Source organism: Cervus elaphus, chromosome 25 (genome assembly GCF_910594005.1).
Source record: "Cervus elaphus chromosome 25, mCerEla1.1, whole genome shotgun sequence".
Lineage (NCBI taxonomy): Eukaryota > Metazoa > Chordata > Mammalia > Artiodactyla > Cervidae > Cervus > Cervus elaphus.
In genome coordinates, this window is record NC_057839.1 from 66561850 (window position 1) to 66704791 (window position 142942).

At 48.7% G+C, this 142942-nt stretch overlaps 2 protein-coding genes and 1 non-coding gene across 3 annotated transcripts; 2 read left to right on the forward strand and 1 right to left on the reverse strand.

Annotated features, from left to right (window-relative positions):
• Positions 1 to 19432: 19432 nt before the first annotated feature.
• Positions 19433 to 56374, reverse strand: SRD5A1 (steroid 5 alpha-reductase 1). Its single transcript, XM_043887835.1, has 5 exons — positions 55791 to 56374; positions 32880 to 33046; positions 28071 to 28172; positions 26082 to 26232; positions 19433 to 21164 (listed from the first exon to the last, which is right to left on the reverse strand). Exons 1-5 carry the CDS (start codon positions 56075 to 56077, stop codon positions 21098 to 21100), a joined length of 774 nt encoding a protein of 257 aa, XP_043743770.1. The 5' UTR covers positions 56078 to 56374; the 3' UTR covers positions 19433 to 21097.
• Positions 56375 to 56667: 293 nt separating this feature from the next.
• NSUN2 (NOP2/Sun RNA methyltransferase 2) lies at positions 56668 to 92507 on the forward strand. The gene is made up of 19 exons (XM_043887834.1): positions 56668 to 56888; positions 56986 to 57143; positions 58451 to 58555; positions 65401 to 65506; positions 68631 to 68702; positions 69466 to 69550; positions 71286 to 71478; positions 75668 to 75742; positions 78579 to 78709; positions 81572 to 81645; positions 82272 to 82402; positions 82719 to 82815; positions 85864 to 86048; positions 86349 to 86441; positions 87174 to 87309; positions 88261 to 88341; positions 88589 to 88727; positions 89846 to 89885; positions 91574 to 92507. The coding sequence occupies exons 1-19, from the start codon at positions 56802 to 56804 to the stop codon at positions 91881 to 91883; spliced, it is 2298 nt and encodes a 765-aa protein (XP_043743769.1). The 5' UTR covers positions 56668 to 56801; the 3' UTR covers positions 91884 to 92507.
• LOC122683985 lies at positions 76821 to 76955 on the forward strand. Its single transcript, XR_006337893.1, has one exon. It is a non-coding gene; the product is annotated as a small nucleolar RNA SNORA70 (small nucleolar RNA).
• Positions 92508 to 142942: the final 50435 nt, after the last annotated feature.

The following is a 142942-nucleotide window of genomic DNA, read 5'->3' on the forward strand; positions in this document are numbered from 1 at the left end:
CAGCTTTCCAGCAGATGGAAGTGTCTTCTAAAATAATCAGGGACTTCCCTAGTAGTCCAGTGGTTTAGACGCTATGCTTTCACTGCAGAGGGTGTGAGTTCCACCCCTGGTCAGGGAACTAAGATTCTGCATGCTGCAAGCTGTGGTCAGTACACCAATAAATAGTAATAAATGTATTAGTAGATAGACTACACTTTAAAAGATAGGTGTGTGTGTGTTAGCTATCCAGTTGTGTCCAACTCTTTGTGACCCCATGGACTGTAGCCCGCCAGGCTCCTCTATCCATGGAATTCTCTAGGCAAGGATACTGGAGTGGGTACCCATTTCTTCCTCCAGGGGATCTTGCTGACCCAGGGGTTGAACCTGGGTCTCCCGCATTGCAGGTGGATGCTACCGTCCGAGCAGTCAGAGCCTCGTGACCATTTCCCGACAGGTAGACCTGAGGGTCTTGAGGAGGGGCACTTACTTCTAACTTGCCCAGCCCTGGCCATGTGGGGCAAGACCCACCCCGCCAGCCCGTACCCCTCCCTCCCCAGGGCCCAGCATGGAGAGGCTGCGTGAACGGTGGGGCGGGGGGGGTGGGCATATGTGTCCAGCTCTGGGGAAGGTGGCCCCTGGCTGGAGGTAGGCACTTGGCTTTGAGAAATCCCTCTGGCGGGAAGGCTCCGTGAAGCAGCGCCTGAGTCATCCATCTGTTTGCCCTGGCACCTTCCACAGGAGGGCAGCGGAGCCCAGCCCTGGGAGAATCAGAGCTTGGGATATTCAGGTGCAAGCGCCTCTCTTACCTTCCGCAGGCTCCGCCCCTGGCAGACTCCCATCACGCCGGATGAGCAGACTGTTGAAAGAGTTTATTGCCCTCTTTCCACAGAGCTATTGCTTCTTTAAGTGACTGAGTTGAAGTCTTAGTTTTAGGCTTATGAGAAATGGAGCAGAAAATTGAGTTCCAGTGTCCCTTTCCCTCTCCGCGTATTCTTCCATGTTATTAACATCTTACATTAGTGAGGTGCGGTTGTTACAGTTAATGATATTAATAATATACTAATAACTTACACAAAGTAAAACCTAGATAGCATTTGAAAGTTAAAGTCACTCAGTCATGTCTGACTCTTTGCGATCCCATGGACTGTAGCCCACCAGGCTCCTCTGTCCATGGGATTCTCCAGGCAAGAATACTGGGATGGGTTGCCATTCTCTTCTCCAGGGGATCTTCTTGACCCAGGGATCAAACCCAGGTCTCCTGCATCGCAGGAAGATTCTTTACTGTCTGAGCCATCAGGGAAGTCTCTGATAGCATTTACATTTAACACTTAAATTATTATTCACATATTAGAATAATAATACTTTGTTATTAACTAAAGTCCACAGTTTACATTAGGATTCACTTGATGTTGTACATTCCATGGGTTTGAACACGTATAATCACAAGTATCCATTATTATAGCGTCATTCAGAACACACCCGATTCTGTATTCTGTGCTCTGCCTACTCAAGACTCCCCTGAATCCCAATCCCTGGCAACCACTGATCTTTTTATTATCTCCATAGTTTGCCTTCTTCAAAATATCATCTAGTTGGAATCACACAGTATGTAGATTTTTCAGGTTGGCCTCACTTAGCAATATGCATTTGTTTCCTCCAAGTCTTTTTATGGTTTGATAGCTTTTAATCTCTGAATAATATCCCATTGCATGGATGTACCACAATTTCCTTATTCATTCCTCTTTTGCAAAACATCTTGGATGCTTCCAAGTTTAGGCAATCATAAGCAAAGCTGTTGTAAGCATTCATGTTCAGAATTTTGTGTGGACATAAATATTCTTTTTAAAAATTCCTGTGATTGGAGCACGGTTGCTCTATAATGTTGTTAGTTTCTACTGTACAGCAGCGAATCAGCAATATGTATACACATATCCCCTCATGTTCGGATTTCCTTCCCGTTTAGGTTGCACTTCCCAGGTGACACTAGTGGTAAAGATCTCCCCTGCCAACGCAGGAGACATAAGAGATGCAGGTTCCATCCCTGGGTCGGGAAGATCCCCTGGAAGAGGGCATGGCAGCCCACTCCAGTATTCTTGCCTGAAGAATCCCATGGACAGAGGAGCCTGGCGGGCTACAGTCCATGGGGTCCCAAAGAATGAGACCGGCTGAAGTAACTGAGCAAGCATGCACCCATTTAGGTCATCACAGGGCACTGAGCAGCCTTCCCTGTGCTATTCTGTAAGCTCTCGTTAGCTCTGTGTTTTATTCGTATGTATGTGTCAATCCCAATCTCTTACTTCATACCCGCCTTGGTAACCATACATTTGTTTTCTACATCTGTGTCTCTATTTCTGCTTTGCAAATAAGTTCATCTAAATCATTCTTCTAGATCCTACATATAAGTGATATTATACAATGTTTGTTTTTCTCTTTCTGACTTACTTCAGTCTTATGATAGTCACTAGGTCCATTCATGTCTGTGCAAATGGCAAAATATCACTCCTCCTTTGGTCTGAGTATTCCGTTGCAGACACACTGCATTTTCTTTATCCATCGCTCTGCTGATGGGCCTTTCGGTTGCTTCTCTGTGCTGCTATTACAAACAGTGCTGCAGTGAACACTGGAGGGCATGCATCTTTCGGAATTATGGGTTTCCCTCAGTATATGCCCGGGAATAAGATTGCTGGGTCTACGGTAGTTCTATTTTCAGTTCTTAAAGGAACCTTCTTACTGTTCTCAATAGTGGTGAAATCAATTTACATTCCTACCAATAGTGCAGTAGGATTCTCTTTTCTTCACATCCTTTCCAATACTTATTGTTTGTAGGTTTTTTATGACGGCCATTGTGACTGGTGTGAAATGATACCTCATCTTACTTTTGATTTGCATTTCTCTAATAAATAGTGACATTGAGCAGTTTTTCATGTGTTTGTTGGCCATCTGTATGTCTTCTTTGGAGAAATGTTTATTTAGGTCTTCTGCCCATTTTTTGCAAGGGGGGGGTGTTGTTTGTTTTTTAATTTTGACCTGCACAAGCTGTTTCTTTCTTTTGGCTGTTAATCCTTTCTCAGTTGTTTTGTTTGCAAATATTTCTTCCCATCTGAGTGTTGTCTTTTCATATTGTTTATGATTTCCTTTGCTGTGTCGATTGAAAAAGTAGAGGAAATCAACAGCAGAATAACCAAGGCAGAAGAACTGGACAAAAATTTTCAGTTCATTTCAGCTAGGTTAGCAAACATCTAGGAGTGTAATTGCTGGCTGGTACGTAGGCTAGCAAACATCTAGGAGTAAAAATGTTGGCTGGTTTGGTAAGAGTACATTCAGTTTTGTAAGCAACCACCAAGCTGTCCTCCAAAGCAGCTGTGTCATTTTGCATTCCCATGAGCAATGAATGAGAGCTTTTTTGGGCTACATCCTCTCCACCGTTTAGCATTGTCAGTGTTTTGGATTCTGGGCATTTGAATGCATGTGCAGTGGTATGTCATTGTTGTTTTAATTTGCAATTCCCTAATGACATATGTTATCAAGCATTTTTTTCATATGCTTGTCCCTCACTTTTTCGTTATGGGCCTAAGGGAGATATTTCTTATGCAGAGTAGAAATATTCAACTTGCCATTATGGGAGAAATATTTTTTCTACACTGATTGGCCCAAATATTCCCTTAACACATCTTTCAAAAGTGATGGGGAATGAGACTCATGCCAAGTAACATTTTCTGTTTTAGGTACTTTCAAGATAGACAGCCCTACCAGTGTTAGATCAATAGGGAATAATCGAGGGCCTCCAGAGGATCCCAGGTGGGAATGGACTTTTCTCAGCCACGTAGAGCCTTTGAGACCAAATCTTGCTGCTTTGCCATTGTGGGAAGCAACCAATCCAGACTGTTGAAAACTCACCAAAGAGCTAGACACTAATTAATGTAAGATCTTTCTACAATACTGCTTCTCACATGTATATTTTTAGGTCAGGCAAGCCAGATATTTTTTTTTAGAGAAAAGCACTCATCATCTCATTGAGAGAATTGACTGTTTTTTTTTTTTTAATTATATTTATTTATCTTGCTCTGCTGGGTCTTGTGGAATCCAGTTCCTTGACCAGGGACGAAGCCAGGCCTCCTGCATTGGGAGTGCAGTCTTAGCCCCTGGACCACCAGGGAAGTCTCTGGCTTGTTTTTAATTCTGTCAAACCGAAGGATTTAATTTAGTTTCTGTGCTTGCTCCAGCAGATTCTCTACAAGCCAGTATTGATCGAGTCGTTAATATTATCTCCTAAGGACGGCACCTGTCAGCCACAGCGAGGGGTGCAAAGAGCGAAGGGCGGCGCCCCCTCCTCGCCTTGACGGGAAGGTGGGGTTACCACGCGGCAACAGCAGCGACAGCAAACAGTTGCAGCAGGAACGCAACCGCCAGGCGTTTCAGCCTCCAGCTTGACCACGGCTCCTGAGTTCCGTCTAGCTCTAGTCTGACGCTGGCGATTCGAGCGGTCTGCTCTGGGGCACGTCACCCTGAAGAAGGAACTCTCTCAGTGGGGCCGCCTGACAGCGCCCAGGGGCTGGCTGTGCAAGATCCTCGACAGGTCCTGGCAGCGGTCACCGTGTGGGCACCGTGGTTCCCAGATGACCCTCTCTCTTCACAGCTTGTTTTTTCCCTCCTGAAGCTTTGGCGAATAACGAACCATCAGTGCCCTGCAATGGCTAAGTCAATATTTCTAGGAACCCAGGTGAGACTCTTCCCAAAGGCACCCAAGTTTGGGGAGCTTGTCTGTGAGCTTCCTTCCTCCTCAGCCTCATCCCAGCCGAGCTCTGATGAGCATTACTCTGTGAAACAAGATGCCAAATGAGATGTCCTTAGTATCCTTGGACTTTGTCTTTAGCCCAAGGACCCTTCAGGTTCAATCCCTGCGTCAGGAAGATCCCTTGGAGAAGAGAATGGCTACCCACTCTGGTATTCTTGTCTGGAGAATCCCATGGACAGAGGAACCTGGCAGGCCACAGTCCATGGGGTCGAAAAGAGTCAGACATGACTGAGCAACTAATGAACATGTTCACTTTCAGTTCTGGGTATTACATAAAACTTTTCCAAATATTCCCTCCAAAAGACAGAGTTTTGACCATCTCATTCATTCTTCCTCAACCAGCTAATTCAAAGACATTTTTTAAAAAATCCATTCTTCCAATGTGATCTATAAAGCATCCGAGTTTCCAGCATCTTCCCAAAGAAAATGCAAAGTGAGGTAGGTACTCTGGCAAAGGGCGGGTCTCTTTGACCAGGAGGACTGCATATAGACAATCTTCAGGAGTTCCCGCCTCCCCTTTCCCATCTGGACCAGAAGCAGTGTCACCAAGGGACTTACCGCATGGGTGATGTGAACCCCTAATCCTCAGCCTAATGCTAAGACCCCCCACCTCCACACCCCATCAGCTCTCCATTCTCCAGTCCTGTTGAATTCATCCTGTTTCATTGCTGGTGGGATAGGGAGCTCCATCATCCTTCCTGAATGCAGGTGAATAGTGTTCAGCCTTTCATGCTCTTCCATGTAGACAGACACCTGTCCACTCGCCAACAGGTGTCTAGATAGACCACTAATGCTGAGGGACTTTTACACTGCTTCATTAGACATATCTTCATTTTAGGTAAAAACTGACTGCTTTCGGAGATCCAGGAATTGAAGAAGTAGCTGTCTAATATTTCATTTGTGTTGTATTTGACAGAGATGAGGATAGGATGTCAGTCACACAGTCGCGTCTGACTCTTTGAGATCCCATGGACTGTAGACCACCAGGCTCCTCTGTCCATGGGATTCTCCAGGCAAGAATACTGAAGTGGGTTGCCATTCCCTTCTCCAAGGGATCTTCCCGACCCAGGGATCAAACCTGGGTCTCCTGCATTGCAGGCAGATTCTTTACCGTCCGAGTCACCTAGATGAAGCTTTTATAAATGAAGGTGAACATTCTGAAATATTTCCTTTGAATTCCATTAGTCAGTGGCAATATAAACATGACCTTCTAATCTTGTTTTCTTCAGGGAAGAGTAGAGAATCTCATCTTTAAAAATCTGGGGAAAGGGCCTGCTTTCAACAGTTTTTAAACTGGCTCATAGTTGATTGATAGCATTATTAATAATTACATTCCATCATTCTGTGGGCAAGGTCCTAGAGGTTCAGAAAAAAACTATTTTACTGACTTGCCAGTTCCATGTACTTTCTTCTGACAAGTTATGTTTTGAGATGACTTAAAGCAGCAAGGACATTTTGGCCAACTTGGTGTTAGCCCTGGAATTAGAACAGCAAAAGGTAGTCTTATAAAATGTTCTGGTTTTTTGTGAGGTTAAGAAGATGTCCTGACACATGTATATTTGTCTTAGCTGTTTTGATAAGTTCTCTGTCCCCAGTCAACTACAGTTTTCAAAAAAAAAAAAAAGCAAACCATCCTACTCTGTATAATTGTTATCAGTTATCTATTGCTGCATAACAATGATACCACAACTTAAGGTACAAAACAACACACACTTATGACCTCAGAATTTCTGAGGTTTGGGACTCTGGGCACAGCTTAGCAGGGTCCTCTGTGCAAGGTCTCATCAGGTGCAATGAAGGTGTCCTCTGGGCTGGAGTCCCATCAGAGACTCTGCTTTCAAGGCTTTTCTTCCAAACTGGTGTGCCAGCTGGCGGTGTTCAGTTCCTGTGGTTCTAGGACTGTGGGCTTCCGCTTCTTGCTGAGAGTCAGCTAGAGGCCATTTTCAGCTCCCATCACGTGGTCCTTTCCATAGGGCAGATTCCACCATGGCAACTGGCCTCTTCAAAGCCATCGGGGGAGCATCTCACAAGGTGAGTGTTACAGTCTTACGTGCCATAATTACTAGTAAAGAAATTGAGTCAGTAGCCAAAAGCTTCCCGAGAAACAAAATCTAGAACCAGACAGCTTGACTGAAGAATTTTACCAAACATTCAAGGAAGAATTAATACCAATCCTTCTTAAACTCTTTCAAAAAACAGAAGAGAGAGGTACTCTTTCAAACTCATTTATGGGGCCAACATTACTCTGATACCAAAACCAGGCAAGGGTGCCACAAAAAAAGAAAATTACAAGCCAATATCACTGATGAATATAGACGGAAAAAATTCTCAGAAAGTATTAGCAAACCAAATTCACCAAGCATTAAAAGGATCATACACCATGAACAAGTGAGGTTTATTCTAGGGGTGCAAAGATGATTCACTATCCTCAAGTCTGTCAATGTGAAATATACCACATTAAACAAAATGAAGGACAAAAAATCAGCTCAATAGATGCAGAGAAAGCATTTGATGAAATTAAACATCCATTTGTGATAAAGACTCTCAACAAAGCAAGTACAGAGGGAATATACCTCAACATAAAAAAATCCATAGATGACAAGCCTATAGCTAACATCATACTCAGTGGTGAAAACCTTCTCCTCTAACATGATGTATAAGACAAGAATGCTCACTCTCATCACTTTTATTCAACATATTATTGGAAGTCCTAGACAGACCAATTAGGCAAGGAAAAGAAATAAAATGAATCAAATTTGGAAAGGAAGAAGTAAAACTGTCATTGCAGATAACATAACATTAAATATAGGACAACCCTAAGACTCCATCAAAAAACGGCTAGAATTAATAAACAAATTCAGTAACACTGCAGGATATAAAATCAACACATGAAAGTCCGTTGTGTTTCTGTACACTAATAACAGGCTATCAGAGAGAGAAATTAATCCCATCTAACAATTGTATCAAAAAGAATAAAAAACCTAGGAATAAGTTTAACCAAGGAGATGAAAGACTTGTATATTGAAAGCTACAAGACATTAGTGAAAGAGATGGAGGAAGACATATTGGAAAGATATTTTGTGCTCATAGATTGGAAAAAAACAGTGTTAAAATGTTCATACTATTAAAAGCGATTTACAATTAAATGCAATCCCTGTAAAAACTCCAATGGCGTTTTCACAGAAATTGGACAAACAATCTTAAAATTTGCATGGCACCCCAAATAGCCAAAGAAATCTTGAGGAAGAACAAGGTTAGAGGCACCATGCTTCTTGAGTTTCAACTATATTACAAAGTTACGGTAATTATGGTATTGACACAGAAACTATGGATTTGACTCTAGATTTTGTGAAAGCTTGACTCAAAGGAGTTTTTTATTTTTTTGAGCTGAAAGTCTTTTCTCCTACTCGCCACGGTAAATGCAAACCAGAGTACGAGCTGTGAGTATGTACGGGAAGTGGGCATGACACGCAGGCACTGTCCCTGACCGCGGGCTTACCGGGGCAGGTGTGGGGGGTGACTGGAGAGGACTTCCCTACCGGGTTGACCCGTTGGGCATCCATCGCCTTTGGCATTTCTCTCCTCTCAGAGGTGGAATGCCAAGAGGGTCCTACCCACAAGACACATTTCTAGGGATGGAATTAGCCGCAGAATGACTCAAACTGCTGTGCCTTGGACCCTGGGGAAGACATTCTCCCCTGAACCCAGCAGAGATGAAAGTCACAGGAGGAGTCTGAGAAGAGAGGAAGCCCGGCCCTGGAGAAGCATCCTTTGAGGTGGGCACAGCAAGCATAGTAAGCTCTCTGTCTTGCTAGATGTCAGATTTAGCCAAGATAGCCACTGGATGGTTTTTCCTCAAAAAGAATGGAGTAGATAGCTGATGACAGGCTGTGCACAGTCGCGGGACAGAGGAAACTGGAATGCAGGTGGTTTGGATGCAAAGCAGGTGAAAGGTAGAGAGAGAAGTCCCTGCCAGGGAGAGTGCCAACTGCTGCCGGGTCAAGCCAGGAGAAGCCTGGCATTGCACCCTGGAGGGGCGTGGGTGCTGGAAGGACTCCGAGTCACTAAAGGAACGGGACCCTCTGTTGGGCCTAAGGGACAGTCACTTGGGGTTAAAACAAAGAAGGCAGCTGGCAATCGTGAAAGATGAGTTTCTGGAATACCACCTGACTTCAGCCCCTTCAAGAGAAACCAGTCCCGAGTGTGGGCCGCACCTTGCACAACAGCACGACTCAGCCACAAGGCCGGAGGGCAGGATGAAAGCAGGCGAGGGCAGCGTGGGAAGCCTGGTCCCTCCCAGCCCTGGGCTCGGGGAGGGGAGGAAGGAAGGGACCTGCCACCTGCCCCCGGGGGCCGGGGAGAGCGCGGTGGGAATGAGCCTGGGCCCCCGTCCGGGCCCCGGGGCGGCTGCGGCAGAGTGATTTTGGCAGAGGGCACCCAGGTCTGGACGAGCGGGCAGCTCACGGGAGCCGGAGGGTTGGGCATCTGGGCCCCCCAGGGTCCCGAACCAGGAGGGAGGGCTGCCCTCTTCACAGAGAGAGGCTGCCAGAGGGGAGACTGCGGTCCCAGGGCCAGCCTCCTGCCGGGGCTGGGTGGACAGCACCGGGATCACACGGTGAACCTCAGCTTAGAGCTGGTCCCGGTGGGGGTGGGGAACTCACGTTCAGCTGGGTAAAACCAAGACAGTGGATTCTCCCCAGGGGCGTCGCAGAAGGCTCAAGGACCCAGGGACTCCTGAGTCACACTGGAGCTATAGACTTCTTTGGCAATCTTGGCATCATAGCCCACGGACACCCGTAACCTCATTGTTAGTGACGCTAGTTGGGGTTGAGTCAGCGCTTTGGGAATAAGGTCAAGTAACAGATCAAACAGGCAGATGTGTGAGTCCTGAGCTGGCCCAGGGAGGCGTTTCAGCTTCTGAAAGCTGCTTCTGTCGAAGAGGGACCCCCAGGGGACACCCCCACAGGTCACCGCGTGCACGCACTCACTTGCTTCCAAGGGTGCAGGTTTCCAAGACTTGTTATGGGTCTGAAAATACTCAGGCCAGCTGTGTTTGGCAATAAACTTGAACAACCTCCAGCCAGAGGCAGCGACAGGCACAGTGTCCAGATCGTCCATGTGAAAGCTACAGACCCCCTACAGGACACAAGTTTCACGTCACCCCATCCAGGCTTTCTCTTAAGCATGGTGCTTTTCCACCTTGGCTTTCTCATTGAGGGAGAAGCAACGTGGGAGTTGTTTTGTTCATCTAGCAGTGTGTTTTGAGCCCTGACTCCATCCCAGGTTCCCTACCAGGTCTCCAGGTGGATCTCGATGGATGAGCCCCTGGGGCCACACTGTTGGGAGGTGGGGTGGATATAATGGAAGCCACGAAGACCATGCTGTGCGCACATCTAATCCTTGGCACCCAGCTCCCAGGGCATTGATCAGCCTGGGGTGGATGGAACACTTGAGGTTGACGTCTCTGTTGACGAGGGCTGCTAGCGTGCTTCCAGAAAACATTTGGGAACATGCCAGAGATTTCTAGCCTAGGAAGGCATGAGATTTCTATCAGAGGAAATTGGCCTGCAGAAAGTAGGGAAGAAGAGTTAACCCTCTGGACCTTGAATGAGGTGGTTGGTGAATCAGCCTTCTGTGTAAATGACGAGCAGACAATCACCCATTTGATGTCTGAATAATTTCAGCATGTTAACAATCAGCCTCCTGGGGTTGTTGAATATGTGTCTGACAGCCTCATACACCATCATCCCCATAACACAATCTGCAAACGCTCCTCTGGTGCATCTGAGAGTGATTTCATGAGAAATTCTAAGGCACATGTTAAAAAATAAAATAGAAAATTACTCCTCTCTCCCTGTGGTTCGGAAGAGATGTGTCTTTACAGGATAAGATCATTTTTGGACTAGTTTTTTTAATAAAGAAAAAAAAAAGAGGGTTAAATGCTGTTTTCTTTTTAAACACAGGACTTTAAATGCTTTTAATGAAGAGTATATTCTTAGTAAATGCTTTGCTTCTCTCTGGTCAAACCAGTTTGCATTGTACTTGGAGAAGATCCACATTGAGCAGTCCCAGTTTTAAATGATTAGAAGAAAATGTAACAATGTTTAATGGAGGGAGATAAACAAGTTACGACTTCTGAATCTCACGGAGGAAAATGCTCATTCCGATTTATTACTTGACTAGCTTCAAATCTCTAGACAGAACAGAAGGACACTGTGAATAACGATGCTTGTGTGTGCATTCTATCCTCTGTGGTGGTGCCAAGCCTTTGAAAATAGAATTATTGTTATTTATCCAAATTGAAAATTTATTTTCTTTTCAAATACAGGACCTTAAATCTAAATTATGTTTTGCCTGCCAACTTGGACTGGAGTCTCTTATGGTATTATGGTCGTAGTGTGTGATAAATGATTCCCAAGTCCTTTAGTATCACGTTTTTAATTCAGCATGCCATGGGATGAAGACTTCTGAGCTTTGACAATGAAGGAAAGCTTTCACTTATTTTAAGTCTTTTAGGCAAGGTAAATATTAGGAACGTAACTCCTGAAATGCTCAAGGGTGTGTTTATTAAATTTGCGCTGTGAATGGTCTTCACAAAGAACAAGGAAAAAATTTAAGACATTCAATTACTGTTTATAGTCAACATTTCCTAAAATTTGGTAGAAATTCAGCTGAACTTTCAAACTCAGAATTGAGACTAAGGGTATGTTACAAGGTGGTTTTTTTTTTTTGTATTTAGATAGATGGTATGTGGTGGGCCAACAGTGCTTGCTGTTCATGACCAAACAGTGATTAAAACATAAGACTGGGCTTCTCTGGTGGTCCCCCTGCAGTGCAGGGGACACGGGCTTGATCCCTGGTCTGGGAAGATCCCACATGCCAAGCAGCAACTAATCCCGTGGGCCACAACTACCAAACCTGAGCTCTAGAGCCGGTGCTTCGCAACCAGAGAAGCGCCCCCAGTGCAAAGCCTGCACACCTTACCTAGAGAAAGCCCGCATGCAGGAGCAGAGACTCGGCACGGCCAAAACTAAAAAAGTCTTACAAAAAAGGAAGACATTTGGTCTTTAGTTAACATTAAATATTTGACAATCCAAAAAGAAGAGGGGAAAAGAAAATGGAAGGGAAATAGGAAAAGAGCATAAGAACGAAAGGAAGAAATGAAGGAAGAAATGAAAAAAGGGGTAGGGTGAGGAAAAGGGAGAGAGAGAAAAAGAAAAAAGAAAAGAAGGAAATCGCTTTTCCTCCAAAGCGGTCTCGTCAGTTTCCATTCCCGCCGGCCACGTGCGTGTGACTCTGAGTTGCTTCAAGTCCTCCCCGACACAGCATGGTCAGGTTCTAATCTGAGCCTTTCTATTACACGTGTGGGGGTCTGTTTGTGGTTTCCTTTAAAAATGCAGCCTTTCATGGCAATCCCCTCACCATCCAGTGGTTAGGACTCAGTGTGCAGGGACCCGGGTTCCATCCCTGGTCAGGCCACTAAGATTCCTCAAGCCGTGAGCTGTGGCCAAAGAAAAAAAAGTTAAAGAAAAAAAAAATCAAAACACTAGCCTTTCATCTTCCACTTCTTGATGTTCACCATACTCATCCCCGCCCCCACATTTGTCTGGGGCAGATCCTCCTGACTCTCCTCCTGACTCGCCCCCCGGCTCCGGTTCCTGCCGTCTCTTCTGCATCTGGCTCATTGTGATGGAGCAACCACGGCAGCCTCCAGGCCTGACATGGTCCCTCTCCCATGCAGACGCCTCCGGTGGCCCTGACCGACGGGACTTTCTGTCCTGTGAAGGGTGCGTGGTGTCCTCTTCACACATCCCAGCCCCTCCCACTCCCCCTTTCTCACTTTATTTCCACCAACACTGGGCTAAATTTGGTCCCAGAAGCTTCCTTGCCCTTCACTCCTCTGGCCTCTACGGGTATGGGCTCGGCCCAGACTATTTCTCCCTGAATTGTAAAAAAAAAAAAGCTATATTCTCTGAGCAGATTGAGGGCTCTCTGTTCTTCTTCATTTCTCATAATGTAAACATCGCCTTGTATTTCCCTTCTGCACCAGACCTGCAGTATGCAGTTCACACGAGACCCCAGATCTGCTGGGGGCAAAACTGCATTGTGGGACTTCCCTGTGGCACAGTGGAGAGCAATCCACCTGCCAATTCAGGAGACACGGGTTCGATCCCTGGTCTGGGAAGATTCCACATGCTGCAGAACAACTAAGCCAGTGTGCCCCAGCTATTGAGCCCCTCCTCTACAGACTGAGAGCCCCAACTACTGAGCCCAAGTGCTGCAGCTCCTGAAGCCCTAGTGCCTGGAGCCCGTGCTCTGAAGCAAGAGAAGCTGCCACAATGAGAAGCCTGAGCACCACAGTGATGAGTAGCCCCCACTTGCTGCAACTAGAGAATGAACGAATGAATGAAGTTGCTCAGTCGTGTCCGACTCTTTGCAACCCCACGGACTGTAGCCTACCAGGCTCCTCCATCTGTGGAATTTTCCTGGCCAGAGTACTGGAGTGGGTAAGCCCATGCAAAGCAACAAAGATCAGCACACCCCAAAATAATAAATAATAAAATTATTTTAAAAACCGTGCTGTGCCTTTTATGTGTGTGTTCAGTTGCTCAGTCATGCCCGACTCTTTACAGCCCCATGGACTGCAGCCCGCCAGGCTCCTCTGTCCATGGGATTTCTCAGGCAAGGACAGAGGGGTGGGTTGCCATTTCCTCCTCTAGGGCATCTTCCCCACCCTGGGATCGAATTGCTTGTCTTGCGTTTCCTGCATTGGCTGGCAGATTCTATTACCACTGAGCCACCTGGGAAGCCTGTGCCTTTTAACCCCCTTGTCTAATTCGGTGCTTGGCCATGGTGGACCACAGGTTACTCCAGAGATGTACTGAGTCACCCCATCCTGGTTTTTCTCCCTTGGGGTCCATCGATACAGTGCCTGCCATCCATTAAACGCCTTCATTCAATGTTCAAGAACGGTCATCAAATCTCGAAGGCGCTCTCAGCAACCTGTGCTGCCTCTGATCCCCCAACAGCGATGACAACGAAGGGAAGTGGGAGCCTTTCTAAGAACAGAATGGCTGTCTGCGGGGAGCTCTCCATGGTCCTGGGAGTCTCCTTGTGCATGGGGGCTCCGACGCAAGACACGCCGCGATTCCTGCCCGCCTTCTCCTCTCCTCCTCACAGCATCCTGACTTCAGTTTCCTCACCATCCAGAATCCACTGTCCATTTCTGTATTCTTTTCTTGTTTAATGAAAATATAAAAGAACACACGAAACCACAAAGTCAAACGTAGCCACCCAGCATGAGTATTACTACTTGAAAAATAGATGTGATGTATTTGCTTTAGATGTTTAAAACGAACAAGGAAAAGTACCCATTCCGGAACACTGAAGTCATCTCGATGCCCCGCTAAATTCCAGTCTCCTCTTGTCTTGGAAGATCAGAGCTCTTTCCTTCACACAGTCAAGGACTTCTGGGTATCCAATCATGTTTATACTTTCATTGCCTAGTATTCTCCACGGACACATTGTTTAGTGTTTCCCTCTCAACTTGAGTCTCTGCATCACTCTCCCGTGATTGTTTTGCCCCTTGCTTCCTCCCTTCACCAGAAAGCTAACCCCTGCTTCCTGTCTAGTCTGAGCTCCCCTAGTTTCAAATGTACAATCAGATGTGGGGCCTCCTGCATGGCGCTGTGGTGCCCTGTCCTTGGTCTTCAATTTTCTAGGACAACCTTGATTTCACCTTCTACCTCTTCTATCAAATTCTCGTTTTCTGAGGTACTAGATTCATCTGATCGTTTCATTTTCACATCTTATTGTCTTGTGAGTGTAATAATATATTTTTTAAGCTTGAGATGTAAGGGACATAACAATGAACTGCATATACTTAGAGTGTATAATTTGATGCATCCAGCTGTGGACTCCTCACATAACCAAGATAATGACCATCAGTCTCAAAGATTTCCTTACGCCCTTTTATAAGACCAACCCCCCCCCCCCGCCCCCGCCTGCACTCCCAGGCAAATGTTTATCTGCACACAATGAAGTTGGCACTCATTAACTGGCTTCTTTCAGCCAGCAAAATGATTCTGAGATATATTCATGCTGCTGTGGAGATCCATACTTTATTCCTTTTTAGTACTGGGTAGTATTCCATTGGATGGACACACAATAGTATGTCTAAACCATTCATCTGTTGCTGGACAATTGGGTTGTTTCTAGCTTTTGGCTATTATAAATAAAACCGCTGTGAACATTCATGTAAACGTTTTGTAAAGAAAAATGCTTTTATTTCTTGAGTAAATGACTGGCAGTGAACTATCTGAATCATACAGGAAGCGTACCCTTAACTTTTTAACGAGCTGTCACAGTGCTTCCCAAGGTGGTTAGATCACCCCCCACCCCATTCCCACTAGCAGTTTGTGAGGGTTCCTGGGCCTCCACATCCTTGCCAAGGCTTGGTTGCTCATCCATTTTAATTTCAGATATTCCAAGAGGTGGGTAGTGGTATCTCCTTGTGGCTTGATTGGTGTTTTCTTAGTGACGAAAGATGGTAAGCATCTTTGTATGTGCGTTTTGCCATTTGCACGTACTCTTTGGTGAAGTGGCCATTCAAACCTTCTGCCCATGAAAAAATATTTAAAATATTTATTATTGAGATTTGAGAGGTCTTGACATATCTGGATATAAAACGGCCATCGGGTGTGGTGTGTAAGCCTCCATCAGCCACCCAGCCCTTCACATCATTGAGTCACATTTCAGTGCGTGATAACCATCCCACACATGTCCACTCATCTGTGCACGCTGAGTTGCCCAGATGTCACAATTAAAAAAAAAGAAAACATTTCCCTTTTGTTCCTGCAATGAGGTTTTCTCCAGAACCGTTTGCTTTTCATGCCAGCGACTTTTCTAAGTGTCTGGTGATTCTTGGTCATCAGTTCACACCTTTCAAAGAGCACCAGAAGCAGAGCAGGAGCTGTCACTGAGGGGCAATACCACCCCAAGCAGGTTCCCACGCGGCCCAAGGCAGACGGTGACAACCACCACGCTACACGGGATGGCTCCTGCAGACCGAAACGTGGAGGCCTTCTTTCCTAGGATGCCACCATCTGTTCGCTCCGGCTCTCCCTGGAGAGCCCTCCAGCCCCGCGCCCACCATGTGTCTCCCCTGGGGAGGAGCGCAGAGCTGATTTCTGGGCTCTGCGCCCTCTTTATGGGGATCTGTGCAGTTAGCCCCCCACCCTCCCATCAGCTCTGGCATTTAGGGACGACCACCATCAGAGCCCCAGGTGGTGCGAGTGGTAAAGAACCCGCCTGCCAATGCAGGAGATGTGAGACGTGGGTTCGACCCCTAGGTTGGGAAGATCCCTTGGAGGTGGGCATGGCCACCCACTCCAGTATTCCTCCCTGGAGGATCCCCATGGACAGAGGAGCCTGGCGGGCTGCAGTCCACGGGGTCGCAAAGAGTCGGACACGACGGCAGTGACGGAGCACGCATGCGTGTCACAGCACCTCTGTTCGACGTGACCTGTCTCCTTCGCACACGGGCTGTGGATAGGCTGCAATGACTCAGCCTCATTCTCCTGAAGGGCCAATCCCAACCCTTAAACTCCCCCACAGGGGCTGTAACGGCGGTCAAGATGCAGCAGAGGGAAGTGAAGCGTATGTTCAGCTTATCATACTTCACTGGGAACTTCTAAGTGTACTCCTAAAAACAGAAAACCATTCCGAGGTGCTCAGTGCCTAGTCGTGTCCAGCTCTCTGTGACCCTTTGGACTGTACCCCGCCAGGCTCCTCTGTCCATGGGATTTTCTCGGCAAGAATACCAGAGTGGGTTGCCATTTCCTCCTCCAGGGCATCTTCTTGACCAGGATTGAACCTGAATCTCCTGTGTCTCCTGCATTGCAGGCGGATTCTCTAACTGCTGAGCCACCAGGGAAGCCCCAAATCATCCCTAAGGATGCTTAAAAAAAGAAAAGGAACTCTCCTTTCCAGATCACTATAGAAAGTAAACAAAAGAAGCTGCAAACAAGTAATAAAAGCATAAAATGTGATAAAAGACAGAACATTCAGTGTAAAAGAACATTTCACTTAGTAAAAGAATTTGAGCTTTCAGTGGCAAAGCCCATTTGTTAGGTTGGTAAAGATAACTAAAACAAAAGAATTTTAAAAACTTGGAATGAGGAGACAGGCAAAGAAATGCCAGATGAACTTATCAACAAAAAGAGCTTTGTGGGCACCTTTTTATCAAAGTAGAGTTAAGGTAACAAGCATTCAGCAGGTAGATGATCTTATATTGATAACAGGTACAGATTATAGAGTGGAAAACTGTGAAAAACAATAGCAACAAAACAGAGCAAAAACCGTTTGAAATAAAAGGAAAATGTGATCTGGAAGAAAAGGTTGAGAGAATGTTAACAGTATAAATACTATATCTGAATTAACTGCAGAAGAAACATCACCAACTTTTAAAATGGTGTTGTATTTTACAAAAAAAGGTTTGAGGCTACAAAGGAAAACTCAAATTCCTCAAAGGAGAAATTGCACAGATGATAATCTCCAGTACACCCACACATGGGGAAAGAACAACAAAATGTTTAAATCAAATCCCCCCAAACGGTTGAAAAGTAAAAAGCACCACTGCAAACAGAAAGACTTGTTCTCCGAAAACATGTGGATCAGGGGTTCCACAATAGTCCAGTGGTTGAGAATCTGCCTTGCAATGCGGGGCACACTGGTTCGATCCTGGCCCCAGGAAGATTCCGCATGCGTGCATCACAGCTGCTGAAGCCAGAGAGCCTAGAGCCCGTGCTCCCCAATGAGAGAGGCCACCGTAATGAGAAGCCTGAGCACCATGCTAGGCAAAGACTGCACGCTGCAACTAGAGACCCAGCACAACCAAGAATAAATAAGCACATAGAAATGTAAAAGTTAGAGTAAAACAGGCAAAAAAGATAAGCACTGAGAGTAACCAATGAATAACTACAAGATCAGAATGTCCAAGGGAACCTAGCCTTAGTCTGTCATCTCCTCTACACCTGCTGGGAAATCCTTGTCTTCCTTTTTCATCTGTGTGAAGTGAATTTGAAAATCTTAGTAAACAGAAAATTAACAAAAACAGCAAAGACATGATCCCAAAGGCTAAAGCAAAAAACTGAACAATAACCACACAAGAAAATAAAAGTGATCAAAATAATAATTCTGAGTTAGGCATTCCCGTTAAGATTACACAAAAATCATAGCAATCACCTCTATTATTTAATCCTGCTCTTGAATGTCTTGCTAATATAAGCAGCAGACAACAACACCAACAGCTTCAAATATTGCAAAACAAGAACTAGTTAAGGTATCTGAGAATGGTACGTCGCGAAGCTGGAGAACCTGAGAGGAACAACAACAAAAAGCTGGAATTCATAAAATAATCTTAGCAGCATGGCTGGAGGAGACTGAGCAAACTCCAGGAGACAGTGAAGGACAGGGGAGTCTGCAGTGCTGTAGTCTTATGGGGTCACCAAGAGTCCAACATGACCTAGCAACTAAACAAGAAGCATGGCTGGATGTGACAAATACAGAAGCATCAATGTGTGGGTGTGTGCTCAGTCATGTTCAACTCTCTGTGACCCCACAGACTACAACTCGCCAGGCTCCTCAGTCCATGAGGTTCTCCAGACATGAATGCTGGAGTGGGTAGCCATTCCTTTCTCCAGGGGATCTTCCCTACCCAGGGATTGAACCCGAGTCTCCTGCATTAGCAGGTGAATTCTTTATCACTGTGAATAGCTTTCATTCATCCTGGTTATAAAATGTACTTGGGGACATAGTATCATTCACACGAAAGAATAAAATATCTAAAAATAATCCTAGCAGAAATGCATAAAATTTATACAAATAATGTTACAGAGCTCTACAGCGAGACAGAAAATATTGGGCACTATGAAATGTAAGGGCTTAACTGGTGGCTCAGACTGTCAAGAACCTGCCTGCAATGCAGGAGACTCGAGTTCGATTCCTGGGTCGGGAAGATCCCCTGGAGAAGCAAATGGCAACCCGCTCCAGTATTCTTGCCTGGAGAATCCCATGGACAGAGGAGCCTGGCGGGCTACAGTCCATAGCGTCGCAGAGTCAGACAGGACCGAGCACGCGCGCGCGCGCTCACACACACACACACACACGAAATGCTAATATGAGTGGGAAGGAGACTGCAGGGCTGAAAGTCACATTACCGTCTGAACTTCTAGTGTGAAGAATCATCCACACAGAAGAGGAACAAAATGACTGAGCCTCTGACGGTAATTTTATTAATCTCCTTTATTTTTGTAATGAACACATTAACGAACTGTCATAGCTTGCTACATTACAGAGTCTAGTAAATGGAAGACAGGCAGACAGGCAGACCGAGATCTCTTCCTGTGTCAGTCACAGAGCCAGTGGTGCCAGTGAAGCAGGAACCGTGCGTCAAACCACCACTGAACCCCAAATTCTGGTCACTCAAAAAAGCAGCACCGACAGACGCAGAACTCCCAGTGGGCCCCTCTGACAAGCCTCTTTCTGGCCAGGTATGCCTTCCAGAACCCAGGGCCCAAATCAGTTAAGGTTGCTCAGATTTCTGAGTTTTCCAGAAGACATTCTAAATATTTACAGTTTTATGGTTTCAAGTAGTTATTCAGTCAGAAAAAGGTCCAAAGTTTATTTGATCATAAAGTTTCCCTGCAAGAGCCTTCCAGTTTTTTAGGTAAAATGAAGCACAGAGTTTATTTGATCATTAAAGTTCCCTGAAAAAGCTTTCCAGTTTTAGTTAAAATGAAGGACAACCACATCAGGAAAAGCTTTTTGAAAACCCTAAGAGACTGCAGCAAATTGCTAACACCGAGAATACAGTTTCTACGTGAAAACTCATGGGGAGGGAGCCCCTGGTTGGGAAGGTGAACCAGAAGGGGAGAGGGGGGCTGATCCGATGGGGTGCCCAGAGGTCCGGAGGGCAGGGGCCAGAGGGCGTGCTCCCTGCCTGGAGGCGCAGCTGAAGAATGCCTAAGACACAACGTGGTGAGTGTTGGAGTCCCGTCACTCAGCATGGTCAGCGACTGTAAGCGAACATGAACTCTCTCCACGCATCCGTTCCAGTTCCCAGCTCTGCAAATTCAGCAGCAATGGAGGAGAGGAGGGGATCTTCTCTGGGTGTTCACTACATCTTCACAGCAGAGACTCAGCAGCCTTCCAAAAGGGGAGGCTCCTTTGACACACCCGGCAACACCTAGCAAATGTTATTATTATTGATCTCCGTAGAGTTAGGAGCATCGAAAAAAAGAAATTCTGCTTCAAGGTGCAGGTGTGCAATCTTGAGAAGTACTTTAAAAGAAAAAAAAAAAGTGCCTGAAAAAATTCCAATTCTACCTCAAAGGAGGAAGGAAAGCCATCCCAGGCCAGCAGCTCCTGGTGAGGGACCCGATGGGAGGGCTGCCCTGGGCACCTTCATGCCCCCAGCCGAGGGCCACCAGGAAGTCCTCCTGTGGGGGATACAGCACCCTGCTCCTGAAGAATGCCCCTGGCGCGCTGCCTCCAGTGAGGTCACCTAGTGGACCAGGCCGGAGCAGGTGCCAGAAGCCTTTGGTATCAGCTTCCACTGGGCCTTTCTCCAGGCCCAACTCCTCTGCCCACCCAGCACCTAGTTGTGAAAGGTTGTGGGTACACCGTGGGTACCCAGAACTGTCTGACCTGGCGGGAGGAGGGACATGAAGACAGAAGATGCCTCTGGCTTGAGGGGGGAGGGGGATATCACCTTTGACCTTAAACTCATGCAGTCGAGGTTGTGTAAGGGATACAGGAATGTTTCAGTTCATGGAAAGTGAAAGTGAAAAAAGTGTTAGTCGCTCAGTTGTGTCCCACTCTCTGCGACCCCATGGACCGTAGCCCGCCAGGCTCCTCTGTCCATGGGATTCTCCAGGCAAGAATACTGGAGTGGGCTGCCATGCCCTTGGCCAGGGGATGTTCCCAACCCAGGCACCGAACCCATGTCTCCCGCACTGCAGGCGGATTCTTTCCCATTTGAGCCACCAAGCCCCACTCCATGGAATCAGACCCCAAATCAGAGGCGTTCAGATTCCTGATCTGGTTAGTGCGCAGCGTCATACTTCAATTTGTGATTTCAGTTTGATTAGACTGTTATTAGGCAGCGTACACATTTGCTAAGGGAAAAAAATCCTAGAGCAAATCTTAAAAAAGATGAAGTACCAGAAAAATTTCAAAGACATCAATCAGTTCATTGACACGGTCCCAAGAGAAACTTCATCAAAAAGCTTCAAGTCAAAGATAATTCCACTGACAACAAACTTAAACCAAAAACGGAATCATGATTTTTCTGAATTTTGGATAATCTTCAAATTTCTCATGGTACCACCTGAAATAAGACAAAAAAAAATACATTAAAAAAGTTACTTTTCTCACTGAAACGTTTGACAGATGCTAACAAAATGGACAAGTCTCCTCATAAAGGGATCCTGACCTTTTTAAAAGTAGTAATACAACAGTAGAAATGAGGAAACATACTCCAATCAAAAAAGTATAGTAATAAAAATTCTGGCATCTCAGGTACACAGCTTGACTTGGTCGGTATCATGGATAGCTAAACACATCTGATGGTACAGCCTGATTCGAGAAGATGTGACACCTATGATTCACCTTTCCATTGGCAAGGAAAGTTACAGGCATGTGATAAACATGCTGATCAGGAGGCTGGGGGGCCGCCTTAGCAGACCCCAGAAGCAAACAGACTCGGGGAGTAGAGGGGAACTGAGCAGGTGTGTCCTGACTATGGTTTGGTGACCCTGAGAGTTTTCTCCAGTCCTTGGAGGAGAATGAGGGCTGGCTCAGACCCGGGGTCTGTGGCAAGAGCATGCAGCCACAGGCCGGGCAGCTCTCAAAACAAATCCAGGAACATGCAACAGGGCTCGTTCATAATGTGGCCCTCCGCTCAAACAAACAGGCATTTTCAGTTTTGACTATAAATGAAGTCAACCAAGGCACACTCATTCATTGTGGAAAGGGTTGCAGCCAAGTGGATGGAGTAAAAATGAAAAAACGATCGGACAAAATGGAGAAATAGATGGAAAAAGGGAATTTCCCTAAGCACAGTGAATGTTAAACAGACTGAAAACAAAGATGGAAAATGATTAGCTGTTATTTCCGAAGATGGCAGAAATATATGAGATATACCTGTTATAAAGATGGCGGAAATACATGAAATATACCAACAACCTGAAAGTGAGTCAGTAAAATCCTGTTGATTTTAGATAAATTCAACACTGTTATCCGCATGGAGCCGTGACGTGGAAGACCGCCGTGGTACTTTCATGCGCTGTTCTGCATCCCCCAAAGACATATCAACAGAAGCACCCTGAGGAGCTGGTCACCTCCCCTGACACGTGTGTGTGTGGTGTGTGTGTGTGTGTGTGCATGCTCAGCCATGTCGGACTCTTTGTGCCTCTGGGCTGTAGCCCACCAGGCTCCTCTGTCCGTGGGATTTCCCAGGCATGAATACTGGAGTGGGTTGCCATTTCCTTCTCCAGGGGATCTTCCCGACCCAGGGATCAAATGCGCATCTCTTGCATCTCCTGCATTGGCAGGTGGACTCTTTACCACTTGAGCCACCTGGGAGACCATAGCAACCATGGACTTCCAGATCAGTGATGGTGTCTGGAGACAAGAAGGGTTAGAGGCCATGGTAACCATGGACTTTTCCAGATCAGTGATGTGCCTGTAGACAAGAGGGGTTACACACAGCAGTGGAGCCGAGTACGTGCACAATCCATGTGTTGACTCACACTGGCCTGTGCTACGGTTTGAACGTGAACCCTGCAAAGTCATGTGAAAAACCTAAGGCCCAAGAGGATGATAGTATCAGGAGGTGAGGCCTTTGGGAGGTGATAAGGATGGAGCCTCAAGAATGGAGTCCGTGCCCTGATTAAAGGGGCCCCTCCCTCTTCCCGCCTTATGAGTTTACAGTGAGTAGGCGCCATCCGCGACCCAGCCGAGGGCCTCCCCCAGAACTGGCCCTGCTGGTGGGATCTGGATCTCAGATTTGCTGCCTTCAGAACTGGGAGAAACAGATGTCTCTTGTTTATAAGGCCCTGGATTATGGCATGTTTGTTACAGCAGCCTGAATGGACTAAGACATCCTGCTCAGGATCCAGGACATGAACCAGCTGGTTCCTAAGGGCCTCCCATGGGTCAGCAGGGCAGGAGGGCAGGAGGTGAGTCCCTCTCCTGACCCTGCCCGGGGACTGGGGACAGTGGCCTCGGAAGGGCAAGCGTGAAGGCCAGCGGCAGTCCAAAGTCAACAAGGACAGCCTCACCCGTATAGCCCTCAGGTCAGCTCCGAGCACTGTGCAGCCCAGGAAGCTGTTCTACTTTGTTTAACCACTGAGACCTCAAATCCACCTCAAGAAAAGACTTCAAAGCAGAGGTTGCCAACCTCTGTGGCACTAGGGACTGGCTTCACAGAAGACGGTTTGTCCACAGACCAGGTCGGGGGAATGGTTTCAGGATGCTTCAAGCACATCATATGCATGGTGTACTTTACTTCTTTTATTATTACATCAGCGCCATCTCAGAGCATCAGGCATCAGATCCCGGAAGTTGGGGCCCTGCTTATAAGGAGTCTTCCAGCAGTCCAACGGTTAACATTCTGTGCTTCCACTGCAGGGGGCACGGGTTTGACTCCTGGTCAGAGAACTGAGATCCCCTAAGATTGCTCATGCCGCACTTTATACGTGTGTTTTCTTGTTCAGTCGCTCAGTTGTGTCTGACTCTTTGTGACTCCATGCACGGAAGCATGCCAGGCTTCCCTGGCCTTCACTATCTCCTAGAGTTTGCTCAACTCATATCCATTGAGTAGGTGATGCCATCCAACCATCTCATTCTCAGTCACCCCCTTCACCTCTTGCCCTTAATCTTTCCTAGCATCAGGGTCTTTTCCAAAGAGTTGGTTCTTTGCATCATGGGGCCAAAGTATTGGAGTTCCAGCTTCAGCATCAGTCCTTCCAATGAATATTCAGGACTGTTTTCCTTTAGGATGGGCTGGTTGGATCTCCTTGCAGTCCAAGGGACACTCAAGAGTCTTCTCCAACACCACAGTTCAAAAGCATCAATTCTTCGGCGCTCATCTTTCTTTATAGTTCAACTCTCACATTCATACATGACCACTGGAAAAACCATAGCTTTGACTAGACAGACCTCTGTCGGCAAAGTGATTTATTTCTGCTTTTAGTACATTGTCCAGGTTTGTCATGGCTTTCCTTCCAAGGAGTAAGGGTCTTTGAATTTCATAGCTGCAGTCACTGTCTGCAGTGATTTTGGAGCCCAAGAAAATCAAGTCTGTCACTGCTTCCACTTTTCCCCCTTCTATTTGCCATGAACTGATGGGACAGGCTGCTACAATCTTAGTTTTCTGAATGTTGAGTTTTAAGCCAGCTTTTTCACTCTCCTCTTTTGCCCTCATCAAGAGGCTCTTTAGTTCCTCTTCACTTTCTTCCATAAGAATGGTAACATCTGCATATCTGAGGCTGTTGATATTTCTCCCAGCAATTTTGATTCCAGCTTGTGATTCATCCAGCCATAGACACTTCTAAAAGGACAAGCAGCATATTTCTATTACTTTTCTCATTGATTTTTCTACCCTTAGAATCAAAGCTTATGCGACCTGACCAGGGCTGGATACCACTCCTTTGTCTTGAATTTATTACTGTTGAGGCTGAACTGACATCTCATTGCCTTTCTGCTGAATGCGGAATAACCCTGTAACCATTTGCGTGTCTGTGTGTTTCCAGCTCATGAAAAGCTTCATGTTCCCAATCTCTCTTCCAGAAGCCTTCCTCTGCCAGGGACAGGTCACTGATGCGTGAGTGAAGACTTTCCAAGCGTAAACAAATCACAGATCTTTATCGAAGTCTTACGAAATATACTGTTGTTCCATGAATCTAATTTTTTTTTTTAATTTTCCAAGACATTAAAGCGGCAACACAGAGCCACAAAGCTGGGGCCTGAAATGACGGCGCGTCTGCTCTCGCCGCCTGGCAGCCAGAAACCCGCCACCCAGGTGTGGGCAGGAGTACGCTCCCTCCCAGGCTCCAGGGGACAGTCTGTCCCTGCCTCTTCCAGCTTCTGGAAGCCTCTGGGTGCCTTGGTCCGTGACGGCATCGCTGCATTCTCGGCTTCTGGCTTCCCTCTGTGTCTGTCTGCTGGTGGCCATCTCTTCTCTGCGTGTCCATCTGTGTCCAGATTCCCCTTCTTCACAAGGACACCAGTCCTCGGGCCCGACGTCCAGTGCCACCTCATCTGAACCAGCCCCATCCGCACAGACTCCACTCCTAGGGTCAGGTCACAATCTGACACACGCCAAACTCCCAGCACCTCTGTGGCATCAGGGAGACCGTCCCGATGCTGAGCCAGTCTGGGAGCACCCCCGTCGCAGGACACGTGACTCCCAACCAGCCTGAGGCTTTGTTCTCTGAGCCTCAGTTTCCCACCTGTTAGGCTGGGCAGATGCCCTTCAAGATAACTTCACCTTTAACACCTTTGGTTTTTCATGTTGATGGTCCAACACATTGCAGGCCTTTTCGGGGATCTGATAAAGGTCGAGGCCCCACACTCTGGAAAATGATGTGATTTCGGGGTACAGAGCCCATTGGGGACCCCCAGCCTGGGTGGTGGGGCACACCTACGGGACGGGACTTCGCCAGGGCACGATGCCGACTCTTCCAACTCCTGCTGCCTAGTCGGCGTTCCCCTTTGTCACGGGCGAGTCCACAGCAGACCCCCAATCCCCTGCCAGACATTTAACTTGACCATGGAGCCCAGCCATGGAATATCCAAGATGCTCAGAATAGGGTGAAGCAGACAAGGATGCTGACACATGCCTGATAATTACAGCTAGGCATTTCATCGGACATTTGGGTTTTTCTGTTTTCACGTAGCTAAAAGTGTCAGTCACTCAGTTGTGTCCAACTCTTTGTGACTCCATGGACTGTAGACGGCCACGCTTCTCTGTCCATGGAATTCTCCAGGCGAGAATACTGGAGCGGGTTGCCACTTCCTCCTCTAGGGGATCTTCCTGACCCAGGGATCAAAGCCGGCTCTGTCGAATTGCAGGCAAATTCTCTAATGTATGAGCCACTGGGAAAGCCCTTTTGTTTAACTAAAGCCTGGTATAAACTGGGATTTGACAAATTAATACGAACGTTTCTAAAATCTAACCTGAGGATTGCTCTACGGAGATCAGAGAAGAAATTAAAAATGTCGAACATGTTTTCAAACATACTTGTGATGTTGCTGAGCCCTGGTGAACAGGACACAGAAGGTGAACACAGCAAAAGCCCAGCCCTGAATGGACCAGCTGGCGAGGGCGTAGCCACACCACTCCACGACTTCTCCAAAGTAGTTGGCTGCAGATATGTATTCAAACAAGCCCCCTAGGAGAAAACAGAGCCGGCAGCACATTTACTAAAAAACAATGCCTAATGACACCTTGACTGGAGAGACCTGTGCGTAGCTGTGGGGACAACATAAAAACCATCTCTGGAAAAACGCGACCTTTACAGAACTTGCATCATTGAGACACATCCATTAAGACCAGCTTTACTATTTCTATTACAACTTCTGGTCATACCTGCATGCCTAAATCAATATTCACCTGTTTATCTGACTACGTAAGAATGCTACGGCTTTAACATACTTCAATAAGTTGCTTTACTAGCTAACGAGTCAAGCTAACAAAGCTTAAACCAGGCTGGGGAGCACAGACCAACAGTGTTGGTCTTGATAAGATGGACTTCGAGGAACCCCTAGACAAAAAAGGGAAGAAAACATGAATTTTCAAGGACAGATTCACTTGTGTGTTCACTCATCAAGTTTTCCTGGACTCAGTAAGTCTACACGACAGGCCAGACCTTCTTCTAAGGATGGGGGGTGCTCCATGGACGAGATGGCTCCCTATACACCTGGGTTATTACACCCCAGGGAGGGTGTGGGGGACTCAAGGGGCAGAGCAGGGTGAGGCGGCTGGGAATGGGGCTGGGAGTGGGCTCGGTGGAAGGAGCTTGGGCCAGAGATCAGAGTGGCACACTCCAAGGATAACCCCAGGGCCACAGATTAAGTAATCTGAGGTTCACGGGGTTTTTCGGTCATTTGTTCCGCTGTTATTTCTGTATGGTTTCCAGGAAGATAAACACAAGGATTCCAAACTGAGTACTGCTATTTGAGCTATTTACCTTCATTCTTTTAGCTTTTAGCTTTACCAACTGATTAAAAAAAATTTTTTTTCAGAAGCTCTATTGTTTTTTTTAATTTATATATCTATATAGTTCTTTTTATAGTACGCTACTCCTTTACTCAGACTTTCAATCCCTTTACAGTTTAAATACGTAAGTTTTAAATATGAAAGTTTATAACCTGTATCTGAATTCTAAGCTCTGAGATCGCACACATCAATGAAGTCCTTGCTCATGAGGCTCTGTTCCTCATGGGCTCTGCAACTTTTGACTGTGGCCCTTCTTCCATGGTGGAGGGTCTGCTGGGCTCTCGAGGACTGAGTTGAAGACAGGTTCCCTGGGGATCTGGGTTTGCCTCGACCGTGGTGTGAGGCCACCACCCCCAGGACCACAAAGATCCTAACTCATGGCTGAATGGTATTTTTCAGACCAGGCAAGTGGCACGAATTTGGGCTGTAAGCCACCCTGAGGGTGAGTGGAGGTCACCAATTCAACCAAGATGCACTCAAGACTTTAGCCCTCACTTAGAGTTTGCCCTCTGAGGATCACTTCTGCTCTTGATACCATACTGATGCATTTAAAAATTTTACTCAACATTTTAAAGTGTTTTGGAGACAGGGTCAGTCAAGGTATCAATTCTATTCTATGGCAAGAAAGGAAGTGCTGGACACCCCTTGTAGACCATTAATTCTTAACTCATATGCTCTTTCCAAACACAGATATAACTAGAATTTCCTTTTTGCTTCCATTAGTCAGAACTGGTTCTTCCATCATTTTAATAAAACAATGATGAGTCACTGCTACTACTCATAATAGTACACTGAAAACCTGCAGCTAATGAACACTATATTTCACTTACGAGCTCTGGCAAACCCCAAACAGCAAGGCATCAGGCCATACAATCTCAGAATGCACGCTAAGTCACTTCAGTCGCACCCGACTCTTTGCAGCCTGGTGGACCGTGGCCCACCAGGCTTCTCTGTCCGTGGAATTCTCCAGGCAGTCAATTTTAGAATAAACACCCTATTTTTGGTACATACCTCTTGGTATTTTATAGCCAGTCTCCCCTGGTTTCCTGAGGTTCCTTAGGACATGATCTGAATGGATGTTAATTAGCATGCCTGTCAACCATAAGGCGGAACCTAAACAAGATAAAACATCCGAGGGTGTTACGGTAACCAAGCCACAGAATTCACAAGCCCAAGTGTGAATGAACAGTACTATTGTAGTCCTTCACAACATCATCAGAGGCGTAACATAGGAGCCATGACTGATGGTAAAAATCATGGAAATAAATACTGTGCTTTATTTAGAAAGATGACTTAGCTGACTTAGGTGTTGCGAGATAGGGCTTTGCTTTTCTAAAAATACTACTGAATTACCCAATTCATTTAAAATCACTTGATCTGATGGTCACAATCTATGTTTTTAGGGTGACTGGGATGACTAGAAATCTGAGTCACAAGGCTCTTTCCTAGGCAAAGGCATTGTCATTATCCGTGGGTCGGCCCACAAAGTTTATGTGACCTCGCAGACACTGTCTGAAGCACAGCGTCCCCCCACCCCCTCCCACGGGCAGACGTGGGGCAGGGGGGTCCCCAGAGTGCGCTTTACCAGGGTGGGCTGCGCTCAGGCCCCTTGAGGGGTGGTTCCCAGGAGCTCCTCTCTGGTCCTGGTTTCCCTATAATTTTATGTAACGATTTAATGTGGATCCACACCCCTCGCCCACCCATTTTCTGCTCGCCCATCATTTGGCATTCGTGGAACTGTTCATGTCCTCAACTCTCAACAAAATTGTCAACTGCCAGCTTCCCGGCTCTGGCTAGATCTTCCACAGCATCTGAATGCTTTCTCTCCCATTCTTAAATGACTGCAGAGGGTTTTCATCAGTTAAGGGAGACTTAGTATCACACCAATGAATGTCAACAAGAAAAGAGAAAATGTCAAAACAGTGTTTGATGAAAGGAATGACTTGACTTCATTAAGACGTTAACTTGATTGTTCTGAGACATGAAAAGAAAAGTGAAAGGCACATGGTGCTCAACTGTGCCACTTGATTCAAAGTCAAACAAACGAACACTTGGAGTAACATTATTAACTATTCATCAGTTAGCCCAGGGGCATTAAACAGTTTTCCCGGGTGAGAACAGGGATGTAAATCACGCTCAGGTCTACAGTAAGGCTTTCAGGATTTCTTTCCTGTGAAAGAAATTTTGTTTGGTGTTTAGCCACTCAGTCATGTTCAACTCTTTGCAACCCCATGGGCTGCAGTCTGCCAGGCTCCTCTGTCCATGAGATTTCCCAGGCAAGAATACTGGAGTGGGTTGCTATTTCTTTCTCCAGGGAATCTTTCCAACTCAGAGATCTAACCCACGTCTCCTGCATTGGCAGGCAGGTTCTTTACCACTGGGCCACATGGGAAGCCAAAGCACTTACTAGAGCCATCAATTTATAGTTGACTTGCTACTCTTTTTATATTTCACTATATCACTTTGGAAGCTCCAGAAAGCATCACGTTCTCAAAATTCCATGAGACAAGTTTCCTTTATCACCTAGGTCAGTAATAAAACTAATATCTGTGTTCATCTGAACTAAACATTTAATTTCATGGCAAGAGATCTTAAAATCTTTGTACAAACTCTTTTAGATGAACTACTTTTACTCCTCTGGAAAACTTTTTGTTGGGATTTTATTATCATTCACTTATCTTTTCATGGTAACTATTGTAAATATAATTAATCATTTATGTGATTTCAAAACTTCATATAATTACAAACGTGTCCTTTGAACAGTATACCAAAAAAGTAACCCAGCTTGTTTCTCAATGACTATGCTCTCATTTTCAATTCTTCCTGTTCAATTGTGGAGAAGTTAAGAAGTCTATACACAATTTACTGAATGTCTTAAACTTTAGACCAGCTTCAAAGGGTTTTCAGGTCACAAGCGCGACCTGCAGAACAAATGCAAATGACATTTAAATGCACAGGCCAAAGAATTCTTTCGTTTTATTGCTGTTCATCAACAATTTTCAAACAATCCATCCCAGAAGCAATTCCCATGTGAACCTCAAGTAGTAGCAATGTCAGTTGCTCAACTGTCTCTGACTCTTTGCTGACCCGTGGACTGCAGCCCACCAGGCGCCTCTGTCCCTGGGATTCCCCAGGCACAAATACTGGAGTGGGTAGCCATGCCCTCCTCCAGGGGATCTTCTTGATGCCAGGGATGGAATCCAGGTCTCTTGCACTGCAGGCAGCGTCTTTACCATCCAAGCCACCCAAATAAACAATTAAAACTGTTATCTTTTAGTTTAACAGAAAAAAGTCGCTTTTCTCTGTCCTTGGTTGCCTCCTACAGGGGCTGGTGATGATCTGGTTGAAACCACTACTCTGCCATGACTTGGGCTAGGTCCGGGGCCAGCTGATTCCCTCTCTGACCTTTCCTTCTTCAGGTGACGAGGACCTAACTTCGGCCCTTCTCTGAACCTCAGAAGGCAGAGCGTGGGTGCAGTTCCTGGCAATGGGCTCAGCCTGTTCTGTTTCCTTCCTCCTTCTGATAACTGGGGCAGAAGAAAATCAGATAGTCAGAGAGCAGGTAAATCAAGATCGTGTTTGGGGGCAGTGCGCAAACACAACAGCTCAGTCTGGTGTTTCCTGGAGGCAGAGATTGTGGAGCCAGCGTGGGCGTGTGCTAGGTCACTCAGTCCTGTCCGACCGCGACCCCATGGACTGTAGCCCACCAGGCTGCCCTGTCCATCCGGTTTCCCAGGCAAGAATACTGGAGTGGGTTGCCAGGCAACCCAGGGGGCATCTCCCCTTCTCTGGGATTGAGCCAGCATCTCTTACATCCCCTGCATTGGCAGGCGGGGTTCTTCACCACTGGTGCCACCTGGGAGTTTAAATGTTAATTTTCTCTATTATGACCAATTCATAGACGTGGAGGGAAAAAAACTCGAAAGAAACGCAGGGCCACTTTATTTTTCACTTTGCTTCTGGCTGCGCTCGGCCTCACCCCTGCACGTGGTTTCCCCTAGTCGAGAGGAGCGGGGGCTGCTCTCTAGGAGCAGTGCTCTGGCTCTTCACTGCGATGGCTTCTCCTGGTGCAGAACACGGGCTCTCGGGCACACCGGCTTAGCTGGTCTCGGGCAAGTGAAATCCTCCCAGATCAGGGATCAAACTTGTATCCCCTGCGTTGCCAGGCAGATTCTTAACCACTGGACCACCAAGGGGAGTCCTAAGGTCACTTTATACAGTTTAAAGGGCTTTGGGGCTATTTGAAGATTTGACGGACTCTTAGTAGCTACCTGTGATCATGTGTGCATGTTCAGTGGCTCAGGCGTGTCCAACTCTTTGCAACCCCCTGAATGGGACTCTCCCCCTTCACTGACTCCCCACCCCCTACCAGGCTCCTCTGTCCATGGAATTTTCCAGGCAAGAATACTGGAGCAGGTTGCCATTTCCCACTCCAGGGGATCTTCCTGACCCAGGGATCGAACCCACGTCTCTTGCATTGGTAGGCAGATTCTTTACCACTGTACCACCTGGGAAGCCCGGTGGAGTAGCTACCATGGGAGTAAGCTATAACTGAATGTGCTAGAATTTCTAACGAGGAGGGTAAACATATAGAAACTTCCTTATAAACAAGAGCCCCCAAATTATACATTTTTTACATCCTTGCAAATACTTTTGATGACTTTTTTTTTTTTTTTTTACCATTTTTGTTTAGAAATTGTAAGGTTTAATTAGAACTGGAAAATGTACTAGGAAAGTGAAATCGCTTCTCTGTGTCAGCAGAGGTAGCCAGGTGTTTGTCAGCGACCCAAAGGCTACCGTCCACGGGGTCGCAAAGGGGCGGCCCAGCGGAGCACGCACCCTCAGTGACGCGAGCCAGCTGCTGGAATCAAACGTGGAGCTCATCACACCACACTGTGCATCATGGGACCGATGTGCATCTCAGCTTTCACAAGAAATATCACCATATCGCCAGCATAAGAAATTTAATGGTCCTGAGTAAACCAGGATACACCAGCCTTATCTGATGACAGAAGACCTTGTTCTCACCACACCACCCCCTGCCTGCTCTCGTCCTAAGTAACAGCCTAAGGACTAGCGCTCCTGCTGGAGGGTCATCTGCACGGTGTCACAGACGGCAGCGCGGACGGGCCCACCCAGACACCGTGAGCACAGGCCAGCATCCTCTCAGCCCTGCAGTGACGCGCTGGTCGCTCAGTCGTGTCTGACTCTTTGCAGCCCCAAGGACTGTGGTCCACCAGGCTCCTCTGTCCATCGGATTCTCCGGGCAAGAATACTGGAACAGATTGCCATTCTCCCCTCCAGGGAAGCTTCCTGACCCTGGGATGGAACCCGGGTCTCCTGCATTGTGGGCAGATTCTTTACCATCTGAGCCACCACCAGGGAAGCCTAGAAAATGTGCTACTTTATGTTAATTGATAAAAATTTTAAAAAAATTTCAACAGCCTCATAAAGCTCAGAGTTTAAAGTCTCACTGCCTTGTTGAAGATGACCGACTTCCTCTCACTTTCCAGAAGGAACTGTAGGAGGTCTGATGACAGTCTTAGATTACACGGCCAGTTAGCGCCCGAGTGGCCTCAGTCCTGGTCCACTGCTCAGCCTGCTGTGGCCCGTTGCTATTTTTAGGTCACCTTAAGAACAGGTATTTGCGCTTTCGGCGCTTGAGTGGGCAAGGGAGCTGGGCGCCTTGCGTCACAGGGACAGCCTGACCCCCCCGTCCCAGGTCAGGAACCTTGGCAGACTCTGTACTCTCAAGATGCTTTCTAACTGAACACCGAGCTGAAGGTTACAAGGACGGGGTGCGTCGCTGAGGACACTCACCTGTTAGAAACCGGGGGTCTCTGAGCCAGTCGTCCGCGTACACTGCGTACTGACTCAGATACCTGCTCTGCAGATAGCCGTTATAGGTGCAGAAGATGAACGCCAACAGGAAGGCGTACAGTGGCGTGGGCTTCCCTCCTCGGATCAGAAAGGGGAAAACCAAGGTCCTTCAGAGACAAGAAGTGTTTTTTTTTTAAAGCAACAATGATAAAGAATCTAATGTCTGCAATTCTACTTTAAGTGTCTTAGATTTTTTCTTTTTTAAGTGTGAAGATTTTCTTCATTTTCTTCTTGAAGCAATGATTAGATGTTTTCTTAACTGGCTCTGGGCTTCTCTGGTGGTTCAGATGGTAAAGCATCTGCCTGCAGTGCAGGAGACTAGGGTTCAATCCCTGGGTCGGGAAGATCCCCTGGAGGAGGGCATGGCAACCCACTCCAGTAATCTTGCTTGGAGAATCCCATGGACAGAGGAGCCCGGTGGGCTACAGTCCATGGGGTCCCAAATAGTGGGACACGACTGAGCGCCTTCCACTTCACTATGGCTATTCTATTACTACTATCTCTCATTGCCCCAGACGTCTTACAGAGCTTTCCAACTGGGGGAGCTCAGCGCTGAATTACAGGTGTGCCGGAGCGGGGCTGCTCTTAGCCCCGCAGCTGATCGGGGCAGATCTGGGGGGCCAGAGCTCCGGAACAGCTATGTCTTCCCAGTGAGTCTTCTTGTCAGATTATCCCACTATATGCTAAAGATGTGTCACATACCTTGTGTGCTATAATGAGAAACAGATTGAGAAGCTCTGCTCTAAGTGTCTTGGATTTTTAATCTTGAGTTTTATATAAAAGTCATTCTTAGGAATACTTGCACAGATGTACTATATCTGTTGAAAGCAGAATTTCTAGTTAAAGACTTAACGGTGTTTCAATAATGTACACCATGGGGCAAAAATTCAGGGTTCTAGTTATGCAGAGTGTGAAACAGACACACGGGATGAGAGAACACGGAAGGCTCCATCCTCCTAAAACCAGTGACTCGGTCTGGGCCGAACTGTACGAGTTTGGGGACCACCGTCATGCTATATGTCACCATGGCGATGGCTGGCATCTCCCTAGTGCCCACCATGGGCAAGGCCTCCCAGCTACCTGCACAGAGACACTGTCAGCACACTCGACAGAGGACAAGGTTAAGACTCAGAGCGCTCCAGTAACCTGCCTAAGGTCACGGGCTAGTGAGTGGCTGAATTTAAGTATACTTTGGCCACCTGATGCGAAGAGCTGACCCACTGGAAAAGACCCTGATGCTGGGAAAGATCGAGAGCGGGAGGAGAAGGGGATGACAGGGGATGAGATGGTTGGATGGCATCACTGACTCAGGGGACATGAGTTTGAGCAAAGTCAGGGAGACAGTGAAGGACAGGGAAGCCTGGCGTGCCGCAGTCCATGGAGTCACAGAGAGTCGGACACAACTTAATGACTGAACAACAACAACAACGTTCGTGTTAGTTGTTCAGTCGTGTCTGCTCTTTGCCACCCTGTGGGCTGCAGCCCACCAGGCTCCTCTGTCCATGGGATTCTCCAGGCAAGAACACTGGAGTGGGCTGCCATTTCCTTCTCCAGGGGGTCTTCCTGTCCCAGGGATTGAACCCGGGTCTCCCGCATTGCAGGTGGATTCAGCGTTCCTTGGCTGTACCACACTGGTTTAGGTGCACATTGCTGTTTAGTTGCTCAGTTGTGTCCGACTTTGCAACCCCATGGACTGCAGCCCACCAGACTCTTCTGTCCATAGGATTTCCCAGATAGGAATACTGGAGTGGGCTGCCAGGCCCTCCTCCAGGGGATCTTCCCTTCTGGGGATTGAACCCTTGTCTCCTGTGTCTCCTGCATTGGCAAGAGGATTCTTTACTGCTGAGCCATCTGGGAAGCCCTTAGTGCACACCAGTAGAAGTTTAAAGAGGGGAAAATAAAAGGACAAGAAGTTAGAAATGTAGGAAGAAAACAGGATGCAAAACTTTATATTGTGTTTGAATTTTCTCTTTAAAATCAATACATCCTATATTTAAAAGGGGGTCATCGATACATACCCTATAGCCCTTAAGGGGATAATAAGAAACAATTTCAACAACTTTATGCCAACAGATTTGACAACATGGATGAAACAGACAAAATTCTTAAAAGCCAGAGATGATCAAAACTGACCAAAGAAGAAAGCGACAACTTTAATCCCTCTATCAATGAAAAATAATTCAGATGTAAGGAATTCTAGAAAAGCCAAAACTACAGTCAGGGGAAGGGATTAGCTGCAAAGAAGCACAAAGGACATATATGGGGACACAACGTCCTATATCTGGATTGTGGTGATGACCACACAACCTGATCCAATCACCAAAGCTGATCAAGTGAAAATTTATTTACGTAAATGATAGCTTGAAACGGGAAAGTGTACACACTTATTGTTTCCATTTTGGCCATCTACTCCCGGGTAAAAACATAGACGGCTGTTAACAGTAAGAGCACAATAGTAGTACTATAGTGTCACTCTCCCCAACAGTCTCACTCAACACCTCGGGAGGACTTTCCCATGAATCACAAGCAGGTTCTCATCTTGTGCAGCCACTTCCCCCAAAGACCCTGTGTAAGTTTAGGGCAAAGTCCGAGCTGGACAGAAAGCGTCCACTAGGCAATGACATCATTGGTGGGGCAGCGATTTGCCTGGAAACTATAGTGCTGACAGTTCACTTCAGTTCAGTCGCTCAGTCGTGTCCGACTCTCTGTGACCCCATGGACTGCAGCAGGCCAGGCCTCCCTGCTCATCACCAACTCCCGGAGTTTACTCAGACTCATGCCCGGCGAGTCGGTGATGCCATCCAACCATCTCATCCTCTGTCGCCCCCGTCACAAGCCCCTCAGAAAGAACAGGGAGGGACTTACCCGGTGGCCCAGTGGTAATGACTCCATGCTTCCAGTGCAGGGGGTGCAGGTTGGATCCCTGGGTGGGGAATTAAGAATCCACATGCTGTGTCCCCAGGTACGTGTGTGCTCAACTGCGTCCAGCTCTTTCTGACCCTCTCTGCAGGCCCCTCTGTCCATGGAATTCTCCAGGCAAGAACACTGGAGTGGGCTGCCATTTCCTCCTCAGGGAATCTTCCCATCCCAGGGCTCAAACCCGCATCTCCTGCACTTGCCGGCGGATCCTTTACCGCTGAGGCACCGGGGAAGCCCACGGGCTGTGTGGTCCACAAAAAAGAACAGGCACTTCTCTCTGCATCGGGGAACCATGGCTCCTACCTGGGCAGACAGCTGGTAAAGCTGACTGGTACTGGGACGCAGGCTGACTGCAAACACTGACACTGCAAGACCAGGGCTTGGTCTTGACTGGGGGTACCAGCACAGGCGCCCTTAGAAACAGGCAGGGGCTCTGAGGGGTTGCGATCAGGCACTGTTGCCATGGTGTCTTTCTGCTCCTCCCAGCTTCTCAGCCAGGGCAGAGGGCCCCATGCTAGAGCCAGAGGAAGCGGCTGATGACAGAAGACAGACCGGTTCTCGGCCTGTCCCCGAGTGCCCAGACCTGAGAAGCACCGGGAATTAACTGATCTCATTTCCCCAGTCAGCTCAGGGGATTCCTCTATAGCCCGCCAGGCTCCTCTGTCCATGGGATTCTCCAGGCAAGAATGCTAGAGTAGGTGGCTCTTTCCTTCTCCAGGGGATGTCCCCGACCCAGGGATCGCACCCCGGTCTCCTGCATGGCAGGCAGACGCTTTACCGTCTGAGCTCCGGGCTGGAACCCGGTAAAGGTGGAACCCAAAGCTGCCTCTTGTTCTGCCTTCCTGCCCGTTTCTCCTGGGTCACTAATGTTCTGTGACATCAATGTGAGTATGGATCAGGTGTCGGCAAACACAGCCACTGGGCCAAGTCCAGACCACCGCCTGCTTTCTACTGCCTGGGAGCTAAGAATGCTTTTTACATTTTTAAGTAGTGTGTGTGTTAGGCAGGGGAGTGGGTCAAAAGACTATTCCATGACACATGAAAATTGTACGAAATTCAGATTTCAGTGTCTGTAAATAAAGCTGTACTGGAACACAGCCACGGGCCTCTGTTTACATCCCGTCTGGAGGGAGTTCGGTGGGCATGACAGAACCTGCATGTGGCGATATTATCTCTTGGCACAGGGCTCGGTTGCTTGGTATTCTGTGACATGATGCAGGAATCCGCATGCCCACCTGTCGCGTCAGAACAAGGAAAGCTGTTGGACTCTTCGTGCTTTGAAGGTAAGTGGAGTGTGAGCTGTTTGGTTACCGTGCGCACTCTGTCCGACTCTGTGAGACCCCACGGACTGCATGGTCCCGCCAGGATCCTCTGGCCGTGGGATTCTCCAGGCCAGAATACTGGAGTGGTTTGCCATTACTGCTCCAGGGGACCTTCCTGACCTGGGGAGTGAGCCCCGACTCCTGCATCTTCTGCGTTGGAAGGTGGATTCTTTACCACTGAGCCAGCTGGGAAGCCCCTTTGAGGACTCCAGCAGCTGGCAAAGCACCCCTGGGGTTCACTGCCAGCACAGCAGTGGCAGACTAACAGAGGCCCCCACCGCCAGGCTCGGCGGTCATTGCAACGTCCCCAACTCATGGGAAAGCGGCAGTCAGAAAAATCAGAGTTTGAAACAGCACCCCAGGGCAGAACTTCTTTTAAGAAAAGGAAGGAAATGAGGCTACGGCCGCTGGAAGCTACCAAGCAGTTCATTTTGTTAGCCTAGCAAGGAAAACCACCTAGACCGATGATGAGTCAATTACTTGTAGGGGCCAAAGAAACACACCCAGGGAATATAATCTTGTGTAACATGACTATCAGCCTTTCGGGAAGAAGAGTGGCTTGCGGAGTGAGGACACCAGGAGTGACACTTGATAGTTCAAAACGGAGGCAGAAGATGGTGCAGGCGGGCAGCCTTGGCGCCTGGTAAGTCCATGGACGTCACTGCAATGGCTCAGCTGTTTATTCCAGGGGTTGGTGCTGAGGTTGGAGTGGGCAAGGGCTCAGGCTCTCTAAACCAGGGGCCCTCAGCCCCCAGGGAATGGACCCGTGCTGGTCCACGGCCTGTTAGGAGCCGGGCTGCAGAGCAGGAGGTGAGTGAGTGACGCGTCATCTGTATTTACAGCTGCTGCCCCGTTAACTCACTTTACAGCCTGAGCTCTACCTCCGGTCAGATCAGTGGTGCCTTTAGATTCTTGTAACACCTTGATCCCTACTGTGCTTCAATCACCCCCAAACCATTCCCACGCTATCATCCCGGTCCGCCGAGAAACCGTCCTTCATGAAACTGGTCCGTGATGCTGAAAAGGCTGGGGTAGGCTGCTGTATACGGCCTGTGCGGAACAACTAAAGGTGAGGCTACTTTCAAAGAAGTTGAGCAAGCAACTAGCTCAGTACAGTGGAATCTACAGTGGAATCTGCTGAGATGTTGTAACTCATGGTGGTAAAAATGTGTGCGATAGACAAAATACAAATTTACAAAGCTTGTGAAAATTTAAGGCCTTTAAAGCTATCTCTTACACCAGCTTCCCTGGTGGCTCAGACAATAAAGAATCTGCCTGCAATGCAGGAGACCCGGATTTGATCCGTGGCTTGGTAAGATCCCCTGAAGAAGGGAATGACAACCCACTCCAGTATTCCTGCCTGGAGAATTCCATGGACAGAGGAGCCTGGTGGGCTACAGTCCATGGGGTCATAAAGAGTTAGACACAGTTGAGCAACTAAAACTTTCACTTCCTTATACCAGCAATTTGTTGTTGTTATTGTTGTTTAGTCACTAAGTCATGTCTGACTCTTCATGGCCCCATGGACTGTAGCCTGCCAGGCTCCTCTGTTTGTGGGATTTCCCAGGCAAGAATACTGGAGTGGGGTGGTCATTTCCTTCTCCAGGGTATCTTCCCCACCCAGGGATTAATCCCTCACCTGCATTGCAGGTGGATTCTTTACCACTGAGCCTCCAGGGAAGCCTCAAGTTAAATTTTATTTCCCAACAACAACAACAACAAAAGAATCCCATTCTTCTCATTACACCTCTATTACCAAAACTGCATTGAGGTATTATATTTTGAATTCTCTCGACACAATTTCTGTGAACATTTGTTTCCTCTTAAGTTATAAATTCCTACACCAAGGATCTTCCTTTGCCCTTTGGGCCAGAAAGCTGGGCAGACACACCTGGCCCTTTCCAGGGAAGTTCACAGACCTTAGTCCAGATCACAACAGCAGATATAATCTGGACATGTCACCTGGGTTTTCTTAGAAAGCACTCTTGCCTGTGGCCCCAGCACTTGGGTTTTGGGCAGCCGCTGTGGTCTGGGGCTGGCTGGTGGCCGGTGGGGACCGCACACACCTGTCCTGTTCCCTGGATGGCCAGGAGGTATGCCCTGACCTCTGCGCCTGTGGAAGCTGGTCACAAATGACCTGGGGAGAGGATTTCTCTCTCTTTGGTCTCACGTGAAATGTCAGGAAAGGGGCCAGGACTGGATACAGGGCCTTGGGCTGACACAGGTCTCTTCTGTTGCTCTCTGTCCTTGGAGGGCTCAGCAGCGACCCTGATGTCCACAAAACCAGGAGGCTGGAACAAACTGTCCCGAGCAACGCCACCCAGGCCCACAGACCTCAGGAGGGAGCTGCGATTGTCCTCCCCACCCTCTCCTTCCCCAGAGGCCGAGCACGTCCCTGGGGACCGGCCACCCTGGCTCAGAGGTCCTGGGGCCGGGGTCTTCAGCGACACTCAGACGCGACACGCCTTCCAGAGGGGAGCACCGTGCCCCCTTCCTGGCATCTTCCGGGTGGTCTTTCTCCTTCTGGGTTATTTCCTTTTCCTTGGAAATCCATGCAGCAACTGTCAGCAGTGTTTTCCTTTGACTTGGGCCAAGAGGAACCAGAATGGGTGGGGAGGGGCAGCTTCTGGACGTGGCTTTTCCTGAACCTTCCTCTAGACTTTGGAGGGACAAAAGCAGCTCAAGGTTGGCGGTGACCCCAGCCATTTATCTGGGGGAAGGTCCAGGCTCAGACAGCAGGGGAGGCGGGTGCCTCTGCTGGGTGGACACAGCGCCTGCCAGGAGCCAGTTCTGGGACCCAGGTCATCTAGTTATGGAGCGTGTTTGTGTTCAAATGATTTCACACACCGCCTCGCCCTTACCATTGCCTCTGGGACATGAACAGCACCCCTCGTGGAAAACAGGCACTAAGTCAGAGACTGAAAATTCCTTAGCACAGACATCATCTCTTGAGAAACCACGAAGCGCATCTTTGGAGAAATCAGGTTATAAAGCCATTTCCTCTTCTGCATACACAATTGCCAGGTCCCCAGGAGCTGGGAAGAAGAAATCCTGTTTCCTGCATCATCAGGAGGGGTGTGGGATTAAACCTGACACTTTGCTCCTCATTGTGTTACAGCTTTCTCATTTTTTTTCTGTTCCTTGTCAAGAAAGAATATGGCCTTTCCATAAAGTTCATGTTTGTAAGGCAATCAGGAACATGGGCATGCTTCATGACTGGGTGAACCTAAATCTCTGAGATGCTGGAATCCCCGGGGTGCTTTGATGGCTCGGGGCGGTTTGCGGTCCACCTCCTTTTGGGGGTGAGTTTACACGCTTAGACAGCAGAAGAGGACTTCTCATAGTTTCTGACGAATGTTCTCAATAATCCCTAATCCTACACATGCCTTTTTTTTTTTTTTTTTTTAAAAAAAACATGTCAGAACCATTACTATTAACCTAATGAAAAGATCAGGACCAGAGGCTCAGAGGAACATGGGGAAACTCTCTCCTGGGTGATGGAGAGAGACACCAGGAGCTGGCCACCTCCATGGCAACATCCTGGGTGTGTCATCCGCCGCATCCCGAGAGGTCAGCCAGAAGCAGGACCAGGCAGGGCTGTCTTTGTCTACTCACGCTGCAGCACATTAGTCTTTAGAAGTCATCTTTATTTCTTTATTTCGTATTTCTACTAAGCTAGTATGGTACTTATGTTAAGTGACAGAAGTGGGATATAGATTTTGTGCGCTTATATATCTGTGTTGTTATCTTGACTACTTAAGAAAAAATGATCCAAAACTTACAAAAAACAATGAAGGAGGGACCTCCCTGGTGCCCCAGTGATTAAGACTTCATTTTCTAATGCAAAGGGTGCAGGTTCAATCCCTGGTTGGGGAACTAAGATCCCACATGCCTTGGGGCTAAAAAAACCAAAACATAAAACAGAAGTGATATTGTAACAAATTCAATAAAGACAAAAAAAAAAAAAAATGATCCACATTAAAAAAAAAACCAACAACAAAAAAAACAGTGACAGAGACGGGAAAGAGCTATCCCAAAATACCATCTATGTTATCTCTGAGGGGTGGAATTCTAGGTGGGTTTATTTCTGTTTCCTTGAATTCCTCTGCACTTTATAAGTTTTCTACAAGGAGCACCTATCTCAATTGCAGGTTCTTTTGCAAACAATATGCAGACGAGTATTTTAAGTCCTGATCCCTAATACATTCAGAACAGACCTGATGAGAAATCTGATTTCTGGGAACCTGAAAAACTCAGGCAAAATCAAAGGTGGGAATGGAGACACAGATATAGAGCACAGAGTTATGGACAGGGTGGGGGTGGGGGCGGGAGAGGGCGGGATGCGTGGAGGGAGGGACCCGGATACACACACAGCCACAGGTAAAATACACAGCCCACGGGAATCTGCTGACTCAGGGAACTCAAACGGGGGCTTTGTGACAACCAAGACAGTGGGATGGGGAGAGGCGGGAAGGAGGTTCCAGGAGGAGGGGACACATGTTACCTATGGCTGATTCATGTTGATGTTTGGTAGAAACCAACACAATATTGTTGAAACCAACAACTCACTATAAAGAATGCTGAGCACTGAAGAATTGATGCTTTTGAACTGTGGTGTTGGAGAAGACTCTTGAGAGTCCCTTGGACAGAAAGGAGATCCAGGTAGTCCATCCTAAAGGAAATAGTCCTGAATGTTCATTGGAAGGACTGATGCTGAAGCTGAAACTCCAATACTTTCGCCACCTGATGCGGAAGCACTGACTCATTTGAAAAGACCCTGAGCTGGGAAAGACTGAAGACGGGAGGAGAAGGGGATGACAGAGGATGAGATGGTTGGATGACATCAGCGACTCAATGGACATGAGTTTGGGTAAACTCCGGGAGTTGGTGATGGACATGGAAGTGTGGCATGCTGCAGTCCATGGGGTTGCAAAGAGTCGGACATGACTGAGTGACTGAACTGAACTGAACTGTGGCTCAGCTGGTAAAGAGTTCACCTGCAATGTGGGAGACCTGGGTTTCATCTCTGGGTTGGGAAGATCCCCTGGAGAAGGGAAAGGCTCCAGTATTCTGGCCTGGAGAATTCCATGGACTACATAGTTGCAAAGAGTCGGTTGCAAAGAGTCAGACAGGACTGAGTGACTTAAATAAAAAAAGATCCCATGGACAGAGGAGTCTGTGGGCTACAGTCCACAGGGTCACAAAGGCTCAGACATGACTGAGCAACTAAGCACGTATGCAAGCACAAGGCAGGCATGACATGAAGACACAGCAGAAAACTGAAGAAAGAGAAGGGCATACCAATCCCTCAGCCTTTGCCTTCTTTTGTGCCAAAGTACAGAGTGACAGAGTATTCTTTGTGTTTGCAGCCTCACCTCGAAAGGGCAAAATCCTTCCTTAAATACATATCTTTATTGCAGTTTAATCACTACAATCACTAAATTCCTTTCTTTTTACAGAAGGCAGGATAAGCAAAAGGAACTGGTCCAAATCTAGAAGTGCTGTAGATTACAGTGATGTCCAATTGTTGAGAAAGAAGTGAAACAATTAATTATTAAAATTAACAACCATTCTCATTTAAACATTTGAAAATGGTTAGCTCTACCATTTCCTAGTAAGTAGATAAGTAGATGCATGCTCAGTCATGTCTGACTTTGTGGTACCATAGACCGTAGTCTAGCAGGCTCCTCTGTTCGTGGGATTCTCCAGGCAAGAGTACTCGAGTGGGTTGCCATCTACTCCTCCAGGGGATCTTCTTGACCCAGGAATTGAACCTGCATCTCCAGTACTGCAGGTGGATTCCCCACCACTGAGCCACCAAAGAAGCCCACCATTACCTAAGTTACTGCCAGATCACCCAAGTTGGCTACTTAGTGTTCCCAAACTTGGGTTGGCGACCTTATAGGCTGCCCTGGGAGATGACGTCCAATCGCTTCTATTTCGAGGGTCAAATCATTTGCTGAATGATTGTGTTATTTCCTATAGCAATAAAACTGAACAAGAGTCTTCTCCAATGCCACAGTTCAAAAGCATCAATTCTTCGGTGCTCAGCTTCCTTTATAGTCCAACTCTCACATCCATACATGACCACTGGAAAGACCATAGATTTGACTAGACAGACCTTTGTTGGCAAAGTAATGTCTCTGCTTTTTAATATGCTGTCTAGATTGATCATAACTTTTCTTTCAAGGAGCAAGTGTCTTTTAATTTCATGGCTGCAATCACCATCTGCAGTGATTTTGGAGGCCCCCCCCCCAAAATAAAGTCTCTCACTGTTTCCCCATCTATTTGCCATGAAGTGATGGGACCAGATGCCATGATCTTAGTTTCTGAATGTTGAGTTTTAAGCTAACTTTTTCACTCTCCTCTTTCACTTTCACCAAGAGGCTCTTTTGTTCTTCTTCACTTTCTGCCATAAGGGTGGTGTCATCTGCATATCTGAGGTTATTGATATTTCTCCCGGCAATTTTGATTCCAGCTTGTACTTCGTCCAGTCCAGCATTTCTCATATAAGTTAAGTAAGCAGGGTAACAATATACAGCCTTGATGTACTCCTTTCCCTATTTGGAACCAGTCTGTTGTTCCATGTCCAGTTCTAACTGTTGCTTCCTGACCTGCATACAGATTTCTCAAGAGGCAGGTCAGGTGGTCTGGTATTCCCACCTCTTTCAGAATTTTCCACAGTGTGTTGTGATCCACACAGTCAAAGGCTTCGGCGCAGTCAATAGGGCAGTAGATGTTCTTCTGGTATTCTCTTGCTTTTCTGATGATCCAACAGATATTGGCAATTTGATCTCTAGTTCCTCTGCTTTTTTAAATCCAGCTTGAACATCTGGAAGTTCACAGTTCATGTACTGTTTGAAGCCTTGCTTGGACAATTTTGAGCATTACTTTGCAAGCGTGTGAGATGAGTACAGTTGTGCGGTAGTTTGAACATTCTTTGGCATTGCCTTTCTTTGGGATTGGAATGAAAACTGACCTTTTCCAGTCCTGTGGCCACTGCTGAGTTTTCCAAATTTGCTGCCATATTGAGTGCAGCAGTTTCACAGCATCATCTTTTAGGATTTGAAATAGCTCAACTGGAATTCTATCACCTCCACTAGCTTTGTTCATAGTGATGCTTCCTAAGGCCCACTTGACTTCACATTCCAGGATGTCTGGCTCTAGGTGAGTGATCATACCATCATGGTTATCTGGGTCATGAAGATCTTTTTTTGTACAGTTCTTCTGTGTATTCTTGCCACCTCTTCTTAATATCTTCTGCTTCTGTTAGGTCTATACCATTTCTGTCCTATATTGTGCCCATCTTTGCATGAAATGTTCCCTTGGTGTATCTAATTTTCTTGAAGAGATCCCTAGTCTTTCCCAATCTATTGTTTTCCTCTATTTCTTTGCATTGATCGCTGAGGACGGCTTTCTTATCTCTCCTTGCTATTCTTTGGAACTCTGTATTCAAATGGGTATATCTTTCCTTTTCTCCATTGCCTATCCCTTCTCTTCTTTTCACAGCTATTTATAAGGCCTCCTCAGACAACCATTTTGCCTTTTTGCATTTCTTTTTCTTGGAAATGGTCTTGATCACTTCCTCCTGTACAATGTCAAGAACCTGTGTCCATAGTTCCTCAGGCACTCTGTCTATCAGATCTCATCCCTAGAATCTATTTGTCACTTCCACAGCATAATCTAAGGGAAAACCTTGTGCACACCAGGACCTGAGAGAAAGGAACAGTGACCCCACAAGAGACTGAACCAGACTTGCCCGTGAGTGTCCAGGAGTCTCCGGCGGAGGCGGTGGCCTGCTGCAGGGTTGGGGGCACCGAGTGCAGCAGTGTGTGCATGGGACCTTTTGAAGGAGGTCACCATTATCTTCATCACCTCCACCATAGTTTGGCTTCAGGTCAAATAACAAGGAGGGAACACAGCCCCACCATCAACAGAAACTTGGATTAAAGATTTACTGAGCATGGCCCTGCCCATCAGAACAAGACCCAGTTTTCCCCTTAGTCAGTCTCTCTCATCAGGAAGCTTCTATCGGCCTCTTATCCTTCTCCATCAGAGGGCAGAAAGATTGAAAACCACAATCACAGAAAACTAACCAGTCTGATCACATGGACCACAGCCTTGTCTAACTCAGTGGAACTATGAGCCAGGCTGTGCAGGGCCACCCAAGACAGACAGGTCACGGTGGAGAGTTCTGACAAAATGTGGTCCACTGGAGAAGGGAATGGCAAACCATGAACAATATGACAAGCCAAAAAGGTATGACACTGAAAGAGGAACTCCCCAGGTCAGTACGTGCCCAATATGCTACTGGAGATCAGTGGAGAAATAACTTCAGAAAGAATGAAGGGATGGAGCCAAAGCAAAACAACACCCAGTTGTGGATGCGACTGGTGATAGAAGCAAGGTTCGATGCTGTAAAGAGGAATATTGCATAGGAACCTGGAATGTCAGGTCCATGAATCAAGGCAAATTGGAAATGGTCAAACAGGAGATGGCCAAGAGTGAATGTCGACATTCCAAAAATAAGCGAACTAAAACAGACTGCAATGGGTGAATTTAACTCAGATGACCATTATATCTACTACTGTGGGCAAGAATCCCTTAGAAGAAAGTAGCCATCATAGTCAACAAACGAGTCAGAAATGCAATACTTGGATGCAATCTTAAAAACGACAGAATGATCTCTGTTCGTTTCCAAAGCAAACCATTCAATATGACAGTAATCCAAGGCTATGCCCTGACCAGTAATGCTGAAGAAGCTGAAGTTGAATGGTTGTGAAGACCTACAAGACCTTCTGAAACAAACACCCAAAAGAGATGTCCTTTTCATTACAGACGACTGGAATGCAAAAGTAGGAAGTCAAGAAACACCTGGAGTAACAGGCAATTTTGGCCTTGGAGTATGGAATGAAGCAGGGCAAAGGCTAATAGAGTTTTGCCAAGAGAACGCACTGGTCATAGCAAACACCCTCTTCCAACAACACAAGAGAAGACTCTACACATGGACATCACCAGATGGTCAATACTGAAATCATATTGACTATATTCTTTGCAGCCAAAGATGGAGAAGCTCTATACAGTCAGCAAAAACAAGACCAGGAGCTGACTGTGACTCAGATCATGAACTCCTTATTGCCAAGTTCAGACTTAAATTGAAGAAAGTAGAGAAAACCACTAGACCATTCAGGTATGACCTGATTCAAATCCCTTACGATTATACAGTGGAAGCCGAGCCACAAGGGAAGCCCAAGGATACTGGAGTAGGTAACCTATTCCTTCTCCAGCAGTTCTTCCCAATCCAGGAATCAAATGCAGGTCTCCCGCATTGCAGGCAAATTCTTTACCAACTGAGCTATCAGAGAAGTTCATGGGATTATCCAGGCAAGAATCCTATAGCTGGTTGTCATTTCCTTCTCCAAGGGATGTTCCAGACCCAGGGGTCAAACCCTCGTCTCCTACGTTGACAGGCGAGCTCTTTACCAGTAGTGCCATCTGGGAAGCCCCTCGTGTGTTGAGTGCTAGCTGCTCAGTTGTGTCTGGCGCTTTGTGACCCCGTGGACTGTAGCTCACCAGGCTCCCTTGTCCACGGGATTTCCCAGGCAAGAATACTGGAGTGGGTTACCACTGCCTTCTCCAGCGGATCTTCCCGACCCGGGGATTGAATCCAGGTCTCCTGCGTTGCAGGGGATTCTTTTTTTTCAGTATATGTGCTGCCGAAGCGAGCACTGCAGGGGATTCTTAACCATCTGAGCCACCAGGAATCCCTGAAGTCCCTTATGACACCTTTAAAAGAGAGGCTGACCGAGGCTCTCCCCAGGTCATTAACGGAGTCCAGCAGGGGGGAAGCTGGACCTCAAGCAGGTGACGTGCTTTGAGGGGCTGCCATGAGGGATGACAACAGAACCAAGACCCCACAGAGTCCCAGACCTGGCTGAGCACATGCCCTGGGGTGGGCGTTTGAGAGTCTGCACTCTGGGACTTGGGGGTGGGGTGGGGCGCGTTTGGCCCCCTTCCTCTGTGGCTTCAGGGTAAAGGTGGTAACTGGGGGCCCCAGTGGCAAATACACAGCCCTGCGCTCCAGTGGGACTTGGGTTTGTGACTACCGTTACACAGAAGAGCTGATGAAGAAATGATGCAGTGAGTCGCTCACTGACCGCCCAGTGGGAATCAGTGATACAGGCGCCCTGGGTTCGGGTCATACCGAGTCCCTGCTTGGCTCGACAGAAAGCAGAACAGGAGCTGAGATAGGGTTGAGGGTGCCACCCCAGGACCCTGGCGCAGAGAGGCTCTGAGCAGACCTGGCTCTGAGCAGACCTGATAACAGAAAGCTGCTCATTTCCAGCACGCACATGCCTGGGGTGAGCAAGAGAAAGGTCGAACTCTGCACACAAACAAAACCCAGGGCAGTGTGACAAGGTGTGGACAGTGCTCTCTGGACTCAGACGCCTGAGATCAACAGCCGACCTCCACGCTGACCCCATGCAAGGGCCACTGGCACAATGACATGGTTTGCCATGGATAAAAAAAAAATGCCCACAAACATCCTTGCCCATCCCCGGGGGTCAGGGCCTTGATGTGCTCTGTCTGACAGCTGTCCCCTGCCCCGCTCCTTGGCAGGCCTGCCCCACCGTCCCCGGCTCTCCTCCACAAAGGTCCTATTGATTCTACCCTTGTACTTAGCAAAAGTATAAGAGTTTCTCTCATCCTCACCGATGTCTTAAGAGAACGTCTTGCCTCCATCTACAAGCCCACCAATGAGCAGGGAGTCAGTGGATCCTCAGACAAGGTATGCTAAAGGAAGATTATAAAAACATGCGGGCAGACACCCCTTCCCACAGACCACGGGAAGCCCCTCCACCTGGCTCTGCTTCTTCACGACGCTAATGTTTCCCTAGGGCAGGGCCCTGCCCCCCTCCAGGGTCAGCCCACAACCCAGCCCAGGGCCTCGGCAGATGGCCACCAAGTTCTGGAAGATGCTGCCCACTCGGGCTTGCATCTCCCAAGCACGTGTCCCAATTCCTGTGGTTTTCGTTTCTTCTGCCACCAGTCTGACTCAGGTTGGGATTCACACAGCCTCCCTTGTTACTGAGTCTGGGCTGGCCAGCAGAGCCCCGACAAAGGAGGGGCGAGAGACGCCTCCCGACTGGCTGGATGCTTTGGGACGAGCTCTGTCCCTTCTGCACTCCCGCTCTTGTCCACTTCCTCCGGTAATCAACAGCCTGGGGCTGATCAAACGGAGGCCCCTACTTCCTCAGAGGCACAATCCCTGCTGGGACCAATCAGCCCTTGTTATCAGGGCCAAGCTGAGCATATCTGGTCTAAAATTTGGCTATAAAACTATGATCACAGAAAAATACAATTTTTGACAATGCGGTCACAATATTTTTTAGACTCCAGAGAAAGCCTGATGAAAAAAGTTCTCTCTTTAAGAATTCTTGCCCTGAGGAAATAATTCCTCCCATACCTTTAGACTAGAGCTCTCTGGATCACTTATCTAGACCATCTCTAATTCCTGAAACCAAAAGGAAAAAAAGGGGAACAGCCTTTTAAAATATTACTCCAACTATTTTTACAATTAGCGTGTTTTGTATTGTGATACCTGATTCATAACTAGGTTTGGAAAACATAACTTTGTTATCCATTTATTTGGATAAATGTATGTCTCAGGGCGTGTCTGTGTTTTTTAGATAATATTGCTGATTGCCGAGATCAGTGTGTGAATGAGGTTTAATCTAATTGGGCTTTAAAAAAAAAAAGTAGGCGCTTACAATTCAAATAATTCTAAATACAAGAGAAATTAACCTAAATGAATTTCAGGTTCATGTGAACTGGGAAATATTCAGTATTAAATACCTGATATTAATGTTTGTTTGTTGATCTAAATAATGTACACATGTCTAAGAGTAACTAACAATAAGCAGAATATTTTCACTGTACCTAGGTTTAATACAAGTTAAATATTATTATATGTTACAAGTTTATCTGCAAGGAAATTCCCTCAAGTGAAAAAACTTCTTAAAAATGCAAATAAGATAAGCCTTTAGATAGACTCTATTAAGAATAATTATGCTTTAGGAATGTCTGTCTAAAATAGTCTCTGCAGACTGGGGTAACTTGAACTTCTAAGGGTTGTGCTTAACTAAGTGTTGGAAGTCTATTGAATAGCTAAGTCATTTTCCAAATAAAATAATATTTTGAAACATTTACTACTGAACACTAATCACTAAACACTAATCTCCTCTTACAGAGAAACTAAAGTGATTTGGGATTAAAAATGAATCATGTTTGGTGCCATCCTAAAATGTTCTAAGAAAGCAAAGGTTTTAGAAATTATTAGTGGTATCTATGCTCACCGATCTATAAAATGCTCATATAAGAGTCAATTCTTAGTTGCTTAAGGGAAGTAGGAAGTGTGTTTTCAGTAAAGAAGGTATGAGGAATGGAATGGCATTTTGTGACGGGAAAAGGAAGTAAGCCTGACTCACAGGTGGCTTTTTAGGATGGAAGAACACAGTGATGGGTACAGAAAGTGATAAGGTTTGTGACAAGTGAACCATGAGCAAAGAGTCTTGTACATGGTTAGGACTAAGTTTAAAAAAAAGTTAATTTTATTTTTTAAATAAAGTAAGCTGGTGCAAAAACTAGAATTTAGCTTTTCTCTCTGTTTAGAGGACACCTTTTCTTCAGATGTTGAACTGCCTATGCTAATAGTTTTAAATTTTAGTTTCTTTATCTCTTAAATGATTCTGAAATCCCTTATTGTTACTTTGGCTAAGTGAATAGTATTGTTTCACAGTGAACTATAATCCCATTTGACTCAGTCTTCTAAACCTTTTTGATATTTGTTGACAAAGCTTCCTAAATCATTCTAATGAAGAAGATTTCCAGCTAATCTTGGGATGCTTCAGAGGGCCCCTGAAACATCCCAAAGAGAGATATTACACTAATTAGGTTCATTTTGTTACAGAATTACATGGGCGAATATTGTCAAGTGAATAAGTCTCAGGTAATATTGTACGGTAACTGTTACTAATAAAGAGGTCCTAGAAACCGTGTGGCGTTCCTAAAATTCTGATATGTTTGGGTGTAATGTTATCAGGCATAATTCTAGTTACTATCTCAAAATATTGTCATAGCACTAACAAAGTTTTGGAAAAATGCTTCCTCTTCAAGAAGATTTGTAGAAAGGACTTTTGGATAAATACCAGTTTCTGAACTGGGTAAGGATTCTAGTGGAAAACCTGATGACTTCACAAAGGTTAACAAAAGGACTGAATGGTCAATATGCCTTACGGTTTCCATCTCAAAAATTACTGATTTGAATCTGTGTTTTCCAGGTGTAAGAAAAAAAAAGAAAAACCTTCTTCTCAAAGTAATTATGACAGTAATTTGGTAAAATTATATTTTATAAACACATTGAAACATTTATCTTTCTTTTCTGTCTGAATCCTCCATATACTAGAAGCTCTTAGTTTCGGTAACTTTATCAGATAAGTTAGGAAGGTTATCTCAATAACAGGTATGGAAATCTCAAAGGCATTCTGGAGACCTTGAGAAGGGAGTTTACTTAGATCTGTTAGGCAAAATCTGTGATAAGCCTTTGGCAAAGCATCTACCTACAATGTGGGAGACCCGGGTTCAATCCCTGGGTTGAGGAGATCTCCTGGATAAGAAAATGGCACCCCACTCCAGTATTCTGGCCTGGAAAATCCCATGGATGGACGAACCTCATAGGCTACAGTCCATGGGGTCACAGAGAGTAGGACACGACTGAGCAACTTCTTTTTTCTTCTTCCTAGCCCTGAAAGGTTTTATTTTAAAAGTTCAGTCTGAGACTCTATTAAAGTCTCAGCAAAGCAAAAAAGTCTATGATCAATTATGGTTATATAAGTCATCAGGCCAAGTTTATTGAGACCAGACCTATATTACAAACAGGTCTTAATTTGGTTATATTTGGTAAAAATGATGGTGATTTTAGGGAGAAGGAGATGTTACAATGAATGTTAAATCCCAGCTTGTTAATGGAGGTCTGTATCTGCTAAGACTCACTTCCCGGATGGTTCTTTGCTGTTAGGGTATATTAATGTAAAATTTAATTGAATTATTAAAGGACACTCTAGGGTAGTTTCTGAAGCTTATCTCAGTAATCTTTCTTTGGATGAAGATCAGATGCCTCACGCATGACCTGCAACCAAGACTGGAAGAAGACATAGTTTAATAAGGAACTCTCTCCAACCTGGATGAAAGGACCTTTCTATCAGGTACTCTAAACTAACTCATGCCCAGTGAAACCGAAGGGAAATTGACTCTTGGGTTAACTCCCACTTCCAAAGGCCCCTAAGCTGGACTGGTCTGCTGACCAGAGACGCCTGCTGACCTCAAACTCACCTTAAAACAGAGGAAATTACACTCCACTAGGACGAGAAGAAGAGGACATCAGAAGTAGACAGCTTGCCCAAGATGCTCATCTGACTTGTATGATCATTTATAACGTCTTCTTGATTCCTTGGACCTATGCCTATCAATCAAACGTTTTTTACCATGGACATGAGTCAAAGATAGTTTAAAACTCAATCCAATTGTTGGGTTGTGGCCAGTTACCTGTGTCTAGTACTTCTGGGTTACCTTGATGGATTTCTGCTCTCTAGGGCTCTGATTGGATACCCACTAGGAAATTTATTTTAGATGAATGTTTAGTCCTGTTTTGTCTATTCATGATATTACTAGATGGGATCCTCTCACCTGGCCAATTAATAATATCTGCTCTGATGCTGGCCATACACTTAAGTTTTCTCTAATGGTCATTCAAATTCAGTTGGAGTGACAAGCTAAGTCTCTATAAAAAATTAACCTTTCATCTATTAAAAGGAAAACTCTCACAGTTATGGGGTCGATCTACATGGTTAATACCAGGCTATGGTCATTTTAGTTTAAAAGCTCCTCTATGTTGGGAAGGCTTAAATCATACTAAAAATGATCAACCTGGTAATTATGAGACAAGACTGGGTGTTTTACGAACTATGTCTACTATTACCCTTACAGAGAGTGATTGGTATGGAACTCAGAGGGTTTGTGGCACTAATTTATGGCTGTCACAGCTACAGGGATCAATACGAAGGTGTAGCCTGGGATTCCCATGAATTTAAGGTCATACACGTTAACAAATTAGAGGTAACCCCAACCAATCTACCATTGGTATGATCCCAGTGGGTCAAGGATCTGTATTCTACTGGTATGACCACTTAGCAGCTTGTGTGTGTGTGTGTGTGCACGCACGCACGTGTGCTCATGCACACGTGCCTTCAATGGGGTTAAAGGATGTAATTGGCCATATCTAAGCCTTAACACGGAGAAGGCAATGGCAATCCACTCCAGTACTCTTTCCTGGAAAATCCCATGGACAGAGGAGCCTGGTAGGCTGCAGTCCATGGGGTCGCGAAGAGTCAGACATGACTGAGCGACTTCACTTTCACTTTTCACTTTTATGCATGGGAGAAGGAAATGGCAACCCACTCCAGTGTTCTTGCCTGGAGAACCCCAGGGACGGGGTCGCACAGAGTCGGACACGACTGAAGTGACTCAGCAGTAGCAAGCCTTAACAACTTTGATAAGCTTTAAATGATAGTAATCAGGCTATTAGCCTACTGAATTCTGAGATCTCTATGATGAAAAAGGCAGTGCTACACAAACGCATGGCCCCTGACATCCTTACAGCATTTCAGGGAGGCACCTGCGCCATAATTCAAACTGAATGCTACATTTTTATACCTGATGAATTCTCTAATATAACACATTTGGTGAACCATATGAAAAATCAGATTTCTGCTTTAAGTGACCCATTCCCTAGTCTTGACGATCTTTTAAAAAAAAACTGGTTTGCTGTGGGAGGCTCATGGCTAAACTATTTACTTTTAATTCCACTAATGTTATTAACTATACCATTTGCTTTTTGCTTGTTTCACAAGATTATTATTTCTTGTATTACCAGGTATATGACTGAGCCTCCAATGAAACTGATGACTAGACTTGAAGCAGTTGATCAAACGTATAGCTCGTATATACGATCAAACGTATAGCTCGATATACGATCAATGATTGCAATAGTGTAACTCTAGGTATTTTCATGCAACGAGAGGGAATACTTTCCTGGACCATAACTAGAAGACAGGTGTCCCGACATCTTTGTCTATTAAGACCTGGTCCAGTAATAGCACACTGGTTTCGGCTTATCAGCAAAAACCTTCTTCAGAACTGGGACCGAGCCTTCCCACCAAGGCGGGACAAAATGGTTATGAAATGCCCCCCCCAGTGGACTTCCCTGGTAGCTCAGCTGGGACAGTGAAATGCACCCCCAGTGTAGCCAGATTTATGACCACAAGGGGAACGTGTCAACTACAAATTGGCAACTTACCAAGATCACTGCCATCTGCCTTCAGGGAAATTGAACCCCAGGCTGCTATAGCTGCTGACCTTCACCACCCCCTGAGGGAGCTCAGGGCGGGGTGAGGCACTCTGTGCTCCGGGGAATCTGGTGGGACAGGTCTTTAGATAGTTGGATGTTTTTAGGAACAGATTTTATGATCTCAATCTTTGCATCTCCTCATATCTAGAGAAAGCACTAAATCCCTTCATGGTGACATCAGATCCTCATGACTAACAAAAACCTTTTGTAAAATGAATGCTTCATGGCATTGAACTCCCCCTTCACCAAAACCTTATATACTGATTTCCCCCCACTACCGCTTTGGAGCAGTCTCTCAGAGCTATCTGAGATGCTGCCTCCCGGGCTACTTTCTTCATTTTGCCCCAAATAAAACTTCACTCGCAACTCTCAAGTTGTACATCTTTTTTTAGTCGACAGTGCTCACTGACTTAGGTCAAATGACCGTTGAATAAATTAGCTGCTTGGGTAGAATGGAAGATGTTTATCTCTTCTATTTGGAAAACTTGTCGTCATTCAGTCGCTCAGTCAAGTCTGACTTTTTGCAACCCATGGACTGCCGAACACCAGGCAGCCCTGTCATTCATCGTCTCCTGGAGTTTGCGCAAGTTGGAAAGTTTGGAAAACATAAATGTCCTCAAACCACCTGGCTACGTGTACAGTAACATGAACAACTGTGGGCCGCAGCCTCGCTGTAGAGGTTTCCTCTCTTCATGAACGAACTTACTGGCCAGGTTTAAGTGCTGCAAGTCATCGATCAGCTCCCTGTTTTGGTATGGACTTATGGCAAACTTGGGCTTCCCTGCTGGCTCAGACGGTAAAGAATCTGCCCGCAATGCAGGAGACCTGGGTTCAGCCCCTGGGTCGGGAAGATCCCCTGGAAACAGGAATGGCTACCCACTGCAGTATTCTTGCCTGGAGAATTTCATGGACAGAGGAGCCTGGCGGGCTACAGTCCATGGGGTTGCCAAGAGTTGGATGTGACTGGGAACACACTGATGGGTCTGTTAGCGAGCTTGCTTACTGGGATTCTCTAGGACTGTCAGGTACAGAGCACTCAGAAAGACTTTGTGGAGCACTGACTGACCATTTCCAGTGTCTGCTTAAAACTTAAAAGCAGACTGGGATGCAGCTGCCCAGTGGCTCAAGAGAGGCTCAGAGACATCCGCACTGATGTCTTCTACTGCTCTGTGAAGTGGGTGTCCTAAGGTGGGACCCACAACCAGAGAGGTCAAGTAACCTGCCCACGTTCCCAAAGCAGTTGAGCTCAGGTCCCTGATGTGCAGAGAACACCCCTTTTAACTGGGCAGCCTTTCGAAGTCTGAATACAAATTTTCAAATTTTGATTTTAAGCTTTCGAGCAGTCTTTTGGTTTAGCTATGCAAAAGTGTGAAAGTGTCAGTCGCTTAGTTGTGCCCGACTCTTTGCGACCCTATGGACTGTAGCTCACCAGGCTCCTCTGGCCATGTGGATTCTCCAGGCAAGAATACTGGAGTAGGTTGCCATTCCCTTCTCCAGGGGATCTTCCCCATTCAAGAATCAAACCCAGGTCTCCTGCAATACAGGCAGATTCTTTACCAGATGAACCTCCAGGGAAGCCCTTAAGCTGTGCAAAAGCCAAAACCTAAGACCTGGAGAGAGTCCCAGCTTGTTACAGACCTGAAGAGTACAGACACAGCCATTGAGCCTTCTTCACAAAAACCAAACATCTGGAAGTCAGCTTAAAGACCTTAGGTGTGTTTACCGCTCATTTCTTGGAAGGCTGCTTCCACAGTGCTGGGGGCACCTGCCTATACTGTAGTGGAGAAAGTGCCTGAATGTGACCCATTCAGTAGTTGTAGGAAACCAGTCCCCCAAGGTGCAAGTGATCATCTGATTGGGAGAGACGATCCTCCACCCTCAACAAAGAGTCCACGACGAACTAGAAAAGTAGGAAAAGGGCGCTGGGGGAGAGAGAGCAGGGGCGCAAGGAGAGGCGCCAGGCCCTGGTGCACAGGTGCGGGGAGCCGACCCCGGGCGGCGCGGAGAAGGGGGCGCAGCGCGGGCGGCGGGGAGAAGGGGGCGCACCAACCAGGGGCGGCGGGGAGAAGGGGGCGCAGCGGGGCGGCGGGGAGAAGGGGGCGCACCTGGGGCGGCTGGGGGAAGCGCGGGGCCGCCCGCTCTTACCGTTGCGCATAGTGGACCAGGAACATGGCCAGGAGGATGCAGTTGGGCCAGCGGTTGAGGCGCTCGGCCGGCGCGCCCGCGCCCGCGCACGCGAGGAGCGGCAGGGCCAGCGAGGGCAGCTCCTGCACCGCCCAGGCGGCCCGCGCCGGCAGCCCAAAGGCGGAGCCGGGCGACGCGTAGCGCCCGTAGGGCGAGCCCCGCAGCTTCAGCAGCACATAGCACACGACGCCCAGGGCGCATTCCAGGTAGGCGAGCGCGTCCAGCAGGAACCGCTCGGCCAGCTCCATGGTGGGGGACGGCAGGCGTGCTCCATGGCCCGGCGGCTGCGTCGGGCCACATATAGGGCGGCGGCGGCTGCGGGCGGGGTGTTGTGGGGGGCGGGAGGCGCGGTTGCCTGAGGCCGGCGCCCGCTGTCAGAGCCCTGGGCCCGGATCCGCCCCGTGCGGGCGGCCCCGGAGCCACGCGCCACCCGTCTCTAGTCCTGGGTGCGCGCCGAGGATGGAATGGGGCGCCCGCTTGCCACGCCCACACGGCCAGAGCCCCGCCCACTCCAGGCCCTCCGCGACCGTCTCACCAGTCCTGAGTGCGCGCCGGGGACCCGCCCCGCCCACGCGCCTAGAGCCCCGCCCACCAGGCCCCCGCCCTCTAGGCCCCGCCCATTCCGGGCACCCCCTGACAGTCTACCTAGTCCTGGGTGCGCGCCGAGGACCGGGCGGGACGCCCGCCCGCCCCGCCCACGTGGTTAGAGCCCCGCCCACCAGGCCCCCGCCCACCCCGGGCCCTCCCAGACCGAGCGTCGTCGCTGCGGTGCGCACGCGCGACCTCGGGCTGCCCGCATCGCTGCCTGAGCCGGCGCGGAAATCCTTGCGCTCCTGCAGGTCTCTCCCTCCCTGCAGGTGCCGGGGAGGCGCATGCGTGGACTCGCGGGGTCCTCGAGCTGCAGCCCGGAAGTGCTAGCGGCCGACGGTGGCGGGTCGCGCTGTGCGGGCGGCGTGCGCGGCCGCGTGGGCCATGGGGCGGCGGTCGCGGGGCCGGCGGCTACAGCAGCAGCAGCAGCGGCCCGGGAGCGCGGAGGACGGCGGAAAGCGCAATGGGGCGGTAGGAGCCGGGGGAGGGCGGGCCGGGGCCCCGAGGCCTGCGGGGCGGCGAGGGGCGGCTTCGCGGCCCCGGGTGCCAAGTTTCTCATACTCCTCAGGGCTGGGAAGGCGGCTACCCCGAGATCGTCAAGGAGAACAAGCTATTCGAGCACTACTACCAGGAGCTCAAGATCGTGCCCGAGGGCGAGTGGGACCAGTTCATGGGAGCGCTCAGGGAGCCTCTCCCGGCCACTTTAAGAATTACCGGTTACAAGAGGTAAGGGGGTCGTGCCTTTCACGTTTCTCGGAAAGTGGGGGTTTAGAATGCCCCGGGTTTAAAACGCAGGTGTATTTCTCCCAAGAAGCACACGTCAGCGGTGTGGATGCGAGAGCCTGGAGGCCTTGAGAGGAGGGAGCACGGGTGTCCCAACGGAGTACGGGGAGAAGGACCTGGCAAGTTGGGAGGTTAGAATCAGAAACGAGCGTGCAAGCTGAGAAGCAGTTGACTCTTTGGGGGCCCGTTGACGATGCTCCACCCTTTAGAACACATGAGAACCTGTGACATTAGTGAGTTTTAAGTGAAGCTTATGGTGTTCTCTGTCTTAATTTTTTTTTTTATTTGGAGTTGTGTAACTGAGCACGTGGGCTTATTGCTAGCTGCACAATGGAAAGACCAAATACCGAGGCAGCAGTCTTGCAGAAAGCGAAAAGGCTTTACTGCACTATAGTCAAGCAAGGAGACAGGAGGCAGTACTCAGCTCTTCCCTATCAGCTGTTGAGCAGGATATTTATCCTTGGAAGTAGGGAGTAAGTGGAGGAGGGGGCACTGGAATGATGGGTGAAAATTAAAGGTAAATTTCAAGTATCCCCTGCAGGTGCAGCTGTGCTTCATACCTTTTTATGTGCAGTTTTGGGGTGGGGAGTCTATTACATGTGGATTTTCCACTTTGTGATGTTTAAAGTTTACTGTGGGTTATTTAATTTATTGAAAATGTCTATTACGAATATTTTGCCCTCGGCCCATGGCATGTGGGATTTTAGTTCCCAGATCAGGGATCAAACCTGCACTCCCTGCATTGGGAAAAATGAGTCTTAACCAGTGGACCGCCAGGGAACGTCCCTACTGTGGGTTGTATTAGTCCTTTAATGTGCCTCTGCTGGGCAAAATGGCTTTTAGGACTGAATTGTGTTTATGTCCTATTTCCCTGGTCTTCTTTGAAACAAGCTTAGAGATGTCATTTAATCACGTTGTTTCTTCCTTATGAACCTTTAGTGTGTAAGTTTAAGAATATGGTTGCAGTTGTACCTTTTGAAGGTGATCTGCAAGTGAAAATGGAACTTCAGGAATGTTTAGGAGAGGAGTAGAATAGTATTATATTTAGTTTTTCACCTTTTAGAGATTAAAGGACAAGGATTGTTCAAACTTCAAAAGAATGCAGTAAAATGGTAGTAATTAAAGAATGTCTTCACTGCACACAAGGATGGCTTTTGTTACAAAACTCAATCTTAGGTTTATAAAGAGATAAAATGTATTGAATTAGCTTTCCAGATTGATTTGAAACTTCTAAAAAATTTTTTTGATAGCCATGCAAAAGAGATTCTCCATTGCTTAAAGAACAAGTATTTCAAGGAACTGGAGGACCTGGAGGTGGATGGGCAGAAAGTTGAAGTTCCACAGCCCCTGAGTTGGTAGGTATAACAGGGCTTCATCCTGTTGGATATTTCTCTGGGCTTTTAATCTTTGTCACTTGAATTTATTTCTTGGTAACCCATATGATGTTGGCATGAAAGAACCTAAATGTACTCTCAAGACATTTTCCTATTCTTATTCCCAGTGCTTTTTTCGCTGTTACTTCACACCCGTGTGCAGGTTTTCCTTTGTGATTTGCACGCTGTGTGTTGAAGTCTTGATTTCCATCAATTTTTCCCAGTCAGTCCAGCTTCTTTTCTTCCTTGATGTTACCATTTCCACCATTTCTACTTAAACCCCTTGTCTTCATGTCAGAACTGTTGCAGACGTAATGTTTTGTTGCAGGGCCCAGCATAAGACCAGATGACAGTCAGAGCCTGGGAGACCTCTGGAGTGTAGCCAACATTTCATTTTGCTGATTGCTTGGTTTACTGCATACGAACACACTACACAACAGAAGTTAGTCACGCAGAGAAGGAAAGGAAAGGGGGTGATGGAGGAGGCGTCTCGGCATGAGTGTCGGTCCCCTGCCTGCAGTTGGGCCTTGGGACAGGTGTGAGCTGGAAGTCCCCGCCTGCTCTGACAGCGCCTCCAGTGGCGTCTGTCTATCTGAAACAGTTCCTTCATCTTGCAGCATCAGGTCCTTTGACAAAGAACCTTCAAGCCCCTGTCCGTCAATGGGTGTCTTAACAGTGATAATCTGAGACTGCCTCTTTATCAGTCACCCTTTCTGCTCCCATGGTGTCTTTCTAGATGTTACCAAACAGTGGATGTTTCCGAACAGTCCTCATGCAGGTTCACATTGGCCACTGTGACTCCATTTCGAACTCCTCGACATCACCCAAAGTCACACAAGATGAGTGGAATTCCCGTGACTATAAATCACATCATAGCTCCTCTCCTGGAAAAGGCTCAGCAGGGGCTGCGTCAGCTGTCCTGTCTGTCTCTGTCTCCAGGGCCCACGCTCTCCCTCCTTTTATCCTCACTGTCCTGTTGGTGTCTCGTGGCTCATCTGTGTGTCTTGATCCAGTTCAGGAGTGTGAAAGCGGTCCCGTCCGTCTCGTGAATGGCCCAGAGAGTCAGGCACAAACCATGGTGGTGCCATGGCCAGGGCCGTTATTTCAGCTCAGCTCAGTCGCTCAGTCGTGTCCGGCTCTTTGCGACCCCGTGGACTGCAGCACGCCAGGCCTCCCTGTGCATCACCATCTCCTGGAGTTTACTCAAACTCGTGACCATTGAGTCAGTGATGCCATCCAACCATTTCATCCTCTGTTGTCCCCTTCTCCTCCCACCTTCAATCTTTCCCAGCATCAGGGTCTTTTCAAAGGAATCAGCTCTTTGCATCAGGTGGCCAAAGTATTGGAGTTTCAGCTTCAAAATCAGTTCTTCCCAATGAACATTCAGGACTGATTTCTTTTAGGATGGACTGGTTGGATCTGCTTGCAGTCCAAGGGACTCCGAAGAGTCTCAAGGCTTGGGCTATGGAAGTCGAAGTGGTTAATAGTTACGCATTGCAGAGTATCAACTTTAAGGTACTGAGATTTCTCACAAAAGGACACCACCACATTTTAAATGATTACTATAAAAATGTGAATTGAACCAGCATTGCCTGGCAGTTTGTTGTTCAGTCACATCTGACTCTTTGTGACCCCATGAACTATGTCACACCAGGCTTCCCTGTTCTTCGAGGTCTCCTGGAATTTGCTCTGATTTTTGTCCGTTGAGTTAGTGATGCTATTTGAAAGTGTTGGTTCTTTGGACCCCAACCTTCTTTATGGTCCAATTCTCAGATCCATACTGACTACTGGAAAAACCATAGCTTTGACTAGATGGACCTTTGTTGGCAAAGTGATGTCTCTATTTTTTGTTGTTTTTTTTTTTTTTTGGCACGCACGCAGGAGTATTTTATTATCCTTATTTAGGCAGGTATGCATACATATGTACGTATGACCACATATGGACACACACCATATGATAGACCACTACTGATGCTTTGATGCTTGAAGATCATTTCCTCTCCTTTTTCTTAGCCATGATTCTGCTGACCACATCAACTGTCAGCATCCTGACCACAGCATCCTCTCTCCTCCCTCCTCCAAATTCCTTCTCATAACCCACAGGTTCTGCATGTAGATACTTCTCAGTTAACAAGTCCTGGGTCCCTTGAATTCAGATGGAGTTTCTTTCTTAACAATTTGAGGTGCGAAGAATATTCATTACCTTGTTAGCCACAATCGACAAAGTCTTGAAGCTATTCTTCAGTTGACTATTGAGTTCCAGTATAGATGCCAAAGTTGGGGCTAAAGGGAACTGAGGAGGTCAGTCTTAAGTACATTCAAACAAGGTCTTGTGAACTTCTAGCATGGCCGTTTGTTTCATGCTGCCATCCTTAATTCATTCTTCTATATCATTAAACAGACTAGTCAAGTTTTTGCCAAAAACATCTTGAGCTTCTGCATTATGCTGATCAACTGCCTTCTTACGATCCAGTTTAAAATGGAGACCAAATAAACCTTTTGTAGTTTCTTCAACTGTTTTAAGCCACTTATTAGCCACAGTCGACGAAGTCTTGAAGATATTCTTCAGTTGACTATTGATTTCCAGTATAGATGCCAAAGTTGGGGCTAAAGCTGTTCCCAGTGAACTGAGGAGGTCAGTCTTAAGTACATTCTTATTAGCCACAATCGACGAAGTCTTGAAGATATTCTTCAGCTGTCTATTGATTTCCAGTATAGATGCCACAGTTGGGGTTAAAGCTGTTCCCAGGGAACTGAGGAGGTCAGTCTTAAGTACATTCAGCCTCAATAGGCCCTGGGGGTCGCTCCGTCCGAATCTGCCACGTGTATCTGGGTGCCACTTGTTGGTCCTTGAATGGACCGGAACCTAGTGGTCCTGAGAGCAAGAGAGAGAAAGAGGCTGGTATCCCCTGGTTTAGGCGGAAAGCCAAGAGAGCCCTGTTCTCAGGGCTCGCGCTGCGGCACGTGGGCACCAGGCGCCCTCTCGAGTGGGTGAAGGCACAGTGCGCCTTCCCGAGAGGGGCTTAGAAGGGTCTGCACTTGAGCCGCACAACCCGCGACTGGACTCCGGCCGCCCAGGGCCTGCAGCTCGGAGGCCAGCCGACGCCGCCCCGGCCCCGCACACTGCCGCCCCCGGCCAGCACCCGTCTGGCCCGGCCCGGGGCCCGGAGGGCTTCCGGGACCCCGAGTGGCCTGGCGTGCCTGCGGGAGCTGGGGCGGGGTGGGGCGGGGTCTGTCTCTGTTTTTTAATACACTGTCTAGGTTTGTCATAGCTTTTCTTCCAAGGAGCAAGTGTCTTTGAATTTCATGGTTGCAGTCACTGTCTGCACTGATTTTGGAGCCCAGGAAAATAAAATCTGTCACTGTTTCCAATTTCCCCTTCTGTTTGCCGTGGAGTGATGGGACTGGATGTCACGATCTTTGTTTTGAATGTTGAGTTTTAAGCCAGCTTTTTCACTCTCCTTTCACCCTCATCAAGGTGCTCTAGTTCCTCTTCACTTTCTGCTTGAAGAAATGAATTTAACCACCGTTTCCCGACAGCTTTTGAAGTTTTGACTGTTCAAGTGTTTGATGTATCTTTTCTTTTTGGCTAACCTTTGGTCATCACAAGCCAAAATGAGGTTCTCATTGTTCCTGGTCTGTGCGTTTGCTTGCTTTTCATTCTTTTATTGGCTGTTTGGATGTTCAGTGTCCGTATCACAGATGTGCACAGCATCCACGGTGGAATGAGTACGGAGTGGCCAGATGCTTAAATCAGATCAAAACCAAATGTCACCATTGTAGAGCGCGTTTCTGGGATACAGGAATAAGTCTGCAGTATTACACCAAAAAATTCCATGATGGCTCTTTTGTTAAACAGTTTTAATCAGAGTTTAGAAGCGTGACTGGTAGAGAACAGGGAAAGGACTCGAAGCCAGGTGCTGAGGCCAGCGGGTAAGGATGGTGCCCCCCGCTGTGTCTGCAGCGTCGCCAAGCGTGGCGACTGTCCCGTGACGGGCGGGTCCCCCTCAGTCACCGGGGTGTACACTGAGCTCTTGGCCCGCGCCATGGTTTGGAGGTTTGATGGATGGCCCTGGTGCTTGATGTTGGGGTCATCTGATGTTTTCAAAAGCAAGTTTAAGGTTGTCTTTGCACATTTCTATGCATAATAATCTTCCCTGCGTTTGCTGCCTCACACAGTCACCTGGAAACATTTATTCCTTCCACTCTGTGTCCAGAAGTGCAGCTTCTCAGATGCGGCCGCCTCTGCCTGTTCTCTGCCTCTGGGCAGAAAGAGGAGCTGGAGAGCCGGCCCCCTGGGGAAAGGGTGTCTCTCTGGGCTGTCCTGGTGTTTTTTTCCACAGTCCCAACCCATATGGAATTAGTCTCGCTGTTTTTATTGTTCTCTGCTGACTACAGTCGGACTTTGGTTTAACTGGCCCATTAAATGTTTAATGGCTATTTTTCATTCTTGATTGTTGAACTTCGGATCTGGGGGCAGGACCAGTCAGTTCCAGACCTCTTGGAAAGGCCCTGCAGGTAAGGCCCTGTGGGTGAAGAATGCAAGGAGTCACGCCACTAACAGCTGGGCCTTCTCTTCACGATACTGTTTGATCCGGTTTTCTGAACACAGCTGAGGGGTCTGAGCAACATGTTGTAAGATACAAGTTCCTAATACTCACCCTTTTTTCATTATCAGTGACAACTGTGAGACAGTTTTATTCTATAAATGTTAAATTCACTGGTCAGGTGTGGGATACCCATAAATCAGTAAATAAAGCAGAAACTTAAAATACTTTCTGGTGGTTCTTTATATTGTGGAAATTGCAGAAATAGATCTTAATATTGTTTTAACCTTTTGAGACATAGTGGGATGTAGGAGAAATATTTTGGGGGACCAGGTTTTCTAGAAGGAATGTTAAGTATAGGACTTGGGCAGATTTCATTTTTTTTTTCTTACCTTTCATAAACTTGAAATTGTGAGGGGTTAAAACATTTTTTAGAAAGCATTGTTTTGACAATCATTTGTTGCAAATGCACCTTGTTATTCTGTTTATGTTCTTTTTAATTGTCTGAGTTGATGGTTTATCCTAGATGTTGTATACAGAGAGAGTTTTCAACTCAGTCTTTGTATTTGTTTGAAAGTTCTTAAGTAATTTTCTCATAAGATGAAGAGCTTTCATAATTATAACTTAGAGTCAAATTTTATTCTTGTAATAGTAAATTTACATTTTTAACTGCTAGAAACTTAACCAATAAAGTGCATAAAGAAATATTCCCTCAAGTTATACCTAGAGTCTGCTGTCTATTAGAAAATGAAAATTCAGCCTTGTACAATAAATAATGGCAGGCAGCATTCAAATTAGTGATGTTTGGTGGTTTGATAAGGTAGTTACTGGCATGTGTGCTATCGTTGATCACAGACAATTCCGTTGCCAGGAATCTTAAGAAAGCAGATGTTTGGCTATCCCCAAGGGCCTGTATTCTTGCCTGGGAAGTCCCGTGGACAGAGGAGCCCAGCGGGCTGCAGTCCATGAGGCCACAAAGAGTTGGACATGATTGAGCGCAAGCACATAAATACACACAAAGGCTGCTGAGGGGCTGGAGGTTCCTCTCAGCTCAGCTGGAGCCAACCCAGAGGAATCCCTGCCATTCACCTCTAGTGAGGCCACAGGGAGCAGTTAAAGCTAAACGCTTTTTAAAGTTGCCTAATGAGTATGATTGCATTTGGTTTTGTATTGAAACAGGTTACATATTCAAGAGGGAAGCAAGCATAAGAAATAGAAACAAAGTTCCAGGATACTTGGAAGGTGGCCGTGAACAGGTTCAGCCAGTTTAGTCTTCATAATTTGGTGGAAAGCACTCATCAGATATAGCTCATGATAAAATGACCATTGAGCAGTTTCTTCAAGTCTTAAGCCTCAGTTTGTCTCTGTCAGATAGTCACTCAGATTTTCAAAGCAAACGTGGTGTTTTTCAAACATGCCATTCCATTTTCACGGCTGTCACCTTAGCTGCACTTTGATGCATGGCAACTTTGTGACTCTGCGTTGTTAAATTGAGCTCATCCTTATACCTCAGACTGAACGCTGCGCGCAGTACGGCTTGTCACCGAGTGCCACGTGACGCCGAGCGTGGCCCCGCGTGTCCTGTCCGTGTGCTGACCCGTGCTGCCGGAGTTGAGCGGGTGGACAGGCGCACGGGCCGGTGACGGAGCCGCCCACCTCCTCGTCTGTGATGGCCTCGCTACACACCATTCACGTGTGTTTACAGAGACGGCAGGAGATGCTTTGTTCTTCGGTCTGTGTAAATGTCAGTCTGGGACCTCAGATTAATATGTTTTTGATTTCCAAGGTTTGGGGGTATATAGAATATTTCACAATATTATTGGACTGCTTGGTTTGAGAAATAGTGAAAAATACAGCAAAAAAAAAACCTGTAATCAAATGTTGGACTTTCTGATAGCTGCCCTCCGGCATTGTTTTCATGCTGTGTGATCCGCACTGTAGTTTGTCTCTGTACGCCTTCTCTTGGGCTCTGTGCCCTGAAGTTACGACGGTGGAGAGTTGGGGCATCGGGGTCTCCCCTCTTCCCCTGCTCTCGGCCGTTCATTGGCACAGTTCCTCAGTCACGTTCAGCGCTGTGTCCCTCAGCGCCTGGGGCTGTTTGGGTCCAGTCTCAGCGAGCTTCTGTGTCCTGCGCTCATCCTTGGAGGAAGGGGCAGGGGTGTGAGCAGCCACAATGTGGCTGGGCATCTCATTTGGCCCATGACCTGTATAATCAAGGCGCTGTGAAGAGCCCACTTTAATCTGTGTAACCCATACATGTTTTACTTTCCTTTCGGGCAGGTATCCTGAAGAACTTGCCTGGCACACAAATTTAAGTCGAAAAATCTTGAGAAAGTCTCCACAGCTGGAAAAGTTTCACCAGTTTCTGGTCAGCGAGACGGAATCTGTGAGTAGATGACTTCAGTCTTGCTGGTCTCCTTAAAGCCTGAGTATCGCAGTTTTATCTCAGCCATGCCTGCCACTGGCAGTGATTGGGTAGATAAGGCACGCAGAAAAGCACCCTGAACTCACTGTGCGCGCCCCGTAACGTCTGGTAATGTAGGTTGAGTTAGTAGCTCCTCTGATCATGCAGAAGCCCGGGGGCGCCGGCATGGTTGTCAGCGTGGCTTCTGGTGTCGGGTGCTGCAGCCACGGCTGGGCGCAGCGCTCTGCTCCCCGCACCCCACTTTGGAGCACGTTCCGTCTGCTATTGTGTCCTTTTGGTGTGCACATGCCGGGTGCCTTTCTTGCAGAGAAGGTGATGGGTTTTTATGGCCATCTTTATTTTATTAAAAGTGCTATACTCCACCTTTGCCAGACAGAAGAACAGCCTCTGAATATGACAGGTTTGGTTCTCGTAAAACGACATGGTCTTTGCCCCCTGGTTCCTTAGCCACCCCTGATTGCTGTTCAGTCACTAAGCTTCTTACCTTTAGCACCACATCTTCCCCAGCAAAACAGCCGCCCCCACACACAGTGCATGACCGAGTGAGTGCCCGGGAACCAAGGGCGTTGTCGGCTTTGCGGTTTCCTTTCAGTTCTGGATTCTTCGGTCTCAAATTTAAAATTGGAAGCTCCCCCTTCCTATTTTTCTGATCTCCTTTTGCTAGCCCAGGAAATTAGGTGTCACCAGATGGTTTTTATTTCCTTGTTGCTCTGAGCTTCTCTGTCCACCTGACAGGATCATTTGCTCCCCACGATTCTTGCCTTGAAGCCATGGCCAGTTTAGAAACCCTTCACCTCACTCCGTTCCAATCTCTCCTCCGTCCACAGCTGTGTGCTCTCAGGCTTCCTGTCCCTTCGGGTACCTGGTAGGCAGGCTCCTGTTGGCCTGGGTTCCCACTCCCACCATGTTGAGGAGTACATGGTGCTAGGCACCGCCTGTGCCCCCTTCTTTGCTCAGACTTGTGCAAAAAGGGCTTCTCTGGCTTGGCATTTAATCTCCAGGGGTTATGTGAACTGTCGGCGAAAGTGTAGGTATAATCTCTGTGGGGTGTGTGAACTGTCGGAGAAAGTGCAGGTTTGCACTTGGGCCGACCGTCATCATGCATCTGTGTGAGTTGAAAGATGAGCGCAGGGTGGCTGTTCACACAGGAAGCCCAGGTCCTGAAGGAGCAGAAGCCTCCTGCCTGGTAGCTGACAGTTCTTAGCTTTTTGTTGGGCGTTCAGTCCCAAGCTGTTAAAATAGAGTTGTGCGTGTCACAAGTGCTGGATTTTTCAAAGAATCTTTGAACAGTCGAACATTCAAATAGATGATGTCCTGACCCACGGGTGAAGGTGGTGAGGATGGCTGGTTAGTGTGGAGGTGTAGTTGTTGTCTGCCTTCTGCTGAGGCAGGGAGGCAGTGGTTGATGGGGCGGTGTCCAGGAGTACAGGGCAGGTGTGGGCTGCTCCTGGAGACAGGAGCACCAGAAATAGAAGTTGCAGTTTCAACTGTGAGGGGACACTTCTAGGGGGCTTTCTGTCCTGTGTGCATGTTGTATTTGAGTCTCTAACGATCTAATGTCATTCTCACATTGATGCCAAAGACAAGCCAAAGAATGCTCAAGCTACCTGACAACTGCACTCATTTCATGCTAGTAAAGTAATGCTCAAAATTCTCCAAGCCAGGCTTCAGCAATACGTGAACCGAGAACTTCCAGATGTTCAAGCTGGTTTTAGAAAAGGCAGAGGAACCAGAGATAGGATTGCCAACATCTGTTGGATCATCATAAAAGCAAGAGTTCCAGAAAAACATCTGTTTCTGCTTTATTGACTATGCCAAAGCCTTTGACTGTGTGGATCACAACAAACTGGAGAATTCTTCAAGAGATGGGAATACCAGACCACCTGACCTGCCTCTTGAGAAATCTGTATGCAGGTCAGGAAGCAACAGTTAGAACTAGACATGGAACAACAGACTGGTTTCAAATAGGAAAAGGAGTATGTCAAGGCTGTATACTGTCACCCTGCTTATTTAACTTAATATGCAGTGTACATCATGAGAAACGCTGGGCTGGAGCAAGCACAAGCTAGAATCAAGATTGCTGGGAGATACCAATAACCTCAGATATGCAGATGACACCGCCCTTACAGCAGAAAGTGAAGAAGAACTAAAGAGCCTCTTGATGAAAGTGAAAGAGTGAAAAAGTTGCCTTAAATCTCAACGTTCAGAAAACTAAGATTATGGCATCATTTAGTGGCAAATAGTTGGGGAAACAGTGGAAACAGTGGCAGATTTTATTTTTGGAGGCTCAAAAGTCACTGTAGATGGTGACTGCACCCATGAAATTAAAAGACGCTTACTCCTTGGAAGAAAAGTTATAACCAACCTAGATAACATGTTAAAAAGCAGAGACATTACTTTGCCAACAAAGGTCCGTCTAGTCAAGGCTGTGGTTTTTTCAGTAGTCATGTATGGATGTGAGAGTTGGACTATAAAGAAAGCTGAGTGCTGAAGATTTGATGCTTTTGAACTGTGGTGTTGGAGAAGACTCTTGAGAGTCCCTTGGACTGCAAGGAGATCCAACCAGTCCATCCTAAAGGAGATCAGTCCTGAATATTCATTGGAAGGACTGATGCTAAAGCCGAAACTCCCAATACTTTGGCTACCTGATGTGAAGAGCTGGCTCATTGGAAAAGATATGATGCTGGGCAAGATTGAAGGCAGGAGGAGAAGGGGACGACAGAGGATGAGATGGTTGGATGGCATCATGACTCAATGGACATGAGTTTGGGTAAACTCTGGGAGTTGGTGCTGGACAGGGAGGCCTGGCGTGCTGCAGTGATGGGGTTGCAAAGAGTTGGACATGACTGAGCAGCTGAACTGAACTGAATGTCATTCTGATGGACAGGGATTACTGTCTTTTGATAGTGGCCATTTATCCACTAGTAGAAAAATGGGTCTTACTTGCTGTATGCGCAATAGTACTAACTTTGGTGTTCTGTGTATGGTTATACAGTATTTTAGTGCATTGGAAATAATGCCCAATATTAATTTTTTCTGCTGTTTTTAACGCCGTTGCTGATTTTTAAAAATTTTATTTTCCAAGGGAAACATCAGCCGTCAAGAAGCTGTCAGCATGATTCCACCGCTGTTGCTGAATGCCCACCCACACCATAAGGTACTCTGAGCCTTGCATAGAAAATGCTGGTGTTCATCTCTCTCTGTTTTGTTGAGACCTTTTATCTTAATATGGTTCATCGTTTATTTTTCCTTTTCACTTTGGGTGCAGTGGAAAATGATACATATTTTATTTTAGGTTCTTTTTTGCAGTTTTTATAGCTCAGTTTTTTTACTTATTGCTGAGTTTATCTTCATTGTTTCTGATTGACTCAATCAGGTTGAAATCCCAGTGAACACATACCGAGGGCTTGTTGAATGCCGACCATGGTTCTGTGTTCTTTTTGTGAGCTAATTCTTTATTGCACACACATCCCTGTGAGGGTAGATGTCCCTGTTTTTCCAGATGAGGAAAAGGAAGCAAAGAAGAGTGGAGGTAACTGACTTAAAGTTAGAAGCTAGTCGTCAGGGGCCAAACTGAGTTTGGAACCCAGCGAACTCTGCCCCGTGGTGTTCTGTTACAAGGCTTTTTGCATCTAGAATCTTTACTCAGCGTCCCTGAATGTCTTTTTCTGCTGGTTTCTAGTGCCGTTTTGTTCCCGTTTCCTGTGGCACGAGTATCTGTCTCCTTTCGTGATTCAGGGGCGATATATATTAGGGCATCCCAGGAAATTAAATAGAACACATGCTGTAGATTTATTGCATAACTAAGTGCTTAGGTCCTGAAGTAGAAACGAAAAATAATTTTAAATTGTTCTAAGTTAGATGTAGGATGGTTGATTTATGTAAAGAAAAACATCCAGCGTTTTCTTGCTTTTCACTAGATTTTAGATATGTGTGCGGCTCCTGGGTCAAAGACCACACAGTTGATTGAAATGCTGCACGCGGACATGAACGTCCCCTTCCCAGGTATGTGTGGGGCTGGGGTTGAGGGGTGGGGGTGCTGCGCTGGTGGGTGGTGGACGAGGAAAAGAGCAAACACAGTGATAGCTTATGGTGAACCATGTGATCTCCAAAGAAGATTTAGCTTCGGCACCAGGGCCCAGGTTTGATCACTCAAGAGCTTTTGTGTAGCAGAGTTTTATTAAAGTATGAAATGGACAGGGAAAGCTTCTGACACAGGAAAAGCTTCTGACACTTCCCCCCACACAGAGGGGGGAGAGTGCCCCCCTCGCTAGTGTTAGCAAGGGAATTATATCGTTTTTCAATTGGTTATTAAAATAAAAGAGTGTCTCAAGGTTGTAAAAATCTTACTAGACCCACTCCCACAATTTACATTTTAGGATTAAGGATTAGAACTTAACAACAGAAAGGTCCTACCAGACCCACTCCCATAATGTACATTCTGAGATATCAGGATCAGTCAGAAGGTTTTCAGGAAGGAGAAACTGTCCTCAAGCAGGATTGTTCTTCTGTAATCCCTAGTACAGAGTTTAAACCGAGTTTGCTGTGTAATCATCAGTTCTGGGCTTAAGAAAAAAACAACAACTTAGTTTTATATGACTAAAACTAAGGAATGCAGAGGAAAAAAAAAAGATGTTTGTCCTTTTCCTGCTCAGGTACCAGGGACTTCTCAACCTGCCTAGGAATTGACTGGACAGGGGGCGTCAGGCGCCTGGGTTTCCTGTCTCTAAAGGTAGAGCCGGGCACTGTGCAAGCCCGTCACATGTGCCCTGTGTGCCCCCTGGAGGGGCCTTCAGTTTAGCATCATGCATGGCTTCTGTGAGAGCACATGGTGGTTCTTTCTGAAGCCAGAATAGGTAGATTTCTGTTTTGTTTTTAATCTGCCTGATGGAACTCTCTGGCTGCCTCGCGTCCTGGTTGCGTCCTGCGGGATCTCTCGTCGCGGTGCGCCTGCCCTTGCCATGGCGCTTGGGCCCAGGAGTTGACGCCCAGCGTGTGGTATCTCAGGTCTCCCACCAGGGCTCGGACCCACGTTCCCTGCATTGCGAGGCAGGGTCTTAACCACCAGACCCCAGCGGGGGCCCCAGTAGGTTGATTTCAGTTTGAATTTTCGGGAGTCCCCGTCTCACGTTGGGGTTTTGGTTCTCTTCTGACTGTTACTACCTGTGTGAGAGGCAGGGGGATGTAGTTTAGAACCTCTGTCAGACTCCCCAGGTTCAAATCCCACCAGCGTCTGGTAGGTGAGTTATGTGACATTTCCAGACTCCACATAGGAAATGAGGCTTCAGTCTTGAACTTGGAGAACATTAGGTCGATGGCAAAGATCTGAGCTTGTGGGCCCTCAGGAACCTCAGTCCCTGCCCACCGGGAACTGACTCTCAGGGTCTACAGTGGAGCCCTAGCACGTCTGCCCTATTTTAAACACTTGTTGGGAGATTCTCTTAGTTTCCACGTCTTTCTCCCCTCACCCTCTGTTTTTTTGTTAATAGTCAGTGGTAGAAAAGATAGTTTGGGCAGAATAAGCCCTCCAAAGAGAGGAACTGTTGGAGAGATGAATTTTGAAGTTTTGACATTTTAAGAGACTTTAAATCCCTGCCAAGCCGCTCGCTTCCTTCTCCTGGGCTGTGACCCCAGTTCCCGCAAGTCTGAGGCTGGGTTGCTGGTCTCCCCTGCCAGCCTGGGGATGAGCACTGCCCCATGTCTGCTCATTTGATCCGATGCCGTGCCTTTGCATTCCCAGAGGGCTTTGTCATCGCTAACGACGTGGACAACAAGCGCTGCTACCTGCTGGTGCACCAGGCCAAGCGGCTGGGCAGCCCCTGCATCATGGTGGTCAACCACGACGCGTCCTGCATCCCGCGCCTGCAGATGGACGTCAACGGCAGGAAGGAGGTCCTCTTCTACGACCGCATCCTCTGTGACGTCCCTTGCAGGTACCGTCAGGAGGCCAGGAAGCTCAGAGTCCCCTCGAAAAATCAAATCAGAGAGAGTCTAAAGTGAAGCTGCACATGGACGCGTGTGTAGTGAATCTGGTCACAGCTGGTTTGAAGAGAGGGGCAGTATGAGCCTAAATCAGAAAACAGAAACTCAGTGTTAGTGATAAACAAGGAGATCAGAGAGGGGCGATTTTAATGGTTGAAAGGGAATGTGAAGACGACAGCGGAGAGCAGTGACGTCACATCGAGCCTTGTTGCAGGCGTTGTGCCAGGAGTGCGGGGTGAGTGTAGACACTGTCACAGCGAAATAATCGCTGTTAACACCGGGTGAGTCCTGTGTGGGACACCCAGGGCTTCCATGAAGGTTGGGGAACTCACGCATTTGTACACATACCTTTCTTTGAATTTTATTATGTTAGACTTTTATAGAGTTTACTAATAAAGTAATTGCAAGGCATAGCTGAATTACTGAGTTTTTCCAAAAAGGAAAGAGTAAAACTAAAGTGGCTAAGTTCCCGGAGGCAGTGACGTCAAACGTGCTGATGTCAAACATGTCTCTCTGAGCACATGACTTAGCCAGACTAGTACAAAACCTGCCATCGTACTTTGTTAGCTCTAAATGCAGCGTTTAAGTGGGCTGCATTGTTATCAAGTCCCGTCTTGTTTAAACAAATGGTAGATTTACTGCTAGTGGGAGAGTTCAGTGGCGGTATGACTGTGTGTCAAACACCGGAAGAATTCTTCAGAAAAGTTAAAACAGGTCATGAGCTGCATTTGTTTTTTTTATATCAGATTGCAAGTTTTTAGTTTTCTTTTGGATTAGATGTTTTCCCACCCCTGTGGGTTTTTTATTCTCTTTTTTAAAATTGGAGGATAATTGCTTTATGATGTAGCGCTGGCCTCTGCCATGCATTTGCGTGACTCAGCCGAGGGTGTATATCCGTCCCCCCCCTCCGGCTCCCACCCCACCCCACCCCTCCAGGTGGTCACAGAGCACTGGGTTGAGCTCCCTGTGTTCTTGTGATCAGAGATACCACACTGTGACCATGATGTGACCTCGTGGGCTCTGAGTTGTAAGTTGAGGAAATCAGAAATTTAGTTCCCACAGTACAAGCAGGGGATGTCGTTTGAAAGCCGTTATATCTTTTTTTTTTTTTTTCTCTCTTTTTTTTTTTTTTTTTAATTTTTTTATTAGTTGGAGGCTAATTACTTCACAACATTTCAGTGGGTTTTGTCATACATTGATATGAATCAGCCATAGATTTACACTTATTCCCCATCCCGATCCCCCCTCCCACCTCCCTCTCCACCCGATTCCTCTGGGTCTTCCCAGTGTACCAGGCCCGAGCACTTGTCTCATGCATCCCACCTGGGCTGGTGATCTGTTTCACCATAGATAGTATACATGCTGTTCTTTTGAAACATCCCACCCTCACCTTCTCCCACAGAGTTCAAAAGTCTGTTCTGTATTTCTGTGTCTCTTTTTCTGTTTTGCATATAGGGTTATCGTTACCATCTTTCTAAATTCCATATATATGTGTTAGTATGCTGTAATGTTCTTTATCTTTCTGGCTTACTTCACTCTGTATAAGGGGCTCCAGTTTCATCCATCTCATTAGGACTGGTTCAAATGAATTCTTTCTGACGGCTGAGTAATATTCCATGGTGTATATGTACCACAGCTTCCTTATCCATTCATCTGCTGATGGGCATCTAGGTTGCTTCCATGTCCTGGCTATTATAAACAGTGCTGCGATGAACATTGGGGTGCACGTGTCTCTTTCAGATCTGGTTTCCTCAGTGTGTATGCCCAGAAGTGGTATTGCTGGGTCATATGGCAGTTCTATTTCCAGTTTTTTAAGAAATCTCCACACTGTTTTCCATAGTGGCTGTACTAGTTTGCATTCCCACCAACAGTGTAAGAGGGTTCCCTTTTCTCCACACCCTCTCCAGCATTTATTGCTTGTAGACTTTTGGATAGCAGCCATCCTGACTGGCGTGTAATGGTACCTCATTGTGGTTTTGATTTGCATTTCTCTAATAATGAGTGATGTTGAGCACCTTTTCATGTATTTGTTAGCCATCTGTATGTCTTCTTTGGAGAAATGTCTGTTTAGTTCTCTGGCCCATTTTTTGATTGGGTCATTTATTTTTCTGGAATTGAGCTGTAGGAGTTGCTTGTATATTTTTGAGATTAATCCTTTGTCTGTTTCTTCATTTGCTATTATTTTCTCCCAATCTGACGGCTGTCTTTTCACCTTACTTATAGTTTCCTTTGTAGTGCAAAAGCTTTTAAGTTTCATTAGATCCCATTTGTTTAGTTTTGCTTTTATTTCCAATATTCTGGGAGGTGGGTCATAGAGGATCTTGCTGTGATTTATGTCGGAGAGTGTTTTGCCTATGTTCTCCTCTAGGAGTTTTATAGTTTCTGGTCTTACATTTAGATCTTTAATCCATTTTGAGTTTATTTTTGTGTATGGTGTTAGAAAGTGTTCTAGTTTCATTCTTTTGCAAGTGGTTGACCAGTTTTCCCAGCACCACTTGTTAAAGAGGTTGTCTTTTTTCCATTGTATATCCTTGCCTCCTTTGTCAAAGATAAGGTGTCCATAGGTTCGTGGATTTATCTCTGGGCTTTCTATTCTGTTCCATTGGTCTATATTTCTGACTTTGTGCCAGTACCACACTGTCTTGATGACTGTGGCTTTGTAGTAGAGTCTGAAGTCAGGCAGGTTGATTCCTCCAGTTCCATTCTTCTTTCTCAAGATTACTTTGGCTATTCGAGGTTTTTTGTATTTCCATACAAATTGTGAAATTCTTTGGTCTAGTTCTGTGAAAAATACCGTTGGTAGCTTGATAGGGATTGCATTGAATCTATAGATTGCTTTGGGTAGAATAGCCATTTTGACAATATTGATTCTTCCAATCCATGAACACGGTATGTTTCTCCATCTGTTTGTGTCCTCTTTGATTTCTTTCATCAGTGTTTTATAGTTTTCTATGTATAGGTCTTTTGTTTCTTTAGGTAGATATACTCCTAAGTATTTTATTCTTTTTGTTGCAATGGTGAATGGTATTGTTTCCTTAATTTCTCTTTCTGTTTTTTCATTGTTAGTATATAGGAATGCAAGGCATTTCTGTGTGTTAATTTTATATCCTGCAACTTTACTATATTCATTGATTAGTTCTAGTAATTTTCTGGTAGAGTCTTTAAGGTTTTCTATGTAGAGGATCATGTCATCTGCAAACAGTGAGAGTTTCACTTCTTCTTTTCCTATCTGGATTCCTTTTACTTCTTTTTCTGCTCTGATTGCTGTGGCCAAAACTTCCAACACTATGTTGAACAGTAGTGGTGAGAGTGGGCACCCTTGTCTTGTTCCTGATTTCAGGGGAAATGCCTTCAATTTTTCACCATTGAGGGTGATGCTTGCTGTGGGTTTGTCATATATAGCTTTTATTATGTTGAGGTATGTTCCTTCTATTCCTGGAAAGCCGTTATATCTTACAGGACATTTCCAGCCTTTGGAGCCTTCACATGAAGGACATGTGACCAGACCCACAGTGAAAATTACATTTTACAGGGAAAGCCATCGGACACAGGAATTCCTCCAAAAAGTCTGGGATTCAAAATTAGACCCGGACAGAAAGACTTAATTGATCAACTGTATTATAAAATTTACATGGAAATGATTTCTGTTAAATAAAAGTAGAAATTTAAAAAATGTTTAACTGATAGAGAAAACTCGTGGTAAAGAAATTAAAATGGCTTACTGAATTTGCTGAGGAAGTCCTTTATAAGTTTATCATTATTCATGTAATTCTGATTAAAATGCTGCTGTTGAGCAGCAAGTTTCTAAGTAGCAGGATCAGATTGTTATCTGCTTTCCGAGTTCTGTCCTAGGTCTGGAGATGGTGTTTTGCTGGTATTTCTCTTAAATGGAAGCAAATACTGTCTCTTTGTTGAGTGAGGGTTCCTACTCAGATCTTTTATTTCCTTATTGAATTGAAATTGAAATATAATTAGAAAGTTTAATGCATTAGCGTGTCCTCCAAACAGAAATAGGATGGGGCTTATGAGAATTTAGATTGTTTTCTAAGTGGTACTCATAATACCCTTTAGCTTGGATTATTAAGCTCCAGTCATCCTACTGGTACAGAGGTTTCAGTTCTTAAACTCATTTCTTTGCAGTGGAGATGGCACGATGAGAAAAAACATTGACGTCTGGAAGAAGTGGAGCACCTTGAACAGCCTGCAGCTGCACGGGTAAGTCAGCTGTACCTGGCGGCCCTGGGTGACCAGGAGGTGAGTGAGGGTTTAAGGTCGAATCCCTGAACGCGCAGAGCTTCAGCTGGCTGACTGCAAGCCTCAGAGCGATAATCGCTGCCTTCCTGAGTCTGCCTATTCGTCAGGAGTTGTTTTAAGAGTAGTACACTGAAGTTGTATATGTTTTCAGGTTTCAATACCTGAAACATGTTGAAATGTATTGAAAATGCCTTTTATAAAAATTTCCTGTGATATTTCTAACATGTTGTCTGTGAAAAGAGCGTTTCTTACTAATATTTCTCGTCTCCGTTTTCAGTTCTTCGTGTTGAGTTATTTTACCTTTTAACATCTGATCTCAGAAATATTTATGGCTATCTTTAAAAACATTTTTGAAAAGTTCTTAAAACTGCAAAGAAAAAGGAAATCTTATAACTCAGATATATTTTGTAATTCCTCATGTATTGTAGTGTTTTCCTGTGCATACAGATTTTTAAAAATTGTACTGTCTACAGAGCTTTGGATTCTTTATTTGAGTTAGCATCAGAATTGCAGATGCAGAACTGTGGTGATTTAGAGTATGTGTGCGTGTGTGCTCAGTCGCTCAGTCGTGTCCAGCTCTTTGCGACCCCATGGGCTGTGAGCCACCAGGCTCCTCTGTCCATGGGATTTTTCCAGGCAGGAATACTGGAGTGGGTTGCCATTTCCTTCTTCAGGAATCTTCCCCCACCCAGGGATCAAACCTGAGTCTCCTTCATTGACAGGTGGATCTGTACCACTGAACCACCACCTGGGAAACCCTGATCTAGAGTATCCTAATGAATATTTTTGTAATCATGACTAATCTATATTATCTAAATTTATTGCTTCACTATTTGATAATTGGGGGAAAAAAAGCAAAATTCACTGGTACAGAAAAAAAATGAAAGTTTAAAAAAAAGTATCTGTAAACAGGGTTGATACTAATCTACATTATCCAAATTTATTACTTAACTCTTCTGATAATTGAGGAAGAAACCAAAAGCCACTGGTGCAGAATAAATAATGAAAGTAAAGAAAGTATCTATGAGCAGGGTCGTTTTTGCAGGCAGTGAAGCCGACTGTGCTCTCCTCCCCGTGGGGGCCCAGTGTGCAGTGGCCGCAGACAGCAGCCTCCTCGGTGGGGTATGCAGCCTGTGGCCTGTGCAGGTTGCACTAAGGGGCCTTGGAGACAACTCTTTCTGGAGGGCATCCATAACTGGCCTGCTGTCCCCAGTCTGTCCCTGGGTTGGGAGGATCCTCTGGAGAAGGCAGTGGCAACCCACTCCAGTACCCTTGCCTGGAGAATCCCATGGACAGAGGAGCCTGGAAGGCTCCAGTCCATGGGGTCGCAAAGAGTCGGACATGACTGAGAAACTTCACTTTCACTTTCATAAGCAATATTGTTACTGTTCTGTTAACCTTTCCCAGCATGTGAACAAGCAAAGCATAAAGCTAACAACTGAATTCAACATATTAGGAAAATTTCACTATTAAAAAGACCATACAGATACATGATTTTTCTATTAGCAGTTGGTATATTCTAAATTCCTGTTTCATGTGAAGCATTGAATTGATAAGTAGTAAATTTAGATAATATAGGTTAATATCAACACTGTTTACAGATACTTTGTTTTCAGTCATCAGAATAGTTAAGTATCAGAATTACAGAGATCATCTAAAATAATCATAGTCAACACTTAGAGTATACCATCTGCATACACATATACACACCGAGTATAGGTTAAGTGTATTAATTGCATCACATTGGACTTCCCTGGTGGCCCAGTGATTAAGAATCTGCCTGCCCACGCAGGGGATGTGGGTTTGATCGCTGGTCTGGGAAGATTCCACGTGCCTTGGGGCAGCTGAGCCTGTGTGCCACAGCTACTGGAGGCCTCACGTGTAGAGCCTGTGCTCTGCAACAGAGACCCAGTGCAGCCAAAAATAAAATGAAAATAAATGAGCGAATGCTGAGAATTCACTTTTAAATGAGGCGTGTCGTATATACTTAGAAGAGGAACATAAAATGGAGTTATGTTGAAAAAAAAATATTTTTAATGGAGTTACATTAAAAATCCTGATATTCAGAAAGGTATTTCTCCTGTGAAGAGCCCTATGAAGAAAAGGAAAGTCTTTTAAAAGATTGGAGACACTATTTTTGTGAATGGCACATTCTGGTTTTATGGGTATCGGTTGCTTCCCCCCATGGGAGATGAAGGATTTCTACAGGTACTTCCTGGTAGCTTCTGTCTCCTCAACTTCCCAGTTTTATTAATTTCATTGTCATTTTGAAAAGGGCAAGTTTTGTAATAATTCAGTTGGTTTCTCAAATTCTCTCCATAATTTGACCTCGGATATTGGGATGCCTTAAAAATAACGAAATTGTGCCATTTGCAGCAACATGGATGGACTTGGCGATGATCATACTAGGTGAGGTCAGCCAGGCAGGTAACATGCCCCGTGATGCCGCTCACATGTGGGATCTAAACAATACAGCGAACTCGTGACGTCACACACAGGCACAAATCAGGCTCGCACATACAGGAGCAAACTGGCCGGTTACCAGTGGCAAGGGGAGGAGGGACAGTGCAGGGCTTGGGGATTCTTCTTTTTAATCAGCAGGGAGCACCTTAAACAGGTTTACACTAGCTTCGTTTAGAACCTTAAAAGGTGTATATACGAGCGTTGTTCACTTTACAGAGTGTTTTGTTGTGCGTCTGTCATCAGCTGCACTAAACACCCGCTCTAGTAGGTGCCTGTGATGCGTGTGCCACATGGTGGTGCTTGGTCTCACGGTGACCTAATGTCCGGCCCTTAGTTTACAGCTGCGGATTGCAACGCGGGGAGCTGAGCAGCTAGTGGAGGGGGGCAGGATGGTGTACTCTACGTGTTCGCTGAACCCCATCGAGGATGAAGCCGTCATCGCGTCTCTACTGGAAAAGAGTGAAGGTAAGTGCGTGACGAATCTTTTAATAAGAAAATGTGTTTCAGAACCTTTATTGCTGTAGTGTGTTTTCCTTAGACTTTTTCTAATTTTGTTCATGGACATTAGCTTGTATGATTAGTCCATGAACCCTACAGTGAGGTGTGTGCATGCTTGCCAAGTTCTTCAGTCGTGTCTGAGTCTTCTCAACCCCATGGACTGTAGCCTGTCAGGCTCCTCTCTCCGTGGGATTCTCCAGGCACGAGTACTGGTGTGGGTTGCCGCGCCCTCCTCCAAGGGATCTTCCCAGACGAGCCCACCTCTCTTAGGTCTCCTGCACTGACAGGCAGGTTCTTTGCCACTAGCGCCACTTGGGAATCCCCCAAATGAGGTAGCCCTGATTAAAGACATGCTTCTGTGATGAATTTGTCATTTTTCATGGGAAGTGAGTTTTGCCTGTTTTCTTTCTATAAGTTTGAAAGGTGGTATCAGATCCTTTACCACACCGTTACATTTTTTTTAAGTTTTAATTGTAAAACACACGTAATTTGAAATAATGCAGCTCATTTAAAACGTGCAGTTCACTAGTGTAACTGCATTCACTCACTAGTCTCCTGAGCTCTTGATCTCGCAAATGAACTTCTAGGCCCACTGGGCAGCTCCCCCGTGTCTCCCCGCCCCCGCCTTCCCCGCTGTACTTTCTGTCTCTGTGTTTGACCGCTCTAGGTGTCTCCTGAGTGGAATCATGCAGCACTTTTGTGTGTGTGACTGACTGGCTTATTTAGGATCATGTCCCCAAGGCTTATTCATGTTATATCATGTACTCTCAGAATTTCCTTCGTTTTTAAGGCTAAGAATATTCATTGTCTGTTTAGACTGTGCTTTATTCATCCCTTGATCTGTCAATGGACGCCTGGGTTGCTTCTGCATTTTAGTTGCTGTGAATAATGCTGCTTTGAACATGGCTATACCAACGACTCTGGGAAAACCCTGCTCTCAGTTCTCTTGGGTGTATACACAAGTGAAATTGCTGCAGCCTGTGGTAATTCTGTTTATTTGTTGAGGGCCCACCATACTTTTTTCCATAGTAGCCGCACCATTTTACGTTTCTACCAAGAGTGTACAGGTTTGCCAGTTCCTCTGCATCTTCACCAGCACTTGCTGTTTTCTGCTTTTTTGATTATTAACCATCCTGATGGGAGTGAGGTCTTACCACACTGTTTTACACTGAGGAACCAGACAGATTGTCAGAACGTTTCATGTTTTCATGTCAAATATTTCTCCTTTTATGTTTTTGCTGAAATGTTAGCCTTTTCCATCAAATTCTCCTTAAACCAAATAGTGGAAAATTTAAAACTAATTACATCTCCTGAATAGAACGCTACTTGCATATGAAGCAGGTTGAAACGTAGATCCTGAAACTGGTGTGCGTTTCCTGAGACGATGTCAACAACTGTCTCAGCTTCTGTTACATCTTCTCAGTAGCTGAAAGGCCTGTGCTGTGAGGTGAGCCCTCCTGTTCTCACCTTTGCGGTCCCTTCAGTTTGAATTTACTATGTCGTATTTTGTTTTGCTATACTTATCTGAAGACTTGCTTTCTGTATCATGTTTTCCGTATGGAAAAGCTCCACATTTTTGGTGGTGCTCTATTTCAGAAGGCCTGTGAAGAGAAGGGCCATGGGTGGTGTAATCTGATAGTAACCGAGAGTCCTGTTCGCTAAGTATTTTTTCACGGGGCAGGTGGGTTTCCTGTCTGTGTTTTGCTCTCACAGCTGTCTCTCTGCACGTGGTTGCTCCAGACCACATCATGAGTGTCTCATTTCCGTGCTCCATCAGAGGCACGTGTGTAGACGTGGCTTCATCAGACAGTGACTCTTGCCGGGTCTTGTGTCCGCATTTGCTGGGGATTTTAACTGCAGGAGTGGGGTCCCTACCTGAATGTCCTCAGACCCAGCAGGGGGAAAGGTAAGCATTCAGTCTGTGCTCGCTGGGCCCCCGCCAGCAGCTTCTGACCCAGATGCTAGCAGAGAGTCACCGCTGAGCCCAGGCAGTGTTGGATTGAGAAAACCAGTTTCCATGTTTGTGCTGTTACCCGGTGTTTGCTTTTAGAAGCCGGAGTATTCGGATGGACCGTGGAGGCCAGCGTGATGCTTTTGGCGAAGGTTTCTCACTGTTGGACCTCCACCTCGGGGATTGCATTTTGCTCAGCTTCCATGGAGCTCTGTTGGATTTTCCTTCTCGTGAGGCTGTCCATGGATCTGTCCGTGGTTTGTGTTGGGTAGTTCATCTGAGAGGTTTCCTGTAGTGGCCCCAGAGTACAGCTTCTTGTAACGGTGCTCTTGTGAACAGTGCTTCAGAAGGGGGCTGTTGTCCTGATGGCCTTTTTAGAAAACTAACTTGGGCCTGAAGCTGAATGTTTAAAAATGTCCACAGTTTTTCGTGTTGCTTTTTGGATCCGGTGTGTTTGTTAGAGACAAAGGCATGCAGACGCAGATCATGTCCTTGGTGTGACTGGAGACCAGGAGCCGGCTGAGCGCGGGGTCCAGCCCTGCGTGTGTTCTAGGCCGCCTGCCGCGCCGTGTCTCGGGCACAGCGTGGCCTCTGCGGCTGCTTCCTGCAGCTCTCCTGTGCTGTCCTTTACCCACATGGTGGCACTTGCTCTAAGTGTGCAGTTCCGTGGTCTTGAGTGACTCTTGATATTACGCTGTGGAGAAGAGCTCATTTACGGTCAATCCCTGACCTATCCCAGAAGTCTCTAATCTGCTCTGTCTGGGTGGGTCTGCCCTCCCGGGACAGTCTCTGTAAACAGGATCTCACAGTATGCGATCTTTTACAGTTGTTTCCTTTCCCTGGGGTAACGGAGTTTTTGTTTTGCTGCTGACCTGCAGGTGCGTTGGAGCTCGCTGACGTGTCCTCAGAGCTGCCGGGACTGAAGTGGGTGCCTGGGCTCTCGCAGTGGAAGGTAAGTCTCCCGCCAGGACTCTGGCTCAAAAGGGTGGGTCAACTCACTAGGCCTCTCTAGTCATGAGAATTTTAAAGCATCCATGCTAGGGTAACTTGAATAAATGGTTCATTTGATTATGCAACTTAGAATCAGTTTCAGAATTATGTTTAATGACAAATGGTATGATTATACAAATATTTCTGGCAATGGACGTTTTCCTGCCTTTATTTTGCAATTACACGTCAGCTTTGTTTATTCTCATCCCTGTAAGTATAGCTTTGCTTTTTTCCCTTTTAACTGGCTGGGGTTCCAAGCTTTGTTCCCAGTATGAAGCAATTCACTCCTCAGTTTTAGCCCAGGAACATTCTGAGGCTTGTTTTATAAAAGAAACAGAGAGAGAAAGAGGAGAAAGAAAGAAAAGAAAAAAAACCCCGCTTGGAAAGTGAAAATGCTGCCTGATAGAATGATTGTCCTGGTTCATGGAATAAAAGAGATGGTCTCATTTCTTTCCTTGCAAACCGTCCTCCTCTCTTTGGGGAGAATGAGAAGCGCGATCTCTTGAGAGCTTCCTTACCCCCTCCTCTGACTTTTCCCTGCTCTCAGATGGGCTGGTTATTCAGAGTCCCCACCCTCTGGCCCTGTAGGTGATGACGAAAGATGGGCAGTGGTTCGCATCCTGGGACGATGTCCCCCACAACAGACACACCCAGATCCGGCCGACCATGTTCCCCCCGAAGGACCCCGAGAAGCTGCAGGCCATGCACCTGGAGCGGTGGTGAGTTTCCGAGATGCGTCTCGGGCATTTCCTGTATGGGCCATGCTGTGCCCTTGGCTGAACTCTTGGACATAAACTTTTCAGCAAGCAAGGTTTTCAGTGCCTCTTAGCTGCTGGCAGCAAGCGTTTGTATTGTAAACTAAAAAAGCAAACTGGTTTGAAAATGGTGATATTTTGGACATTGTGTTATTAAGTCTTTGCAGATTACATATTGACCATTCTCTCAGGGTTGTGTGAGTATTTACAGCAACAGATTATATATTTTGGATCAGTTAAAAAGGGTAAATTGTGTATGTGTGTGTGTGGTTTTTTTCAGTCTTAGAATATTACCACATCATCAGAACACTGGAGGGTTCTTTGTGGCGGTGTTGGTGAAGAAGTCTTCAATGCCGTGGAATAAACGTCCCCCAAAGGTAAACGTCTTCCAGGACAGCAGAGCGTGCTGTGTGGTCTTTCCGTGCAGCTGAGGCAGAAGCTGACCGCAGAGCGTGTTTGAAGGGTGGAGGGCAGTGGGGTGTTCTTGTGTGTGTGGTGGTGATGGTGTCGTTAAATTTTTGAGTATTCCAAAAAGTAGTAATTTCTTAAAACCTTAACTAAGGTCGCTCAGTTGTGTCTGACTCTTTGTGACCCCATGGACTGTACCATCCATGAAATACTCCAGGCCAAAATACTGGAGTGGGTGGCCTTTCCCTTCTCCGGGGGATCTTCCCAACTCAGGGATGGAACCCAGGTCTCTCCCGCATTGCAGGCGAATTCTTTACCAGCTGAGCCACCTTATAAGGGAAGTGGAAAAGGCAGAGTTTGGGAATTGCATGGGGCTATGGTCCTTAGGGTAGACACGGACTGCAGAGTCGGACGCGACTGAGCAACTTAACACACACATTCTTTCTGCATCTTCAACCCACTTCTTTAATAAGACTTGAAAAGGTGTGAAGACCACTCTGTGACTCAGTCAGAACCCCTCTGGTGGCGTCAGTGCTCTGCGTTCCGGTGGATGGTTTTCAGCTGGGACAACTCTGCCAGTTGCAGGCCAGCAGCCTTCCCCTTGGCCGTGGAGGGCAATGCCAGGCTGTCCAGGCCTGGCTCAGGTGGATGTGGACAGGGCTGACCCGTCATAACAAACATCAGCCGACCCCGGGGTTGTGTAAGGGAGGCCGTGAGGCAGAGCGGTGGGGAGACGGCGGCTGCTGCTTTTTTGTTTTTTTAAATAATTTTATTTATTTATTTATTTTTGGCTGTGCTGAGCGTCATCTTCTCTGCGAGGGCTTTTCTCTAGTCACGGTGTGGGGGCTTCTCGTTGCTGTGGGTTCTCCTGTCGAGGAGCACAGGCTCCAGGAAGTGCACGTGGGCTCGTGAGCTGTGGCTCCCGGGCTCCGGAGCGCAGGCTCAGTAATCGTGGCCCGCGGGCTTAGTTGCTCAGAGACCTGTGGGATCTCCCCGAAGCAGGGATCAGGCCCATGTCCCCGGCACTGACAGATGGATTCTTTACCCCCTGAGCCACCAGGGAAGCCCGAGGCCAGCCTCTGAGTCTTGACTCAGGATTGGGGTGTGAAGCGCGGTCCTCCCCTTTGTCAGTGTGCGGTGGGACTTGATAGCTTGTCCATCAGCCTGCCTCCCGTTGCCGTGGACCGGGGCCTGGAGTCACTGTCTGCGGGGCTCTAATTCCTTCCGGTCCATGCGGGAAAATGAGGACCGATGGTGCTTATAGCCTTTGGAGAAGCTGGAGCCAACCATTCTCTAGGGTACGGCTCATCCAGGCCGATGCCTGCAGGCACAGCCTCACAGGGAGGTGATGCGGCGCTTCGAGCGGTCATCCTGGGGCTCGTGAGGCTGAAGAGGTTCCCCTGGAGACCGGGTTCCTGCCTCTCGCAGCCCCTCACCCCCATCAGGAGAGGAGGCACGGAGCTCAGAGCTGTGCTCTCAACATCTGAACGCCGACCTCATCTGCAACTGAAATTGTCTTACAGCCATTGCCATACATTACATGTGATTTTCATGCAGTCACAATGTTATTAATGAAGTAGTTTTTAAATCTCAGAATGAAAGCATACAAACTCTGAATTTTGCACTATGAGATCCATCTTACTTTGCACTGGTCACATTTGATGGTCAGAGCACACGTGAGCCCACCTAGCGTGGCGCTGCTAGGGCCACGTGGTGAGACTCGGGGCCTCTGTCTTCAGGGCGCTGTTGTCCCGTTGAAGCGATGCAGAGTGTGAACACTGCTGGGGCTGGGGCCGGGGAGAGGCGTGCAGACAGAGTGCTGTTGCTGTCATTGTGAGGGGGCGGGACCAGACCTCAGCATCACACGGGACAGAGGAGCTTCCTGGGCCGAGGGGCGCGGGTGCAGGGCTCTGAAACAGGCGGTTTCCCGAAGCACAGATGTGGGGGGCGGGGGTAGAAAGGAGACACAGCCTTGCTAACCTTCGCAGAGGATTTGGGGGTTTGTTCTTTGTTTGCCTTTTTCTTTTACAATTAAACCACGTTTTCTGGGAGGCAGTGTTGCACAGCGTTACAGAACCTTACCAGCCTGTCCACTTAATAGCTTTGTGAACTCGACAGACGTGTTGAACTTTCCTGTGTACATGACCTAATTTGTAAACTCATTTCACAAGGGTTGGGAAATACTACTTTTACCAGTCTGGTGACTTGTTAGCAAGGACATGTGGCTGTAAAGAACTTCACCAAGTGGAAGTGTAATGGACACAGACCAGCCTGTTGGCTCAGGGGTGCGCCATGGCGATTCTGTATATAAATGCCTGGTTGTGGTGTGTCTTTTTCCCAAGTTGAGAACTTTCAAGGTCTCTCATAGCAGGTTTGAAATACACAAGCAGTGTTGTTACCTGTAGTCCCTGTGATGTGTGTCACGCCATAGTTTATTGTCTAAGATCTTATATAAGGTATACATAAAAAGTTAACGGCAGTAAGACACTGTGCTCATTTTTTTTTTTTTTTTTTGTGCTCATTTTTAAAGCCAAATTTATCTATAGTTGTCCCAGATCAGAAGTCAGCTAGTTTTTCGACAAGTAGTCCCTCTGTCACAGGAGGTACGCTTCATCTTTCTTCAGTTGATCCCTGGGCCCTGGAGCATTTCCACTCTCCTCTCTTCGTGTCCTTGTCTTTCTTCGAGGCCCCATGTAGCATGTCTGGAAGTGTGTGACCCACCGCACAGAGCAGATGCCTGGCAGAATTTCTGGGTGAAGACAGGCCAGTGCTACTAGCCTCTGCTAAGAAACAGGAAGTTAAAACTAGAATCTCTACCTGTGAATTCTGCTTATAATAGCAGATAGACTTAAAATGCTTACTTTTTTAAAGAATCCTGTTGTCTGTCTTTTGCATGTGAGCTGCTGTATTCATTTGGGCAGGTTGTGTGTCCCTGGAATCATCCCTTCCTGTGTCAGGACAGAGGCGGTTGCTGTCTGGGTGTTAACAAGCGTGTTAATGAGCATGTTCCTGTCCAGCTGCAGGGTGAGCCGGCGGTGCCGCAGGCCTCCGTCCCCCTGAACCCCGTGGAGCCTCCGGTGGGCAGCACCTCTGACCCTTTGGAGCTGGAGAGCAAGCTGGCGCCTGGGATCAGCGACACAGAAGCAGTGGAGAGAGCAGAGAACGTGGAGAACAGTGGGAGTAAGAAGGATGGCGTCTGCGGGTGAGGACCGCCGTGTCTTGGCCCTCACGCTCCAGCACCTGCCCGGCCCTCGGAGGTTCAGCAGGCCCCAGCCCGTCCAGGTGGTGGCTTCGCAGGGGCAAGCAGGTCCTGGCTGTGTGGGCCCCGGGGCTGATGACCCCGCAGGATGGATGCCTTGGACCATCCTCCACAAGGAAGAGACATGTGTCCCTGCATAGCCAGGCTGCCCCGGGCGGGGCGCGGCTGCGGGGAGGAGGAGTGGGCCGGTGGGACTACTGCGACCCCTCACTGATGGATCCCCTCATTCCCTCCTCTCCTCAGCCCTCCTCCATCTAAGAAAATGAAGCTGTTTGGATTTAAGGAAGATCCATTTGTGTTTATTCCTGAAGACGACCCGCTGTTTCCACCTATCCAGTAAGGATTCATTCGGCCTGTTAAATTCCTCATTTATGTTTACCATGGGGTTAAATGCACACGTGGTCATGTGTAACTGTAATTGTTCGTTTAGCTCCTTTTTAACTGCCTGTTAGAGCTGGGTGAAGCTTTAGAGGGTCTTTCCCAAACCCTTCAGTTTAAGGTGAGCAGTAATCAGAGCATGTCGGAGCCTGGAAGGCAGAGATAATGGAGATGGAGACTTTGGACTGCGGGTCCAGGTGGGAAGCCCTTGGTGGGGGTCCATGGCTGGGACGCCGCCCCGCCTTGCTGCTGGTTAGGGAGGGTGGGTCTGGTGGGGTTTCCAGCTCAATCACAGGGGAAATGTGCTCGGGATACCAGTCGGGTTCCCCTCTTCCTTGTCGGTTAAGTTTAGTGTCTGTGAACCAGAGTGCTCACATATGCTGTCCTGTAGATGACTGGTGTTTTGCCTGTGTTTGTGAAAACCTCTCCTAAAACGTCTGTGAAGAGGGGGATGTTCTCAGGTGTGTTGTTGGAATTCAGGGGAGATGTTGTGCCTGTGAACGCAGGTCCTGGATCCAGGAGGTGCAGGCCAAGCAGGGGACGTTAGGATTAGATGGTGGGTGTCCAGGGCGGAGCCCCTGTCCCTGAACCATGCGAGTGTGAGAACTTAGACCATGGAGGGGGGCGGGACCACACGGCAGGCGTCACGTTTGAGCTGAACCCTCGTAACCAGTTGTGTCCCCTTCACAGGAAGTTTTATGCTTTGGATCCCTCGTTCCCAAAGACGAATCTGTTAACTCGCACCACGGAAGGGAAGAAGAGGCAGCTCTACATGGTGTCCAAGGAGCTGAGGAACGTGCTGCTGAACAACAGCGAGAGGATGAAGGTGGGGTCCCGGCCCCGGAGGGCTGCCCTTTCTCACTGCTCGCATTCCGTCGGAGGGGCCGGGGCCCAGCCGCCCGCCCGGGGGTGTCAGAGCTGCCAGTGGGCGCAGGCCGCCCCGCCGCGTCCTCCCCGCCGTCTGGGTCGTGGGGCGAGGGGCCTGCCTGCTGCTCTGTGGGCGCTTGGTTTTGTTTGTCCTTAACGTTAGCCTTCAGGTTTTCCCACTTTAGGGCCCGCGTTTTGCTTGCTTTCCTGTGTTCCCAGCTCATTTCCCTCTCGCCTGTTTGTTTCACACGGCCTACCTCCATGTGGTCTGGAGGTCCTGGGGGTTATGTGTTCTCAGGACAGGACTCGGACACTGTCCTCTCCCGCGTGCCCACCGCGGTTTCCAGGGTGATGGCAGCCTTGCTCCTGATGGCCCATGGACCGCGCACTGGTATCTCTTGTGTTCCCAGAGTTTCCTGGTTTTATTGTCTATTGTGCTAATTATTGGGCTTCCCTGGTGGCTCAGTGGTAAAGAACCCACCTGCCAATGCAGGAGACATGGGTTCAATCCCTGGGTCAGAAAGATGCCCTGGAGAAGGAGGGAATGGCAACCCACTCCAGTATTCTTGACTGGGAAATCATGGACAGAGGAGCCTGATGGGCTACAGTCCATGGGGTCACAAAGAATCAGACACAACTTAGCAGCTGAGAGCACACACGCATGTGCTGAGTGTTAGTATAAGCCACGTAAAGCAAGACCACTTGAGGGTTTCAGTCAGGCTGAGAGAGTGTTTCAGTCAGGCTGAGAGAGTGTTTCAGTCCGAGTAGCGTCCCGGCCACTTCTTTTTCCTTCTTTGAGCAGCTGCTGACAGCTTTGTCTCCTTGTGGTGCTGACGGAAGGGAGTATTTTCATTGATTTTCCTGACTTTAGCTTTCGTGTGTTTGTTTCATCTGGCATTTTCCATCACAGGTCATTAACACTGGGATTAAAGTCTGGTGTCGAAATAACAGCGGTGAAGAGTTCGATTGTGCTTTCCGGTTGGCACAGGAGGTGAGGGCGCGGACGGGTGTTTCTGAGCCGGCCTGGTGGGCGGGTGAGGACCCCTTCGAGCAGGGCTGCCCGCCTCCAGCGGAGCTCTCGAGGTCTCTGAGCTCTCTCGGCCTGGGGGTATGACCGCCTGTGTGACCCCGGTGTCACCGGGGTCCCCCCACCCCCGGGTAGGGGCCGTGGTGAGGGCTGGACCCCGGGCACCGCCTCACACTGGTCGTCACGGTGACCTCTCTCTGTATGCCCACAGGGAATATACACGTTGTATCCGTTTATTAACTCAAGAATTATCACCGTATCGCTAGAAGACATCCAAGTTCTGTTAACGCAGGAAAACCCGTTCTTTAGGAAGCTCAGCAGCGAGGCCTACAGCCAGGTCAAGGACATGGGTAAGCGGCCTGACGCGGAGAGGCAGCTCGTCCTCACCGGGGGCGGCTCGGTGCCGGGTTCTCGCCTTCGTGTCCGCGCGCTGAGGCTCGGTCCTCATGGTGTGCGGAGGGATCTGAGGGCCGGAAGCGGTAGTGCCGGCGCGCCGACGGGACGGGCGGGGCGTGCCCGGGTCCGCTCCCCTCCCCGGCCCGCCCCCCGGCGCGCCTGTGCGGGTGTGGGGCTCCGCCGGCTGCTGGGGCGGGGGTCTGTCCGCGGGGAAGCGGAGGGCAGTGCCCGCGCTCAGAGGCCCAGGAGGGTGGCCAGCGCAGACGCGCTCCGTTTGGCCTCTTGGCCAGCCCCCCGCGCTGCAGGGCGTGTCCTTGCCTGAGGCTTCCGCCGCTCCAGGACGGGCTCAGCCGGGCTTTCCTGTCTCTTAACCTCCCACCCCACATCCCTCTAGTGAGGTTTCCACCTCAGAATGAAAATATGGCCGCCGGGGGTTCTAATTGTGGTTGCTTTCCGTTTTCGGTTCCTCCTTTATCACTGTACCTGCCTTTCTGGCTCGGTTTGAGGGAAACGGTACAGATGAGGTACTAAAGTCAGGCAGGCGCGAGGCTGAGGCCTGGAGCCGCAGCCTGAGGCCCCGGCGCCGCCGGCCGGGCCCGTCCCCTCACCGTCTCCTCAGGCAGAACCGCGTTCACCCGGCGGGTTACCGTCAAGGGTAAGGAACTGCTTGGACTCGGTTTTGCTTTGTCTTTTCCTTTTAATCATGCCTTTAGATGATTGCAGTATGATTTTGACAATTTTTATATGTTGTTTGACGCTGTTTCTGGGAGTTGGACCAATTATCTCTTTAATCTTGTGTTTTGAGAATTAAGCAGTGGTTAATCCCCACCCGCCTGCGCCCGAGAGCGCCTTGCGGAGCCGCTGAATCGCTGAGCGCTCTGACTCACCTGCCTCCACGGCCCCACTTGGTGCCTGGGGTGGGGCGGCGTCGTGGGCTTAGAAGGAAAGGCCTCTGGCCTCCTCCGAGACCCCTGAGACCTGGAGTCTAGGTTCTCCTCCGGGCCCGTAAACGAGGGCAGCAGAGGCGTCCAGGCCGGGAGGGCTCAGCCAGCGGTGTCTGTTTCTTTTCCAGCCAAGGGCAGCGTCGTCCTGAAGTACGAGCCGGACCCCACGTAAGTGAGACGCTCCAGCCTCCGGGCCTCCGCGTTCTCGGGGGGCGGGGGGTCGTGCCTTAGAAGCCTTTCAGGATGCTCCCCTCAGACAGTACCGCGGAGCTTTCAGAACTGCAGTGTCCCCGGATGTCACCGTGAAGATCCTCTTTATGAAACATGTATGTGTGTGTATTCAGAGGATAAAGCGCAGGGTCAGTGTGAATACAGGGCCGTTAAGAGAGGCTGCATTCTCGCGCACCTACTGGCCGTGTCCAGTGGCCTTGCCCTGCCCGTGGGGGCGGCCCTGACAGCTTCCGTGGTCCCCGGGACCCCCGCTTGGTGACGCCTCTCACAGGAGGGGCTGGTTCAGAGTGGGCCGCAGTTGCCGGAAACGGGACAGAGCGCTTGAGTGCCGCCGCGGGGCCCTCAGGGGAGGGCGGGGTGTGTCAGCATCTGCACCCCAGATGGTCCCCACTCAACAGCTGCCTCTGACAAACAAAATGCCGCCTCCTGAGGAGGAGAGAGAACAGGGCCTGGGCTGGAGGGCGGTTTGGGCAGCTTCTCCCGAGGTGGGCCTTGGCCTGAGTCTGGATGGTAGGAAGGAAGCTAGGAGCTCAGACCCTCAGGCGGGGTCTGCACCGCCAGGGGTTGGGGGGGATAGGTCAGTTTTAAGATACTGGTACTTAGGCGGCTCACAGAGAGTTTAAAACAGGCAGTTTTAAGATGTGAGTTCCGTGTTCCACATAGGCTGGTTTCTACCAGTTGTACACAGGTGACAAAAGCTTCAGGAATTAGTTTTTTTTCTAAGGAAGAAAATGGGAGTATGGGAATTGTCTTAGGTTTTTCTCTCATTGTTTTTTTAATCGTCTAATTGTCCTAGAAAAATGGGAAGGTCCTATAGATTTCTCTCTTTCTCAGTGGTTTTTCTTGCTGGTTCAGGCCTTTCTCATCTTTTTTTTTTTTTTTTTTAAATTACTTAAACCCTTGTTTGGTCCTTGCTCAGCCTGCATCACTGATGCCTGGCACCAGTGGGCCTGGGACACGTGTTTACTTAAGGAGGTCTTTAGGAGCTCAGAAACTAGACCAGAGTCTCCTGCGAAAGGAGCTAAACAACAGTGTGTGTGGCCCACAGTGACACGCACGGCGCTGGGTAAGGGGCACGCGAGTGGCACGGACCGTCAGCACCCTCCTCGTTAGGACGGGGCCGCGTGGGGCTGTGTTGTCAGGGGTGGGGACCCGGACCGGGTTGTCGGGAGCCTCGAGTGTGGGAGGGCAGGTGGCCCTGGCCCCCGACCCTCTGTTCCTGCCGCCCCAGCTCTGGGCCGCGTCACCGGGCCTCTGGGGGCCTCTGTTTGCTCAAGTGTCCGGATGGGCCGTGAGGAGGGCGCCCTGAGGGACAGGGCCGCGTGCCTGTCGGCCAGTGGGGAGGGAGGCATAGGACAGGCCTTTAGACTTGAGAGGGCGCACGTGTCTGCAGATGCTCACACTTAGAGTGCTGGACATGTGCAGACCTGGGGGCTCACCTGCGTGAGTCTGTAGGGGGGACACTGGCCGGCCTGAGCGCCTTGGCAGTATTCGAGGCGGGAGGAGGGACGCCCGTAGGACGGCAGACCGGCTTGGGGGTGGCCATGGGTGTGGTCATCTGCGCTGGCCACTGAGGCTGCCGTGAGCAGACAAGGACCGCTAACCTGGAGCCGCTCTGTGTGCAGGAAGCCAGACGCGCTGCAGTGCCCCATCGTGCTGTGCGGCTGGCGCGGCAAGGCCTCCGTGCGAACTTTCGTGCCCAGGAACGAGAGGCTGCACTACCTGCGCATGATGGGGCTGGAAGTGCCGGCGGGAAAGAAGCGAGAGAGTGCCGGTGGGGCGCCTGGGGCCGGCGCGGCCAGCCCCGCCGAGCCGGAAGACGGGGTGGATGCGGCCAGCCCCGCGGAGCCGGAAGACGGGGCCGGTGCTGAGCAAGAGGCCGGCCTGGACGCCTCCTCAGGTGGGGACCCCGCGGGCGCTGGCCTACCCCGGTGAGCCGCGGGGGCCCCGCCAGGGTCGCCCCAAAGACCAGATCTGACGTGCCTATGAAGACGCAGCTGACAGGAGGCCTGGTCTCCGGATGATCCCAGGACTCCCTTCACGTGGAGCTGACAGTAACTTGTTAGTAACTGCTCACTTACTTTGTTTCTTCAGCAAAGTTGATCCGCTGTGCCTGTTGCCGGTAACAGACTTGGATCATTAGAAGTCTTACTCTGCCACGAAATGTGACTGCCTTGGCAGGAAGCTTCAGGTCCCCTTTGTTATGCCTGTATTGGTCTTAAGGCCCAGAACCTCTTTTTAAGTGTTATTTATAGAGAGAATCTGTCACTACTTCCAGATCATTGGAAGACTGTACTGTCAGCTTTAATAATTATATTGAGTTGCACATGAGTGTGACCTTAGTATGTGGTGGGGTTAACATCTGAGGTGTCAGATGACTTCTGTGCCTTTGTAATAAAGGGTAAAACAAACTTTATCTCACAGTAAGAGTTTATTGTGAGTTTGTGATACTAGTTATGAAGGTTTCGTGTGCTTTTATTGGAATGCTCTGCAATTAAATAATTTTTAAATGGGGTTTGGGATCCTTGGAAAGCTTAAATAAAGAATTATTAATGAAAAGGGTATGTGTGTGACTCAAGTTGTACTCCACTTCATGAGGTAGAAGGAACAGACTTATTTTGGGGTAAATGGAAGTATTGGGATTAAAAGCTTCTTAGCTGGTGAAGGGAATGTTACTGTGAAGACGTGAGGTCAAAGTCACTCACTCGGTTGTGACTACAGCCAGCCAGGCTCCCCCGTCCATGGGGTTCTCCAGGCAAGAACACTGGAGTGGGTGGCCATTCCGTTCTGCAGTGGATCTTCCCGACCCAGGGATCTAACCCATGTCTCTTGCGTTGCAGGCAGATTCTTTACCATCTGAGCCGCTGGGGAAGTCCAGCTCTTTCATGAAGTCTAAGGTTGAGCCTGAGAGCAATTGAGAGGACTTGACTTTGGGTTCACCTTTTACCCTCTAGAGGGTGGTGTTGATGCTGCAGCCACAGTGAGTCTGGCTTGGCTGAAAAGGGCCCCTTAGCAACCTGGGGACTGACTGCCCTGCTGGCCTGCTCCCTGGGGCACTGCGCTCACCCGGCAGGTGCTTCGTGGCCTTTTCAATTAATCCATTAACTGAGTCCCTGCCGGGTGCCAGGTGGGGCTCTGGGTGCTGGGGGTGCCGCTTTTCAAGGCAATCAATTTTAAAAAGATTATGATACAGTGAACTTTCATGTCCCCTCACGACTTTCACAGATAAGGACTGTTTTTCTCTTTAAAAAAATAACCTCAATAACTTGACTCCCAAAACAGTAACAATTCCTTAATGTGAGATACCTTACATGAAAATTCTATGCACTGAAAACTGTTAAGATGTGGATGAGAGAAACTGAAGACACAAATAAATGGGAAGATAATCCATGCTTATGGGTTGGAAGGATTAATGTTAAAAATGTCCATACTGCCCAAAGTGATATTACTTTCCTAGTTAAGTTTTACTGAGGTTAAAGCTGCCTGCACATTTCTTCCCTTAACTTGATAGACATTTTGCAGGGCAACACTTGAAGACCATGTACCTCTGTTACCAAACTTTAACTACTCTTGGTAGTTTTTCCTGAACCAGTTTTTTACCATCAGTTCAGTTGAGTTGCTCAGTCGTGTCTGACTCTTTGCAACCCCATCACTGCAGCACACCAGGCCTCCCTGTCCATCACCAACTCCCAGAGTTTACTCAAACTCATGTCCATTGAGTTGGTGATGCCATTCAACCATCTCATCCCCTGTTGTCCCCTTGTCCTCCCGCTTTCAATCTTTCCCGGCATCAGGGTCTTTTCCAATGAGTCAGTTCTTTACATCAGGTGGCCAAAGTGTTGGCGCTTCAGCTTCAGCATCAGTCCTTCCAATGAATATTCAGGACTGATTTCCTTTAGGATGTACTGGTTGGATCTCCTTGCAGTCCAAGGGACTCTCAAGAGTCTTCTCCAACACCACAGTTCAAAAGCATCAATTCTTTGGCAATCAGCTTTCTCTATAGTCCAACTCACATCCATACATGACTACTGAAAAAACCATAGCTTGGGCTAGAGCTGCAAAATGATAGTTTTCCAATTTTATCACTCGTCTACACTTAGTTTGCATTCTACATTAAACATTTTTTCTTGTCCCCTATTTGCTTCCTTATTCATTTATTTATATCATGAACTCAAGGATTCCTGTTTTATTCAGTAAGGGATGTTGCTGTCATTGTCCCAGTATTGGCTGATAGTACCTGCTTCTAGTTGGTTCTGATGTGCTTCATGTGTCTCTGTCATGTGGAGTTTCCCCCGGCTCCCTGGATCCTTGCAGTGGAATCTGGTTGTTAGAAACCAAGCTCTGGTATTAGGCGTGCTCACTGCTGCTGGAGTGCTGTTTCTGATAAACCCTCTCAGCAGAGAGGACTAGGAAATCAGTGTGAATGTGCATGCACACACTGTGTTATGTGTTACCTGTACATTGGTTAAAACCCTGTCACACCAATACCTCTAATTTCAGCCGACCCTGGCTTCTCCTGTAGTCCTCCTTCCATGTGTATCCTCTCTCCTCTTCCATGTAGGCCCCAGAGCCCTGAATTTTCTCACTGTTGGTGTTTGTTCAACATTTGAAGGTACTGATTCCCTCTTAGGGGCTGAAAGCCTCACACGCTGGCCCTTCCAGTTCCCACTGACTGTGCCAGGGCCACTGTCACCATCCTCTGACCCTCTTCCCTGAAGGTCCCTGCCGGCCAGTGCCAGCATGAATGTCAGCACCAACCGCAGGGAGCTCCCAGTTTCAAAAGTTTCTCCTCCAGAGCTTCTTTAAAAAATGGGTAGAGGGTGGGAGAGAGGCTTAAGACGGGGTCACAGGGAAGAAACCAACGCAACATTGTAAAGCGATTATCCTCCAAATAAAAATAAATTTTAAAAATGCAAAACTCTGGCCCTACTTATCAGAGGCTATTTCTCATGGCTGGGCTAGAATCTACACCGACTATGGTGACAGGTTGAGGACCAATGATTTATATAACCTTAGCTCGTACAAGACTTACCCTGTAAAGACAAGTTAGAACTCACTGTTTTCTTTGCAGTAAAGAATCCCAGCATTTGTTCAGTTGAGGTACTTTACATTTTGTGTAGTTATGATCTATAGAGGCCTGGGTTCTAGGTTCAAACCCAGGTGTGTCCACACTGCATAATAGTTAACCATGGGCTCATTCGGTCAACAAAGCATCCTTGAGTATTTAGATCTTTTCCCAATTTGACACATAAGCAAACCAGTTCAGTTCAGTTCAGTTGCTCAGTCGTGTTCGACTTGCGACCCCATGGATTGCAGCACGCCAGGCCTCCCTGTCCATCACCAACTCCCAGAGTTTACTCAAACTCGTGTCCATCGAGTCGGTGATGCCATCCAGCCATCTCATCCTCTGTCGTCCCCTTCTCCTGCCTTCAATCTTTCCCGGCATCAGGGTCTTTTCAAGTGAGTCAGTTCTTCACACCAGGTGGCCAAAGGATTGGCAAACCAGGCCGAGGTGATTGCAGTTACTTAACAGTGCAGTGACCAGCCTCTGCCAGTGATATTTAAGTGGCTCACTCATGCTGACCCATGTCAGTCAGATGTGACCGGGAGAATCCACATCGTACTGTGAGCAGGGGAAGCGGAAGAACTGCCGACTGTAGCGAGGTGGGAGTAATGAGGGGCTGGCTGGTCAAACGAGAGAAGGCTGCAGGGTGTGGGCACCACAGAAGGAGCAGCACGCTGGAAGCCAGAGCACCTCAGGAGGAATTTGCCATTCCTCACCCTGGGGTTTGCTGGGGAGGGGGCGACCACAGTTCACTGAAGGGCAGGAATGTAGCTGTGTCTTTGCACTGGTAGAACTTGCTGGAAGTCTGCCCCTGGGCTGTTGTACATTGTAGGAGCCGGGCACTGGGGGGGGGGGGGGGGGTGGGGTAGCGGGGGGGGTTTCCCCGGCTCCAGAATCTTGGAAGCAAAACCCCTCCTTCCCGCAGTGCCTCTCTGGTGCCTTCTACTGGCAGAACTGTCTCAACCGCCCAGGTGAGGACGATGATTGTATGACTTTGGAGCCCTGAGATGAGGAATCGATAACTGAGTAGGCGTAGCACACGACCTCAGTTGCCTCACGGCCTGTGGGATCTTACTTCCTGGACCAGGGACTGAACCCATGTCCCCTGCATTGAAAGGCAGATCCTTAACCCCCGGACCACCAGGGGGTCAGTTCCCAGGATTCCAATTGTCAAAAACGCATGGGACCCACAGGAGCAGCATTGCAGGACACCACCCCTTTCAAGAGATGGCTGCACTGGCTGCTTTTCAGTGACCATGTTTTCATGGTTGCAGCTGCTTTTCAACACCGCCAGAGAAGAGGACTCTCCAGAGATACAAATGTGAGACCTGAGTGTGTGTTTTCCGGCTCCTCTTAAATGAAGGCTAAACCTCTGAGCTGCTTTTGTCGGATATACACGTGAGCACTTTTCTCAAAGCACAGGGTATTAGGAGAGTTTGCCTAGTTTGAGACAGGGGTTGAATCCAGGCATCTAATTTCCGTGCCACCCGCCCGCCCCCCCCCCCCACCAAACCCTAGTAAAAACTACAGTAACTGTATTTTAACAAACAAAAGCAGAGAGCAACATGGTTTCAGAAGCTGGAAAGCAAGCAGACAGGTGGTAATAAGAGAACCCAGAGAGGGAAGCGCTAAGCCCGCAGCGAGGATAGCTGAGAAGCCATCCACACACGGCCCTTCACTTGGCTCCCGAATGTTCGGGGCAGCCAGTCTCCCTGTGGAAGACTCTTCTCTGGAACCTGTGCGGCTCCAAAGGAAAGATCTAGGGTTCCTGGCTTCGGGGTTCCCCAGAGCTGGCCCCCGCAGAGTCACCCTCAGAACTGGCACATCTCCCCAGCCGTGTAGCTGATACACCTTGGAGCCCTTGAGTAGCCCCGAGGAGGCAGCCTGGGAGTCCCAGGCCTCAGAAACCGCCTTCGGCATCGAACACAGGAATCAAAGCAAGCAGAAGAAAAAAAAAAACAGGAAGAAGCACAGACTTTCCAAGGAGGACAAAGCTGCTTTAAAAGAATCCCTTTTATTAAAAAAGTTGGGGACCCCCGGGTGGTCCAGTGGGTTAAGACTTCACCTTCCAATCAGCGCAGGGCCTGCAGATTCGATCCCTGCTTGGGGAGCAAAGATCCCACAAGCCTCGCAGCCAAGAAACAAAACAGAAGCAGTGTTGTAACAAAGTCAATAAAAATTAAAAAAAAAAAGTTCGATGATGACAGCATATGACTAAGCCTGATGAGACCCCTTAAAACCAAAAATAAAAGTTAACGAGGGTGTTTTTCACATGAATGCTTCACTGAAGGTTTCTTTCCAATTCTAATCAACATTTTGGTGAGGAGTTTCTGCTCTGAAGGAAGAGTGTTGCAAGAGAAAAGACAGCTGGCCTAAGACAGGTTTCTCTTCCAGACACAAACACGCCCATGAGAGCCTAGCTCGCCTGGCTGAATGAGACCCACACATCCAGAAATAGTGGCTGCTTGGCTGTCGCTGAGACAACAAGGTTTAAAAGCTTAAGAGCATCTGTTTCCTTTGAACTTTGGAATCCGTCTTTGAGAAGATGGATAAAATAAATTTCCTAAGAAGAAAATGACAATATACATAACTTCGACCCAGCAAGTCCACTTCCTGCACTTGCAAATGAGCAAAATGATGTGTCTACGTCATTTGATGCCACATTGTTTGTAACAGAAAACCAGAAAGACCGCGACATCTGTGGCCGGGGCACCGGTGAAATGAATGATACCTAACCACTGAGCAAATTCTGGGAGATGGTGAAGGACGGGCAAGGCTGGCATGCTGCAGTCCATGGAGTGGCAAAGAGTTGGACATGGCTGAGGGACTGAACAACAACAAAAGAGGAATAGTTGATGCCATCAAAACGGCAGGAGGAAATCAAGAGTCCTCTCCTGGTGGAGGAGCGCAGGGTGTCCCCGAGTCATCCAGCCAGTTGTGACACATGTGTCACCAGGAAGCTCATCAGATACCCGTGCCCAGGGTTTGTACCAGGGCACCTCCGCTGACTCATTCAAAATCCCAATCTTCCACAAGGAAAGCTGGTGATCAAGACAACGTCTGCATACACAGTTGAGATGCAGAGACCCTCCCGGTCAGCTCGAGCAGGGCAGGAGCAAACACTCCTGAAGTCCCAGTTCCCGTAGGCCAGCCCAGAGTCCAGGCCTTGCCGAGGTCAGCGGTCTTGGCCCCACCGGGTCAGCTCTTCCCTGCACACCTCCACCCTGGCAGCCACTCCCCTGGCACCGGATGCTGCCAGCAGCTGTGCGGGGTGGGGGTGGGGGGCTGGACTCGGGTCCTTCCAGAGTCGAGTCTTGAGATGACTGCAACCTCTTGGCACGCTTTGCAGAGGGAGACCCAGCCCAGATCCGGCATCCTGACCCACAGGAGCCATGAGATGGTAAATGTAAATAAATTCTGGGGTGATTTGTTACCCAGCCGTAGATAACCGATACAGTCACTTAGAGACAGCTGACTGTGTGACCTTGGGCCAGCTTCTTAACATCTCTCAGCCTCTATTTCCTCATCTGTGAAATGGACAGAGTGACGGCACCCACCTACCTGATAAGACTGACGCTGGGACAGTGAGGGACAGTGAGGGACAGCGTCGGACAGCAAGTGCTTCGAGGTGGAGGCCGATTTTTTTATTTAGCTTTTTAGGACAAGGCATTCACTGCTAAGTCAGTGTTTCTTTTTGCTCTTGGATAAAACCTTCAATCAAGGCAGATAGGGGCTTTCCAGGTGACTCAGTGGTGCTGTCTGCAGTGCGGGAAACGGTTTGATCTCCGCATCAGGAAGCTCCCCTTGGAGAAGGAAATGGCAACCCACTCCAGTGTTCTTGCCTGGAAAATCCCACAGACAGAGGAGCCTCGCGGGCTACAGTCCCTGGGGTCACAGAAGAGTTGGACGTGACTCAGTAACTCAGTACGAATGCACAGGGCGGGCAGATCGCCCGGGAGACCTGCAGGCATCTTAAACTGTGGCCTTGCTTACAGGCTCTGTCCTTGGCCTCAGGGGTGACTAACGCTGTCAGACGTGGAGGCAAAGACTGCTGACCACCCAGCACCCATCGCCTGGCTCCAGGGTGCCTGCTCTCACCTCTTTTTGCAGGCTCGGGGAGGGGGTGTTTCATGTCAAGGGGAGCAGCTCAGGAACTGGTTTTGGCAGGAAATAGGGATGGCATAATGGACCCCATGGTTAAAATTTTTTATTTACTTGGCTACACAGGGTTTTAGGTGCAGCATGTGGGATCCTGTTCCCTGACCAGGGGACCTGGGTCCTCCACACTGGGGGCGTGGAGGCTTAGCCACTGGACCACCAGGGAAGCCCCACTGACCCCACTCTGGTTTCAAACTGGTTTCCATTACCAGCTCCTTCCACCCTCAGAATCAAACTTCATTTACTATCGAAGACTGTTTGAAGGTTGTGAATGAAAGACTCCTAAAACCTGGAAAATATCAGCCTTGCATTAAAAGTATCCGAGCACCTGTGAAATTATGCAAATTTGTGTTCTGATTAGGTTATTGTAAGATTGTTGTTGGTGTCAGGAGGATGACTATAGTTTTTAAAATAAAATTAAATATCTGTGGTTTGTTTCTCCAGGTGGATTTTTGTTGCAATAAATAGCATTTTCTAATAACAAAGTGTCTAAATATTTCAGTCAGTTTTAAACAGTGACAAGTGCAAACAGTATAAAATGTTCGGAGCCTGCTAATGGGACACAATCAGCACCAATGTTCAGATGTGCCTTTTTAAAAAAACAAAAAAGGTTAAACTGGTTTTATGATACTATGATGGCATCTATTTTTTTAAGAAGTAAAAGTTATTTTTTTATTTGCAAAAGCATACTTAATCACATACATAGAAAACGTTAAGTAATCTTCAAAAAGCGAAAGTAACAACTGTAGAGCTAAGTTAATTCAATAAAGTAGCAATACTATGACCAATGTAGAAAACTTTATCGTATTTCTGTAAACAAGCAACAGTTTTTTGAAATCTCAAGCTGTAGTATAATTTGCAATTTTGTTTATTTATTTACAAAAACATCCAAAGAAGGAAGTGAATGGGGATAAGTTTAACAAAAGAAATTCAGGTCCAGTCTGATATGCCTTTTAATAACCAAACATCTTTCATTATTAGCATTGAACCGTTTGCATGACCCAGTCTTTGGAGAGGCAAAGCCATAAAGTACATATCAATACAGAGGCACACAGGACTCTGCTTCTGAATGATTTCAGCAAATCAAGTCCTGTGGGGGAGGCATGTCGGGATGTCCTGAGGACCTGTCCTGCTTGGGAGGGAGGTGACAGTTTCTATCAACTCTAAGGCCGATTCGGCAAATGCGTGGTTTAGTAAGGTCCCCTGGGAAACAGCGCCCCGGGGGAGATTTTCGTGCAGGGAAGTTTGGATCGGCATCCAAGGCCCAGGGAAGGATGCAGGGCTGGACTGTCTGCCTGAGCAGAGCAGGGTGCGTCCCCGACACCGCTGAACTGTCTGTCAACACGCTAGAGAAGCACAAATGGGAATTGACTTCCCATCCACCAGAGGGAAAAGGCAACAAAATTTTATCAGTCCGGTGAAGAGAGGGGAAAGGGAAAAAAGAAAAGCAATAACAAGAAAACACAAGAAACAGGAAACACAAAACAGCTCCCAACCTGAAATGAGACGGACACAGGAAAGCGTTTGTGAAAGGTGGAGGTGTGGGCGTTTTATTTTATTGTTGTTTGAAAGAGCCCAACACTCACAGAATTTGATATTTGGGAGGTTCAGATCCACAAGATGCCTTCCCCCGTCCTCATCTGGCCCCGTTCTCCTCTGGCTCCGATGCAGCCATGAGCATCGGTAATTTTCTGTATATCCTTCCAGAGAGATTCCAGGAGGGTGTTGGGTTGGGCAAAAGGTTCATTTGAGTTTTTCTGCACGATGTTATGGAAAAACCTGAATGTTTTGGCCAACCCAGTGTTTTTTTCCTTCCATACAAATAAGGTTTTCTTGGTGGCTCAATGGTAAAGAATCTGCCTGCCAAGCAGCAGATGTGGGGCTTTGATTCCCAGGTTGGGAAGATCCCGTGCAGGAGGTTATGGCTACCCACTTCAGTATTCTTGCCTGGAGAATCCCATGGACAGAGTAGCCTGGTGAACTATAGTCCATGGGTTTGCAAAGAGTCAGACATAGCTTAGGTTTCAGAAGAAGTTTACACAAGTATTGATATGACTTCTATACAGAATATTCTGCTTCTAATATTCGTTTTTATTTAATAGCACAGCTTGGAAATTATTTCCTATTAGTACATCAGGAGCTTCGTTCTTTCTTAAAGGGCAGAGGATCCCCTATTTAGCCAAACCCTTATGAATAGACACTTGGGTTGTTTCTCCTTCGTTACCACCCCAGTTCCTGCAAAAATGACCTTGTGCATTTCATTTCAAACACTACACATGGCATGTGGGTTAGAATAAATTCCTAGCTGTGACATTTATTAGCCAGGGAATGTATACATTTTAAATCGGGGCAGATATCAGGTTGTAGTTGTTTGTCACTAAGTCATGTCCGACTCTTTTGTGACCCCATGTATCTTGGTATTAATATCAAAACAATTCATTGCAAGACACATTAAATGGGAAAAACAGGAATACTTTATAAATTTTATATTTGTAAAAGGCATAATGTACCAAGGACTTATAGCAGTCTTTAACCTGAAATCACCTTACAACAAAATACTGAAAATGCAAAAAATATTACAAATAGGAGAAGAAACGGACAAATCCACAGTTACATTAAAACATTTTAGTAATAGCATCTATCAGAAATTGACAACCGCGTCTATCGGAAGTAGAACACAGGGATGTGAGTGTCAGATAACACGCCTGAGCAAACACAAAGTAATGAAACAGAACACATACTCATTAGTGGTGACCGGCCATTCAGAAGCCTTTGGAAAGACCAGTGAAACAGGCACCTCTTTAGTCACTACTCACGGAAGACAGAGACAGTGAGCGAAGCCAGTTGCACGATGGGGCAGACTCGTAAGTGAACAAGGACACACCCAGCTCCTTTTGTGCCTGAGATTTGAAGACGTGGGCGAATGGAAGCACGCAGGAATAAAAACACCAGCATTGTTCCATGAAAAGGAGAGAAACAGAAGTAGGAATAATAGCCACAGACAAAGGGGAAGCGCAGTGGAGGTGCACCTACCTACCTGCCCCAAGGAGACGCCCAGGGAGACGGCCAGGTGAGCTGTGCAAGCTTTCAGCAATCACCTCTGTTCTATGTTAAATTCACTTCACAGAAAAAGCCAGAACGCTTCCCCAGTCAGATGGTCAAGTAGAAAACAGAATAGAAAACCAGCTGCTGATATATAGCTGCAATGAATGGGAAAAGACAAGACAAGCAGGGAATTAAAATAAGGGACCTGCTGTGATATAGTCATGGGGCACAAGGAAGTATATTCTCTATATGATTACATATATATACTGCCGATGTTAGTTATTATAAATTTACATATTATATATTTATATACAAATATGCATGTGTATATATATTATATACACATACATATATAATATACATATTATATACACATATATATATTGTACATATTATATACACACATATATAATATACATATATATATATACACGTGTACATATGGTGTATATATATGTATGTTTATATATACATATTTACATTGATTATACATGAATGTATACATAGTTACATAAGGAATAAAAAGGAATATTCAGTGGTTAAAGGAGAAGAATTAAAAATTAAAATAAGTCTTAATGAAATTCAAGACTGATTTCTTCAAAAATAACAATAAGCTAAGAATAGAAGGGAACTTATTTACCTTGATAAAGGATATTTATCAGAAATCATAAATCAAACATTATACTTAATGGTAAAAATATTAGAAACCAGAATCAATGAATATATTGCTCACTATTGTCTCAGTTAATTCATATCAACTGTCCTGGTCAGTACAGTGAGACCAAGAGAAGAATTGACCTGCCTTTATTTGCAGATCAGATAATTATCCATGTATGAAAATTCAAAAGGATGAATTAGAAAGATATTAAAAACTCATATAAGTAGCTTACTGATTTAATAAAGATGAAAGACATCATAAAGATTTTTACAAAATGACACATTGGGAGCAAATATTTGCCATATATATAATGGCCAGCACATCACATCCATGCTATGCAAATAGCATCTTCAAATCAGTAAGAAAAAGAGAACAGTTTGAGAGAAAAGTAGAGAAAGGAGAGACACAGGTCATTTGCACAAAAAGATGTACAAGTGACCCCTGGACAGCCCCATTCAGACTTAAAAAATGAGAGGTGATAGTAACAATGAGGGCTTCCTAGGTGGCTCAGATGGTAACGAATCTGCCTGAAATGCAGGAGACCCAGATGCCTGGGTCGGGAAGATCCCCTGGAGAAGGGAATGCAGTCTACCCCAGTATCCTTGCCTGGAGAAGCCTGTGGACAGAGGCGCCTGGTGGGGAGTCCTGGCGTCACAGAGTCAGACACAGCTATGCAACTGAGCGCAAACTCAAGCACGCGGTGTCCCGGAATTCCAATCTTTCGCTCGCTGGAGGGACCGCAGCTGGGGGAGTCATTACGTCTGCGGGTGACGGCGGTGGGAAACGGGTGCCTGCAGGTGGGCGCCGTCCTCGAGGGAGGCGGGCGTCCCCTGGGCTCCGCTCCGACTCCGGGGAGGCCGTGTTGCGGGCACCGCACTGTGACTCGGGCTGAGTAAGGCCTGAGGCCGGTGCACGGATCTCGGGGGATTCGACGGCTCCAGGACTTGGGCCCAGGAGTCAGATGGACAAGGGTCTTCCGCATCCTCTCACGGGGCTGGACGGTGGCCAGGTGTGTTTGTGGGGGCGGGAGGAGTTCAGCCTCTCCCTGGCTGGCTGTGATACCCCTCCCACCCCGAGAGGTGACCATCCCGGTAGAGATCTTCACTAGCATCATGTACGAGCGTGCTACAGTGCTTCAATCATGTCTGACCCTCTGTGACCTGTAGCCTGCCAGGCTCCTCTGTCCATGGGATTCTCCGGGGCACAATAACGCACGAGGAATCAAAGCAAAAACCACAGCGATGCCAGCAGGTGTCAGCCAGCGTCCGAGCCCTCTGCCGAGCTTTCCCACCTGCTGAAGCCTCAAGGCCCGCCCACACGCTTACCTGGTGTGTCAACCCCCACCCCCCAGGCACTCTGACACCTGTCCTGCCATCTGCCCTCTGGCAGCTCGCTTGCTCGGCTCCCTGTCCGCCTCCCTCCGTCTGGACATCTGGACAGAGGCTTCACCAGGACGGGGAGCCCCCTCTTTTCCCAGAGCCTGGTGGACTTACGGGGAGAGAAAGTGAGGCTGGCCCTCTGCTCATCTGTGTGCTGCAGCGGGGAGCGGGCTCTGCCCAGTTCATCACAGGACTCAGGGAACAGGCTAGGCAAGCCCCCGGCCCCCTGCCCGGGGACACCAGCCTATCGTGAGATTCAAGGAGTCTGAAGCAGGTGGTGCTTGGGAAGCGTCTACCGGGTGGGCAACCCCCACGCCGTCCCCCATCCATCTGAGCTGACACCGGCTGAGGGTCTGTACCTGTTTCACATGGAGACAGGTTGTGCTAAGTCGCTCAGTCGTGTCCGACTCTTTGTGACCCCATGGACCGTGGCCCGCCAGGCTTCCCTGCCCGTAGGATTCTCCAGGCAAGAATACTGGAGAAGGTCGCCATGCCCTCCTCCAGGGGATCTTCCCGACCCAGAGATGAAACCCGTGTCTCTTACGTCTCCTGCACTGGCAGGCGGGTTCTTTAGCGCTAGTGCCACCTGGGAAGTCCTAGACAGGCATCATCGCCTGGCACGGTTCAGGGTGAGGTTACAGGGGGAGACCTCAGAGGGCTCTGCCCAGAGTCAGAGCTGGGGTTTCTCTCTCGACTCACCAGGGCGAGACATGGAGGAGGAGAGACTCCCTGTGGAACCTCGTGGGCATGTAGTTTAAAAAGCATATCTAGTCAGCCTATGAGAGCTGGACCCTAAAGAAGGCTGAGCACTGAAGAACTGATGCTTTTGATCTGTGGTGTTGGAGAAGACTCCTGAGAGTCCCTTGGACTGCAAGGAGATCCAACCAGTCCATCCTAAAGGAGATCAACCCTGAATATTCATTGGAGGGACCGATTCTGAAGTTGAAGCTCCAATACTTTGGCCACCTGATGTGAAGAGCCGGCTCATTTGAAAAGACCCTGATGCTGGGAAAGAGTGAGGGTGGGAGGAGAACGGGGCGACAGAGGATGAGATGGCTGGATGGCATCACCGACTCAACGGACATGAGTTTGAGTAAACTCCGGGAGTTGGTGATAGACAGGGAGGCCTGGCGTGCTGCAGTCCATGGGGTCCCAAAGAGTCAGACATGACTGGACGACTAAACTGAACTGAACTGAAGAAGAAGATTCATCTTCAGGACCAGGGACCAGGCTTGATCACTCCAGAGCTTTTGTGTAGCAGAGTTTTATTAATGTATGAAAGGGACAGAGAAAGCTTCTGACAGACATCAGAAGGGGGAGAGTGCCCCCCTCACTAGTGTTAGCAAGGGAGCTATATGCTTTTTAAATTAGTTATTCCAGTAGGTCAAAAGGAGGTCCCAAGGTTGTAAAGATCTTACTAGACCCACTCCCATAATATACATTTTAAGATAGCAGGATTTATCAGGAGGTTTTCAGGAAGGAGAAACATGTCCTCAAGCAGGATACATGATTGTTATATAATTCTTACTAAGAAATGCAGAAAAGAAACCTTTGTCCTTTCCTCCTCCTTGAGAATTCCAGACCCCTATCTCCTCTTGAGAGCCTCAGACCCCTCTCTCCTCCTCAGGGACCCCAGACTTCTTATCAACCTGCCTAGGATTCCTAAGAATCTGGGAGTTGGTGATGGACAGGGAGGCCTGGCATGCTGCAGTCCATGGGGTCACAAAGAGTCAGACGTGACTGAGTGACTGAACTGAGGAATTGACTCTCTCACCGTCTGGAAGGGGCAGCAGGAGGCGCCTACAGGAGGGGCATAGGCTTCTCTGAAACGTGCTGCCTGGGGGGTCCCTGCCCGTGACTGACGTGCAGAGACCCCTCCTTGTCAGCCTGTCGGTGCTTCTTCCATGCACTGAGTCTCCGGGAACAAGTGACGCTCTGGCCCGGGGGCTGCCCTGATGCCCACCCAGCAATGGCAAGCGTGCCCTGTGGCCCGTGGTGGCTTGCCGGCTCGCACAGCTCCCAGGCTCTCAGCCAGGGGACAGCAGGGGGCACCTCTGAGTCACCACAGATGGGCTGGATCAGAGGCGGGACCCCTGTGCCTGGATGCTGTTAGTGGCCCTTGGGACGTTCCAGGAGTGAATGAATGACCTTTGCACCAGGGAGGGGTGGGCGGGGGCATCCTGAGGCTCCTTCCATGATGGACGAGCATTTGCTGTCTGTGACTGCCCTAGCCCTGATCTAGAAGGGCACCAGTTCTTGTACGGCCTAACTCCTGAAGAACAGAGCCGGCCTACAGGCTACAGGGCACCCGATACCGTGACTAATAAAGATTGGGCCCGTGGTTGATGCTGGCCTCTGAACAAGCCTTCCCTCCCCTGCTTCCAGTCTCCCATCCGAGTTTCCGGTTTGCCTGGTGGAAGCAGGGCCAAGGAGGCTCACTAGAGGCCTGAGCTCCCTGTGGGGCTGGCTCTGCCCTCCCTTCATGGAGCTGGGGTGCTGGGCCCACCCTCTGAGTCCTGGGCCCCCAGGAGTCGCAGTGGAGCTGAAGGGCACAGGGATCTATTTGAGATCATGTTTCCCAGGTGGTAAAGAATCCGCCTGCCAATGCAGGAGACACAAGACATGGGTTCCATCCCTGAGTCATGGGGAAGATCCCCTGGAGGAGGAAATGGCACCCCACTCCAGTATTCTTGCCTGGAGAATCCCCCTGGACAGAGGAGCCTGGCGGCTATAGTCCATGGGGCTGCAGAGAATTGGACACGATTGAGCACACCCACATTAAATGGTTAGACAGCCCCGCTCTTTGATTTAGAGGCATTAGGATGTGATCAGCCCTGGGGATGGGTAATGAATAACTCTATTTTATAGACAAGGCTGGGGGCTTCGCTTAGCTGAGAAGAGTTACTGGGTTACTTTGCCAATGAAGGTCCGTCTATTCAAGGCTATGGTTTTTCCAGTGGTCATGTATGGATGTGAGAGTTGGACTGTGAAGAAAGCTGGGTGCTGAAGAACTGATGCTTTTGAACTGTGGTGTTGGAGAAGACTCGTGAGAGCCCCTTGGACTACAAGGAGATCCAACCAGTCCATCCTAAAAGAGATCAGTCCTGGGTGTTCATTGGAAGGACTGATGTTGAAGCTGAAACTCCAATGCTTTGGCCACCTGCTGCGAAGAGCTGACTGATTGGAAAAGACCCTGATGCTGGGAAAGACTGAAGGCAGGAGGAGAAGGGGACGACAAAGGATGAGATGGTTGTATGACATCACTGACGTGATGGACGTGAGTTTGGGTAAACTCCGGGAGTTGGTGATGGACAGGGAGGCCTGGCGTGCTGCAGTCCATGGGGTCGCAAAGAGGCGGACACGACTGAATGACTGAACTGAACTGAACTGAGCTGGGTTGGGTCCCAGCGTCCAGAAGAGCTTTCAGGGCCGCCCTCCCCCGACCCTCGGCCTCGGGTCGGGCCCCAGGCGCCTTCCGCTGGCCCCTCTTCCAGCTCTGCCTGCAGATGAGCAGACTGGTCCTCTTCCGAGCTCCTCACCCTGTCCTGGCCTGTGTGTCTTTCTTCCAGGGAAAAACGCGGCAGGATGGGCTTTTCAAGAACGCGTGTTTCTATCCTCCAGAAGAAGGGTTGGCAGGAAAAGCAGGTCTCCTCTTTGTTTCCTGGGATTTTATCTGTATCTTGAAACTCCTGCCAAAGTCCCCAGTCCAGGCACTGCATGATTTAAGTATCAATTGAATTTTACCCAGAAACTGAATGCGAAGTGTATAAATGGAAGCCACACCCCAGGTCTTCTCCTGGTTCCCCAGAGAGATGGGCCTGGTGGTCTGGGTAGGATCCTGGGGAGACTGAGGGTGGTTCCCTGTGGCCTCTGCTCACCCAGCCACGTGGCCAGCTGCCCACGGGACTACAGATGGTGACCGTCACCCCACGGGTCTCAGTTCCCTCACTGTGGAAAGACGGGGCCAGACCTGTTGACCTTTGATCTCCTTTCAGTCTAACAATCGGTGATTCCATTGTTGGATATTAAGCAATGTGACTGCAGTAGACTTATATTTAATACATAATGAATGTGTGTCTGTGAGTGTATGTGTGTATGCAAGGGGCATTTAAAGCTCAGTTCATTTTTACAGACTTGGGGGTTTTAACAAATACAACCCCATACTCATAAATATGAAGGCAAAGAATCAGAAATTCAGCTACATAAAGATCCCGTCTATAGCCATACCACCCTGAACGCACCTGACCTCGTCTGTATGGGAAAAACACCCCCCAAAAACCTGTAAAATAGTCAAGACAAAAGATAAATTGGCACACCCAATCAAAGGGCTAGTTTCGTTAATAAATTGCCTCCAAATCAAAAGGAAAAGATCAGCAATCAGAGAAATAAACAGAACTCTATAGATACCAGTAGCCAGCAAACATGTGGAATACGCCGTTTGGGATGTGAACTTCGCAGTGGGGTAGCCTGTCTTTCCCCGTAACACTGTTGGCAAGGCACCCTGGCGTCGTGCTGCAGGGGTGCACATTGAGTCCTCTGGATGGCCGCTGGACCGCCCCGGTCAAATTTAAAATTCCTGTGCCCTTTTTATTTTATGGTTTATTTATTTTCCTTCGGCTCTGCTGGGTCTCCGTGGCTGCCCAGGCTTCCTCTAGTTGCCGTGAGCCGGGGGCTCCTCTTGGTTGCGGCGTGAGGCTTCTCTTTGCTGTGGAGCCTGGACTCTAGAGTCCTGGCTCAGTGGTTGTGATGTATGAGCTGAGTTGCTCTGTGGCGTGTGGGATCTTCCCAGACCGGGGCTCAAACCTGTGTCCCCTGTACGGGCAGGCAGATTCTTAACCACTAGACCACCAGGGCAGGCCAAAATCCCTATACCCTTTGACTGGGGAATTATCCTCCCAGGAACTTATCCAATAAAATATTTTGGTAAGTGGGAAAAAGGTGTGTATTCAGATTAATTACCATGGTATTAATTACCATTAATTACTATACCATTCATTACCATGGTCAGAGCAAAGGATTGGAAACCAGCTGCTAAGTAGGGGATCAGTTAAATAGATTGTTGTGTGTCCATCATGGAATAAGACTTGTTCAAGGAGTAAGGCAGCTCTGTATTTACTGTTGTGTATCTCTAACGTGAGGCTTCCCTGATGGCTCAGGCGGTAAAGAATCTGCCTACAATGCGGGAAACTCAGGCTTCCCAGGTGGCACTAGCGGTAAAGAACCCGCCTGCCAATGCGGGAGACAGAGATGCGGGTTCGGTTCCTGGGTCGAGATCCCCTGGAGGAGGGCATGGCGACCCAGTCCAGTCTTCCTGCCTGGAGAATCCCAGGGATAGAGGAGCCTGGCGGGCCGCAGTTCCTGGGGCCACAAAGAGTCAGACGCAACTGAGCAACCGAACACACACGCGCGTGTCTCTAACATACCTCACCAAGTGCAGAAAAGCAAGGTGCACAAAGGCCCATAGGACCTGCCAGCTCCTGCCTGTTTTACAGGGATCTCTCTGGAGGATGACCATGGAACTTGCCACTGTGCTGTGTCCAGAATGGAGACTGAGTGTGTGGGGGGATGGGAATCAGAGGGGGATGCATTGAATCCTTTGAAATTTTGTCCTGTATGAGTGTATTACTTGCTAAAAATGAATAGAACCCCAAAATAATACAGTTGCTTTGGGCTGAATGTTTGTGTACTCCCGGAACTTATGTGTTGAAAGCCTCATCCCTAAAATGATGGTATTTGGAGGTGGGGCCTTGGGGAGGTGATCAGGTCAAGAGAGTAGCGCTCCCAGCATGGGATTAGGGTCCTTCCTAAGAGGCCAGAGGATGAGATGGTGGGACGGCATCACCGACGCGATGGACATGAGTTTGAGCAAGCTCCGGGAGTTGGTGATGGACAGGGAGGCCTGCTGTGCTGCAGTCCATGGGGTCGCAAAGAGTCGGACACGACTGAGTGACTGAGCTGACTGATAGACTAATTTAGCTTAGACCTTGACTGTATATGGTGTTTTTTTTTGAAACATGGCTTGATTTGCTGCATATAAAAAACCTGGTGGGCACAAGCATGCCATCACAGTGTCCATCCAAGCGTAATTTCAAAAACTTCAAAGCGTGATTCTGAGACAAGTGTGGAGTGACCGTGGATAACCACTGCTGATCACATCATCCACTGATTCTTAGATCTCGGCAGCGAGGAGAGCGACCGGGAGGTGAAGCTGGTTTAATGGGCATTTGAGGATCAGAGATAGATAGTCAGCTGGGGAGCAGGTGCTGGGGGAAGCCTGAGATGAGACGCAACACTGGGCAACAGCCCTGGCCTAAGCTCTGGGATATCCCTTCCACCCGACAGGTGTCACTTGGGGGTCCTAAGTTACTCGCCTGCATCTCTGAGTGTGGTTCTAATCAAAGCACCTGCGTTTCGGGCGCAGAGGTAACTGCTGGCAGGTGAGCTGAAGGATGTGCCTGCATTTCGGAGCATCTCTTCTCGGAGACTCTTCTCTGTAGGGTCCTCCCTCCTCCCCTTTCCCCAGCTCACAGCTGCGATGTCAGGGGCCAGAGGGGAGCTGTGTCTACTGCCTGTCATCACCTGGACGAGCTGGGCTCGGTGCCATATGGCTGGGTGCCATATGATGAGGCCAGGGCAGGGGTCCAGCCCTGCCGTGAGATTGGTGTCCCCATCTGAAACGTGGAAACATGACCACACGGTGTCGACTAGAGGATCATTCATGACACGTGTGTGAGTGTGTGACTCCAGCAGCCGGCAGGGCCCTCTCCCCGGCTTGGGGGATGGGGGTGGGGGTGGGGGTGGGTGGGTGCAGAGATGGTGCGATTCCTGCGGCTTCTGGCAGGCTTCTGGGAAGCTCGCCTCCCCCGCCTCCCTCTGTGTAGTCAGAGCCCAAAGTCTCCGCTTCCTTGTTTGAAACACTGGGGTGCAGAGGCCCTGCTGCTAGAAGCCTTTTCATTCTTGACCCAAGTCATCGCCGGGGCTGGGGGAGGGATGCATAAATGGCCAGCGGGGAAGCACAAGGCAGGCTCACCAGCCTTGGAAAATAAGAATACAGGACACGTGGTCAAATCTGACCATCAGACAAACCACACGCACACAGACAGGCCTCAGAGACATCGGGGTTCAGTTCCAGACCACTGCAATACAGCAAGTGTGGCAACAATGTGAGTCACACACATTTTTTGGTTTCCCAGTGCATGTACGTTTATATTTACATTATACTGTGGTCTAAGTGTGCAGTCGCAGTTATGCCTAAAAAATGCAGATCACTTAATTTAAAATCAACGCGGTGGGGAACACGGTGCCAATAGACCTGCTCAACTCCGGGTTACAAGCCTTCAGTTTGTTAAAAACGCAGCGTCTGAGGGGCGCAGTAAAACGAGGCACGGCTGTCTACTTTTAAGCATAAGTTTGTCCCATGCAATATTTGGGACATACTTATATTAAAAAATTATTTGTTGTTTCTCTGAAATCCAAAGTCAACTCCCATCTGTGTTTTATACGGTAACTTCGGTCCAGGCAGCAGCAAGGGCAGAAAGAGGAACTGGACTGGGGAGGCAGGGAAGGGGGGAGACAGAGGGGCTTTGAGGGTCAGACAGTGTGACCTGCAGAGCAGCAACAAAGGAGGAAGGGGGCCTGGGGCCAGCGGGGCAGGGCCGGGAGGAGGGGTCTGGGTGAGGGCTGCAGAAGTGCGTGCGCAAAGCGCAGGCTGCTTGCTCAGAGCCGGAGGCGGGTGACCAGTGTGACTGGTCAGGGGAGCACGGCTGGCTTTCTCTGGCTGGGCTTAAGTAGGAAAAGGAGGAAGAAAAAGTTAGGGCGGCCGCCAGTTACTCGGCAGCTGCTGTCCACGTGGGGCTGGGGGCCACAGGGATTGTTTGCTTCCTGGAGGGTTGGTGTGGATCCTGCAGGCGGCTTCTGGGACGGCTCACTGCAGATGAGGGCTTGGTTCCGGGGCTGGTTGCGGCAGGCTGTGGGCCAGAGTTCTATTTTTATTATAAGTTCTGAGTGTTTCTTCCACCCCCTTCAAGGTTCAGTTCTCCTGGACGGGCTTGAGCCCTGCATTTTCAACACTGCAATTCAGCTGTCCAAATCCTGAATGGTGTCTGTCTTCTATAAAAGGTCTCCAGTGTGGAATATGCTGTGACTTCCTCTAAGGAGCCCTGCTCCTCTCCTCCCTTCCCTTTCCTTCCCCCTTCTCCTCCCTTGCCCCCCTCCTCCCTTCTCCCCCTCCCCCTCCTCCTTCTCTCTTCTCCCTCCTCCTCCATTCCCTCCTCCCCCTCTCTCCTCCCTCCTCCCTACCCTCCTCCCTTCCCCCTCCTCCTTCTTCTACCTTCTCCCTCCTCCTCCTCCCCTCCCCCCCTTCCTTCCATCCATCCTCCCTCCCTCCCTTCTTTCCTTCCACCACGGTACCCTTACGTGCCTGGCGCCACGCGGTATGCTCAGAATGGCTGGCAAGGGCACAGCCGTGACCTCCGTCCCGGGGGATGACTGCCCAGAGACCCTTTCAGCACCCCCAACGTGACTCACCCCTGGTCCACAAGGCGCCTCCTGGAGAGAGAGCGGCGCCCTGGCGCACACCTCGCTGACCCGAGCAGGTCTGCTGGTGGCCTCAGCTCCCCTGCAGGGGTCCTGCTGTCTCAACGTCTCCACACGTTCAGCGTTTCCATCCTCAGGAAGTGGGGGTCCCCAGGGGGGACCAGGCCTGGAAGCAGAAGAAGAAATCGGCTGGCTGGCTTTTGGTGGCGCACACCTCGCTGACCCGAGCAGGTCTGCTGGTGGCCTCAGCTCCCCTGCAGGGGTCCTGCTGTCTCAACGTCTCCACACGTTCAGCGTTTCCATCCTCAGGAAGCGGGGGTCCCCAGGGGGGACCAGGCCTGGAAGCAGAAGAAGAAATCGGCTGGCTGGCTTTTGGTTCTGTGAAGGCCCAGCGCTTCTCCAGGCACGTCTCTGTGCCGCTCACTGTTCGGCGCCGGGGCGGAAGCACCACAGGCCTGGCCCGGCCGTCGGAGCTCTGGGCTGGCGGCCCTCCCCAGAGTGCAGTCTCCCCGGCGGGAGCCGGGAGCCGAGGCGGCAGCGCCCAGCCCGGCGCGGGCTCCCAGTGGTGACAGGTCACCAGGCACGGGTCTCCAAGGTCGGGTCTCCAAGGTCAGGGCTCCGGGGCCTCTCACTCAGCCGCAGGGCTCCGGGCCTCTAGTTAACTCAGCTGTTTCTTCCTAACATACTTTCAAAGTTTTAATTGGTATGTTATTCTTCTGTCTTTTGGTTCATCAGTTAAGCTTAATTTTGTTAACTTTTTATCCTGGAAAATTTCAAATGTACAGAGTGGGGGGAATGGGACAATGAACCTTTTGCATGCAACCATCGCTCAACTCCGAGGTCACTTTGGGGTTTATCTTGTTTTGTCTACAGATCACACACACCCCTACACCTGCCCCAGACACACACACACCTACACTTGCCCCAGACACACACACACACACACACACACACCCATACCTGCCCCAGATGATTTTAAAGCAACCCCGAGACAGTCTATGATTTCATTCATAAATTTCCAGGAGAAAGAGATGTGTCTTCTCTAACGCACCATGATACAATTTTCTCACCTGAAAAGCGCACGACCACAGTGTTGAATCCTGCTCCAGTTTTTTTTAAAAAAAAAAAAAAACAACGAAAACCCAGCCTGGATCCGAGCCCTTTCCGGACCCGTCCTGTGGCCGCCGGACGTGCCTGGGAGCCCGCGGCTCTCGGGGGCTCTGCTGCTGGTCTCTGGCCCCATGAACCCTCCTCTGACCCTGGACGTCTGGAAACAGCCACCCCTTTCCCACGGCACAAAGCCAGGTTCTCTCTAAACTGCTTCCCCACACGCTGCGTGGTGCCGGTTCTGCCCTAACAGGCTGAATCCCCTTCCAACGAAAGCAGTTTGAATGCTAATTGTTGTCTTATTAGGACTTGTTCCCCAAGTGATTCCCCAGTCTAGTGGTTCTCCCCGCAGGCCACCCGTTAGCACCCCGCGAGCAGCGCTGAGATCACACAGGAGAATGTGCTATGATCCATCTGGGTGGAGGGGGCCCAGGCCCCAGTTTTTTAACTGTCCTCGGTGGCTCTCACGGACAGCCTGGGTGAAGACCACTGTCCACCCCACTCCTAGCTCTGACAGTGTCCAGAGCACAGACAGGCTGGCCCACAGAGGTAACTGTTCTGCGGGCCCGAAATCATTTCCTGTGACCCAGTTTTATACCTTCAAGTCTAGGCAGCAGCCTGTGAAGCCAGAAAGCACAGCTAATTGAAAACCACAAGGGGTTCCCTTTCGCAGAGAGATGGGGCAGCTTCCATGTTCCGGCTGCCCGTGTCTTGCAGATGACGCCCCTGAGGTCTTCAAAGCCAGCCGGGCCCTGTGGAAGGGTAAAGACCCACTTCTTCATTCCTCCTACATCTCACGGTAAAACCTTCTTCCCCAGGAGGCTCCACACGCAGCCCCTAGGGCACAGCCTGAATATCGTAGGCTAAATCCGATTTTAGTGGGCCTTCTAATACACGTGGGCATGTGCTGCAGCAGAACTCTAAAATGACCCTAAGATTCCCATCCCTTGGTGGTCTTGCACTTTATAATCCACCCCTGGATTGCAGGCAGAAACTGTGACTGTGATGGAGTATTGTGCCTGTGAAAAGGTTACTGAGCACTTGACCTTGAGTTAGTCAAAAGGCAGGGGAGCCCGGTGGGCCTGGCCTAATCAGGTGAGCACTCCAAGGACCTGAACCCTTCCTGGAGCGAGAGGTTGGAAGTCTGATGGGCCAAGGCAGGGGGCATGTGGCAAGGACCTGATGGTGTGAGCAGAGATGGCCCTGGCCCTCCCACATCAGCCCACCCATCTGCCTTCCCGGGAGCCCATCCTTCCAGCCACCCCCTCCCCTCTGCACAGCAGCCTCCCTCCCCGGCCCTCCTGGGTGCTGAGGCTGGTCCATGCTGTTGTCCTCCAGAATGGCCTTATTGTCCTCTGCCTCCTGGGAAATGCTGAGGTTTAATCTTGCATCATCAACAAATATTGTAATAAGGTACTTAGTCACTCAGTCATGTCCAGCTGATTGTGACCCCTTGGACTGTAGCCCGCCAGGCTCCTCTGTCCATGGGATTCTCCAGGCAAGAATACTGGAGTGGGGTGCCATTTCCTACTCCAGAGGATCTTCTCAACCCAGGGATCAAACCAGCGTCTCTTGTGTCTCCTGTGTCTCCTGCAGTGGCAGGCAGATTCTTTACCACTAGCGCCACCTGGGAAGCCCCACTGCAATAACACCTGACATTTTCTAGTGAAATTCACTTCAGTTCAGTTCAGTTCAGTTCAGTCGCTCAGTCGTGTCTGACTCTTTGGGACCCCATGGACTGCAGCACGCCAGGCCTCCCTGTCCATCACCAACTCCCGGAGTTTACTTAAACTCACATTCACTGAGTCGGTGATGCCATCCAACCGTCTCATCCTCTGTCGTCCCCTCCTCCTGCCTTCAATCTTTCTCAGCATCAGGGGCTTTTCAAATTGGCTGAATGTTTTTGATCCAACAGGGACTTTGCCGGAAACATTTGAGTTTGTCCATTGTGTGTCTGTGTGCAAATAACAAACTAAGCCTTGAGAAGGTTTAGCAGTTTGCCCAAGGGGCTGGCGCTGGATTCAAAGATTGTGTGGCTGTGACAAAATCTGAACCCCTCCATGGCTACTTAGCAGGGACTTGGGCCAACAAGACATCTGGGGATTCTAAAGCAGGAGCAGGTCCTCAGAAAGGGAGACAGGAGCCCAGGGAAGGGGCTGCACCTGAACTCGGGGCTCATGGTTTTATGCCAGCTTGACATCATTCACTTCCTGAGTGAGTGTGCACCGCACACAGAAGCTGGAGCCAGTAATAACAGGAGTGGATTTGTCCCTGCAAGCAAAGTGTCTTCAATAAAATAAGCTACTATGTAACTGTCTCATCTTATTTCTGCATTTATTGTTTTTGTTTTTTTTTCCTTTTGCCTAAGAACATCTGATGCATTTCAGACTGGCTTGGGTGAAAAAAAAAAACAAACCCAGAAAAGCAAGCTGAAACAATTCCTACTGTCAATACATTAGCAATTAATAGGTTATTTGTTGCTTATCCACACAACCGTTTCTTATCTCTAAATAAGTTATGCAATGCCATGGTCAGTACCTCCTATTTTATAATCAGCATGAACTGTAGATCACTAGCATCTCTGTAGAACTTTCTTTGGATCGCCATGCTGAATAAAAGAACCATAGTTTATTCAATCACGAGTTGGTGAGTGTCTGTGTTGTTTATGCTGTGATCAGCGCCAATGTTTCCGCTCGGAAAATGCCAGCAAACACTCACTGGTTGGTAAATTAACGGACTTCTCTCTTAATAAGATGAAGGTCTAAGAGGCTGCCTCATGGAAAGGAAAATTCAGATTCTTTTGTGTCAGTATTTCCCATCCTGGCCAGGGTTAGACTCACTTGAAAGGGCTTTTAGTGAATACAATGGGCTCAACCCCAGAGTTTCTAGTATAATTGGCGGGGGTGTGCCTGTCATAGGCATTGTTTTAAAGCTCTCCAGGTGATCCTAATTTATAGCCAAGGTTGAGAAACTCTGAAATAGGCTGTCTTGATAAAATACGTGTTTGTTTATGTTTTAATAACTTGTTAAAATGCTCCTCTCACCTCTTTTTGAACTCCTTCCCATCTTGCTTACTGAGCTGGCCACGTTAGCTTGAGAATGTCAACCAGGGGAGACAGAAAATTAATTTATTTGAGAGAACTAGCCATTGTTCATTTTATAAGCCAGGTGCGACCTTGAAACCAAGGATAGTATACGAAAGCCAAATTGCTGGGCCATGGCACTTATGAAGATGGATCCCTAAAAGATTATTAGCAAATTGAATCCCTAAATGTATAGAAATGATAATAACCAATACCTGGGAATTGCCTACAAATATAAGGAAGATTTAATGTTAGAAAATCTGAAAATGTCATTGTTTTGAGAGAGAAAATTATCTCATTAGAAGTTAAAAAAAAGCATCTTAAAAAAAAAAAGCATCTTATAAAATTAATCATTCATGATGAAAACTAAAAATTTCTCATTGAAGTAGGAATTAGGGTCACTGTTAGTGTTCTTCACTTGATGAAGGGTACATAAATATACATACTGAATCATTCTAGTGATGAAACATGGAAGCATACACTTTAAAAGCAACAAGGCAAGGTTGACACATATGTTTATGCTTCTTTTTGACATTACATATGAAAAGGAATTCATGGCATAGGACAGAAGGAGAGATAAATTTGTCATTGTTTACAAATGCAAATATTTATATTTATATCATTGCTTATAAATATGATTATCTACAGTAATAAAAATCTATAAATGACTAGAAAAATGAGGTGTTCAGCAAGGTGGCTAGATATAAAATTGATTATCAAAAGTGAATAGCAAAAAATTTATAATAAAAAAAAATCTAATGTTTCTTTAGAACAAATCTGAGAAATGATTTTTAAAATCCATTTGCTGAAAATCTGTACAGAAGATCCTTAAAGAAAGACCAAAGGCATGGCTGAATACTTTCTGTTCATGAACAGGAAAACAACAGCTCAAAAATATGAATTCTCTCCAAATAGATCTCTAGATTTAAGGCAACTCCATTCAGAATTACAACAGGGTTTTCATGAACTCAGCACTGGTTTCTAATATGTGCAGTGATGATCAAAGGACTAAGAAAGAGCCATGTGTATTCTAAATAGAAGTAAGGAGCGGGGTTGGTTTGCCTAGCAGGCATGTGTAATCATGAAACTACGACATTAAACTGACTCATTGGAAAAGACCTTGATGCTGGGAAAGATTGAAGGCGGGAGGAGAAGGGGACAATACAGGATGAGATGGCTGGATGGCATCAGCGACTCAATGGACATGAGTTTGAGTAAACTCTGGGAGTTGGTGATGGACAGGGAGGCCTGGCGTGCTGCAGTCCATGGGGTCACAAAAAGTCGGACATGACTGAGCGACTGAACAACTGACTGACTGACGGCATTAAAGAGAGTGAGGTGCTGAGCTGAGGACAACAATTCAGCCAGTGGAGCGCAACGGAGACCAGGCCCCCTCGATACAGGACTGGGACGAGGTGGGGCACCGCTGGTTGAAGGGAGGCTGTGCAGTAAATGGAACAGGAAAGCTGGTCTCCTTGTCCACAGGGAAGAGCCCTACCTCACATCGTACACAAAAGTCAACTTTACCATGATCAAAAGTAGCAACATCAAAGGGCTTCCCGGGTGACACGGTGGTAAAGAATCCTCCTGTCATGCAGGAGACACAGGAGACGTGGGTTCACCCCCTGGCTCTTGAAGATCCCCTGGAGGAGGGCATGGCAACCCCCTCCAGTATTCTTGCCTGGAGAATCCCGGGGACAGAGGAGCCTGGTGGGCTACAGTCCATGTGGTCGCAAAGAGTCATACATGAATGAGCATGTACACATCACATCACAGAGACAAGAAAACTTTAAAATTCTTAATGAGAACATATAGGGGTTTATTTTTTCTTAACCTGGGATAGAAAAGGTCTTCTTAATGTACCAAAAGCCAGTCAACCAATATGAAATATTGGTGAATTTGGCAAGCCAGATTAAAGATGGTGTTGGTAGCACATGTAACTGACAAAGACTATAAAACAAGCTTCCAGAAATTAATAAGAGGAACTTCCCTGATGGTCCAGTGATTAAGACTCCCTGCTTCCACTTCAGGGGCCACAGTTTCCATCCCTGGTTGGGGAACTAAGATCTCGAATGCCTTGGCCAAAAGAAAAAAATAGAAGGAAAAAAAAATTATTTTAAAGAAATGAATAAGAAAAAGACAACCGATTTAAAAAAGTGAGTGAAAGATATGAACAGGCCTTTCAGAGAAGAGGAAATATAGGGAGCCAATAAAAACTGTAAAGAGATGACAGACTTCTTAAGAAATCACAGAAGTGCCTGTCATGTCGTGAGATACCATTGCACACCCATGTTTGGCGAAATTATGAAATCTAATAGTGCCAAGTATTAGGAAGCAGATTGAGAATATACATGTTGTTGGTGGGAGTGTGAATTGTCACCATCATTTGGGAAATCAATTGTGTAAATTTGAACATTAGTCTACCCTACAATCTGGCAATTCCAGTCCTAGGAAGCATCAAGAGATTCGCTTGCACAAAACAAGCAAACAAAAAGAAAAGAAAAGAAAAACAATATAGTAAGAAAGAAAGAAAAAAAAGAGATGCTCGCAAGAGTGTTTAACAAGTCATGAACAAGAATGCACAGTGCTGTTTCCAGCAGCAGCAAACTGGAAGCGTCCCAACTGCCTACATAAACCGGAGTCCACGCACACGAAACCACTACACAGGAGTACAAGGGAATGAACAGTAGCCACAGTGAAACCGTGATGACTTAGGGACTCGCCTAGAGGTCCAGGGAAATGGACCATTGCAGGGAACGCGGGCTCGATTCATGGTCAGGGAACTAAGATTCTCCTCATGCTAAGTGGTGCGGCCAAAGACTAACAGCTATCAAACAAACAAACAAAAAACCCTCCCCCAAAACCCCCACGAAACTCGATGCCTCGTAGTAGCATAAGGCTGCATGAAAAAGCGGGCACCAGAGACTTCATATAGTATGAGAGCCTTTTTACATAATTTTTAAAATGCACAACTACACAATATTTAGGACTCCATGTGGAAGTCAAAGTAGTGGTTTTTTTTTTGTACATGAATATTCATAGCAGTATTATTTCTAATAGTTAAAAGGTGGAAACATTCAAATGTCCATCAACAGATGAACAGATAAACAAAGATAGGATATCCACACGATAGAATATGATTCATCCATGAAAAAGAATGAAGTGCTGATACATGCAACAACATGGATGAATATTGAAAACATCATGCTAAGTGAAAGAAATAGTCACAAAAGACTGCATTCTATATGGTTCCATTCATACGAAAGTTCAAAATAGGGAAACCCATAGACTGAGATGGTATTAGCGGTTACTTAGGAATAGATGGGGCAGGTGCAGGGGAATAGGAGGGTAACAGCTGAAAGCATTTCCCCCTCCCCCCTTTTTTTTGGCAGAACTGAATGGCTTGCAGGATCTTAAATCCTGACGAGACTTTGAACCTGGACCCCCGCAGAGAGAGCACCAAGTCCTAATCACTGGACCCCAGGGAATTCCCCCCCCCCCCGATTTCTTCTTCAGGTGATGAAAAAGTTTTAAAGTTGACAGTGGTGATGGTTGCACTAATCTGTGAATACAATAAATCTATTCAGGTGGACACTTTAAAGGGTGAACTGTACAATAAATGAATTTATATCTCAATAAAGTTTTTTTTTTTTTAAATCTCTACTCATAATAATGCCAGAAGTCCACTAACCCAGAAGTTTCTATGGCCAGTTCTCCCTTATAACTGTACTAGATAGTAGGAAGCATGTCTACTGGAGGAAATTCAACTTTCAACTTGATAATTCCATATTCATGTTAGCCTCTTACCTCATACCAAGTGACACAGAGGGAACTTCCTTGCCATGAAAAGCTTCAAATGTTGAAGCTGTAACTATGCCAGACGAATGAGCTCATTAACAGAGATTCTGAAGGCCTCTGGATTTCTGGTCTTTCTGTAAAGTCAAATAAAAGTGTTGTAATGTCACACATTAGCCTCTTTGGGGTGCTTTCTAAGGTGACCTTTCATAACCAGGAGGCTGAATCAAGAATGCATTTTACTTAGTGACCAAAGCTACTCCTATCCCAAGCTTGATTTCTTTTTAATCTTTAGTTATAAGGCAGGGGGGAGATGTGCAGGCCTGTGTGTGCTCAGTCATGTCCGACTCTTTTCAACCCAATGGACCGTAGCCTGCCAGGCTCTTCTGTCCATGGAACTTTCCAGGCAAGAATACTGGAGTGGCTTGCCATTTCCGGCTCCACAAGGCAGTTTTTTTTTTTAAAAGCAAAATAATGATGTGGATAGAGGAGCCAGGCAGGCTACCGTCCACGGGGTTGAAAGAATCGACATGACTTAGAGACTAAACCGCCAGCACCACCGCCCCCACCAAGGATGAACCCCAAATGCAAGACGGCAGCTGCCTCTGAGGAAAGAGGCGAAGTGGTAATAAGCATGTATGGAAAAGAACCTGTCTGGAGGTGTTAGTCATCTGCAATGGCCTCATACAGGTGGCTGCAGGGTGAGTGCAGGGTGTTCAGCATGTAATACAGACAGACAGACAGACACACCTAACAAAGACAGCCATCCAGGGACCAGTGATGATACTGTGACCTGAACCTGGGCCTGTGCACGGACCCCAGTTCTGTGCATCTGAGGTCCAGCTTCCAAGAAAAGAGAGAAAAAGACGAGCAAAACCTTACTTTAGCTGAGCTACCAAATGCCAAAAAGCCCAGGAACAGACGCACGGTTTATAAATCTTGTGGTTTGGCCTCAGTTTCCAAATCCATCTTCCGAGACTGATAGACATTCTCGACTCGGGTGTGCATCGAGAAAGACTGAAAGGTGTCGTGAGGCTGGAAAAGTCTTCCAGACAGTCCTGATCACCGCCCCCCCCCCCCCCCCGAGCAAACGCCCCTTTTATCCTGTGCTGCTCTGCACGGAGCTGTCCGGCTGCGTCAGAATTTCCCGGAAATATCTTGGCTGGTCCTTCTGGTACTCGAAGTAGCATTGTGTCCCCACGGCTTCCTGTGTTTGCGTGTTCAGTCACTTCTGTCGTGTCCCACTCTTTGCGACCCCATGGACTGTAGCCCTCCAGGCTCCTCTGTCCATGGGATTTTCCAGGCAGGAATACTGGAGTGGGTTGCCATTTCCTCCTCCAGGGGATCTTCCTGACCCAGGGATCAAACTTGTGTCTCCTGCATAGCTGATGGATTCTGTACCACTAAGCCCCTGGGGAAGCCCTAAGGCTCCCTACAGATGAGGCCACAGCCTGTGCTCTGTATATAGAAGGAGAAATCCCTGCTGACATGCAGCGAACTTCCTTCCTGGGCGTTAAACTGCCCCCTGTCTTCCCTGCTCTTGACTGACTGCGCTCTGACCCTCTTGAAGGAGTCTGCCGTGACTGCCTTTTCTTGTCCAGCTGGGCAGTCGGAAGCCTCTTCTGCAGTGATGCTGTTAACCCCGTTCTTTTCTCCTCATGCTTTTACCTTCTGTTTCACTCTGACTTCCGTTCTATATTAAAGTTATCTAATTATCAATCATTAAAGCGGCCTGTTCCTGCTCAAGTATTGGGTCCTTGAGCAGACAGTTTCATGTTGCTCCAAGAGAGAGCCCGGCAGAGCATACTGTGTTAATGAACAAAGGGAGTCGCCTCTCTGAGGCATTTGTTATGAGAAGCCTGCAGTCCTAGCATTGCAAACGGACTTTTTAAAATGTCCGTTTTAAAGAAGCCTTAAATGATCTGACTTCTCTGCTCTGGTCCACAGTGCAGGTGCTATTTCTCAAAAGAGATGCAAAGTGGTGAAAGGCGCGCCGTCCTGCTGTTTTGCTAAGAAGAGCTACGACTCATTTGTATTGAAGCAAACAGCTCAGCAGTCCTCCCTGGTGGCTCAGTGGTAAAGAAACTGACTGCTGAGCAGGGGGACACAGGTTCGATCCCTGGGTCTGGAAGATCCCTTGGGGAAGGGAATGGCAACTGACTCCAATAGTCTTGCCTGGGAAATCTCAAGGACAGAGGAGCCTGGTGCGCTACAGTCCATGGAGTCACAGGGTTGGATATGGCTTCAGTTCAATCACTCAGTCGTGTCCGGCTCTTTGAGACCCCGTGGACCGCAGCACGGCAGGCCTCCCTGTCCATCACCAACTCCTGGAGTTTACCCAAACTCATGTCCATCGAGTCGGGGATGCCATCCAGCTGTCTCATCCTCTGTTGTCCCCTTCTCCTCCTGCCTCCAATCCCTCCCAGCATCAGGGTCTTTTCCAATGAGTCAGTTCTTCGCAGCAGATGGCCAAAGTATTGGAGTTTCAGCTTCAGCATCAGTCCTTCCAATGAACACCCAGGACTGGTCTCCTTTAGGATGGACTGGTTGGATCTCCTTGCAGTCCAAGGGGCTCTCAAGAGTCTTCTCCAACATCACAGTTCAAAAGCATCAATTCTTCTCTGCTCAGCTTTCTTTAGTGACTAAAGAAACAACAGCAACAAAAACAGCTCCCTGGGTGGATTCTAGGGTGGGCAGAGGAGCAGGGAGCAGAGGTTATGTCAGTTTCAGCAACACTTACTAGTTGGCAGTTTCCTCCAGCTTTTATTGTTGAACGTTCAATGAGCCTAAAACGTAGTAGCTTGAAGCATAGACAAGAATTTTGCTATTTTTAAGTTTGTATTTTCGCCCTCCTGCTCCTCCCTTGGGAAGCTGCCTGAAGCCTCTTGCGGGATTGCACTCAGGGAGGTTATCTCAGAGGCGACCTCACTCACGTCTGGTGGTCGTTGTTGGTTGTTAGCTGGGACCTCAGCAGGGCTGTTGCCCAGGATACGCGTCCCTGTGGCCTCGCATGCGCCCCGGGCAGCCTCCAGCGTGATGGCCGAGTGACTCCAAGCCCCACGATACAGGATGTAGAAGCTTCCTCTGTCTGGAGGCCTGGCCTTGGAAGACTAAGGTCACACCCGCCCCACTGGTAGGACATGAACTCAGATGGAAGGAAGCAGGTGTGGTCCCTGAAGGAGATGCTTCCACCAGGGCCAAGTGCCCAAGGGCTCCATGGTCGGCAGGGCAAGGGGACCCCGCTTCTGCAGCCGAGTGACTTGCCTGCTGGCCTGGCGCTTAGGGAGGGGAACGGGAGCAAGGCGGGAAGTGGTTCTGGCTTGATTCATTCATCACTATTCGTCCATGCATTCCCTCACTCCCTCCCTACCTCGAGGGGCATTTGGTGAACATGTCCACCAGGCCCTGTGCTGGGGTGGCTGAGGGCAGCGATGACGGAGCGGGGAGCTGGGCACGTGACCCTCAGTGCCAGGCAGTGAGGACTGCATTGCACCCCTGCTGTGAGAAGTCCCCGGGGGCCGTCCCTGGACCTCACAAGCAGGGGGGGGCGGGATGGGGAAGGGGTGAGGGGGAGACAACCTTTCCAAGGGGGCCGTGACCGGGGATCAGGCTGCAAGGCAGGGCAGCTCGGACCACGGTGCTCCCTTCTATATTTAAAAAATTTAATTTTATTTAGTTTTGGCTGTTTTGGGTCTCTGTTGCCTTGCAAGCTTTTTTTCCAGTTGGGGGGAGCAGAGGGCTACACTCGAGTTATGTGTACAGGTTTCTCTTGCTGTGGACGGGCGCTGGGATGGGTACTTAGGGCTCCTGGATTCTAGAGCACAGACTCAGCAGGCTTGGCTGCCTGAGGCACGCGGGATCTTCCTGGATCAGGGATGGACCCCGCGTGCCCTGCGTTGGCCGGGGGATCTTAACCACTGAGCCCACCCCGGGAAGCTCCCCCCTCGCCCTCCTGAGGCTGGTTCCCTGGCACCGCTGCCCCGACGTGGGAGGTCGATGTTAGAAACCAGAGCTTGCTGAGCAATCCAGGGTTTCCAGGTGGTTGGTCAGATCATCGAGCCAACCTGGAAGTGACACCAAGGCCTCTTATGGACCCAGGAGACAGGGGGAGGCAGGGAGGGCGTCAGGTCCCGTGTCCCCCGAGTGCATTGGACGGATGGACAGACGGCGCCAGCTGGGGTCTGGGGGTCAGCACAGCCTGGGAACGCCATCTCTCTGCTGGGAGCCCCCCACCTGGACGGTCTGGGGGGGGGCCCGAGGGAGGGCGAGGGGGAGGGTCCAGGGATGGAGCAGGGATGAGTCGCAGGGAGACCACAGCATCTGGCTCAGGGGGTTCAGGCCTTGACTGCAGTTCCCTCCAGGAAACCACGATGTACCATGAGACGTGGTGAGGGGTGCGGGGATAGCTCTCCCCCCATCCCCGCCCCTGGGGCCTAGCAGATTACACGGAGGGCTTTGGCCTGAAAATAGACACTTTGGAGACCAGGGCAAGTCCTACAAAGTGAGGTTGTAGAGGGAGAAGGCCCTGGGGTGGGGCTGGCAGGCAAGACTCTGACGCCTGCCCCAACCCCCAATGAGAGGCTCAGCCCCTCCAGGCCTGCCTCCTGCATTCGTCAGGGGGTGGGTTCCACCCCCGACCCCCACCCCGCCATCCTTAGGTTGCAAGCCTGTGTGCTTAGTCGCTCCCGACTCTTTGTAACCCCTTGGACTGTTGCCCGCCGGGCTCCTCCGTCCATGGGATTCTGTAGGCAAGATTACCAGAGCAGGTTGCCATTTCCTCCTCCAGGGGATCTTCCTGACCCAGGGATCGAACCCACATCTCTTGCATTGGCAGGCGATTCTTTACCCCTGAGCCACTGGGGAAGCCCGTCCTTAGGATATTAGTCATCGATTCCCCAGCTCCCCAGCCCCACTGTCAGCACGCTGTGAGTGACCCTCACCCTTATTACTGTCCCGGGAAGGCACACGGCCGGCCCTGGGCCTCTAGGAACTGCGCTTTGTCTCCTGTTCTCCGTTTGCACCCCAAGGATGTCTCTTGCACCCGCTGCCGCCCTTCCTGGGATAGGGAAGCCTGCCCCCCCATCCCGCCCCACCCCTGCAGCAGAGTCACTGCCCCCCCATCCCACCCCACCCCTGCAGCAGAGTCACTGCCCCCCCCATCCCACCCCACCCCTGCAGCAGAGTCACTGGGCCCCCGTTTCCTGCTAAAGGGCCTTCTCCCTTTGGGGGTAGAGCTGTTGTTTGCCCGTCCAGTGTTCACCTCTGCCTTCCCCACCAAGGGAAACCCGAAATCCACTGAACAAAATCAGGGTTTCCAGGGCCCCTTTCAGCTACGGCTGGAAGGAGGTGACCAGCCCCTGCATAGCCCGGGGGAGAAGCAGCGAGACCCCCCCGGGTTCCCACACTAAGAGTCCCCTGCTTGCTGGCCCGAGTGCTCGGCGGGCAGGGGCTTCAGCCCAGGGGCTGATGCAGCAACTCCTCTGCAGACGACCGAGTCCATCACGTGTGCACCAGTGACGGACAGGTTGGGGACGGGTCCCCGTGGGAGTCTGATCAGGGACAGATTTGGGGTTCGGGTCAGGTTTTACCTCCTGGTGTTCTTGGCATCATGGACCGTGAGCCTCGATGGGATTTCAGGGGGAAACCCGGGCACCCGAAGGCTTAGCGGGAGAAAACCTTGCAAGCGATTTTAGGCGTCAATGGCCCTTCAGAGTGTTACTGGCCGGGCTGGGCTGCAGGAAGACCGTTCTCTTTCATCTCTGCCAAGACCGCCACGAGCTCCTTTAGAAAAACAGCTCATCTTGGCCAGAGCCCCGGCGTCTGGACAGCCCGGCTTGCCAAGATCCAGGGCCTGCTTCAAACAGGAGGAAGGAGGCGGTAGGCGGGTCTGGATCACGAAGCCGCTCTTGGTGTTAATTTACCCCAAACCCTCCCTGCCAGGAGTGGCGTTCTGGGAGGACTGCCTCCTCTCCAGGGAGACAGTGCCCTCCATCCACATCTGCTGGTCACTGGCTCAGGCGGGAGAGAGGTCAGGCTCCAGGTGTTAACTGGAAGCTCCTGGATGCTGAGGCTCATTTTGGGTTCAGCCAGAATTGGCATTTCCAGGAACCCCCAGTCCTGGGGCTTCCCCGGTGGCTCAGACGATGAAAGAAAGTGAAAGCTGCTCAGTCATGTCTGACTCTCTGCGACTCCATGGACTGTATAATCTTCCCAACCCAGGGATCGAACCCAGGTCTCCCGCATTGCAGGCGGATTCTTTACCAAATTAGGTAATCTTCCCCTTGGGTGGGGAAGATCCCCTGGAGAAGGGAAAGGCTGCCCACTCCAATATTCTTGCCTGGAGAATCCCATGGACAGAGGAGCCTGGCAGGCTACTGTCCATGGGGTCGCAAAGAGTCAGACATGACTGAAGCGACTTAGCACACACACACACACACACACCGTGAAATGTGAAAAAGCTCACTTAGAAATTAGTTTTCTTGGACACTTTGAAAGTCTCTTAGCCGTAAAGCAATCAATATTTTATTTATGCAGACATTAAAATGTTAATGTTAAGCAGAATGCTCATGCACGGTTTTCAGAATTGTCTAGAAGTGATGAACTGTAGCTTCTCTTGGGGATTTATTCATTTTTCCCCCCCAAACTGACTGATGCACTATCTTAGGTACTAGACAGCTTGCTGGATGCCCTGACTGCTGGGGTCAAAGTGATCCTAGAGGGCTGACCTCTGCCCCCAGGTGCCAGGCCCGTGGGGGAGGGGGAGGAGGAGAAGCAGAGTGATGGTTATAACTGAGTCCAGCCCAGCGGGCATTCACAGTGGTGGGGATGGCTTGGGTGGGATGGAGGAGACCCCGAGTTCAGTTACCACCTGAGCGTCTGGGTGGCCAGAGGAGGGATCCAGCGGACCTGGGTGAGGAGCAGGCGGCTGGGGACACCTGGCTCTGCTTGGCTCTTCCGTGATGGGTGCCTGCCGGGTGGCGGGACACGAGCTATGGAAGGGGCAGACCCAGGGGGAGTGGAAACAGCGGACGGTCACCTCCCTGGAGCTCAGTGATGAGGCAGAGCTGGGGGGACAGACGGGAGGGTCTGCAGAGCCCCAAGGACACCCCTGTGCCATCGGAGGAGAAGTGCAGGTGGACGGGAACAGGCAGAGGGGCTCAGCTCTGGGGGCCCGGGAGGCAGGGGTCCCCGGGGGAGGGGAAGGCCCTGAGGGGTGTCAGCCTCCTCTGCCCCCTGGGTCTCCATGGCTCTCGCTCCAACAGGGTGCCTGGCTCTCCCCTTCACCTCTCCCTGGGTGGAAATCCCCCTGAGGCTGGTCACCACCTTCCCGCTTCCGCTCCCCTGTCGGTGATGCCCACCCCTGCCCCCCGACATGCGGCATCCTCCCACCCCGCCATGGGCAAGCACCGCTCCCTGGACCCCTCACCCCGTGGCCCCAGCTCCATGCTCCCAACACCAGGGCCTCACGAGGGGACCCTCCCAGACCTGCTCCAGGCCTCGCGCCTCGGCTCAGCGGGAATCAAGAACCACAGGTGCAGGAGTTGACAGATCCCAGCTTCATCTCTCACAGTTCTGGAGGCACGAGGTCTGAGATCGAAGTGTGGGCAGGGCTGGTTCCTCCTGAGTCTTCGCTCCTTGGTGTGGAGACGGTCACCTTCCTGCCGTGTCCTCCTGTGGCCCTCCTTCTCTGCATGTCTGAAACCGAATCTCTTCTTACAGTGGCTCTGTCCTAGATTAGCGCGCCGCCTTTATGACCTCAGGGCTTCCCTTGGGGCTCAGCTGGTAAAGAATCCTCCTGCAATGACCTGGGTTTTATCCCTGGGTTGGAAGGATCCCCTGGAGAAGGGAAAGGCTACCCACTCCAGTATTCTGGCCTGGAGAATTCCATGGACTGTGCAGTCCATGGGGTTGCAAAGAGTCAGGCATGACTAAGCGACTTTCACTTCACTTTATGACCTCATTTAGCCTTTGACAAACCTAGATAGCATATTAAAAAACAGAGACATCACTTTGCCAACAAAGCTATGGTTTTTCAAGCAGTCATATATGGGTGTGAGAGTTGGACCATAAAGAAGGCTGAGCACTGAAAAATTGATGCTTTTGAACTGTGGTGTTGGAGAAGACTCTTGAGAGTCCCTTGGACTGCAAGGCGATCCACCCAGTCCATCCTAAAGGAGATCAGTCCTGGGTGTTCATTGGAAGGACTGATGCTGAAATTGAAGCTCCAATACTTTGGCCACCTCATGTGAAGAGCCGACTCATTGGAAAAGACCCTGATGCTGGGAAAGATTGTGGGTAGGAGGAGGAGAAGACAGAGGATGAGATGGTTGGATGACATCACTGACTCAATGGACACAAGTTTGAGCAAACTCTGGGAGATAGTGAAGGACAGGGAAGCCCGGCGTGTTGCAGTTCATGGGGTCGCAAAGGGTTGGACACGACTGAGCAACTGAACAGTAACAGAAATGATAAAACAGCATTGAAAGAGAGCTGTTTTCCCAGGAAGAAAGCTTCCTCACTTAGCTTACTAAATTGTGTTCACAGCTCCGGTAGAAAAGGAAAAATATGCATTTTGGAAGACTTTGAGGAATAATTTCCTACCTGTTCCAATTTCCAGTTTGTAATAAAAGTTTTCTCTCCTTTCCTCTGCGGCTGATCTGGAAATTGGAGCCGGCCCGGCATAACCTGGACACGGCCACTTTATTAGCATTTTTCAAAGTCTTGACAGATACATATGCTTTCCGATACCTCGTTTATTGCATCCTTCGTGCGGACACGTTTCTGAAGGTCTGGGTGCACAGTGAAGGAGGCTGGGATGGCGGGTGGGCAGCCCGATCCATGTCGCAGAGCCAGTGGTGACAGTGACACTGGGGCTCTGTCCCTCCCGGGCTTTTGATCCCCTGCAGCTTTCAAAGTGCTCTCCCGCTGAAGCTGGAAAACACCTCAGACTAATGTGAGGGGAGGAGGGGGCAGGGCTTGAGATGTGTGCACTGAATACTCAGAAAGCGTGAGTCGCTCAGTCACGTCGGACTCTTTGCAACCCCATGGACTGTTGCCTGCCAGGCTCCTGTGTCTGTGGGATTCTCCAGGCAGGAGCACTGGAGTGGGTCGCCATTCCCTTCTCCAGGGGATCTTCCTGACCCAGGGATCGAACCTGGGTCTCTTGCTCTGCAGGCAGATTCTTTACTCAGAACTTAGGGGTCTGTAAGTCCTGTTTCACCTACAGATGCCCGAGAGGCACAAGATGCTTTTCCACCCAAATCCCGAACCTCTCTTCCAGGGCCCCTCACCTGGCCAACCCTGAGACTCCTAGGGAGACCTTGACGCCCTTTTGATCCAGGGGGCTGGGGGCGGAGCCTGGGAATACCCAGGGGGGCTTCCAGGGAAGACGGGCTGCCCTGACCCCACCACAAGGACACTTTAACTCTGCCCCTTGCCCCGCCGGTGCCCTCCTGAGGCTGAGGGTTCGCGCTGATACTGGGCCACCCTGAATCACCCGCACCTGAGGGTGTGGGCGTGAAGCCGTGGGGAAGACTGTTTCACATTTCACTTTCCTCTAGAAAGCAGCAAAGCAGCAAAGGGAGCAAGGATGCACAGTGTTTGCCCCAGGACTGCTCACAATAACCCACATGTGGGAGCAGCCCACGTGCCCACTGACCGAACATCAGTGGACAGATGGACAGATAAAACGTGGCCTATTCACACAGTGGAATGTTCGGCTATAAAGAGGACAGGAATCTTGATATAACATGGATGAAACTTGAAAGCGCTGTGCTCAGAGAGGGAAGTCAGACACACAGGGATATGTATGGAGTGATTCCATCTACATGAAGCACCCAGAACGGGGAGGCGGAGGGGAGATTAGTGACACAGACTGTACAGATACAAATGTTAGTCTTCCGGAAAGTGTCTCACAGACGCACCAAGAGACAATGTTTAACAGATGCCTGTGCATCCTGTGACGCAGTCAGGCTGACACAGACATTGACTACCACACCGTTCATCCACTCATCCATCAACTCATCCCCCCATCCACCCATCTAACCACCCCTCCATCTATGCATGGTGCATCCATCCATTTATCCCTTTATTCACCCACCCCCATCCATTTATCCCTTTATTCACCCCTCCACCCATCCATTTATCCCTTTATTCACTGATCCACCCATCCATTTAACCCTTTATTCACCCACCCCCATCCATTTATCCCTTTATTCACCCCTCCACCCATCCATTTATCCCTTTATTCACTGATCCACCCATCCATTTAACCCTTTATTCACCCACCCACCCATTTATCCCTTTATTCACCCCCCACCCACCCATTTGTCCCTTTGTTCACCCACCCATCCATCCATTCACTCATCCATTTATCTCTTCATCCATCCATCCCACCCACCCATGCAACATCCAACATCTACTCACTGGGCACCAACTATATACCCCAGATATTGCCAGATGCTTGATAGTAAGCAGTGGACACAAAAGATCAGAGTACAGCCTTTGTGACCCTTGGAGAGAGCATTAGGCATGAAGAGATGTAAAGCATTGTTATTCTCACGCATGCACTGAGGCCCAGAAAGGTGACCATCAAGAAGCAGGAGGTGAAAAAAAAAAAAAGAAGCAGGAGGTGGCGGAGCTGTCCTCACCCCAGGCCTGGGGCTCTCAAAGGCCAGTGTGGACCCACTAGCGCCCTGCAGGTTCTAACCCAGCCTGGTTTTTTTCTGAGACCGTGAAACAAAGGAATTTCTCGTGTTCTCTATTTTTCAGAGTTCTCCAGGGAAACAGAACCAGTAGCATGTGGGTGGATACAGAGTTGGATTTATGGTAGGAAACTGACCACATGGTTGTAAAAGCAAACACTCCCCAATATCTGCCGGGTAAGTCGACAGGCTGGAGACTTGGGAAGAGCTAGTGTTCTGGTTTGAATCTGAGGATTACCCAGTTCTGTGGTCCTCAAGCGGGAAGAATTCTCTTTTGCTCCAGGGATGGTCAGCCCTTTTGTTCTAATCAGGGCTGATTGGGTGAGGTCCTCCTACATTAGGGAGGGTAATCTGCTTAATACATTCTAACAGTCTAAATGTACATCTCATCCACGACCCCCTCACAGACATGCACAGAATAACATTTGATCAAACATCTGAGCACCCCGTGGCCAAGTCAACTTGACACTTAGATTCATCACCTTATATACACACCCGTCCCACAGGTGTCATGGGGTTTGAAAGGCATTCTTTAAGACGGGGGAGTTTCAGGAGCTGAACTGTGGGGTAGAAGCTAAGAGACACCCCGAAAGTGGGACACAGCATCTTCTTCTTCCTGGGGGTGATGCTGGGGGATTCTTGGGTGGGGAGAAACCCAGTTTTCTTTTTCTGTATGGAGGGAGAGTTTGGGGTTATTCTCTTTTGTTCATAAGCAAAGTGCTGCAAAGACCTATGTACCACTTGCAGAAGATAAATGATATCACACACAGGGGGAAGGGAACCCTCACATTTGCAAATTTCTGATGAGACTCTGCTCTGCACAGAAATTAGATCTGTTGGCGTTTTCTCTTTTCTGTTAGATAATGGGGACAAAATTGCCCTCTGGTGCCTCCCAGTGATTGTCCGTCTTAGTTAAACCAGTCCTAGATAAGAAGGTCAGAGCTGGGCCTGGGTCTTGCCTGTGGCCCACATGTGCTTCTCGGGGAGGGCAGCGAAGGGAAACAGAGAGCTCAGGCCATAGGTTTGCCGCCTGGGGGCGCCCGCCGAGCCTCTGCTGTGGTTGGGGGGCCCCCCTGTCATCTGCCCCCAAAGACTGAATGACAGAGCTAGCTCAATGACAGGGGCCCTGGGCGACTCGAGGACTGAGGGCCCATAGCCTCGGGCAGGAGTGGAGCCGGCCAGCCCAGGCGACGCAGTATTCTGGGGGAAAGTCCCAGCGTGAGGAAGCCCCCTGGGCAGGTGTTTGGCTCTGAGCAGTCTCCAAAGGCCCTCTCACTGCAGTGACAGCAGCCCGCTGCAGCCCCGGGGTGGGGACCCCTGGGGGCGAGACCACGTGCTCCAGCTTCCAGCCCCCAGAGGGTGGGCGTGCACGCATTTGCCCAGAGCCAGGCCGTCTGCTCAGGAGTCTCGGGAAGGAATTGGTTCCTCTTGACCATCAGAGCCTAAAGCAGTCCCGGAGGGAGCCGAGCCATCGGCTCTTCTGGCTTGGGACCCCAGGAGAAAGTCAGGAGGGACAGCTCTGCCCCGTCTTTGGCCCATCCGTCCATCATGACCTTCTGATTTACCCTTCCACTGGGCAGAGACCCATGGACAACACCCCAGAGGGACCAAAAGTCCCAGGTTGCCACAAGCAGAGGTGGGCTGGACCCGGTGGGAGCTTAGGTAGTTTGGGGAGGTGGGGAGGAGAGATGAAACTGATGCTTTCAAACTGTGGTGTTGGAGAAGACTCTTGAGAGTCCCTTGGACTGCAAGGAGATCCAACCAGTCCATCCTAAAGGAGATCAGTCCTGGGTGTTCATTGGAAGGACTGATGCTGAAGCTGAAACTCCAATTCTTTGGCCACCTGATGTGAAGAACTGACTTATTTGAAAAGCCCCTGATGCTGGGAAAGATTGAAGGCAGGAGGAGAAAAGGACAACAGAGGATGAGATGGCTGGATGGCTTCTCCAACTCAATGGACATGAGTTTGAGCAAGTTCTGGGAGTTGGTGATGGACCGGGAGGCCTGGCGTGCCGTGGTCCACAGGGTCACAAAGAGTCGGACATGATTGAGTGACTAAACGGAACTGTGAAGGCTCCAGACTTTTAATGCCAGAAACTGAGTCTGGACTTCTGCCAGAGATGATACTTCTGAATTGATTTTGTACAAGAGAATGAAAGCTTATTTAATTTCTGTTGTTTGGAGGTTTTTTGTGATATGTAGCTGAAACAAAACCAAACATAGTGGGAGAAGGAAAGTTAAGACTAACAGTGATACATCCTGGTAACACAAGACACAGTTCTTGATGACTAACTGGTGTGCGAGGTGTAAGGAAAAGAGGCGGAGGCTTAGGTGACATGGGTTATATGCTTGAAAGCTGGGTAGACAGTGGGCGGGGCACATTAGGAAAGACTTTGAATTTGATTTTGGGCAAAGGATGCCCAGGCTATTGGAGATGGGGACTTAGATCTTAAGGGATGGGCTTGGGGTAGAGACTACCCGGAAATAATAGGTGGGACCACGATCAATGAACTTCCTTGGTGGCTCAGCAGTAAAGAATCTGCCTGCCAATGAGGGAGACTCGGGTTCGACCCCTGGATTGGGAATATCCCCTGGAGAAGGAAATGGGAAGAGCCGACTCCCTGGAAAAGAACCTGATGCTGGGAAAGATTGAAGGCAGGAGGAGAAGGGGACGACAGGGGATGAGATGGTTGGATGGCATCACTGACTCAATGGACATGAGTTTGAGCAGACACCGGGAGATGGTGAAGGACGGGGAAGCCTGGCGTGCTGCAGTCCATGGGGTCACAAAGAGTTGTTCACGACTGGGTGACTGAACAACAGCGACCAGTATTCTTGCCTGGGAAATGCTATGGACAGAGCAGCCGGGTAGGCTGCAGTCCGTGGGTCACGAGAGTCAGGACTTAGGGCCTAAACAACAGCAACCACAACGTGTTCCTCCTTGGAGCTCCCAGCTGCAGTGGTGAAGCGGGGGCGCCTTCGTCTCCTGCCCACCGGCCCCACATATCTGTAGCAGCGCTTTATTCAACTAAAAACCATTTTCCAACCTTATTTTACCGAAATATCCTTACATCATAAAAGAGATGAGAAGCACGGCTCTGGTTAAACCGTGGTTGAGCTTGGAGCCTTCCTGCCCCATCCCACCCCACCGAATCCCACCATCATCCTGAACGACGTGAGGGGCTCACACACACACCACGTCCTCCAGCTTTGGGAGTCACAGCTTGAAAGACGCGGATTTCACGGGCTGTGACCGAAGCGGGAGCGAACTGACCCCGAGAGGCTGCGGAAGAGACAGGGATCAGTAAAACCATGGATCCTTATTCCCTCTCCTGTGCCTCAGACGGGCTGCTCCTTGGCCCACTGCCTCAGTCCTTTGGCCCCTCTTCCCCAGGACGCTGGGTCCTCCCCACTCATGCACTATCCCAGCTGCCTGACGTCCTCTGCAGGCCTCCCACCACGATCCCTGTCCTCTGACCACTGAGCGGCCCTCCTTGGCCAGTCCTGCTGTCCACTGGGTTTTCACAGCTGAATCTGCGACCCTTCGGTCTCAGCAGACTTCACACCAGAGCCAGCCCCCGCCACGGCAGGCCCTGGAGCTGTGAGTTCTGCGTGGGAGGGCTGGCATCCGGTCCCCTGATCGCCAGCAGGATTTCGGAGGTGCGGGGTGCTGTCTGGAGGGCTGGCTCGGTGTGTGCTCAGCACTGTGGGGCTGACGTCAGTGGGAGATGCAGCCAGAGTCTTTTTTAAGAAGTATCTTCATTGAGTTCTAACCCACTTATCATCCAAGACGGTCATTTAAAGTGTACGACGATCTGATGGTGTGTTGGACAGTTTTCTCTGTTGAGTCAGCTGGACCATGGTGTCTAAGTGTGTGGTCAAAGATTATTGTGGGTGTGTCTGTGAGGTTGCTAGCTGAGATTAATGTTTAAATCAGTGGAGGGAAGCAGATTCCTTAAAATAATCCTCTCTACAGTCACACCCTATTGGCTCTGTTCTCTGAGAACCCTGATTAAGGCAAGCGGTCTTTGGCACATTCACAGATCTGTGCGATCATCACCACTGCAATTGAATTTAGAAATTTCATCACCCCAGAGAGATCCTGCAGCCTTAAACATCACCACTTCAAGTTCCCTAATCCTCCCCCAGCCCTTGACAAACTTCTCATCCTATTTTCAGTCCCTACAGATTTGCTTATTCTGGACATTTCCTACAAATGCGGTCATACGACACGTGGTCTTTTGTGGCTGGTGTAATGTCTTCTTGAACCTTGGCTGCAGGGGGAGCTCAAGTAGACATGTACAATACCATCGACAGGAGGACGCCGGAACACACCAAAAAAAAGATGCCCCACGTCCAAGGACAAAGGGGAAGCCGCAATGAGATGGCCAGAGGGGCGCAATCACGTTAAAATCAAATCCCATACCCACCAGGTGGGCGACCCACATATTGGAGAACAATGATACCAAAGAAGTTCTCGCACTGCTGGGAAGGTTCTAAGCCCCACGAGAGGCTTCCCAGCCTGGGGTTGGACAAAGGGACTTGGAATCCCTGGGGAAATGATTTTGAAGGGCAGTGAGATTTGATCCCAGAACTTCCCCGCGGGACTGGAGGAAACAGAGACTCGTTTGTTTCCATGATGTTTTCACGGCTCACCCACGTTATGGCATTGTCAGTACCTCACTGCAGTTTTTTTGCTGAAAATATTCCATCGTATGGACACACTGCCTTTTAAATTCATTCATCACTTGGTGGACATCGGGGTTTTTCTCACTTTTGGCTGATGGGGTGGTGGTGTTAAACTTCTTGTGTGAGCATATGGTTTCATCTCCACTGTGTATACACCCAAGCATGGACAGGTTGGGTCTCATGGTGACTCCATTTGTCCCTTTCTGAGGAGCTGCCAGACCATTTTCCCAGGAGGCTGCACCCTTTCACCTTCACCCAGCATGTGTGGGCCAGGCTCCTGAGGCCAGGGGAGGCCTGGGGAGGCCTTTGGGTTGGAGTGTCTTTAAATGACTCCTGGGACTTCCACGATGGCCTGGGGGTGGGGAAGACCTGGAACCATGAATGTGTGTGTGTGTGTTGTGTGTGGATGTCAAGGGTGTGTGGATGTCAGGAGTGTGTGCGTGTGTTTGGGGTATGTGTGTGTGTATCTGAGGGATATGTGTGTGTATGTTGGGACTGTGTGTGTGTTGGTGTGTGTGTGTGTGTATCTGAGGGATGTGTGTGTGTATGTTGGGAGTGTGTGTGTGTTGGGAGTATATGTCAGGTGTGTGTGTGTGTGTCAGGGGTGTATGTGTATGCCGGGGATGTATATGTGCATGTTAGGAGTGTGTGTGTGTGTGTACGTGCACGCTCATGTTGGGGGTGTATGTGTGTGTATGTTGGGGGTGTATGTACATGTTGGGGATGTGTGTGTGTATATGTTGGGGGTGTATGTACATGTTGGGGATGTGTGTGTGTATATGTTGGGGGTGTATGTACATGTTGGGGATATGTGTGTATGCTGGGGGTGTATGTACATGTTGGGGATGTGTGTGTATGTTGGGGGTGTATGTACATGTCAGGGATGTGTGTGTATGTCGGGGATGTGTGTATATGTTTGGGGTATATGTACATGTTGGGGATGTGTGTGTATGTTGGGGGTGTATGTACATGTCAGGGATGTGTGTGTATGTCGGGGATGTGTGTATATGTTTGGGGTATATGTACATGTTGGGGATATGTGTGTATGTCAGGGGTGTATGTACATGTTGGGGATATGTGTGTATGTCGGGGGTGTATGTACATGTTGGGGATATGTGTGTATGTCGGGGGTGTATGTACATGTTGGGGATATGTGTGTATGTCGGGGGTGTATGTACATGTTGGGGATGGGTGTGTATGTTGAGGGTGTATGTACATGTCAGGGATATGTGTGTATGTCGGGGGTGTATGTACATGTTGGGGATGGGTGTGTATGTTGGGGGTGTATGTACATGTTGGGGATATGTGTATATGTCGGGGGTGTATGTACATGTTGGGGATATGTGTGTATGTCGGGGGTGTATGTACATGTTGGGGATGGGTGTGTATGTTGAGGGTGTATGTACATGTCAGGGATATGTGTGTATGTCGGGGGTGTATGTACATGTTGGGGGTGTGTGTATGTTGAGGGTGTATGTACATGTCGGGGATATGTGTGTATGTCGGGGGTGTATGTACATGTTGGTGATGTGTGTGTATGTTGGGGGTGTATGTACATGTCGGGGATGTGTGTGTCCACGTGGTCCTTTCTGGGGACCTCGCGGGTGTGCCGGGTCAGGCCCGGAACTTGGTGGACCAGTGACTCGAGGCGGACGTCTGGAAGGACCGCTGGCCAGGGCTGTCCACTGGGCATGTGTGGAGCTCCTTGGGGGCCCCGGGCCAGAGCCAGCCTGCAGGCCCCTGGACTGTGCGGAATCTCCTCTCCTGCCTGATACCTCACTGCTCCAGGGCACCACCATCCAGCAGCAAAACCAGAGTGGGGACCGACGTCCCCCAGACTCCAGACAAGCCCATCCCAGTGGGAGTCATAATTGAGTGCCTGGAAACTACAGACAGGGTGGAACACCTCACTTAGTTTAATTATCTTATTATGACTGTGATGCCCAAGACCTCAGAGATGCTCGAGGGCCGTGGCTCGCAGAGAGGCAGCTTTCCTGAAGCCGAGGGGTGGCTGCAAATCTGCAGCCGTGTGTCATATTCCTCCTAAGGAAAGTGCCATCTGGGCCTGCCTCCTACTCTGAGAACCAACTTCTTGCTGCTCCGGGCTGGGTCTGCACTGTTTGCCTGGAGGATTTAACCCTGAACAGGCAAGCCCAAAGGCCCGAGACAAGAGGAGCCTGCACTCTGGTGTGAAGTCTGGTGGGGGGCTGTTATTAGTCAGCTGTCACTGTGTAACAAGTGAGCCTGGGATTTAGTGGCCCAGGGCTTCCGTGGTGGCTCAGATGGTAAAGAGTCTGCCTGCAGTGCAGAAGGCCTGGGTTTGAGCCCTGGGTGGAGAAGAACCCTTGGAGAAGGAAATGGCAGTGTTCCTGCCTGGAGAAGGCTACCGTCCTTGGGATCACAATAAGCTGGACACGACTGAGTGACTAAGCACATATACTTAGTGACTTAAAGCGACATGCACTCGTTTCATGACAGTCTCTTTGGGCTGGGAATCGGGCCTGGCTTTGCTGGGTGCTTTTATGCTATCAAGATATCCATGAGACCTTAGCCACCTCTAACTTGCAATGGAGAAGGACCTCACTGGTGGTGGGCAGAGTCAGTTCCTCGAAGGGACTGCCTTCAAGTCCTTGCCACATGGGCCCCTGCAGAACCCGAGGGAGAGGCGGCCAGCAAGAAGGAGTCACCAGCTTTTGTAACCCAGTCATGGAAGTGACTTTCTCTCAATGTTGCGGTGTTCTCAGGCTTGAAGCCGACACGTGAGTGGGTGGGGAGCGGGGGTTGATTACACAAGATTGTGGGTAAGAGGGGGTGGGCATCCTCGGACTGTCCTCCAGGCTGCAGCCACGAGCCTTGGAGTGGTGCTGTCCGTCAGAAATAGTTAAAATAGTAAGAATAAACTGGTAAAATTAATTTGAACTATTTATTTAATCAAATGTATCTAAAACTATGATTTCAGGGACTTCCCCGGTGGCCCAGTGGTGAAGAATCTGCCTTGCAAGGCAAGGAACATGGGTTCGATCCCTCGTTGGGGAACTAAGATCCTACCTACTTCGGAGGAACTCAGCCTTTGAGCTGCAACTAGAGAACCTGTGCACTGAAACAGAAGGTCCTGCCTGATGCAGCAGAGATCTGGGGTGCTGCAACCAAGACCCAGTGCAGGCAAATCAATAAATGGGTAAAAAATTCTTAAAACATGACTTCAACACGTAATCGGGATCAAGATTGTCGTTAGGATAGTTCACATTCCTCTTGGCACACTCAGGCTCCGAAATCTGCAGCATCTCAGTTTGGATTGGCCAGAGTGACGCCATATTGGATGGTGCAACCTACACCAGGCTTCGTCAGGGGTTCAGCGCTCAGTGGGCTGAGGCAGGACCCAGGGACCCAGGAGAGGGTCTAGGTCCTCAGCCCTGGGGGACCCTCTCTGGGAGAGCGCCCTCTTGACCTCTGCCCCTGGTGGCCATGCCAGCCCCACCATCATGCGCTCACCTGGCAGGCACTCACCTCTCTCTCTCTGTTTCCAACTTTGTGCCTTTGGCCTAATTGCTGCTCTTTGCTTGGTGGAGGACCCCTTCCTGCCAACCTCGAATCACCTAAGGCCCAAGGAGGTCCTAGTGACCTTGGGACCCCCAGAAGAGGGGCTGACCTGATTGCAAACCTGCTTGGATGGTCCGGTCCAATTTACATTTCAAGCAAAGGGCAGGTGTGGTTCTTAGTTAAAACGCTGATGCGTCTGTGATGGAGGAAGCTGCGTGTCCGGGACCTACGGGCTCTTCCATCTCCCCACCGCAGGAGTCAAGCTCACCTGTTGTGTCCAGGGCGAGTCCCTGCGGCCTGGCCTGGTGCTCCCGGTTGTCGCGCAGTTTGGCAAATGCTGCCCCAATACTGACTCCATAATGCCTGCCTCGCCGGGAGATCCTAAATGCTCACTTGACTCGAGAATCTCGCAGGTCCCGTAACAAACAACTTGCCCTCCACGGTGTCTCCTGCAACCCACACCGGCCTGTTCGTCACCCATCCTATGCAGACTTGCTCTTCCTCAGTCCCTTCTATACTGACTTTCTCACCAAATTTAAGAGAAGGGTGTAGAATGCAAGCCCTAGGAGCAAAGGGTCCAAAAACTGGCATTTCCTGATCTTTGCACTTTCTGGTCCTAACGTGGCCAGGACTTAAGGCCTTTCAAAATCCTAGGCATGGATGATGACTGCAGAAGGGGTCTCGGGGGAATGAAATCTCCTTAAGGCTCCAGATATGTTTTTTTGTTTGTTTCTAGTACCGTAAAATCATCTTTTATTCACTTTCTGTTGTAGGTGTTATATGTCACTAACCCAGCAACAGTTCAGTTCAGTTCAGTCGCTCAGTCGTGTCTGATTCTTTTCGACCCCATGGACCGCAGCACGCCAGGCCTCCCTGTCCATCACCAACTCCCGGAGTTCACTCAAACTCATGTCCATTGAGTCAGTGATGCCATCCACCATGTTGTCCCCTTCTCCTCCCGTCTTCAATCTCTCCCAGCATCAGCGTCTGTTCCAATGAGTCAGTTCTTCGCATCAAGTGGCCAAAGTATTGGAGTTTCAGCCTCAGCATCCGTCCTTCCAATGAATATTCAGGACTGATTTCCTTTAGGATGGACTGGCTGGATCTCCTTGCAGTCCAAGGGTCTCTCAAGAGTCTTCTCCAATACCACAGTTTAAAAGCATCAATTCTTCGGTGTTCAGCTTTCTTTAGAGTCCAACTCTCACATCCGTACCCAGCAATAGTAATGTTTACAAAATTAAACAAGGTTTCCTCCTTCACCTGTAACTGGAGCTGAGTCCTTGAGTGTCTTGGAAGTACAGGGGCATCTCACTAAGAGCTCCTGTCCTGTCCCCACATATCCAGACAAATGGACACGCCTGGGGACAGGAACCACAGAGGGTCCAGGCTCAGCCTCTGGCCTCAAGGCTCACTCTGTTCATGTCTCTGGCTGGACTTGGGGTTCAGCCTGATTTGTGTCTTCTGAGAACTGCCCTCACTTTCTTATATATTCGCTGTGCACTTATCTGTTTGTCTGTGGCGATACTGGGTCTTCACTGCTGCGTGGGGACCCTCTCTAGGGGCCAGCAGTGGAGGCTTCCCTTTAGCGGCTATGCGCAGGCTTCTCACTGCAGTGGCTTCTCTTGTTGCAGAGCGAGGACTCCAGAGCTTGGGCCCAGCAGCTGTGGTGCGTGGGCTTACCTGCTCCGAGCCACGTGGGATCTTTCCGGACCAGGGATCGAACCCGTGTCCCTTGCATTGCAAGGCAGATTCTTAACTACTGGGCCACCAAGGGAGTTCCACACTATACACTTAAACATTAACCAAAGTGAAAGAAAGTGAAGTCACTCAGTCGTGTCCAACTCTTTGTGACCCCATGAACTGTACCCCGCCAGGGTCCTCTGTCCATGGGATTTTCCAGGCAAGAATACTGGAGTGGGTTGCCATTTCCTTCTCCAGGGGATCTTCCTGACCCAGGGATTGAACCCTGGTCTCCTGCATTGCAGGCAGATGCTTTTATCATCTGAGTCACCTTGGAAGTCTAAACATTAACCAAATTTAAGCACTATTTACAAAACCCAGGCTTCATAGGTTCATTGGAATAGGAGGATTTTCCCATTTTTCACTTCTCCCAGACTTCGTCAAGCAGAGAAATGCCAAGTCTGGTATTAGAATCATTTTGCTTCTTGTGGTCCCAGCATCGCCCACACGGCGGCTGTCCCCAGACGGCCGTGGACCAGATCTAAAGCAGGCCGCCTGCGTCAGTGCTGGTGGCAGCAAGCATGTCACCCTGCTCCATTGCAGGTCCTCTTCTCCCGTGGATTACAGAGCTGGCCTCTCAGCCTCCCTCTGTGGAACCCAGATCCAGGATTTGACGGCGCTGTGGGTTTAATTTCACCTTGCTTGCTTGGGCCAGTGCTTCAGCTTCCTGACTTTGTCTGTGGGCCTTCCTCCCATGACGTGTGGAATTAGTGCTCCCTCCAGGCTCCAGCCGTCTGCAAACCTCATAAGCATTCCAGCCATAGCTCACCCAGCCACTGGCCAAGATGTCAGCTGGGGGAGACATTTGCCGAGGTAATTCTCAGGGCATGGTTCTGTCAAGCCTCTAGGCGTCCCGGTTGCGTCCTGGCATTGGGATGGAGAAAGACTCAGTGATGTGGACGTGCCACCGGTGGGCATCTCCCATCAGCTGGACATCTCATCAGTGAGAAACACTCTTGGGGGGCAGGTTGTTTGAAACAGAGCAGGTCCTTTCCCCTGCCCTGCAGGCCCTCAGTCTGACTTTTATCTGTGAAAAAACTTCAGCCAAAGAATAAGTTTCATCAGAGACTTGAGAACATGCAGAAACAAAATAAAACAGTCAAAGGAGACCGAATGATAATAATGTAGTCGTTAAGCACAGTTAAAGACCTTTAGCTCTTTCTCAAGGGCTGTAGATAATATTCTGAGCCACATCCTGTGAGCTGTCTTATGCCGAAAACTCCACCAGGTGGAAGGACTTACCCACGACGTAAGCTGCCATAATTCTGAGAACTGGCCTCAAAGAGATGGAAATAAACTGACCCTGGAACTGAAGATTAACTGTACCTAAAACAATCAAGATGACGCTGATCAGACCAGCGCTGACCAATTTCAAAGTGAGCGTCAGAGCCGACTGTTGTTTGTACATGCCTGTGTTCTTTCTGTCTGTTTCCTCTGATTGTTTGGGGTGGGGGCTCAGTCTTTGGACAGAAGTCTGCCCTCCCCACCACCCACCCC

Bases quoted from the DNA above. Each gene is read 5' to 3' on its own strand.
- SRD5A1 (XM_043887835.1), bottom strand. From the start codon at position 56,077: ATGGAGCTGGCCGAGCGGTTCCTGCTGGACGCGCTCGCCTACCTGGAA. The intron at 26,233-28,070 runs GTATGTACCAAA...GTTTTCTCCTAG, and splicing joins TGGCTATAAAATACCAAGAG to GGGGCTTGTTTGAATACATA. The intron at 21,165-26,081 runs GTATGTTTGAAA...GTCTTATTTCAG, and splicing joins AGGGCTCAGCAACATCACAA to GTGGTACCATGAGAAATTTG.
- NSUN2 (XM_043887834.1), top strand. From the start codon at position 56,802: ATGGGGCGGCGGTCGCGGGGCCGGCGGCTACAGCAGCAGCAGCAGCGG. The intron at 56,889-56,985 runs GTAGGAGCCGGG...CATACTCCTCAG, and splicing joins GCGGAAAGCGCAATGGGGCG to GGCTGGGAAGGCGGCTACCC. The intron at 89,886-91,573 runs GTAAGTGAGACG...CTCTGTGTGCAG, and splicing joins AAGTACGAGCCGGACCCCAC to GAAGCCAGACGCGCTGCAGT.